Source organism: Tiliqua scincoides, chromosome 1 (assembly GCF_035046505.1).
Source record: "Tiliqua scincoides isolate rTilSci1 chromosome 1, rTilSci1.hap2, whole genome shotgun sequence".
Classification (NCBI taxonomy): domain Eukaryota; kingdom Metazoa; phylum Chordata; class Lepidosauria; order Squamata; family Scincidae; genus Tiliqua; species Tiliqua scincoides.
Genome location: NC_089821.1, coordinates 121,598,629 through 121,712,382, shown reverse-complemented (window position 1 = coordinate 121,712,382; position 113,754 = coordinate 121,598,629). Strand labels below are relative to the sequence as shown.

The 113,754-nt window shown below is 43.1% G+C and overlaps 3 protein-coding genes and 1 pseudogene across 4 annotated transcripts; 1 reads left to right on the top strand and 3 right to left on the bottom strand.

Moving 5' to 3' along the window:
- Nucleotides 1-10,307: 10,307 nt before the first annotated feature.
- Nucleotides 10,308-67,619, bottom strand: LOC136643193 (aldehyde oxidase 1-like). The gene is made up of 35 exons (XM_066618690.1): nucleotides 67,477-67,619; nucleotides 66,001-66,058; nucleotides 64,402-64,498; nucleotides 62,678-62,786; nucleotides 61,731-61,857; nucleotides 61,566-61,627; nucleotides 61,159-61,239; nucleotides 60,140-60,220; nucleotides 57,467-57,611; nucleotides 55,123-55,215; nucleotides 53,358-53,509; nucleotides 51,493-51,586; nucleotides 50,872-50,981; nucleotides 50,129-50,313; nucleotides 45,701-45,863; nucleotides 45,277-45,369; nucleotides 43,687-43,856; nucleotides 41,821-41,947; nucleotides 40,265-40,387; nucleotides 39,573-39,669; nucleotides 36,104-36,228; nucleotides 34,843-34,976; nucleotides 32,329-32,416; nucleotides 31,369-31,455; nucleotides 28,734-28,925; nucleotides 27,887-28,114; nucleotides 26,870-26,965; nucleotides 25,176-25,304; nucleotides 23,892-23,966; nucleotides 23,150-23,202; nucleotides 22,233-22,347; nucleotides 20,925-20,990; nucleotides 17,242-17,430; nucleotides 15,173-15,340; nucleotides 10,308-11,801 (listed from the first exon to the last, which is right to left on the bottom strand). The coding sequence occupies exons 1-35, from the start codon at nucleotides 67,516-67,518 to the stop codon at nucleotides 11,751-11,753; spliced, it is 4,005 nt and encodes a 1,334-aa protein (XP_066474787.1). The 5' UTR covers nucleotides 67,519-67,619; the 3' UTR covers nucleotides 10,308-11,750.
- Nucleotides 54,251-54,372, bottom strand: LOC136637668 (5S ribosomal RNA; annotated as a pseudogene).
- A 6,494-nt stretch (nucleotides 67,620-74,113) lies between the features above and the next one.
- Nucleotides 74,114-90,471, bottom strand: SGO2 (shugoshin 2). The gene is made up of 8 exons (XM_066621834.1): nucleotides 90,327-90,471; nucleotides 87,033-87,208; nucleotides 83,752-83,829; nucleotides 82,128-82,201; nucleotides 81,800-81,816; nucleotides 77,393-79,132; nucleotides 75,657-75,795; nucleotides 74,114-74,219 (listed from the first exon to the last, which is right to left on the bottom strand). Exons 1-8 carry the CDS (start codon nucleotides 90,469-90,471, stop codon nucleotides 74,114-74,116), a joined length of 2,475 nt encoding a protein of 824 aa, XP_066477931.1.
- A 7,471-nt stretch (nucleotides 90,472-97,942) lies between these two features.
- Nucleotides 97,943-112,422, top strand: KCTD18 (potassium channel tetramerization domain containing 18). 2 transcript variants are annotated; one of them, XM_066636704.1, is made up of 7 exons: nucleotides 97,943-98,019; nucleotides 100,649-100,751; nucleotides 102,563-102,774; nucleotides 106,424-106,617; nucleotides 107,627-107,721; nucleotides 108,671-108,773; nucleotides 111,599-112,422. In XM_066636704.1, exons 2-7 carry the CDS (start codon nucleotides 100,694-100,696, stop codon nucleotides 112,149-112,151), a joined length of 1,215 nt encoding a protein of 404 aa, XP_066492801.1. In that variant the 5' UTR covers nucleotides 97,943-98,019; nucleotides 100,649-100,693; the 3' UTR covers nucleotides 112,152-112,422. The 2 variants fall into 2 exon arrangements, with proteins under 2 accessions (XP_066492801.1, XP_066492800.1); XM_066636703.1 differs by having other exon boundaries at nucleotides 100,649-100,850.
- The last annotated feature ends 1,332 nt before the right edge of the window (nucleotides 112,423-113,754 follow it).

Sequence of the window (113,754 nt, the reverse complement as noted above, 5' to 3'; positions counted from 1 at the left end):
AGGAAACCAGTGGGTGAAAACAAGATCCCTTCACACAGAGACTCCATTCATTTAAAACTTATGTAGCATCCTAGCAGAGGTAATGCAAAACAAGAGCAGAATATCAAGCTCATTATTTTGAAAATCTTGAGACATTTTCTCATGAAGCCATAAGTACGTTTCAGCCTCTCACATGAACATTGTTGATGTAGGTTAGCAAAAAGCAGAGAGATGGCTGCATAAAGGGAATGTACAGTATTATGTTGGCAACCTTCAGTCTCGAAAGACTATGGTATCGCACTCTGAATGGTGGTTCTGGCACAGCATCTAGTGTGGCTGAAAAGGCCGAATCGGGAGTGATAATCCCTTCCACACTGGGAGCAAGTGCAGTCTGACCCTGGTCTGTCTCCCTGGCTATGGGCCTTCCTTCTTTGCCTCTTTGCCTCAGACTGTTGGCCAAGTGTCTCTTCAAACTGGGAAAGGCCATGCTGCACAGCCTGCCTCCAAGCGGGCCACTCAGAGGCCAGGGTTTCCCACTTGTTGAGGTCCACTCCTAAGGCCTTCAGATCCCTCTTGCAGATGTCCTTGTATTGCAGCTGTGGTCTACCTGTAGGGAGCTTTCCTTGCACGAGTTCTCCATAGAGGAGATCCTTTGCGATCCGGCCATCATCCATTCTCACGACATGACCGAGCCAACGCAGGTGTCTCTGTTTCAGCAGTGCATACATACTAGGGATTCCAGCACGTTCCAGGACTGTGTTGTTTGGAACTTTGTCCTGCCAGGTGATGCCGAGGATGCATCGGAGGCAGCGCATGTGGAAAGTGTTCAGTTTCCTCTCCTGTTATGAGCGAAGAGTCCATGACTCGCTGCAGTACAGAAGTGTACTCAGGACGCAAGCTCTGTAGACCTGGATCTTGGTATGTTTCGTCAGCTTCTTGTTGGACCAGACTCTCTTTGTGAGTCTGGAAAACGTGGTAGCTGCTTTACCCATGCGTTTGTTTAGCTCGGTATCGAGAGGAAGAGTGTCGGAGATTGTTGAGCCAAGGTACACAAAGTCATGGACAACCTCCAGTTCATGTGCAGAGATTGTAATGCAGGGAGGTGAGTCCACATCCTGAACCATGACCTGTGTTTTCTTCAGGCTGATCGTCAGTCCAAAATCTTGGCAGGCCTTGCTAAAACGATTCATGAGCTGCTGGAGATCTTTGGCAGAGTGGGTAGTGATAGCTGCATCGTCAGCAAAGAGGAAGTCACGCAGACATTTCAGCTGGACTTTGGACTTTGCTCTCAGTCTGGAGAAGTTGAAGAGCTTTCCGTCTGATCTGGTCCGGAGATAGATGCCTTCTGTTGCCATTCCAGAGGCATGCTTCCGCAGGACAGCAAAGAAAATCCCAAACAAGGCTGGTGCAAGAACACAGCCCTGCTTCACTCTGCTTCGGATGTCAATGGGGTCTGATGTGGAGCCATGGAAGACAACAGTGCCCTTCATGTCCTTGTGGAAAGATCTGATGATGCTGAGGAGCCTGGGTGGACATCCGATCTTGGGGAGGATCTTGAAGAGGCCGTCCCTGCTGACCAGGTCGAAAGCCTTCGTGAGATCTATGAAGGCTATAAAGAGTATTATAACCTGCATATTTTGCATTCAAATTTCAGATGTGGCAAAGAGAAATGTATGTTGAATGTCATGCAAAAATGCCTGGGTGGATGGTGGCGGGCCTGTTCATCATCTCAGATAGAAACTGAGCTACAAATATCATGCAACTGCTTCATGTTTTAACCACAAGCACATGATAGAAGGAGCAAAATACCTTGTTACCACCTTCTCAGGAGTTGTGCATTCTCACTGTGTAAATGTATATCTAATTACATACTAGTGTGGAGTACCTGCATGGTTCCTTTAGTTTTCAGATGTCTGGTTCTGTGTATGTCATTCTGGCAACCAAGCACTCACATTCACCCAGATCTAGCAATCAGTTTTGCCTGCACGGTAAGGCATGTGTGAATAAACTGCTCTATGTGGATGAACCTGCACTGAAAATTGCAGGACTTGCACCAGAGCTTGACCAGACTGGGCACAGACTGAAGGCTCATACCAATCAGAGTCTACCTGGTCAGACCAATTCCTGAACCTAAATACTGGTAGGGGAGGGCAGGGGCAAAAGCCCCGAGCGCTGCACCTGCGCTGCATTGCAGACCATTTGGAAAGCCTTTTGAGGCTTACTTCGCAGTCTTAGGCAATACTCCCAGTTTCCCGGAAGTATGTTTAGGACCTTGTGGGAAGCCTTAGAAGGCTTTCTGAGTTGCCCCTAACGTTGCACAAGACTCTGTTGCATGGGGTAGGTATCTGGGGGAGGTGTGTGGCATCATGGACTTGCGCCCTGGGGTGTGACAAGGGGCAAGTCCATAACTGTTTGGATGGTGGATGTCAGGGAGTGAAGGATATTTATCCAAATGTGTATTAACTGAAAAGTTCTCAATTGCTCCACAGATCCCCATCCAACACTTGATGCAGATGTGAATCCTTGGATTGTATGCAGCTTGTTCTACATATTATTGGTAACAAGTAGCATCTTACGTAATGGAGGAAAACCACAACCAGTGTGCATACATTCCAATACATGTTGTCTGTTTTCTAAAAAAAATGTGGAGAACTCAGAGTGACCATAAACCAGAGTGAACTGCAAAAGAAGATCAGGCACCCCAAATGTAGCACATCCAAGAAAAATGTAGGGCATGACAAAATGAAAGCTAAAAACACTCGTATATTGATTTCATGTGGTTAAACACTATATTATTAAATTTAAAACTATATTACATACAATTTATTACATATAATTTATTCATTAGAAGAAGGCTCTGTGCTGCCTGCAGGAGTCCTCTCAAGGGAAAAGGAGGACATTTAAGTTCTTTTCCAGGATATGAGGCTTAAAAAGAGGACATTATCCCGGGGAAAAAAGGACATCTGGTCACCCTGGGAGAACTAGTCCCACAAAATTCTAAAACTAGAACTAAACCTCATGGTTTCAGACAGTAGCAAGAAGAAAATTACAGTAGGATAAATGGAGAAATATAGATTTTTTTTTAAAAGCACCATTTTTATTTTTGTTTTGATGTCTGAGAATCAGTTGCTTCAGCTCAATTTTTATAGCTTACTTACCATAAGAAGTACAGGAAAAATGTCCTAAAACTCTGGAATGGCTGGTGATGCAAAGCATAATGGAATGTCCCTACTGGGTGCCTTGTCTTGGATCATTTAGATTAAGAAAATGCACCAAATGGTTGTACAATCAAATGAGGAAGATTTGTTTGGCTTTCCACCATTATCATCAACTCCATTTAGAATACAACACAACTTATTGCAAATATTTCAAAATGAAAAAGTTGAGCAAACAAGGCTATAATTTCCTTGTCACTCCATGGCTGCTCCTGCTACATCGGGAGCATTTTGTTCTTGGTTTCCAGGTCAAGTTCAGGCAGGCTGTGACTTTAGACTAATTTGACGCTTCTGCACACAACTTCATACTTCTGGTTTAATTTTGGAGAGTTTGAAAGATGCTGGTCACCACCTTTTGCAGTGTACTGCCAGATAGGAGATTGGTTGGTTCACTCTGAGAACTCACCCACTCGTAGGAAGATTAAATGAGATTAGACATGTCAGGGACACATTACTAATCTCTCCATAGCATTTTTGTTTGAAAATGCATGTCAATGTGTGTTTTTCCCCTGCAGTGCCATATAATGGATTATGTTAATTATACATTTTATCATTCTGTACACTGTATATCACACTACGATTATAACCAATGGTTGAAATAAATACATTCTCAATGCCCTGAAATGGCAGTGATTGAATTTGTATTATAAAGAATGACCAGCTCATCAATCCTGATCCGAGAGAAAAGTGACCACCTCAAAGGAAGGCCCAAATCACTGAATATCTCGTGGAAATTATAAGCAACCTTGTTCAGGTTGATAAAACCTATTTTATTATTCAACTTTAGTTAGAAGCATTGTTATAAGAGCCACCTTTTCCCCCTCTTATTTTCTATCTTTCATTGCTGATAGAAAATTTGTAGGATTATTGCAGGGGTGCTCAAACTTTCAACTTTAGGGATGCTGGACCTTTAACAAGTGTATAGAAGAGAGAATTTCAGCAGGTGTAGCTTGTCATCTGTGGGATGACAAGTTGCACCTGCTGCAATTCTCTCTTCTATACACTTGTTAAAGGTCCAGCATCCCTAAAGTTGAAAGTTTGAGCACCCCTGGATTATTGTAACAGACAGACTTGATTATTTAAAACCTCAGTTGTATAAACAGTGAACTTTACCCATTCCCCCCCCCCATGTGTGTAACACATATCCCAAAGTAGACAATAAAGCAACTTGTGGTGGAGGGCTGTATTGACCATGATACCAGCTTCAAAAGTAAAATCAATCCTTAAGGGTGCCATCTAACCAACTTTCCAGTGCTGACCTAACCACAATGCAGTGCCAAGGTAAGGTAACAAACATACTCTTACCTAGAGAAGGCCCCCTTGACTGCCTCCCCACTGCAGGATGCAGTGCACGCCCCATTGACACAGCTGTGTCAGTGCTGGAAAGTTGGTTAGGATTGTGCCCTAAGTAGGATTAAGTATTTCTGCTTGGCAGTACAGGAGTAGAACAGCAGCAAAGATAATGGTGAGAATAATGATGATATGTTGGTGTACAGTGCATCAGTGGTGATCCTGGCCCCTGTGCCGCTCAGCGCCAGGACTGCAAAATGCTGCTGCCCCCACCTATTGTGTCCAGGGGCCTTCCGAGGCCTCCAGAAGGCCTTCTAATGTCACTTGACAGGGTTTTCCAATGAGAGGTCCTTTAAACGTCACTAAATGGCACGGTCTGGAAGAATATGGGAGGTCTGGTAAGACTAGAGAAGTCTTGGAAACTTATGAAAGATTGAAACCCCATTATAGATTGCTCTGTTAAAAAGTCTGCTTTTGTAGATTTGGTGAACATTTACAGTAATTGCTATAAGTCTTCCTCCACCTCTTTCTTTACATGAATTTGGCTTATCTAGAACCAAAGTACAAGATCGGCCGTCTTTCTCATTAGAATATCTGCTTGTGGTGATGCATTTAGAGGACAGGATGAGGATGTGTGGGCATCCTGAAAGTCACTATGATTCCTGAGGTTGAATTACTAGCTGTCTGACTAGGAGTACGCGTGGGTGTTGTTTTCTGGAGATTTCTAATTCTGCATCATTTGATAGTCTTGCATTTTGATTATATTGTAATTCAATAAAAAATTATTAAATACTACAAAAGCTCCAGTCCCAGACTGCTTGGTGGGTACATACACCATATCTAGAAACAATGGAAACCTGCCCTCATGTACTTAAGACAAAGAGCACAATTATAGTTACGTCTGGGTAGATTATTCTACACATTATAGGGGAGAGGAGGCACTCTCAACATATGGATACCACCATGTCTAAGACATAACAACAGTGCTTTAAGCTTAGGCTGGATTATTTCTTTTATTACAGATATTGCCACCACTAAGTAAATCCCGTAGGTATTTTTCAGGTGGGTTTGTATTCAGTTTTTTACAGAATAAAAATAGATTCACAGTTTAAAAAAAAAAACAACAGTCAGATGAATCAAGTAGATCCCCCACCCCAATGTAGAAAAGTTTCCCTTGAAAACTCCCGTTGTTGCATGGTGCTGACCTGGGTTGCAATGCTATATACACTTACCTGGGAGTAAATTCCGTTAGTTAGGATTGCAGTGTTGATTCATTTATTATCATAGTGAACTCCTTCTCTATTTTTTTAAGTTCAAAGACATAATGAGGCAAACTTTTACTACACAGGACAAAATTATTTCTGCAACAGCTGAGTTTATTTTCAACTAAACTCATGGGTCTGACATAACTGGATGTTTCATTTCTATCCATTTTAATTGAATTTGTGCATTCAAACACTAGAGAAAATGCCCTGTTCTTCCATCTTATCCTACATAAATAACAAAAACAATGTTATGATTTTATTTGACCTGGAATGATTTCTGACAATCAATGCTAAGACTATTAAGCAGTCTAAAAACTAGTAAGAAACTATATACTGAAATGTCAAAAGAATCCAGCGAAAATATGTTCAAAAGCAATCAGTTTGCAATGGCCCTCTTGGAATAAACACCATATCACATAACTAGCCTTCTTTGTATATATGAGAACAGTCTCCCTGCTTTCTCCAGATTAAAAAAGGGGTGCCCCAAATAGGTAAGTAAATAAATAAGCACTTACCTTCTTGCCATTCACAAAAAATACGAGCTCATCTGATTGCTGAGGACAAGCCATTCTTCCATATAAAAACAACTTCGAAAGATGTCAAAGAAGGTATTAAACACCAGCAAAGAATTAGAGTTTCTATACTGGTTTTAACTCCTGATTAACTCTCCAGTCTGTGTTTCCTAGAACCAAGATAAAAAGGAGGCAGGTAGGGAGGAGGAGCCAGGAAATCAGCTGAAATATCCCCCTGCCAGATTATTGTTTCTTTCTCTGAAAGCATATGTGGGATTGTCTTGGAAGAATTAAAACCTGCCTTGAGGTGACTAACAGCCCAATACTAAATAACTTCCCATGCTGCATTGGAGAAGCACCGAAACGGCCTCCACTGAATGCAGTGTAGAAATAGAGGCTGCTGAAGGTCTGTCTGAGGTAAGGGGACACTTGTCCCCTTGCCCTAGGGAAAGCCCTGGCTGCATGATGGGGCCTGGGAGAGTGGGACCAATGTGGGCCAGATTCTAACCCCCCCCCCAGTCAGCTGGTGTTACACTGGGCTGCTTTTATTTGTGCCAGCGAATTTGCTGGCACAGATCCGAGTAGCCCTATAGGACTGGCTGGTGCACTATACATGGTAAGGGGATAAATATCCCCTTCCTCTGAGTTGTGCCACAGCCACCTCCCACCCTGGGCTGGATACATTACGGGCCAATTGGTCCGCTTGTTCCAGTGCAGGTTAGGACTGGGCTGTCAATCAGAAATCGTTTAAACCTCATGATGTATTTATCCACGCTGCACAGCGACATGAAATCACCCGCTTACACCCAGACCACACCTACAGCTGAGAGAAATGGTGACTCCAATCCAAAATAATCTGTCCCTGCCACCATACAGGACAAATACTAAAGAAGAAGAAAAAGTGAGCAGGAATGGACCACTTCTGCCTTGAGATATAAAGTCTGGGAGTACTTGATTCCAAGCCCTGGTTGTTCCTGATTACACCATGGATAGAATGGCAACATGGATGAGGCTGCTGCAGATCTGCAATCACACTGGCTAGATATGCAAAAGGTTCCTTCCTTGAGTGGATCTCTGCTTGATCCAGGTACATGCATCTATGGTGTTCTCTTTCTCAAAACAAACTGTCCTGCTGAAACCTGCTTTGGACCTCTCACTACTTGGGGAAATAAGAGCGGTAAAAGCACCATTCCATGCTGAATGCCAAGAGTCTGCCTGGGTAACCACCATCTTCAGTAACATGCCACATTCTTGTGGGCATTTTGTAAAAGACAGGCAAAGGGATGTAGGCAAATTCTGTAGCTCGTGGTGTTTATTTAGGAAATAAGACTCCAAGGAACTCTTGTGCTCTTTGAAGTGGAATAGGACTCGTTACTGACATGCACAAGCACCAATAGTAATGATTACACAACCTTAATATGTTTAATAAATGAGAAAAAATTTTCTGCACTTGGGATATTTACCTGCAAAGACAATAGCAGATTTTTGGTCAGTCAACTACCACTATTGTCATAAGGAACAGGTGCAGTTCACAGAATACCTTCACTCCATTTCCTCTTTTGTTCATGCATAAAGGCTGGCATTGTTACAGAGATACATGTCTTTGTGTAACTGGATTGGCCCAATGTTTTGTGCAGTTTCACATTTTGCACACTGCCACAGCCTCTTTGCCATCCTTGCAGCCTTTTTCTTTCTTTCTTAAATCAGCTTTTGAATGGTGAAATTAAGTCATTACACCAGAGCTGGCCCAGGACTTCCTGGCACCTGACATATTGTGCCAAATGCTAGACATTAAAGAAAAAGAGGGTTCTCACAGAATTGCTATCTGCAAGTCAAGGACCTGCCTTGGGAGAAGCTAAGACTTCTGCTCCAGCAGCTGGCCCTTTGATAAGTAGGCACTGTTGCATGCCATCCGAAGGAGAGAAAAATCACACCACTTTCAAAAAAAATGTACATCAGGGGAAGTGGACAATTTCAGTTCAAGACAACCCCAGATCAGATGATGGGAGATGAGACTAGAAGAGGGGCCCCAAGGACAGAACCTGACTGATGAGAATGGCTTTCTACCCCTGCCAACAGGGATAGAAACCGGGGGCAGGGGTTCTTTCGCTCCTGAATCATCTCATGCTTCTTTGTTCATCCAAACTGAGCAACTGAGAGATGGTGAGAATGTGCACGTACGTGTGTAGTAAGGACCAGAAGGCATTATGGTGCAACTATTCTAACATACTGTAACAAATTAAGCTTGCTTTAATTGGATTTCACTGACTACAGCTGTCTCTCCCTAAGAGAGGGGAAATAAAATCCTGCCATAGCAGTAAGGCATTTGAAAGCCTAATCACCTTCTTTGGTCCTTCCTTCCCATGAAGTAGGCCACTTTGGCCTGGGTCAATCTTTTTATTCCTGACAGTAGTTGCACAGTACAGAAATCAAGGCCATGAGGTACAAAGTGTGAAGCAATACTAGATGTAGGTCTTTGATTTGGCACACAATGCATTTCAATTCATGCTAAGGTATTGTAACAGAATGCAGGTCCAGCCTTATGATACATGGATTTTTTTATACACGGATTTGACTCAACACGAATGGCCCCTGCAAATGAGAAGGAATGTGCTGATCCCTGGAGAAGGGAAAAAATATACCCCTTTAAAATCACAGTTAAAAAAACTGCTTTTTACTGTTGCAGAGAGACGGTCATGCAAGTGATTACAGGTATAACCTGAGTATCCACAGATTTTTCTGTCTCACAGCTGATGAGAAGGGCCCTTTAACTGAAAGGAGAACAGTTCTTTAATAATGCAGGAGAGGGCAGCCGACTGACAATCCATCAATCATTCTTTCTGTAGACTTCACCCCCCCCCATGTGAAAGAAGGCTAAATGGCAGTAATTATCACCTCCTGAATTCTTTCCCCCTTGCTGTGGTTCCTGATGAAGGGAGGATTTGCTGCCTCCTAGTGAAGCCTAAGCTCTTGGAGAGAGGCTGATGCCCTCTGTGTGCATTTCAAAAGGTCAGCAAGGCTGTTTTTAAATCACTGGAGCAGAGAGACTTTGTTCTTTAAATTGATTGGTGGTTTTTTAGATTCAAGATGGCTGCTGGAATGCAATCGAGAGTGAAAGAGCCAATGATTGTATCTTTTTTATTAGATTTTAGCTGGACAGAATTGCCCAATTTTAAAATTAGGAACCTTGGCAGATATTGTAGTTTAATATTTCTCCTATGTATCAGCCTCAAGGATTGTTTTGGATTTTGGTGGATTGTTTGCCTTGCTGCGGACTGTTTCCCTGGCTCATTGAGTGCCAGCTGCTGGTTCCTGCAGAAAAGACAGAACCTCTCCAGGTCACTCTTCCCCTATTAAAAAAGCAAAGCAGTTACGTCTGGATGAGGTAAAATCTTGGACCCTTACTGAATCTGAAACTGTAAGTGATTTGCTTGCTCAGGCTTCTGTAAACAGATACCAAGTGTTGGATACAGAAATAGAAGATACAGAAACAGAAGCAGCCTGTGGGGGACTAAAAGAAAGCTCAGTACAGCCCATTCCCTCTCCTAAATTGGGAGAAAATACCAATTTTAATTTATTAAACAAAGTTTCCATTTGTGCAGTACAAAAGGCACAAGATAATGAGGAAATGGGGCTGGGGAGAGCCCAAATGTTTTTGTTGGCTGAACAATCCATTCTTACTGGGAAAACATAGCAGAAATCTTTCGTAAACTAAACTTTAAATTGATTTGCTATAGTGCGTTTTTTGCCATCCACCTGAGTTCTTGGAATGGACGAATAATGAGACTCAACCTGTACAAAACCATAGTGTACTTGCCAAGATCACCATACAAGTAAAAATCTCATAAAAAGGAGCTGCAAACTACTGTTGGGAAGCAATTTTATAAAAGCAGTCTACAAATCCTTTCATGCTCTTGTTTACTGTAGATCTCTTAATGTTCTGGAAAGATAGCTAATTTTTAACACATCAATAACTACTGGAGACAATGCATAACACAATCACCTAAGATGCATAACAATACTCTCCTTGGTATGTACCCTGTAGTTTTTATTAGTCAGCAATTAACAAATAATACTTACATTCTGAGAACATTGGTTAAATTCTGAGCTATCACATAACATTGTACAGTATAGGCTCTGATAAAATCTTTACAGAAATTCAAAGTAAGCTATCAAGATTTAATTCACTACAGATTATACACAAAGGAAATAAAGGTGGCAAGAAAACCAGTTTGCAGCTCACACGTCGACTTCATGACCAGACTCAGAGAGCAGTAGGCAGTTATTCAGCCATGGCCAATGTTGCAGCATGGGGGCAGGAAACTAACACCAGCTAGGTTCTACTGGAGACCCAGCTGCACTAGACATTATGGAGCTCTAGATGTGGTTGCTGGAGAGGAAACTGAATGCTTTCCACATGCACTACCTCCGATGCATCCTCAGTATCACCTGGCAGGATAAAATTCCAAACAACACAGTCCTGGAACGTGCTGGAATCCCTAGCATGTATGCACTGCTGAAACAGACCCCTGCGTAGGCTTGGTCATGTCGTGAGAATGGGCAATGGCAGGATCCCAAAGGATCTCCTCAATGGAGAACTCCTGCAGGGAAAGTGCCCTACAGGTAGACCACAGCTGCGATACAAGGATATCTGCAAGAGGGATCTGAAGGCCTTAGGAAGAGACCTCAACAGATGGGAAACCTTTGAGGGTCCCGCTTGGAGGCAGGCTGTGCAGCATGGCCTCTCCCAGTTTGAAGAGAGGCTTGCCCAACAGACTGAGGCAAAGATGCAAAGAAGGAAGGCCCACAACCAGGGAGACACACCAGGGACAGACTACATTTGCTCCCAGTGTGGAAGGGACTGTCATTCCTGAATTGGCCTTTTCAGCCACATTAGATGCTGTGCCAGAACCACCATTCAGAGCACAATACCATAGTCTTCCAAGACTGAAGGATGCCAATGAATGAATGATGAGCCACATTTTTGGTAACATTTAGTTCTGCCCTGAAAAGCAGATGGAAATGTAGGTGGAAGATGGAAAAATAGGGAACTGACTAGCTAATGCAAAGTTAGGGAGAGTATTGAGGAAATGCCACATATATGATCTCAGGGGAGGAGGGGGACTGTATGCTGCTTTTGAAGGAGAATAGGCAGGCAAATGAGCAAGGGAGGCAGGAGATCAGTGAATCTGCTGATGGGCAACATCAGAACCAAGGGGTGGTGGGTATGTGGGGACTCAGGGACACAGGTAAGAGAATTTTATATAGAGATTAGAAACAAACAATTAGAGGTCTAACGTTAAAGATCTGATGATCTAATATCATTGTAATTTGAAAAATATAGGATGGAGGCTAATGCAAATGGATATGCAGTTTGCAAAATTATTGCTAGTAAGATTATTATATCTAATAATAAGACAATTTGTTGATTAAACAGTTGACAAATTTACCAAAGGAACCAGTATATATGCTTCATCTGTGTTTTTCATTCATAGGCGGATATCCCAAGAATCAGTCGACTTGTTTTCATCCTTTGGGATCTAGTGGAATGAACAAGAAGTAAAAATGAGTGGTTTGGAAGAGCCCATTATTAAGGCTTATTGCCATCATGGAATTTTGTGAAATAGGAAGCCCTATCATGAGGTGAGGATAGGCAGCTGCCTCAGACAGGAGATTTGAGGTGCCAACAAGGACAATGAATGGAAGATAGCTAGCTCCATCCTGTAGGTACAATCCCATGGGAAGTTCTCCTGTGCATGCCTCAAGAAAATACATGGGAATTGTGGAAGCACACTCCCTTGCTCACACACAGTTTCATTTCAATGGGCTTGTGCAGAAGAATTTTCTAGTCAATTGTGTCCCCTTCTAATCACTGGAAGAGTAGAAAGAATCCCACTTGAATTTTCACCTCCAGTCCCAAAATGTTTTCAGCTGGTTCTGCAAACATAATGTAAGACTTTTCCTTAGTGTTGATAAAGATTTAATCATTTATCTTTTGGACAACATGTTGTAAATATGCAGGTTCTAACCACCAATTAGCTAAAAAATAATATATGATGAAAATATTTAGCTGCCATTATTCCAAACATGTGTCTGGCTGTCCTCCTTCATAGACACTGTCTGTAGGGGCAAGGAGGCACATGTGGAGTCTTGGGCAGCTGACACTCTCTGGAGCCTCTACAGGTGACCACTTTTCCATCAACTAAAGTTTATAACAGGAACAGATCATATTCACTATTCTGGATCCCTGACATCTTGCTAGTTCTATGAGGGTCTGCTTTTGCAGAGGCTCTTCCTGCTCAAGAACAGCCTATGAGGATTCCCAGGTATCAATTGTTCTAGAATAAACATGATTTCTGTAGTCATTCTGCTCTTTGATTCTGACCTGAAATGAACAAAAAGATACACAGTATTTATCCAGTGCAGCTTGGCGAATACTTCTGGGGCTGAATAATCCAAATAGTAGGACCTAAAATTGAAATTGCCTGGCACTGAAGGCAAAGCATAATCTCCAAATCCAGACTGGTGCTCTGCTATTTGTTTTCGAAGGGCATGGTGGAGAAATGGAGAATATGCTAAGAGGACTTTCCTTTCCTCAATGGCATTTATTTCTGAAAGTTGCTGTTTAGCCATTTCAATCCACAGATGCTCAACAGATTCCTTCTGTTAAGCATAAGCATAAGAAGAGCCCCACTGGATCAGGCCAAAGGCCCATCTAGTCCAGCTTCCTGTATCTCACAGTGGCCCACCAAATGCCTGAGGGAGCACACAAGACAACAGACACAACCTGTGTCCTGATGCCCTCCCCTGCATCTGGTAATCAGAGGCAGCTTGCCTCTAAAACCAAGAGCTTATACATACCTACTATGACTTGTAACCTGTAATGAACTTTTCCTCTAGAAATTTGTCCAATCCCCTCTTAAAGGCATCCAGGCAAGATGCCAGCATGACATCCTGTGGCAAGGAGTTCCACAAACTAATTACATGCTGGGTAAAGAAATATTTTCTTCTGTCTGTCCTAACTCTCCCAACACTCAACTTTCGTGGATGTCCCCTGGTTCTGGTGTTATGTGAGAGGGAAAAGAGTGTCTCTCTATCCACTCTGTCCATCCCCTGCATGATTTTGTATGTCTCAATCATGTCCCCCCTCAGGCACCTCTTTTCTAGACTGAAGAGGCCCAAATGCTGTAGCCTTTCCTCACAGAGAAAGTGCCCCATTTGTAATCATTTTGGTTGCTCTCTTTTGCACTTTTTCCATCTCCACTATATCCTTTTTGAGATGCGGCAACCAGAACTGAACACAATACTCCAGGTGTGGCCTTACCATCGATTTGATGGATGGATACCTCATATCCATGGTTTCAGTTAACCACAGGGCGTTCCTGATCAGAACCCCAGCTAATATGGGGGCATGCCTGTATGTTTTACATATACTAATTTATATGCTTAAACAACTTTGTCTTATCTAAGTCTTCTGTACAAACAGTCTAAGTATCAAACTTAAATTTGCACTTGCACGCATCCTCTCATTCAGCTATTTTCACATCTCATGATGGGGAGGTCAGTGCCAAAATCTTATCTCTTGATCGGCATTTGACATGTCAAAGAAAAGGTTTCTAACAACCTAATCCTATGCATGTCTACTCATAAGTAAGTCCCATTAGAGTCAATGGGGCTTACTTCCTGGAAAGTGTGTTTAGGATTGGGCTGTTAGTTTTGCACTTAAACTAGGACTTTGATCTATGTCATTTCAAATACGCCACTAGCGCAGTATGTGCTACGTTATGTATAAGGCGTTCCAGCAGATGCAAGAGCTCTCCGCATCACTAGAAGCCTAAGCATAATAGGGCAAAACTGTCCCTCAGTTTCTTGCACATGCCTTGCAGCCTGTACTTCCTTTTTCCAGGCACCCCATCAACAACTTCTTGAACAAGCTTTCCCTAAAGGACAATTGGAGATGTTTTAATTTCTTGGGTCACTCACAGTGCAGAGTTCAGCCGGGGAAAAGATTGGTCCATTTTCTCCTTCCCTGATGTAGCTTGTAAGCTATTCTGCTATTCAAAATTCTACACTTAGAGTCAGTGTTTAAAAAAATTCACATTTAATTTTGCTCAAAATCATATTTTCTATCCATCAAGAAGGGGGTGGCGGGGGGAGGATGAACTATCCATTGCCCATGTTAGGTGTTGGGCTGCTTCCTCTTGCTGTAAAGGAAGATGTGAGCCCTACATCCCTGCCAGACTAACCATCTCACTAGTTATATTTTTGCCTGGTAACCAGCCTAGATTATGGGCTTCTCAGACTGCATGTTTCAAGAGTCAGGGCAGCTGGGAATCTTCCTGTCAGCCTGGTCACCTCAGGGGTCTCTGAGGCTAGGAGAGCTGCTGGGCCATGAACTCTGTCAGCCTGACTACCTCAAAGGCCCTTGTGGTTGGAAGTCCTTTCTGAGAATATAAAGACAATGTGCTTTACAGCCAACTGAGGTAGCTCTCATGAGGTAAACATTATTTACATTCCTGCCTATGCCTCCTCCACAAATTATGAGGGTCAAAAACTTTTAGTGTGGGCTCTGGTAACACAGACAGACCCAGCAACATTAATAGAGGCTACAAAAGCCTTGCTTTCTTGCAAGAGGACAGGAGTATAGTTGCTCCCTAAGTTACAGATGGCTGAATCAGTGGTTTTGCGCAGATGCAGTATGGCCTTTGTGGTGCTTTTGTGTGGGTGCAATAGCTGCAAGGCCAGCAAGTGCCGCATGTTCTGAGGTATATGTTCTGACTTCCATATAGACCTGCAGGATGGAACCACTATGTATATAGGGGATTTAATGTACATCTCTATTCTCACTGAATAAAAAAAGGAAAGGTGCATAGATAAATAGCAATGTCATTACAGGAGCAAAAGCATTTACCATCTCAGTAAATTGGTCAGCACAGGCCATTCGAATTTGTTCAGGAGTCAGGGGGCTGTTCAGCATGAAGTCCTCAGACAATCCTCTTTCTTTTCTTGCAGCAGCCACTGCATCCCATATTGCAAAAAATACAGAGCACCCCAAGAATACACCCGGTTCACCGATGCCCTGCCATATAAATAAACACAATAAAAGCAATTTTACTTTTGAAGCATGTTAAAAGTAGGTTCTGCAAGGTTCTGTTTTACATAAGAACCTTGCAGAAAGTGCTTCTTTATATATGACATTAGTGTGTCCTGTTATATTGCTATATAGATATTATCTGGTATTATGAAGCACTTAACTGTATGGTCAACCAGCAGCGTCTAAGTTAGAGCTAGTGTGATGTAGTGGCAAGACAGGGGTGTCAAACTCATTTCATATAGTGGGCCAAATAGCATTAATGTCTACAGAAGGCCAGAAGTTACATCATCATGCCAAAGATGGCCAGAAATAAACACTTTGTTCTCACATCAAAACTCATTAACTGCAAACGATAGAAAAGAAAATATGTAAATCTTGATCACATATTCAAGATACAGAAGAGTCCAATTATTAAGCTGGGAAAGCCCATTTATCACATGGGCTGCCCTTTCTGCAGAACTGCTTCTGCCGAAGCATCTCTTAGCAGCTGAGAGGTTCACTGCAAAGTGATGCCTCGGCAGAAGTGTACTGCTGAAAGGGTGGCCAGTGTGACAACTGGGCTCTCCCAGTGCCTGGACAGCATCTCCTTCTCTCACTCTTCTTTGCTTGTGACTTCCCACATAGCATTCCTTGTCTTCTGAGGCCTCCTTCCTTCTCCCTCTCCCTCCAAGAACCTTGGCAGAAGAAGCACTGCTAAAGGATGGCACTGGGACAGCCTGATTATCACTTGGACCAGATTAAAAGCTTCCTTTGGCTGTATCTTGTCCACAAGCCTTAAGTTCGATACCCCTAGACTCAAGTGTTCAACTCTAACCTAGACCACCAAACTCTACCTTGGTTCAAATCCCTGCTTAGTCATGACACCTCTGGATAACATTGGGCCACCTGCTCTTCCTCAGACTAACTTACCTCACAGTGTTGCTGTAAGGATAAAATGAAAGGGAAAACACATGGATAACACTGCCACAAGTTCCTGAAGTGTGGGATACAATTGTAATGATAATAGATGTTATCATATTGCCAGGAAAAGGTCTTATGACTATGTTGGTGCCAAGGCTCTCAGATTGCCCAAGAAGATTGCTTCACTAGACTTGGCGACATGTTATTGTTAGAGATTTTAGGGGTTAACCTAATTTCTCTCAGAGGAGGAACATTAGGAAAAAACATGACTCGTGTTTTCTGTTAAAAACAAGGTAGAAAATGTCAAGATGACCTGCAGAGAAAAACATGTGTGTCATAGCTTTCCCAAAAGGAACATTCCAGGGTGTTGTGAAATCAAAGTTGCAGGCCAGAACTTCCATACATGGCTCCCAGTGAGGGCTAGAACCATGCACCAGTATGCCAAATAAGGAGAGGGAAATGACATGTATATCACATGGGTCACTTGTTGTCCATAGAGTACAAGTACTGGAGTTTTAGGTGTGGTTGGGGGAAAAAATCAAAGATCCACCATGGGGTAACTTAAAACCTGTATCCATCCAAATCTATTCTTAATCTGTAAATAGCATGTAAATAAATTTTCTATATGCTTATAAAAAAGTCTATGTCTGCTTAGCAATTTAACCCAGAGACCAAGTCCCAGAAATCTCTCTATCATTATCTAGGCCAACATCCCATATTTAGAATAAACATTCAAGACGTATAACTGTGGGTGTAATCTCAACCACAATTATGCACACTTAAATCCTATTGATTTCAGTGGTGCTTATGCATGAGCAACTGTGGGATGGATTATGTATTTAACTATGTAGTTACAGGATATTCAGGGTTTGAAATTTCAACTATTTATGCTCTCATAACATTTTTCCCCCTACACTTTTGTGAATCAGTAATGTGAACAATACACTCATGGTTGAGAGAGAAATGGAGAGACAGAAGAACCATACCTTGGATGAGTAGATTGCTGTCGTGCTTTGGGAAGATGCCAGCAGGGAGACACTGAACTGTTCTGGGATATCACAAACTGCAGGGATTTTATACTGATCTGGGCCTTGGGTGTAGAGGACACCCTCTGGGGAGTACTTGAGTTCTTCTTTTGTGTAAAGCCCAAGACCTTGAACAAAGGCACCTTCAATCTGAGAAAAGGAAGAGGCACTTACATGAAACCCCCCATACACCTTACACTGCAATACAAATTAGTAAATGATAATGCAGCATAAAAAACATATACAACATTTTCTCATATTGAAAAAGAGTTAAACGAAAAGGATAATATGGTATGCCACAAAACTAAAACACAATTACACCATTGTCAGCAGGGATGTATTTTCACAGTTGTTATTGTCTTCCTTCTTTGAATTTCACAATCCCAGTAGGCTTAGATATTTGTATAGTATATTGTTACCTACTTCTTTATTGTTGAGAGTTTGAAATTGTGTCCTCCCACCCACCCCCCAAAAAAAGCTGAAGAAAAGAAGCAAGTTACCTAAGGTTTGTGCTGACTGAGCCAATTTTTAGCAATTATGGTTTTAGCGGCCGACACTCAATACAGGATTAACTAGCCACACCTTTTCCTTAAATAACAGCAAAGAAAATGGCTGTAAAATGCTTACTAGATAGTAGACAAGTCCCTTATTAATAAAAAAGAAAGAAAGAAATAAAAACTATAGATTTAACTGTTGAAAATGTAGTTCATTCTTTATAAGTCATTTCTATAGCACATCTTCCTTTCAGAGAGGGTCCTCAGAACAGCTTACAACAATAAAAAGGATAAATCAATCGAACAACTATTCACACAACAAATCCACACAAAAAAATAGACAAAAGCCAGAAAATCAACATCGAACCTCAGACTCAATCGTGAAAAGCACATTCAAATATGTCTTCACCCTCCAAATGAATGCACTGAAGAAGGGAGAGGAGGACAGAACAAAGACACCTGGGCCAGTGAGTTCTACAATCTGGGCGCTGCTGGTGAGAAGGCCCAATTACATATCCTTGTCCACTTCACTTCCGAGTGAAGGGGATGCAAAAATGGTCTCTCTTGCTGCTCTCAGCATGTGGGTGGATTTATGCACCAGGAGACAGTCTTCTAGGGGTCTTCAAACCGCAACCCACAGGCTAAATCCAATGTCACAAGATTACCCATCCAGGCATGGCATGGCATAGCAGTGGTGAAGTCTTTCTGTTCTACAGCCTCCCTTTTACACAGTTGATCTACACAGCAACTTGTGCTGGGCAGCTGCTTGCCTGGGAAATTGGGGTGCAGAGCATGCTGGGGCGACAGGCAGCAAGTTACCTGGCACAGGTTGCTGCAAAGATCGGCTGCAAAAAGAGGAAGCTGCGGCACGGAATGGAAAGCCTTCACCACGGCTGCACCACACCCAGACAAGTAATCACGTGACACAGGGGGCCACAGTTTGGAGACCACTAGTCTAGGTAAATAGGTCCTAAACAATTTTAGGGCTTTAAAATGTGAGAACTGGCACCCTGATGTGGGGCCAGAAACAAACTGGAAGCAGGATATAAATCTTTTACATAAACAATAAATTAAACAACAAACACTGGTGTAGTAGGGTGATAAGACTGGATAAGACATGGATAAGATCCATGTATTTTTTTTTTTGCTTTAATTGTTTTTAACTGTTTTGTATTTTTAATGTTTATCTGTTGTTTTGTATTTTTAACCTGATTGTTAGCCGCCTTGGGTGCCCTTCGGGGAGAAAGGTGGAATATAAATCGAATAAATAAATAAATAAATAAATAAATAAATAAATAAATAATAAGACTGGGCTCCCATCATTAGTCTTGCTGTTGCGTTTTGTGCTTATGGAGATTTTTCCGGAGCAACCTCAAATAAGCACATTACAGTCGGCTAATCTGGGAATGACTAATGTGTGTAATTGCCAGACTGTGATGAAGCTTTTCTTCAGCAAATATTTTTGGAAAATGGGAGACACAATAATGGGAAAAGATATAGGATACTTTGTATAGCTAGATTTTCTGGCGTTTCTTCTTACCTATTTGAACAGTGGCACACTATTTACAGGCAGAGAACTGACATCTTTTATAGTTATGGCAAAGAGGTGCTTGTACCAAATACTACAAAAAAAGATTCTACCTATTAAAGACTGGTTAGATAAAATGTGGCAATATGCAAAAATAACCAGCTATATAAATCCTCATAAACATTGTATTTATAAGAAATCAGAACCTTTTGTTAATGTTTGTTATCAACCAGTCGTATTCTGATGAATAAACTTGTTTTCAACTATTGTGATTTACTGTATTATTTGTTAATTTTGATAATTGTCTATTATTACATTATCCAACACTACAAGTAACAAGGATAGTGAATCTAAATGTAAATTATATGTTATCCGATATCTCTTCATTGCTTGGCATTCACATTACATACACAGAAACCAAGGGTCAAGGAAACGGCATCTCCAACAATTACACAAAACTACCACCACATATATGTACTTTTATTATGACTCTCTTTCATATTAGTAAAAATTGAATTTGCTGAGCCACTTAAGATTTTTATTAGACTCTAAAAGTTTATTTTTAAGCACTTTGGCTTATTTGTCTACAACTGCAGATAATATTTGAACCAGAGTTACACTTCTGTAAACACATTATTTTGCAGAGATACTCTCTTGTCACAAATAAGTTATTCTGTCAAGCAGAACAAGATAAAAATTGAATAAAATGTAATTGAACCCTGACCATTCCATTCCTTGCTATTCCTCACTTATTGGCTTCATAGGTGGCAAAGAAAGGAAGATGGAGGGTAGAATGGTGCACTGTCTTCAGGCTGGAAGATCCTAACCCTGAGAAAAGTGCATCTGTTCTGTTTTCCTGCTCTCTTATTGACACCAAGGGATCACAATGACAGAGTGAGAGGAGAACATAATGGAACAGCACTTGGTCACTAGCCCCCACAGTCACCTTCACCCATACATATATTTTCCTACAGTGGTGTTGCTGACAATCACTAAAGGGGCAGAAGGGGCAAGGGGAGGCAGTATTGACTTAAAGTTATAACTAGGTATTATGCACCAAATATAGAAATACCAATCCGATATGTCGATGTGCAAAAAAAATGGAACGGCAGGAGAAATTGCAGGGGGAAAAAGGTGTGCGTACATATACTTAATTCTTCCCCTGAACTTTTCCCACAACACCTCCTCCCTGATTGCTCTTCCTTCTACCCTGGTTTCTCCCCCAAGGTGAGAAAGAAGCCCAGAATAATGAGGGCAAGAGGTTCGATATCACAGAACCATATCACCACATCCTTTCTTCTGCAGTCTATTCAGTGACCTGCACAGAGGTTTAACACTGGGTGCATTTGGCCTCCTTTTCTACTTATGCAATGCTGGAACATGGAGATTCCATGCTATTGAGTGGTGAGGATATAGTGATAAACCTGAAATGTTGATACAAATCATAAATGATATAGAATATTTATGACATCAATCTTATTCTGATATGAACAGTTCCACTTGCACAGGCTACCCATGCACTATCTTTAGATGTCAATGTATAGCATGTGCTGATAAGAGGCGGGGGATTCTTCTGGGTGGTTTAACCACAAAATTTATAAGAAGAAATTCTCAGGACATACCTGACCTATGTCGACTGCTGGATTGATGCTGCATCCAATATCCATAACAATATCTGTACTGATGTTCTGTCAATTAAAGCAGATTATAAAAAGGTATTCAGTTATTAGGGACACTGAAGCATGACAAGAATAACTGGCAATTATGGTGGGGGGGGGGGGTATCAGAGATTGCATAGGATGATATAGAATATTTATGGCATGTCTGCATGTTCAGCTATACCAAGCCATTCAAGCCTAACCCTAAATATGTTTTTGTAAACTTACTAAAACATTAATATTCCACCCTTTCCCCTCCTATTGGGGAGGCATCTAACGTGGTTTTTAGTTGGAAATAAACTTCACATGATTACAAGAAACTTTCTTCTTAATAAATAACATAGGGTTGCAGTCAAACAGCCCAGTCCTAACTAAGATTAGGCTGCCGTTTATGACAGTTGTAAATAATCATATGAGGAGCACTATGTGTGCCAGCAGTGGCCATTTTGGGTTCATCGTCAAAAATGGTGGTGTTGTTGGAAGCCCCCATTACTTTGGACTACCTTCAGCAGTGAAGGTAAACTGGCATCTGGGGCAGGGAACAGCTGGGGTGGGTGGGTAGGGGGAGGAATGCAAGAGTTTTGAGTGGGGAGGATGTGGGCAGGAGGTGAAACTGGAGAGGGAAGGGGTAGATCTTGGCAGCACCAGTGTATGCTGGATCCTAACCCCGTTCCGTGTCCCCTCCCCTTTTCCTTACTTTCATTGGACTTGCACCAGCAAAAGAGCTGGCACAGATCTGAGGAGACCCACTGGGCAAGCATAGGGCCAAGGTAAGGGAATAAAAATTCTCTTACCTTGAGGAGACAGCCATGACTGCCCACCTCCCTCAGGATACAGCACATACTCCCTTGGCGTGGTTGCATTGGCAGGGAGGGATTTAGTTAAGACTGAGCCCTCAATCCTGCAATCCTTTTTCCAGCCAAATTGCATCTTCCCAAGGATAGAAACGATGTTTACTATTTATTCATTTTAATTGTTGTATGACTGACTGCCCAATCTCAATTAGCGATGGAAAGCTGGTTAGGATTGGGTTGTCAATCATACAACAATTAAAATGCAATACAGTGAAGAATTAGCAATCAACTCCACAAAATCACAGGGCATCATCAACAGCAGGTGGAATTGGAACAGCAGCAGCATGACTGAGTAACAGGGCCCATAATAAACAACTTTTATGTCTATCGGTTTAAGAAAACATGGCCATCCTTCAAGAGTTACTCAGAAACTCTGTTGTGTTGTTTACTCCAGTTCTAAGTGATGTACGCTAGTTACCTTGTGATCTCCGGTCAGACAATCTACTTCAACCTCTGTACAAGCAGCTCCATAAACAAAATATTCAAAAGGGTGGCCTTCCCCTTTCTCCCAATCTAGGTTTGCTTCATAACCCCTAGAAGAAGCAATACAGTGCATGAATGAAAGGTATGGAATGTTAGCAGCCATGGGAACAACAATAAAATAAATAAGAAAAACTAAAGAATCTAAAACAATGAGCTAGAGCATCATGGGAACCAGTTGGCAGGAATCCATTCATGGCAGTGGAGCTGCACCAAATGTGCTTTGTTACTACATCATGTTAGACTGAAGCCCAAATCCAAACCCACTTTCCAGCACTGGCATAGCGGTGCCAATGGGACATGTGCTGCATCCTGCAGTTGAGTGTCACTCACAGAGGTCTCCTCAAAGTAAGGGAATGTTTGTTGCCTTATCTAGGAGTTGCATTACCTTTATGTCAGTGCTGGAAAGTGGGTTAGAAACTAACTGTAAATTAAAATACAAGAAAAAGGACTTCTGACATTTTCAACTAGATACACAAGCTTTGCAAGCTTAACTGTTGCTGCTTTATTATATTTGGATGTTGTTGATTATTAAGGGAACATTTTGCTACACTTACATAAGCTACTTTGAAAATCCATGTAAGTGAAGGAAAGGTGGGGTAAAAATATTTTAAATAAATCCCAAGTACATAATTCAGGAATCACATATTTTTTATTTCTTGTGCATCAATAGCCTCCAGCTATCCCAGGGCCAGTCACAGTATAGTCTTGCTCTTCATTTTTAAATCTAAGTATATATAACCATTCAAAACACAAGCTTTGTCTTTCATAATCAACTCAGGCTTCACTTATATTTTGTCATGAGTGATTAATGCTCTTCTCAATGTCACAAGTTCATTATGAGTTGTTGGTTACCTGAAATAACCAGTAGCTGACAGGCTAATGCACTGCTCAAAAGCTTCTTTAGCCTGTAAAAGAAGCAAGGCTAATAAGTTTATTCCACCCAAACACCATATTATATAAAAATACAGCCACACCAAAACTCAAGAAAGAACACAGGCCAACATACCTTTTGCCATCTTAGAATTTAGACATACATCTGAGTATATTTGGGCCACTGATTCAAAAAATGGCATCAGTTTTACCTTATCACATCTTGTTTTGGAGATGTGGCATAGCTTTGTTAGTGAACGGTTCAAACAGCTTCTTCATGCAGGAGTCTACATTATGTCTTCCTCATGAGGAAGCTGCTTGAACCATTCACTAACTTCCATCTGCTGCATTTCATTATAGATTACAGCCTCCTCTTCTGCACTTTGTTTAAAAAAAGTGTATGGGGGAAAAGCATACAACTGTTGTTTGAAAGCTATCTGGCTTGAAACTTGGTCTTAGATGCAGGTATCAGTTACTCTTAAGAATGCTGCTACAGACACCACATAATTGATGACTAATTAAAACAGAAGATATTGGCATATTTTTAAAAATAGTACATTTTAGATTTAGGGCACAATCCTGAGCTGCAGATAGAACAGCACAAGTCCCTTGCGCCAGCCCATCATCATTACAAAAGTGCCATAGAACACTTTCATGCTGATATAAGTGGGGCTAGGCTGGCGCACAGACTTTTGTTGGCCTCCCCACACCATGTTGTTCTTACCCATTCTTTCCAGGTGCCTTTAGGGTTCTGTTCAATGATGGGCTCAAGGCGCTTCAGAAGGGTTTGACAGGCATCCTGATGAAGTTCAGAAGAACAGAAAGAAAAAAAAATAAAACATCTATTTGTAAAACATTTTAGGTCTTTCATTTTTATTGTACTGCTGTGTTACTTAACGCCTCAGAAGTCATTATTAACATATCAGTGGCACTGTCACTTCAGCAGAAAATCTTATGTCTCAATTACATATCAGCCCTGCAGTGCCTTTTTCCTGGGAAGCTTCAAATTTGTACTCTAGCTTTTAACCAGAAGGGGAAGGGCACACCACTTACATCTCACTGAAGCCTCATGTACATCAGGCCTGTCAAATCTGTGCCCCAAGAACAGAATGTTGCATGCTTTGTGTTGTATCCCACTGGGTTTTTGAAACTCCCTCTGTTTCTAGTACTACATACGCCTTCTTCGCTCTAACATTGCAACGTCTAACATTGACGTTGCAACGTAACTGAAAATATGGTTTAATAATTACAATAACTACACACACATTTACTAAGGCTGAAATCCTAAATACACTTTCCTGAAAGTAGAAGGCACTCAAAACAACAGGAATTGCTCACTGGCACCTGTGTTTAGCAACTCAATGAGACTTACTTCTCAGTCACTACATTTATGATCAGGCTGCATGCATTTGGTTGCAATATTCACCAAAAGCCTCTCCCTATGACTATATTTCAATAGGGTGAAACTTTAGGAACTCATAAATCATTAACTAGAAGATTGGTAGCCCAATCCTGAGCTTCCTGGCACCCACTGGAGCAGTGGCACCAAAGCGACTTACACTGTATCCAGTGTCACCAAAGTGGCTATCGCTGTAACCAGTGGGCACTGGAAATCTGGAAGGAGTCTTCTCGGGGAAAGCCCCAAGTCCCACAATGGGGCTTCTCAAGTCTGTGCTGGCTATTTTGCCAGTGCAGACTTGAAAGACTCTGTGTTGGGCCCTCCAGCCCAACAAGGAATTCAGGACCCAGTGGAGCAGAGCTCTGGCAGTCCTACCCCAACCCACCCCATTTCCTTCCTCTTCCCTTCCCTGCCCTGTTCCACTCACTCCCCGCCTCCCCCTTACCATCTACTTACCATCGGCCAGTGCTGCTGGAGGAGCACCCCGCTGGCCCAGCACTAGCGGGCCCCCTCTCTCTGGGTGCCGCAGATGCGCCTTACAGCATGTTTGCAATCCCCAGCGCCAATGCTGTGGAACTTTAACATTGGATCCTAAATATCACACATTACCTTCACTGCCATTCCATTGATATCAGTTCCCAGAGATCCTGCTGAAGCTGATGCATTAGGAACTGTTGTCGTACTTGTTTCGGAGAAGTGAATATTTGACATTGGCATCTTTAATTCTCGGCTAGCAACCTGGGATGAAAAAAACAAATGAATTTATATTCATTTTTAAGTATGGCAGTCTTGACTTTCACACAGCGCCTTCCAAAAATGTAACGTCCTAAACTAATGCCTGAAGATCTTCTGGGTTGACTGGCATTCTAAATGGATCTTCAACAGATGCTATCACCTTGGGATTGCCCTTTGTTCTGGAGATGAATACAGACAAACAATGCTTATGTGTCAAAGTATTTGGGTCATGGGGGGGAACTGGAGAAATAGGCTGAAGTTTTCTTGTGCACCGTATTGCAACTTGATAATTACTTAATCCATTTGTATGTACTAAAAGTTGCTCTGGGGAACTCAGAAGATAAAAAAAGAGTTTTCAGGCTTTCTGCCTCTCTTTCACAGCTACTTCAAAAGCAGGTGCGGACACAAGCGTGAGACATTACTTTCTAGCTGGTGCCATCATCAACACTTTTGCAACTAATCTTATTGCCTCCCTCTTCCTCACACACCTTGAAATATGAGGTTCCTTAACAGAAAAGAGACAGTTAAAGTGCACTAGGCTTCAAGCATGATAAACAAAAATGTCCTCTCACAGAGTTTCCATCTCTTCGGGCCAAACAAGAAACGGCTTTAAAATTTACATTTTTCCTTCGGGTTTGGTAGGGAACAGAAATCATGTGAACTCCAGGCAGATTGGGAGTACAGCACTTGGGTCCAGGAGGAATTTTTACACCCTCATGCCACGGCACTGATTAAAATGGCCTCAGGGTGGTGAAAGAAAATTTCACAGGTGGTGAAGGCTGCCACTGACTCCCCCCCCCCCAAAAAAAGGAAAAAAGGGGGGGATTCATTTTTTTAAAAGGGAGTGTTATAAAAACTTTCCATGTTTTGTCTGGGCCAAGGGGAGTGTCTTTCTGGAAGAGTGGCAGTGACTCCTCTGTTGTACCTGTAATTTGCTGGATCAAGGTGGACAGAGCGCATGCAGCACCAGGTACAATTTATGCATACTCTCCTTCCAGGTACTATTTATGCATATTTTCTCCTCTCCTCTCTCCCTTTCAAGCTGCTGATACAGCTTCTTACATATGTGGTGAGATAAATTCATGCACAGAAACTGTGTTATTATATGCAACAACATGGCTCTTCCCTTGCTGGATTCATTCAGCACATCTCAGCAAATACAACTGCACAGTGAAACTTCTCAACTGCAAAACTTCCAACAGTCAAGTGGCTTCAATTCTGTTAGACTACCACTGCAATGATTTAGCTACAGCTTTGTTCATAAAAGCAGCATGCAGGTATCCTGATCTTGCAGGAGCAGGCCTTTACATAACTACTTGCATAACTTAAAAGAGACAATGAAAGAAATATAATAGTGTCTTAAAAAAAATAGGCCTTTTTTTCTACTACCAAAGCTGTAACGGCAAAGCAGAAAATAAGCCTTATTAGCAGCCAAATCCTTGGCACATCTACTCAGAAGTAAATTCCATTCATTCAGTGGGCTTTACTCCCCAGGAAATGTATATAGGATTGCATCTTAAGACTATTTTGTACATACAAGTAATCTGAATATATGTGGTTTTGAGTACCTGGATCATTTTGGTATGAAGTCCTTGCCCCATTTCTATGCCACCATGTATCAGGAGCACAGACCCATCAGTATATAAATGGACCAAAGCAGCAGCCTGAAAAAAAAAAATGAAAAACAACCCTGTGAGGTAGGTGAGGCTGAGAGGTACTGACTGGCCCAAGATCACCCTTGGACTATTAAAGTTCACTATTATGGAACAAGATCTTATGTCAACACATTGTTACCATTGTGCTGCTGGCTCACAATGTAGATGGAATTGCTATACTGACTAATTCAAGGAGCAAAACCAAGCAAAATTGGGGTAGGGTGGAGAATGTGTCTACCTAGTTGGAATCCTATGCCCACTCAAGGGCCAAGCCTGCATTGCAGTAGCAGATGCAGTTCACTGCATCTAAAAAAAGAAGTATACATAAAAACACCTCCACTGAAGCAAATAAAGAATCCCAAATGACATTCTTCCCCTCCAGATTCTGACAAAATCTTCAGCCAATCATGACACACTATAAGGAACAGTTACAGCAATAACACTTCTCTTTTCTTAGGACATTTACACATACTGTCTGAAGTCCTGCAGCATACAAACCCCATCAGGGATTTCAGTTCCTTTCTGTCACTAAAAGGGCAGAGAACCCCATGCCAATAAGAAAGCAAGGATGGGATAAGTTATTAGGAAAAAGGTGGAAACCATAAATCAAACTAGGATTCCTGCAGCTTTTCAATCCTTCCCACAGGCTCTCCCTCTGAAAAGAAATGCATAAATAAAAAAATGGATACCCATGGCCAGAGAGTGTTTCCTCATGATTGTGAGAAACTGCTTACTGACTTAATTCAAACATGCTCCCCCCCCCCCACCTTATTCCACAGGCTGGACCTGAACATGGATGAAAAAATAAAGCCCATTCTTGGGAAAATTGTGTGTTACTAATATAATGTCTATAGCATTATTCTTCAAATATAGTACACACTGATAGTAGTTGTCAAAGTACGATTTATGGATATTTTCCAACATACTGACCTGACTTAGAGCACGTTGGTAAATACCAACTGGAAACTTCAACGGGATAACAGCAATCCCTTTTTTCTTCCAGTAATTTTGATTGTTGAATTTGTTCACAGTGGCTTTCTTTGTGTGATATGCAGATTTCTCCATACATTCATTCCAACATCTGTGCAGATTCTGTGAATTGAGCTCCTGTTTGTAAGGAGTCTGGTCATTTTCTTTGTACATGTTTATTTCCCGAATCTGTAAGATAAGTATTCCAGTAGGCTTTAACACAGTGTCACAAGTTACTTATACTGAGCTTTGAGACTCAGTAGGCATTTACATAAAGCCAACTCAACTTTTAGATTTTTTTGAGATATGGGTAGAACTTTACCGAGGGTCTACTGATAACCTATATGGGTGTGACATACCAATCCATTTTGGTCAACTGCCCAGGTCACAGAGCAATAATGTTCTGGACACACACAGTTTTAGTCACACAAAGCAATTAGAACATGTTTGGGGAAGGCACTGTAGCTTAGTGGTACAATAAATGTTTTGCATACAGAAGATCCCAGGTTCAGTCTCTGGCATTTTCAGGAATGAAAACCCCCATTTGAAATCCTGGAATAACCATCATCAGTCAGTGAAAAAAATACTGAGCTAGATGGACCATCTAATTCAGTTTCTTACATTCTCACTTCAGGAGGCTGTCTTCTCACTCTTCAGGCTTCTTTCTTCTGGGAATGCAGAAGTCCTCACTAGAACTATTTCATATTTGCATATCAGTTCCCAGAATGTAGCACAGGGTGCTACCCTTTTGTTTATTTTTAAAACACTCAGAATTACAGTGTGTTCCAGTTATATTTTTTCTCCTCACCTGCTCTGGTAATAAACCACACCTAGCTGCCACACGTGTTATCCAGGATTCTGTAATCAGCCCTCCTTGCGGGAAGCCAAAACCTCGGAAAGCTATGTTGGATGGCATGTGTGTCTTGCAAGTACGGGCACAGGATCGGACATTTGGAATGTTGTAAGCGTTATCCATTTTTAGCAACATCATCTCTTGAACCTTCATTAAAGGAACATTCATAGTTCAGTATTAGAACAATACATCCTTTAAAATTAGAAATACATTGAAGTTGTATCCAAAAAATGATAAGCCTGTAATCCTGGGTTGCAGCATTAGAGTGAAAATGTTCATTAAAAATTGTATTTTTATTTCTTTTAAACATATACCCAACCTTTTTTTTTGCAAATTATTATTATTATTATTATTATTATTATTATTCTTTATTTTTACCCCGACTTTCTCCCCGAAGGGACTCAGGCAGCTTACAAACAAGGTTAAAACAAGTTAAAAACATAATTTAAAAGCAGATTTTTTTTAAAAAAGCAGATTAAAATAATGTCAAGCAAAGTGGCTTCTCAAACTGTTGTCTCTATTTCGTCATATCAGTGGTTCTCAAACATTAATGGGTACAGGGACCCACTTTTTAGAATGACAATCTGAGAAGTGTTTGAGAAACACTGCGTCATATTATTTTGGTTATAAATACAGTCAGTTCTCAGTATTTGTGGAGGTTAGGTTCCTGGAAAACCCAGAAGATACCAAATCTACGGTTATAGAATCATTGATCTTATGGAATCAATGGGGTTACTGAGAAAATCAAATCAAAATAAAATTGGCAAGTATATCTTCAGAATGGCCACAGATGGCTTCAGAATGGCCCAGATGGCTTCAGAATGGTAGTGGATAGCTCTTCTGCCACTGGTATGTTTTCATACCACTGGTAAAATGGCTGCCTCAGAATTCAAAATAGCCACTGTGGATGCTGGAATCACTTCAGAATGTTCACACAAGGCATTCAGGAGTGCTTCCTCTGACTAATAATTACTACCTTTAGAATGGCTGCAATAGCTTCAAAATGTCTGCCACAGATAGTAAATGGCTTAGGCTTGTGCTGTATTCCATTGGGGAATTTTATAGCCTGGAGTTTTCCTTGCAGTAAGGGAACATTTGTCCCCTTGCCCCAAGGAAAGCCCCAGTCATGGCAACTGGCCTACTCACACCCATGCCTGCTAAAATCACTGGTGCAACTTTGAGTGGAAAACTGGAAGTCTGGCCCCTGAGTAATAGTGATAGAAAATGATAGGTTACAGTATGCACCCGTGCTCTAGATATTGCGTCCATTACACTTGTGAGTGCTGTATGAAATTCAGTTTTGCAGTGTCACAGGAACTTATGGGACAATGCTTGTTACTCATGCTGACATAAGTCAACACCTGCATGCATACCTCACTTCTTACCGCGTGGCTCATTTTGAGAACATTTGAAAAGCATTTTCTTATTCACCTATACATTAAAGACCCAGCCTTCTTGCGCTGTGCCACTCAAGTGCTACTCACATAGCACACAACACAGTGCCCAATCCTTTCCAATTTTCCAGTGCTGATGCAGCTGTATAAGCGGGGCAAGCACTGCATCCTGTGGTGGGGATCAGTCATGAGGCCTCCTCAAGGTAAAGGAAGGGAAGGGAAGGGGGGAGATTTCAAGTCAATCAGGAGCAGGTTGGAGGGTGGTCTAGCAGCAACTCTTCACTTGCTAACCTCTCCTCAAGACACCTTGGAAAAGAAGATTCCATACCAGAGCATCAGCTACAGAGTGTGGTACAGGCTGAGGCTGTGGGTACACCATTTGCAAATGCTCATGTGGCCCAGGCAGCATCTCTTCTGACAGCTTGACACAGCACTGCCTGGAAGTGATCTCTCAGACTCAGTAAGTGCCATGATCAACTGGCCAAGTGTGGGGGTCCCTTAGCCAAACTGGTCATATTGGCCTAAAGCAGGGGTGTCCAAACATTTTGGCAGGAGGGCCACATCATCTCTCTGACACTGTGTCGGGGGCCAGAATAAAAAAATAATTAATTTACATTTAAAATTTGAATAAATTACATAAATGAATTTATTAGAGATGGAACTTATGAATGAATGAAGGTCTTGCAGTAGCTCAAGGCCTATAAAAGGCCTTGCACAAAGCAAGGCTGACCTTTCCTTTGCTGCCGCTGCTGCATCACAGATATGAAACAGCAAGCAGTGGAGGGAACCCTCGTCCCACAGCTCATGCAAGTGATCGAACAGTTGCCATCACGCTGAGAGGAGCTGTGTCAGGCCAGCACGGGCTCTAGAAAGGCTCTGGAGGGCCAGAGGCTCGTTGGAGACTGGGGGCTTCCCATGGGCCGGATTGGGAGCCCCAAAGGCTGCAAGTGGCCCCAGGGCTGGGGTTTGGGCACCCCTGGCCTAAAACCTGCCCTAATTGGAGTTGGACCGGCACTTATACAATTAAGCCCAAAGTCCAAACTTACTTTTAAGTCCCAACTTAGCAAATTTGTAAGAGTATTGAGATAGTGCCACAAATGGATATGCAAAAACCTGCCCTTTTCCAAATTTTTAAAAGAATCCCCCTCTCTGCCCAAATACAGTTAGAAAAATCAGCATGGTTACAAACCACTCACTAGAAGAGACTCATCAGGGGTGCATCCTCCATTAAGGTACGCGTTGATATCCATAGCCAGGATTCTGCCATCATTCATGAAGCCAACCTTAATAGGATCATGGCAAGCTCAGGTTACTCAGCACAAGAGTTGGGGTGTTTCTTCCCAGTCTACTTTATACATCTAATGAAGTACTGTTAGATTGTGCTACCTGGAGGGTGTAGGCTATGCATTGCTCCACTCAGACACCCAGTGGGAAGGAAGGACAGACTTCATTGAACGTGGGAATACAGTATCACATGGTCAATATTTCATTTTTGTTTAGTTCTGTTTAATGCAAGGCATGTAGGAGACACACCTTTAAACATATGTACTTGGTGCCGAGCACCTGCTTGGAAAGCAATGGGCCAAGTCAATAACATGCCTAGCAGGAGGGCAAATCTTCCATCCAGGAAGGCCATGCTTTTGATGAAAAGGCCAGGAAGCCAACACTCTTGATGTGAGCCATGTAATCGCTCCACCCCCTGGAATTCAACATTGTACATTGAACAGAAGACTTGTACACAGACTGACTGAGTTCAAATTGAATGATGAATGCAACTTTGCTGTTTTGAACTTGGCTATAAAGTTTAAAGGGTGAAATTATGAGTCAACTGTGAATGCACCTGAACATTTTTCCCTACAATTAACCCACTGGAGGAGGTCAAATATTTTTCTGATCACTGCTTCTATGTTCACTGCTTCAATGAGGAGAAATCCAGTTAGACCAGCATCATTATTCTGATAAAACAAATACAAGGTGAAAAGAGAACACCCAGCGAGTTAAAACTTTGAACCCACGACTCCCTAGTTTACAACTCAGATACTTAGCCACCATGTGACACACAGTGCAATCAATGCGTTTTGCTACTTACATTTTGTCTCAGTGTTCAGAGAGTAATGCATGAACTGCCTCTAACATAGGTTTTCCCTACTGCTTACTTTGTACTTGCCAATGACAGGGTGCCGACCACCAGTGACTAACATGTCAGTCCCTCTATCCAGAATGCAGCGAACTGCATGACCTGTCCTAAAGAAAGAAAGGAGATGCTTCCGTCAGAATGATAAATTTGCCTACTGCCCTCTGGCTCAAGACACAAGGCAATTCATACTCAAATAGCAAATAAAGTTAATACTTTTTTATTTATATGTGATTTTCAAGATTCCAAGAACAAACTATGTGAGTTTTAAAACACACATTGGGAACTTTCTGAGGCTGCTGTGGAAGTAGGCTTCCGACGGTGGGCGTTCCATTTTATATTTCAGTTAGAGTTAGACAGGTAGGCCTCAAACCCTTGAACAAAGACAGATTAGCACTGCCATGTCATCCACAAATGAGAACTTGCAAGTCATGCTGAAAGTTAAACAAACAAATAAAACATGTTTACATGACTTATCCTTCCTGAAACTGTGTACATTTCTTTGCAAGACATATACTGATTCTCTGTAGGATATATACGTGTGGAAGTGTTGCTTACACTTCAGTCTCCCTGTCATCAGGAAGTCTCCCTGCAATTGCTAGTACTGATCAATTCAATTTGGAAGCCAGCTGTATTCATATTAAATGCCATCCCTGTTCACCTAGAGCCAATTGAAACAAAATTAAACAATTGTAATGTGGAACACACTTGCAGATTTTATGACTGGTAACAAATTGTTTTGAACAAGCCACTGGAATTACTAATGTGGCTCAGAATGCCCCTCAAACCATTGCTTATCTTTGTTCAGCATTTTTTATTTATTTATACAGGTATTTATATACCGCCTTTCTTTGGTCCTCAGATTTCTCCTCAGACTTTAATCCAAGGCGGTTTACATAGGAAGGCTGTTCTAAACCCCCATAGGGATTTTTACAATTCAATAGTTCTAGTCTTTCATAGAACTCCTCGTTCCAGCTGGATTCCTTCCCGGTCTGGCCTCTCTCTGGCCCTTCGCCTCCCACGCTCCACTTGACGGCAACTCCTCTCTGCCACTGAGGGTCAGCTCATCAGTATATCAGCGTGTCGTCAGTTCTTGGGTACTTCCGGTTGTTTCGAACTGGCAGCCTCAGATCTTCAGGCATACAAGGTGGCAGCTCTACCAACTGAGCCAGACCTACTGCCAATTGCTTCCAAAGGTCTGAGAACACTTACCAAACATTGGACTGACAGACAAAAGGTCTAGGAGACTTGGGCCACAATCCTAACCCTTTATGTCAGTGCTTTCCAGCTCCGAGGTAAGGAAACAAACATTCCCTTAACTTTGAGGAGGCCTCCGTGAGTGACACCCAACTGCAAGATGCAGCACATGTCCCATTGGTACCGCTATGCCAGTGCTGGAAAGCACTGACATAAGGGGTTAGGATTGCACCCTTACTTGGCCTGGTCAATCAATGTGCTGCCTATATGGGGGGGGGGGGGAAGAGGCCACTAAATTTACTTTGATGGCCCGTCAAATACAATACTTGAGAAGGGAAAATTGGGAGCTAGAGGGAAACTTAGCAGAGAGTGTGGATTAGGAATAAGGGGATGTGACAAAGGAGGATTTCACTTGCAAAACACTTCATACCACTGCTGTGATAGGATTAGTCACTGGAAAGATAAATGCCTGAATTAGCCTGGCCAGTAGGCATTAACATCTCATTTTCCCACCACCTCCTCCCTCTTCCCCTGCCACCTATGTAATACCAGCAAGACAGCCTGAGGAAAACTAACTTCATCCTAGCTTTAGACCAGTCTGGTCTGTCTGTTTCTTGTCTTATAAAAGGGGTAAGAACTCAACGTCTAGGTGACTCTGGAGCAAATCTCCATTCGTCTAATACAGTGTTTCCCAAACGTTTTCGTATTGGGACCCTTTTTTTAAAATGACACTGTCTGGAACCACCTAGCTTCACGACATTGAAGAAAGCTGTTTCATCTTACCAGCTTGTACATCATATAGATACTGTGCATGCTAGGCCAGTGGTTCCTAAACATTTTAGCACCGGGGTCCACTTTTAACGACATTCTATCAGGATCCACCTAGTTTTATGAGACTAAAAAAAGGGGGGGTTAACTTTACCAGCCGTTCAAGTCTCAATTTTTATCCTTATGAGGGGTGACTTCTGTTGAGTTCCACATTCATCAGATCAGAACCATTCTGGTGGCCTTGCATTCCCCTTCCCCATAGACTTTCGATATGAGTAGACAAACATGCCTTGGGCTCCTGAGTACATGCACACGTATGGCTCAGTTTTGCTTTCCATAGGGCTCAGTACATTTTCCTTTTTAGCTATCAGCTTGTCAATTTCAGTTTTGCAACCCAATAACAGTCAGGTACCAAACTGCTGGTGAGTTGTGACCCACAGTTGGGAAACACTGGTCTAATATATTTGAATAGCGAATGACTATTTCAGCTGCCTAAGTAATCTATCATTTTTTCTCCAGGTTTTGCTACTACAACAGGCAGTTGTCTGAATAGTGATATATACATACTTACTTGTTGGATGCCACAGCCACAACACATGCCAACAGACCGGTTTTCAGCAGTTTCCCACCAAAAGCTCCTCCTATTCGTTTTACGTGACACATGATCCTATTCTTTGGGATACCTAAACATGAGGCCACCATTTCCTGTAAAAAATTAAAATACACTAAAGCAAATTTTAAAATGGACCAAAAGGTCACATTTGACATAATACACAGATTGTGGAGAGAGGAAGGAACAAGAAATCCTTTTTTTTTTTTTTTAATATCCTTGGACAAATAGGTTTAAAAAAGTCCTGCATGGTATTCCTAATTTTCTTGTAATGATTGGAAATGAGAACAGCCATATTTGGCTTCAGAATGTTTCATCTACGAGATGAATGTTTCATCATTCATCATCATGTTTCATCATCATGTTTCAGAATGTTTCATCGTACTTTTACAGTAATAGTTGTGCAGCCCTTTCCACAAGTGCTGAAACATCTACTGTTGTAGCAATCTTTATAACAACCCTATAAGGTAGGCCAGTGTTGCCATTCACCTGTTATTGCAAGAGGTGATGGGAAATGCATGATGGGGGGAGAAACTGAGGCTGAGAGACAGAGGTTTCCCTTATGGTACATTCATGGCTGGGGAAAGGTTTTAATAGGGGACCTCCTGATTCACAGTTCATTCTCTTGCGGCACAATACTAACCTGTGCTAGTACAGCCAGGCCGCATAGCCTGTGCTGTATCGAATGCAGGTTAGGAGCAGGCTGGAGGTCACCTTGGGGTAAGAGGTGCCTTAAAGACACATTTGTGACTCTTCGAGCCAGCACAGAGAGGCCTGCAACAGCTTAAGCCAGGGTTTGGGATTGGGCTGCCTACCATTGTCCAGATCAGACTTTGCCAGTGGAAAGATATTCCAGAGAGAGGTGAAACTACTGAGAATGTCTTTTTTCATACCACAGATGTTCTTTTTGGGTGCTCCATTTGTTTTTTAAGAGATTACAACATGACAGCAGCCCCCTTCTTGTGTGATGTGGCTGGCATGGGAACTGCTACAATGTGGTTCCTTCCGAGGCTGATGGCAGTAAGATAAGAAGCCCTGAGTCACATGAGAGTAGTCTATTCTACAGCTTCCTTCCAAGCCAATACCCCAGTCTTCAGAACTAATTTAATGTAAGGAGGGGCCCATTAGAGAGGATGAGGCTTCATCAGTATGTTGGATTCATTTAAAACAGAAAAGAATGGTACTGCCACATATACAAAATGCTTTGAAAATAGGCCCCTACCTGCACCATTGCTGGATGCTGGGTTGATACATACATATCCATTTCTTTGTCCTCTCCTTTGGGAACAGCAAGAAAACTCTGAGTTTCCATGTAAAAGTGTTCTTGACCCCCAATATAGATCTCACCTGAGAGTTAGAATATGTACATCAGCATTTCTCAAAGAGGAACTCGGCGTCCTTGATGGTGGGAGCAAGGCAGAACAGAATCTGGAGGCAGTTTGGCAGAACTGCGTTAGTTTCTCCCTCAGATACTGTGGGAGATCCATGTACTGTACTTCTCAATATACTGAGAAGTACAGTGTATGGATGGGCAATGGCAACATGGCAGATGCAGAAGCAGAGAGACCTTGGCAGAATGATATAGCAACAATCTGCTCTGAGAGAGGAAGGTTCAATCCTAGTCTGGGGACTGAGAGGTTCAGTAGCTGTGGAATCATTCTGTTTATAGCATAATCCTTATTCAGACACAGACTACTGGACAAACGGGGAATCCAACTGTATACAGCCAGGCAGAGCAGGAATGGCAGGCAAAATGGCAAGTAAAAGGCAAAGACGAGTCAAAAAAAATGAGAGAAGGCACACGAAGGCAAAGCTGATTCCCAACAGCCAGTCCTTCTACAAGGCTGAACTAGATATGCTGTTCATCATGCCATTTGGCCCTGCATGTTTTCATTTATTCATTACATAAGAACATAAGAACAGCCCCACTGGATCAGGCCATAGGCCCATCTAGTCCAGCTTCCTGTATCTCACAGCAGCCCACGAAATGCCCCAGGGAGCACAACAGATAACAAGAGACCTCATCCCGGTGCCCTCCCTTGCATCTGGCATTCTGACATAGCCCATTTCTAAAATCAGGAGGTTGCACATACACATCATGGCTTGTAACCTGTAATGGATTTTTCCTCCATTTACTGCCCTCTTCTCAAGGGAAGAGAAGGGTGGAGTCTGGGGCCCTGGCTTCCTCGCCCTGCTGCTGAACTCGCCCAGATGCCAAACTCGCGGTGCCTTACCTGGCACTTTGTTCCCAGAGGCACATGGTGTCCCAGAGGCCACGCGTGCTTCTGCATTTCTTATATCCAAAGGAGCTCAGAGTGACATGTGTGATTATTCCCATCATTTAATCCTCACAACAGCCTTGTGAGGTAAGCTGACAGGGTGTGCCAAAGAAGTAGCTCAAGGGGTACTTCTAAGCTGCATGGGAATTTGAACATGAATCTCTCTAGTCCTAGTCCAACACACTAACCACTAGACATACAGGCTCTTTTTCTTTGTTAAATAGCAGTTAGCATGGGGGGCAGGTTAGATTAGGTGTGGAGAGGAGATTTAACCATCCCCCCCCCCATGGCTACCATTCATTGTGGAATGGAACCTCCTAGTGGTAAAAGTGGGAGCTTCCCTCTCTGACTGAACCGCAGCCACAGCAGTCCTAATTCATATTGTGACCAAGGCAAAAATAAAGGGTTTAACCTACTCACTATGGTCCCCATCCCGGCCAGCTCTTCTCCCACAGCTGCTATTTAACAAAGAAAAAATAATCATGAATGGTCAAACAATGTGATTAACACTGCCTAATTTGGATTTCAGAAATCAGATTCTGTAATAAATATCACCACACTAACCTGTACTGGCGGGACCAGACACCACCGTTCAAGCACCCTTAAATGTTAATTTCTGCACTCATACCAAGCCTAACTCTTCCAAGTTAGAAACTACATCAGCAGAAGGATAGAAGATGCTTTCCTGGGGCATTTGGTGGGCCGCTGTGAGATACAGGAAGCTGGACTAGATGGGCCTATGGCCTGATCCAGTGGGGCTGTTCTTATGGGCCATTAATAATAATAATAATAATAATAATAATAATAATAATAATAATAATAATAATAATAATAATAATAATAAATATCTTGATGACCACTTGTATATAAAAAGAAAAAAAATCTCTTCGAGAGCATTTGAGGAAGATAACCACATTATGGATGCGGGAGAACCCGTGGACATTATATATCTGGACTTTCAGAAGGCGTTTGACACGGTCCCTCACCAAAGGCTACTGAAAAAACTCCACAGTCAGGGAATTAGAGGACAGGTCCTCTCGTGGATTAAGAACTGGTTGGAGGCCAGGAAGCAGAGAGTGGGTGTCAATGGGCAATTTTCACAATGGAGAGAGGTGAAAAGCGGTGTGCCCCAAGGATCTGTCCTGGGACCGGTGCTTTTCAACCTCTTCATAAATGACCTGGAGACAGGGTTGAGCAGTGAAGTGGCTAAGTTTGCAGACGACACCAAACTTTTCCGAGTGGTAAAGACCAGAAGTGAATGTGAGGAGCTCCAGAAGGATCTCTCCAGACTGGCAGAATGGGCAGCAAAATGGCAGATGCGCTTCAATGTCAGTAAGTGTAAAGTCATGCACATTGGGGCAAAAAATCAAAACTTTAGATATAGGCTGATGGGTTCTGAGCTGTCTGTGACAGATCAGGAGAGAGATCTTGGGGTGGTGGTGGACAGGTCGATGAAAGTGTCGACCCAATGTGCGGCGGCAGTGAAGAAGGCCAATTCTATGCTTGGGATCATTAGGAAAGGTATTGAGAACAAAACGGTTAGTATTATAATGCCGTTGTACAAATCTATGGTAAGGCCACACCTGGAGTATTGTGTCCAGTTCTGGTCGCCGCATCTCAAAAAAGACATAGTGGAAATGGAAAAGGTGCAAAAGAGAGCGACTAAGATGATTACGGGGCTGGGCACCTTCCTTATGAGGAAAGGCTACGGCGTTTGGGCCTCTTCAGCCTAGAAAAGAGACGCTTGAGGGGGGACATGATTGAGACATACAAAATTATGCAGGGGATGGACAGAGTGGATAGGGAGATGCTCTTTACACTCTCACATAATACCAGAACCAGGGGACATCCACTCAAATTGAGTGTTGGGCGGGTTAGGACAGACAAAAGAAAATATTTCTTTACTCAGCGCGTGGTTGGTCTGTGGAACTCCTTGCCACAGGATGTGGTGCTGGTGTCTAGCCTAGACGCCTTTAAAAGGGGATTGGACGAGTTTCTGGAGGAAAAATCCATTACGGGGTACAAGCCATGATGTGTATGCACAACCTCCTGATTTTAGGAATGGGTTAAGTCAGAATGCCAGATGTAGGGGAGAGCACCAGGATGAGGTCTCTTGTTATCTGGTGTGCTCCCTGGGGCATTTGGTGGGCGGCTGTGAGATACAGGAAGCTGGACTAGATGGGCCTATGGCCTGATCCAGTGGGGCTGTTCTTATGTTCTTATGTTCTTATTAGAGAATAATTCAAATCTGACAGCTGTTTTTCACATTAATCATATTTACAAGTTCAGAGGCAAAGTGTTCTCAGTGTAAGAGTGTACTGTGCGGTCAGAATGCCCTGGGAAGCAGAGCATGACTGGCAGGGTGTACAAAACCTCACAGTAAGATTTTAAAACCAACAGGTTGAAGTTTACCTTCAAGAATGTGGTCAACAGTTTTAAATGCTTCCTCCACATTTCCATACTGCAGTTTTCGACAAGGTTCAAAGAATGAATTGTGCTCTATTGCCTCCTGCAGCAAGAAAAGATACATGCAACTTGTTTATCAGTGCATTCTCTTCCTCAAAACTGAGCTCAATACACTCGAGGAACCACTGGGGGAATAGGGGCACAGGATACTGGTGCACATGAGTGCCACTGGAAACCACCTCTTCTTGCCCTGTTCTGCCTCCCGCACACCCTGACACTCCCCCCAGCCCTCCCCCTGCCCATCCCTACTGACAACTTGCAGACGCCCAGACAGTGACCTCTCCAACAGCCATGCACACAGCCACCAGCACTGCACTGGTGGCCTTGTTGCGCTCACCAGTGGAACATCACTTCTGCTGGCACTCTCTCACTTCTGCCAGTGGAATGCGCATCCCACTGGTGGAATAAGAGGATAGGACTGGGCTATCAATAGCATAAAATCCATATAAGTTGGTTTAATAAAACATGAAACAATTTAATTTAATTTAATTAAGAATTGGGATGTCCACAACACCTGACTTGACTAGCTTTAAAAGTAAGCGCAAGCAGCTCTCACAGAGTAAGAAGATAACAATAAATTACAGTTACACTGCAGTAGACAAACAAAAGCAGCAAGGAAGAACAGGCTGTTTTTTTACCTCTATAGTTAGGATCACAGGCTCCTGCGGCTCATATTCTATCTTCACTTTTGCAATTGCTCGTTTAGCATGAACATCTGAATCTGCAACCACGGCGCAGACAATCTGACCCACACAAATAACCTGAAAAAAACAGAAAAGAGCAGTTTAACATAAGAACATAAGAACATAAGAACATAAGAACAGCCCCACTGGATCAGGCCATAGGCCCATCTAGTCCAGCTTCCTGTATCTCACAGCGGCCCACCAAATGCCCCAGGGAGCACACCAGATAACAAGAGACCTCATCCTGGTGCTCTCCCCTACATCTGGCAGTTTAATTTTTGTACTTAATTTTAGTTACTTGATGAACTAGGACCTTATACAAATACAAAATACTACAAACATTTTGCTAATGGAACAGGCCTTGTGGTTACCCAATTAGGCTAGTTTTAAAAAAAACCAAAAACTTTCACAAGACTCACAAGTCCCCCCAATAGGGCTGTCTCTGTGGTTCTACTCTGCCCTTTTTTCTTCTTCACAAGGGCCCCCTAGGATTGGAGACACTCCACTTTATCACAAGGCCCTTGCAAAAAAGAAAGGAGGGTGGAGATGAACTTCAGTGGGAGCAGTCAGGTAAGCAAGGAAGAGGACTGGGGGGTTAGCTTAACAAACTCTTCATTCATTTATTCATTTAACTGGCATCCCCACCTCCCTGGGCAAGCATGCAAAGATTCTGGTTAATCAAGTTTGCTGCTAAACCAAGTGCTGTATAACAAAACTTTTACTGTTGTATGATGTTTTTATGGTGCATCCACACCAGCACAAATCTGCATGTTAATTCACTATCAGCTCCCTGCTGAGGCACAGCTGATTTGTATGCTCAATGTAGCAGGCTGAAAGACTGTTGGCTGCACAGTGGTAGGAAGACCAAACTGTGAGAACTACATAAATTACTGGTGCGATTCCCATCACAGCCACTGTTTATGAAGCAGCAAAATCTGCTTTACTTGTTTGACTCTCTGCTTTCATTAGCCATGATGGGCTGTACCATTTCAGCCTGCATAAGGTTGATAAATCTTTTAATCCTATGAAACATGAAACAACTCTTCTGTAGACAGAAAGACTAGCATGCTAGGGAGAAGCAGAAGGGAAGGGGAAATGGTTGGAGGAAGTTTTATGTTCATGGGAGATCATTCAAACATGCCACCAGATCTGTTGTCTGCAGTGGTGCAGTTTAGTACATAACATGATCACATTCTCTCATTCAGTGTTGTTTTGGGTGCTTCAACAAGTAATCACCCCAAAATGGAGACAAATTTAAAAAACTTCTCTACAGCATGGTTTCTACTGCTATCCCCAGAAAGGCAAAAAAGGTAGGTGAGAGAAGGGAAATGGTCTGTAATAAAAAGGAACATCAACCAACACCTAAATATTTAAAAAAGAAAAAAGAAAAAGAAAAACCAAAGCCTAGCATGAATGCATATGATATAGAATGAAGTAAATTCCTGTTTAGAGTAACACAATAAATAGATACGTTAAAAGGAAACCATTACCAATCATCAGGCATGGCTTACCTTTTCTCTGGCAAATACAAGTTCTGGGTCCTCATAGTTATAGAATTCATTAGCAGCTGGAACATCCTGAACAGAGATGATGTCAACTACACCAGGCATCATGAGTGCTTCTGAAGTATCAATTGATCTGAGGGAACAAAGCAGTTAATCATCATGAGGGCAAAAATTATGAAAGGCATGTGAAGTGTGTAGAAGAGTCATCACTTTGATTTTTACAGGTTGCTAGGGCAACACTGAGGTCAGAAGAAAAGGAGGCATATGGTAGAATGAAGGTGGGCTGGGCAAAGAGGACTGGGCAAGGTGGTGGATGAAGGTGCTAGGATGTGGACCTGGAACTAATGGGTTAATCTCATCTCCTACTTGCACCAAAGCACATGTTCTGCTGGCATGGGCTGCCACAAATGTGGCGTAAAACACATTGTGGCAGCGCACCAGTTCATAGTATCGGCAGGAAGGCCTGTGCCATCCCATGATTGCCTGTGCAAAGGAGTGATGGGTACTGAACAGGTAAGCCAGTGCAGTATGAAGAATGGGTGGAGGGAGGGTGGGGAGCAGATTGAGCCCAGGAGGGGTAGAATTGGTGGCAGCGACACATGCCATATCCTATCCCCTTCCTGAGCCCAATCCACCAATACAGGGCAATGTGGACTTGTGCTGGCTATTTAGCAGGTGCAGATCCAAGTTGTCCCATCGTACCTGCTCTGGCTTTCCCCAGGGCAAGCGGATGAATACCCCCTTACCTCACAGAGACCTCCAGCATGCAAAAATCCCCACAGGATGCAAAACAAGCACACTGGCACCACTCAATCAGTGCAGGGTAACTTGCATAGGATTGAGCTGTAAATGAAGGATGGCTAAGGGAACTATAGCAGTTGATAACTTTCTTACAAATGTATAGCAAATAAACTAGTAAATGCCACATTGGGCAACCCTTAGGCATGCAGTGAACTGTTTCTTGCTTGTCCTGGTTGTTAGCCCAGATTTGCAAGAAGTTGAGCTAAAATGATAATGATTGGTCTGCTGGGATTACTTACCGTGAATTAAGCACACTTCAGTGTACCCTAGCAAATCATTCTAAAGGAGGAGTGCTAGGCTATGATTTGTATTTGTGATCAAACTCAGCTTCAACTTCCTCAAACCTCCTCCATCACAAGAGGCAAAGAAATCCACTATGTGTCATAGGGATATCCTTTACCTATTTTATACCACTTTAAATGTCATAGTTTCCCTTGAAGAATTATATTTGAGGGAGGGTGCTGAGAATATTCTGTTAGAGATTCTTGGCCCACTTTACACATCTACAGTCCTGACAGTTCTCTGGAAAGAGGGAATGATAGGTACACCAATTTAAATATTGAGTGTAAATATGCCTTGAACAAACAAGATGGTTCATCTCACCCCAGAAGCAATCAAGGCTTCTGTGGTTACTGTGGAAATTCAGGGCAGATTCTGATGAAATATTTTATACTCAAGTGCAGGAACTTGAACATCCCCTTCATAACGTATTTGTACTCTTCATAACTAATGGAGGTTGGGTATGTGATTACAAATAGCCATACAAAATACTCATATATGCACTGAATGCCCATTATAAAGCATCTGAGTACATAATATTTCAATCCATAGGGAAATGAAACGAGAGGAGAAAATTCTTACAAGGTGTTACTCAGAGGCAATCCTGAGGGCTCGCTGTTTGAATGGAAGGCTATCAGCCTGGAATGCTGAGTTACATATTGCACACCATAGTCACCTGATAACCCTGTATTATTCCTCTAATTAAGTTCTACTTAACTACTGCTCTCAAACACAAAGGGCAGGTGTTTTAAGCAACCTAGAAAAAAGAGCTTGCTATATAGTGGCACATACACAATCTTTGCATGAGCTTTTGCACTGGTTACTAGAGCCAAGAAGAGTTCTCCATCCACAACGTGAATATCATCACAATAAATGGCTTCTCCTGTGGCATGTTTAATACCAGCCTGATGCATGATTGGACGTCCTACTGGATCTTGAGCAAGTTGCCCTGGCTCCACATCCTTTTCAGTTGAGGGTAACACAAAGAACAAAACAAAGACAAAGATATCCCTTTGTTTTAATCCATTTTTAAAAAATGCATCCTTCTTGGTTTATAGCTACAAAAAAAATGGCAGTCATTTTTATATAAACGGTGTCTTAAGATGTAAGAAAGATCATTCATCACTTATTAGTGTGTCTTTTTGTTTCAATATTAGAGATAAGAACACAGACGCTACTAAACCCCAGGCCCACAATATTGTTCAAATATATCATGTGGCAACCTTGTTGAAGTTAATCAAGTCTGTGTGCTGACAGGGACATCACTCTTGAAGTTCCATCATAGAACAAATATAATGAAAAAAAATTGATGGATCCCTTCAATCTCCCACACAGAACTACCCATGCTCCAGGCATAGGTATGTAACTACAGATACTTGAAAACTAAGTGCAGAAAGAGTTATGGGAAAAGGAAGGAGACACTCTCCCCTCCCCCAAATACCCCTGTGCTCGCTTGTGCAAAGCCAGTCATGCAGAATGCACAGCCCATACAAGTGTTGCAATGGCCCTTGCCAGTTTCACTGAACATGTAATCAGAGGGGCTGCAGCATCTTATGTACTGCAGGGCTGAGGTATAAAGGTAAAACTATTTCCATACAAATTGTTTGGATGTGATTTTAGGGACAGTTTAGGGATTTGGTCTCTTTAGTGATTTGGTGATTTTAGGGATGTGGTCTCTTCTCTGAAAGGAGCTACAGGGAAAGCCGGGCTGCATCAATGCAAGCTCCACAGATGCTTTTAGTCCCTGGTGCAAGGACCTAGCAAGGTCCTACCAAGACTTCGCAAGGACTTTCAGTACGGCTCATTCCAGGGTTGGACAGACTTATAGAAAACTTTGGTAAGTATTCTCTCAAATGTCTGCTCTGCAATCAGCTCATCACTGAATTCAACGTGTGTGTTTTTTTTTTAGTTTTCTCAGTGTTTCACCATATACCAGGGAAACATTGAAATTAGTTTCCAATTTTGTTGTTTCCCAGTAATAACCAACACTTCTTTCTGAACAACACTGATATAAACAACAATTCTCTGGATCTTCCTGCTCCTGAATATGTGTAATGGTTTGCATTATAACAGTATCATTTCTCATTTTACACACCAACAAAGAGCTTACCAACCTATCCAGGTTGAGTAGCCTAAGTTAATCCATTTCTGCCCAGCCCACAAGTGTACACATTTGATCCCTGTTATGTACGTATATACATTGTTGAGCAGAAATGGCTTAAGATAATTAAGTAGATCATATCTTAAGCAAAATAGGATTTTCAGACCATAACAACTTAAAAATTGGGGGAAATCAAAGCTTGGTCTCACAGAACTCTCTCAAATGACAGTTTTCAGGGAACGCCTTTTAGGCAGTAGGGCAGTAATAAAGATGCTACTGACCTGGTACTTCTGTGTACTGTTGGGTATTCTGGTATGGAAATGTTGCAAGGCACTTGCATAATTCTCTGGAATGTCTGGATATCTACTGGGATCCTGAAAGAAGGCATTTCAGTTACTGTTTTTGTTTAATGGATTTAATTAAAACACAGCTGGATAGTAAAAAACCCCCACACATAATTAAATATAACCTGCCAAAGTTCTACAACGCTCTTGGAGCTTCTGACATGGAGGAAGTATCCCCTCAAATCTTTTTGATGCTGTTGGCCTTGTATTGTAAACTTGCATACTTTTTTACTGATAAACACTGCTCCAATAAGAGCTAGCATCTTTGCCATTGGATCATTTATGTTTTACATTTTAAACAAACCTAACACCATACCAAATAAGGCAGTAACAGTTTAATCCATTAAAAAAAAAAACTTACCATCTTCTTCAATGATTGCAGCACTTCCAGGTAGAACCTGAAGATGAAACTAACAATGAGAGTTCTTCTGTACTCCACTTTACTACCTGGAGATGAATTTAGGAGAACAAGTTCTTTGAGTACTGCTCTACAGGCATCATCCAGCATCTGTTCATCCCAAGGTCTGGAAAATATAATAATAAACATACTCATTAGACAAGATCACCATTAGAACCAGGGGACATCCACTAAAATTGAGTGTTGGGAGGGTTAGGACAGACAAAAGAAAATATTTCTTTACTCAGCGTGTGGTCGGTCTGCGGAACTCCTTGCCGCAGGATGTGTTGATGGCATCTGGCCTGGATGCCTTTAAAAGGGGATTGGACAAGTTTCTGGAGGAAAAATCCATTATGGGTTTCAAGCCATGATGTGTATGTGCAACCTCCTGATTTTAGAAATGGGCTATGTCAGATGCAAGGGAGGGCACCAGGATGCAGGTCTCTTGTTATCTGGTGTGCTCCCTGGGGCATTTGGTGGGCCGCTGTGAGATACAGGAAGCTGGACTAAATGGGCCTATGGCCTGATCCAGTGGGGCTGTTCTTATGTTAGTCTGTTAAGGAGTAACTTACTATTGAGTTCTTATATGAGCATGATCAATTAATACTTGTAGTTTTGATCTTGGGAGTTGGACTCAAACAGGTTTTTTTCAGGCTGCAATCCTATACACAATTTCCTAGGATAGGTCCCATGGAAAACAATGGAATTTGCTTATGACTAGACATGGCAAAGAGGCACCTTTTAAAGTGGTGACCTCTTATCCTGAGCAAGGGAAGAGCAACTGTCTACCCCAGCATAGTGCCTTTTCCAGTGGCTGCCGCTGGTGTCACTTCTGTGCTTTTTTTATTGTGAGCCCTTTGAGAACTATTTGATTTATTTTACTATGTAAACCACTTTGTGAACAACTCTTGTTGAAAAGCGGTATATAAATATCCACAATAATAATAATAATAATAATAATAATAATAATAATAATAATAATAATAATAATACATAGACTTCCGCTATTAGTGAGTCTAGGATGTTTGATTTTTAAACCGATAAAAACATTCATACTGCAGCAAACATCACAGAGGCAAAGATATTTCATCTTACAGTTCGGTCTGATGTTTTTGGGATGCTCAGTATTTCAAGCCTTCCACTTTTCTTAGGGCCCATTCCTATTGGGGCCTAAAGGTGGTGGATCTTGCAGTGTACTACTGCAAGTCTCAGGCTGATGGCATGAACACCGCCCTGTCATTCAGCGGGCCACAGGGCAGAAGTCTAGAGTCCACCCATGGGCGGCAGCAGTCATGATCAGGCTGGGATGTTGTCTAGGCCAGGGGCAGAGAGGGAGGATTTCAGCAGCAGCCATGCAAATCCTATCCCACCTTCCCTACTAAAGAGCAGGAAGCCAGTTAAAAAGGTTTTTCTTACTTACACAGGTTTTTTTACTTGCCTCCTGTGGGCTGTCTGGTGTCTTCCCCAACCCTCATAGCATATAACATGTGCTCTGTCAGTGGTGCTGCATAATCTGACCTGGCAGGGGACAGGATTAGGCAAGGGCTTCTCAAACTGGGGTGTCACGAGGCCCCAGCCTGAGGGCTCTGGACTTTGCCCCCTTAAAGTGTGGAGGCAGGGGGAAGACAGCAACGTTTTCCCCAGGATTGCGTTGCTAAGGGGGTGCAGGAAGCCCTGCGCAAACATCTGCAGGGCTCCCTGTGTCTTAGAAAGTGAAAGCAGAGCAATCACGCTCCACTTCCGGTTTGCGATTGCAAACCAGAAGTGGAGCATAATCGCTCCGCTTTCACTGTCTGAAGGCTGGGGAGACCTGTGGAGGGTCACACAGAGCTCCCTGCACTCCTGGAAAGCTGCTGCAGCAACTGCTAATTGCATGCCTGTCCTTGCATCCCCTTAGCAATGTGATCCTGGGGATTGCATTGCTGCCTTCCCCCCGCCCCCTCAAGGAATTACTTGCAGTCCTCAAACTCCCTGCAAGTTTGAGAACTGCCGGATTAGGCTCTTAATATTTCTTTGTTGTTAAATAATTGGCTCCAATTTTATCCATTAAATAGTACTCATCCTCCCCATTCTCTATTATGTGCAGTGCCAGCCTCAGATTGCTGAGGGCTCTGAGGCAAAGACAGCAGGCTCCCACAGTAACCTTCTATCCATACCTAATACTGCAGGGGTCTCCAAACCCCGGCCCGGGGGCCAGATGCAGCCCGCAGAAAGCCTCGTTCCAGCCCGCAGCCAACCTCTTATCCCCTGAAAGCCTCTGCCCCACTCAACTGAACATGACCAGAACTGTGCTCTGATTGTGTCTGGAGGATATTCTGAGGGTCAGAGAGGTTGAATTAATGAGCCCATTCATTCATTTATTCACTCATCTAAATTCCATCTCTAATGTATTTATTTAAATTTTATATTTAATTTTTTTTTTCCGGCCCTCAGCACCACGCCATATATTTGATGCGGCCCTCTGGCCAAAAAGTTTGGAGACCCCTGAAATACTGCATTGGGCTGCCACAGAGTTCAGGGGTTGGTCTGGCCAGGTGGGCCTTCTGATTGATCCTTCATCCAGCACCTGACATAACTGACCTCTGATGTATCATGAAGTGTCATTATTAAAAATAAACTTAATCTCAGTTTTCTTTGAGAAATATACATCTACTCCTCCTAATCACAGAGGCATGTTTGAAAAATAAGTTACATGAACTAAAACAGCAATCTTATTTCTTACTACACAATGGGCCCTGCTTACCCGTGGGCTTGGCATCCATCAATTTCATTATCTGTGGGTGCCAAGCTTGCAGTTGGAGGGCCTCACAGGACCTCCGGGACATGACTGAAGTGCCTTCCGATCATGTCAGGGGAAAGTTCTGAGGCCCAGGATGGCTGCGTGCCGCTTTCCTGTGCTTCAGAAGGCTTTCTGGAAGTGCTTAGAAGGCACTTCCAGTTTCAGGCACAAAACAGTCTTTCCAGCCTTCCAATTGCATGTGGGAGATTTTATGGGGCCTTAGAACACCACCTGGGCATGATTAGAAGGCACTTCCAATTGCATCCAGGAGGGTCTCTGCGGGGGCCACCATGGATTTAATGATTCGGTATCTGCAGGGGTCTGGGATTGGATCCCCCGCAAATACTGAGGGCCCATTGTATTTTCAGCTTAGTACCCCCGCCCCCAAAATTGCCCCATTTCTGGATTAGAGTTCTCAGATCAAAAGAACGGAGCAAACAATGTCTCTGTTTTGCTATATTGCTTGGTTTCCCATTGGGTTTTGAAGAACAGTAACATCTGAAATATTTGCAAAACTGTTCTTATGTGAACAAGAATTTGATCATGTAATTCGTGTCTATGACGCATTTAACCTGTAATAAGATTCTCTAAGAATTGTGTGGAGGAAATTATTCAGTTATACTGAAAATCCTTAAATTATTAAGGAAGTTGTTGAAGCAACTACAGTTTTTTATTCTAAAAGCATACCTTTAGAATAAAACTTTCTCTCACCTTACTCTAAAATCTGTTAACCTGTCATTTTATCCTTCTTGAGATCCAAAGTTCCTTAAACAAGTATTCACTGCCATCACCTGCATAAATAATGGAAACTTAACAAAGGCTGGTCAGGAGCTGAAATTATTACTCCTTATTGGCAAGTTTGTTTCATCCTTAGACAACATTCCTTTCTCAAATGTTTAACATAACGCAGATGACACCAGACCCCAGCAGTGTCATTCTTGTGCTTAAACAATCAAATAAGCTCCCAAACAGTGAAAATGAACTACAGGCCACCCCCCTGTACCTGTGGATCCAGTATTTGCTGTTTCAGTTTTCCACAGCCCCCCCCCACATCCCCTCACACCTTTGCACCCATTGCTTTCCATTTTCTTCACTAACAAGCAGTCATGTTTCTTGTTTTACAGATGCTATAAGAGGAAAGCAATGAGTAGGCAGGCAGCCTGCACACAAGGAGAAGTCAGAACCTTAACAGGAAACAGGAACTGTCCAGTTTCCTGTCAACGTAAACTTGGTCTCCTCCCCCTAGTGTGTGGGCTACCTGCCTGCATGTTGTGTTCCTCTTGCAGTGTCCGTAAAAGGAAGAAATATGACCGCTCATTAATGAAGAAAATGGAAGATAGATGCGGGGGGGGGGGGGAGAGAGGCACTGCACCTACAGCGTTCCCCTGTATCAGCGGTTTCCATATCCATGGGGGGACCTGGAACAGATCCCCTGAGAATATGGGGGGGGGGACACCTGTACTTTAAATGAGTATGAGAAGTCAAGATTTAGCCAAATGGGTCTTATTTGGGGAACTGGCATAGTTACTATAGATCCAAAGCTAAACTGAGAAGGTGGGAAGCTACCTTGTAAATGAAACAACAGCTTGGAAAAGCCTACAGAAAAAAACTACCTTCCAATGAGTGCCTGGCATGTTTGCTTTGCGGAAATTGTAGTGGAGCCAATGCCTCCATAAAACATACTGAGCTCTCTAATTATGTTGCTGTTTTCTTCAAAAAGAACTCTCATTCCTGCATTAACAATCGGTAAAGCATTTTCTCGTCTCTGAGCCTGTCGGAAAGCTGACACAAATTCACCCTGTAAGGAGTGAAAGAGAAGGGAGAAAGAAGAAAAAAAAAATGATTACAACATTTTGAAATACTGGTGCAGCCTGTATATCTGCAGATTTTATATCTGTGGGTCTGGCTCAAAGCGGGAACCCCTGGCCTGCGTTGAGCCAGACTTGGCCCCACCTGAACCCTCCAAAGGAACCCTCCAAAGCACAACTCCGGTCACCTTTGGAGGGCTTTCTGAAGCCCCCAGAGGCCATGCATGTCTGCCCGTGGCTTCAGAATGGCCAAAAAGGCGGAAAAAAAACACAATTTCTGGTTTCCAAAGGTAAACAGGCAGTGATACTTTTAAAGCCTTTATAAGCCCTCTCAGCTTTCGATCTAGCAATTCTACCAAGACATCCTACCAAGACTTTGCCTTCACAGTCCTCCTTTAAGACTTTAATTTATTCATATATATATTGTGATCAAGCCCCCTACCAAGCCAAACATCAAACAATATCTACTATTGTGAGTAGACGTAAGTAGATTATGCATTGTTATTTCAATAATTTCTAAATGTTTGTCTCTTAGAAAGAACACATACCTTCCTAGAATAGGGGATGTAAACAGAAACTAAGACCTCCTCTGGCTCAAGGGTATTTTTTCCAACTCCATTAACAAAAAGGTTACTGCAAGGGATCTGTCGCAGTTTCCCTAACAGAGACAATGTCAGAATTATACTTGCAACTTAACATATTCAAGGAACTCAAAATAAACTGGAGAGCACGCATGCAACTTTAAACAAAAAATTGAGGGGGAAATTGCTCTGTCATTTCTCCAGTAAATTAAATAGGCAATCGTTAACTCAGCTGGTAAAAGAGTAACCAAACCTTCAGTGTAAAAACAGAAAAGATCTTGATTTTAGTCTTCCGTACAATACTTGTTTATTTTAGAATATTTTAGCATCTTATAGTTACTTACTAATAACAAGATTCTAACAAGAACAAAAGATTTTTGGAGGGGGAAAAAAGAGGAAAGCTCACATTCTCTCTGCTGATAGATGTGAAAACAAGCAACATTAAAGCTGCAGCAGTATTCCTGACTCCTTACAGTACACAGTTTCTAGGACTCTGGGACAGAGTCCATATTCATTAAAAAAATTGAGAAGATTCAAAGTAATATTAATGACAAGCGAGTAATATACTGAGAGTAGCTTTGATCCTACCTTGTGATGCCACATTGAGAATAGCATTGCCAACAGTTAAAATAGGATTGATGTCAGATGTTGAACTTCTGCTTATTATATTTCCTCCAAAAGACTAAAGAAAAATAAATGCTTTATGTTAACTAAAGAAATTAGAAATTACTACTTTCCCAGTAATCATATAGTTCAAAACTGGCAAACCCAACCCTATGCTACAGCAAAATCAAAGGGTTATAAGCTGCCTTTCAACCCAGCAGTAGTACTGTTGGGATTATTACAAAACTAGAGAGCTAGTGGATAACTAGTAAGATGAAATTTGTTGGAGTTGGTGCAACTCCGTCTGCTGTCCATAGGGGGTCAAGCTGTGACCCAGTGAATCTAACCTTTCTACCTGTTCTCTCTGTGATCCTTGTGGGGTGTGGCCCTAACCCTTTATCCTTCCCTTCTCCTCTGAGCACTTCCTCTTGTCCTCTGACCACCGACCTGTTAAGATGGTGCACACCAGGGCTCTGATGCCCAGGCCATCTTGAGCACAAGGCACACAGGGCGAGGCAGCTCCAGGGCCTTGCTATCTCTAAGTGTTAGCTGAACCTCTGATCCTAATCATATGCTGTAAATATACACTCAATGGAACTGTAAGTAAATAACTTCTTTTTGCAACTTTAACAAGCCATTGCCTCTTTGTCTTTTTTATTGAATAGCAGTCAGCTGGGTGAGGGAGGTTTCCTTGGGTGATACCCAAAAGCTTAAGCTACTCTGCTTCCCCCCCCCCCAAAGAGGAAACTATTTTTAATATCCTCCAGCAAAATTCACATACAGTGTTTAAGGAGCACACAAAGTGTTCATGCTGCCTATGAAATATTTATTAAACAATGTTTATATTCCTCACTTTCTTCTCCCACTCAGGAGGTGCTCAAGACAGTCAAGAATATAAAAATTAAAACAGTGAACCCACTCAAGCAGAGGAGGCATCTGATGTCTTCATCTGCCTCTTGCTTCCTTTGCTTCTTCTCCCTCACAGGAAAGTTAGAGTTAAATGGCACCATGGACGGAGCAGGGAAAGAAGAGCATAGTTCAGCTGAAGCAGAGCAATTGCTATGTCTTTACTGACTGTGGAAACTGTATATTCCTGGAAAAAGCAGTTTTCCCCTTTTTACAAGACTATGAGCGCAATTCTAACTGTGCACTCTGCGGCCTGGATTGTCACAAACATGCCATAAAGCATGTTTGCAACAACTTGGCTGTGCTGGTGGAAAAGCCTGCACTGTCCTGCAAGGGCCTGCTGGAGCAGGTAATACTGTACTGTGCAATGCAGGGCTGGGGGAAAGGTGGAATGGAGGTGGGGGGAATGTTTCTGGGTTGGGGGAGGGCCATACAAGGGGAAGATCAGGCCCGGAAGGGGGCAGGATCAGCAAAGCAGGTTTATGCCATTTCCTATGCCCCCTTCCCAAGCCTTTTCCCTCAACATGGGCTTCTCAGACTTCTGCCAGCTATTTAGTCAGCACAAATCCAAGAAGACATTGGACAGGCTGGGGTTTTACACAGGGTAAAGGGACAAACGTCCTCTTACTCCAAGCAAACCTCCAGCCTCTCCTATCCAACACAAGCTACAGCATGGACCAGTCAGCCCCACTGCACTGACGCTGGTTAGGACAGGGCTGCCCGTCACATACTGGCATGAATTTTAAAGCTGAAAACACACACAGCAAACATTCTTAATTGGTGAAAAAGATAATAAGCTGAACAGAAGATGCACATGCTGTCTGAAAAACAGCTAAGTCACCACTGCTCATCAGGTTCATCATTGTTCTCGGATTGTTGCAGGTGCTTGCAGGACGCACACAAATGAATACCAATACGTTATTATTTTAAGCCAAGAAACATACAGCCACATTTCGGATCTGCTGTCCGCCCAGAGTTTTCAACTGTTGCAAGAGAGCAAATAATGTCTTGGTCTTTTCTGCTGGAAGTTCTGAAATTGTATTTGTCACAATTTCTTTCACCAAAGACAAGCTACAGACAGCTCCTAGTATTAGCCCTGAAAAGAGTAAAACATGAAAATACTGGCATAAGGTATACATAAATATTGTACATTTTCCTATCTTTAAAGGTAAGTATAAAATATTTATCTTTAAATAATCTTATACAACCAAGGTAGTACAGGTGTGCGCCACTTGACGGGGATACATTATGCGATTAGGTCATTAAGTGAACATTCAGTCCAATCTATTGCCTTTGTTGTGTAAACAAACACTCCCTGCCAGATGCTTGCTGGCTGCACAGGCTACTGGAGATAGATTGTCTCTTCTTTCCATTAAGAGCCTCTCTGTTGTGTAAACAGACACTCTGCTGCAGGCTATGGGAGACCTGACTGCTTCATAAAGAGTATCTTTATTGTGATTTGACCACCATCATATATCTGGTCCGTTGTTAAGTGAACGGTTGTTAAGCAGCACACGCCTGTATAAGGGAAAAAATGAGTTCTACTTGGTTTACTAGCTTAAGGTTTAAAATACAGGTTGGGCATCCCTTATTAGAAGTGCTTGGTACTAGAAGCATTTTGGATATTGGATTTTTTTCTGTATTTCGGAATACTTGCATATGCATAATGAGAGATCTTGGGGATGGGGCCAAAATCTAAAATTCATTTACGTTTTATACACCCCTTATACACATAGCCTGAAGGTAATTTTATACAATATTTTAAAATAATTTTCTGCATGAAACACAGTTTGGTTGTTTTGGTTGGCAACCTTCAGTCTTGAAATGCTATGGTATAAGCCTACAGCACCTGGTATTCCCAAGCGGTCTCCCATCCAAGTACTAACCAGGCCTGACCCTGCTTAGCTTCCGAGATCAGACGAGATCAGACATCTGCAGGGTAACAGTTGTGCTCAAAAAAGTTTCGTATTTCAGAATACTTCCATTTTTCGGATAATTCTGGATAAGGGGTGCCCAACCTGTATATGCAATATTAATGCTCTGCCTGTAACTATTTTTATATACTTATGCAAGGCTCACCAAATTAAATGTGTATTGCAAAATAATTTTGCCATGTCAGCAGTAGCAGTAGTGACAGACATAGACAGACATAGAGTTTGATGAATTACAACCAAACCTTGGCACCAGCAATAACAAAAACAAGGGGACCTTCAAGTAAGTGAGTTTAGAATTCAGAAGTAAAACTGATTTAATACCAAGCTATCACTGATGAAACAGAAATTCTGTAACAGTAGTGGTACTTCCACCAATGGTATAGCAATAAATTGGAGACATTCTCTGAATCTATTCTTACTTTGAAGTAAGCTCCATTAAAATCAATGGAACTTACTTCTGTGTAAACCTGGCTAGGATGAAGTTTATTTATTTATTGGATTTGTATTCCGCTTTCTCCCCAAAGGGCACCCAAGGTGGCTGAACCGAATTTGGTGAAGTGCAAGTGCATATGAGGTATTAATTATTTTTCAGCGTGTTTTTATTTATTTTAAAACATTTTACAGTGCCATTGCATCCTTTTACAGGGGCATAGAGGTATATTTCTATAGCTCAGGGAGCTCAGGGAACACATGCAAACTGCTCCACTGCACTTCAAATGTTATTCCTGTCTCCTAAGCACAAATGGGACCCAAAGATAGAAACTGCATTCATTACCATTTTCTGTATGTTCCACCACATGTAGATCCAATATCCTAGTAGGCGAGATGATAAGTGGATGAAATACACCTTTAAATTTCATAGCAGGTCCTAAAAAATAGAAGAAAGCAGTCAGACTAAGGTACTCCTTGTCCTTGGCCCTCTCTGCTTCTCAGTTGTCATATTACACTGTATTTCTTTCTTGCGACCTTTACTCTTCGAGATCCATCCCCTCAGCCATCCAAAGAACCACTATTCTCTCCAAAGACACCACCCTTTCTCCCTTGCCACCCCTTAGGCTTAGAACTGCTTCCTAGAATCCCTGTGGAAGATTCCAAGACCCTCCACAGATACTGAAATTCACAGATAATTAAATTCTGGGGATAGGCCAATGTGGCACCACAATCACTGGTGGGTGATGCTTGGTGATGCCTGGGGGGTGCCTGGTCTTCTGAGGTTTGCGTGCAGCCTCCTCAGAAGCCTCCAGGACATGACTGTAAGTCACTTCTGGTCCCCAAGCTTTAGAAGCAATCATGCCCCACTTCCAGTTTGCGATTGCAAACCAGAGATGGGGCGCAATCATTCCACCTTTGTTTTCTGAAGGCCGGGGAGCCGTGTGGAGGGTCACGCAGGGCTCCCTGCACCCCCGGGAGGCTGCTGCAGGGACTGGTAAGTACACGCCAGCCCCTGTGCCCCCTTAAAGATGCGACTGGTAAGTACATGCCAGCTCCTGCACCCACCTTAGCCTTCCCTCGCCCCTTGGGGGGGGGCAGAGTCCAAGGCCCTCAAGCTGGGGCATCGCAACACCCCAGGCTGAGAACCACTGATATACGTAGAATGAAAAGACCGGTCCCTGCCATGAGAACTTGCAATCTAGATCAGCAACTTTCAATCAGTGTGCTGTGGCACACTGGTGTGCCTCAAATGGTTCACAGGAGTGCCGTTGGTGTTTGGGGGAGAATAATTTATTAGGAGGGCCACTGGGGATGTTAGGCCCCTGGCAGCAGCATGGTGTGCCTTGTCAATAGTTAAAAAAAACAACAACAACTGGTGGTGTACCTGAAATATTTAGCATCTTGTCAGTGTGTTGTGATATGAAAAAGGTTGAAAATCACTGATCTAGATATTGACACAACGGAGACAGCAGCAGGAAGAAGGGATAATGGAGGCAGGGATACCAAGCTCATGGCTGGAGGACCTCAGATGACTTTCCTAATACGAATAGGTCACTTTCGGTTCACACAAGTGACTTCCAATCACACCCAGAGGTGTTCTGCGGGTTGGGGAGGTTTTGCACGGTCTTCCTGAACCTCAGAAGGCCTCCCGGATGTAGCCAGAAGTCTACGGTGTGGATCCTGGATATCAAGTCGCTGCCTTCCCCCCACCCCTGCTGCCTTCCTAGCTGTCCCCACCCACACCTGCAGTGGTTCTCAGCCTCCTTGGGAGTTTGGGAACTGCTGCTCTACATGAAGCACCATGTACCAGAGGGATAGTCATGTTCGTCTGTTACAGCAAATAAAATCAAAAAGTCTCGTAGCACCTTGACAAATCAGTTTATTCCAGAATAAGCTTCATGGATTACAGTACTGTAGTCCACAAAAGTTTGTGTAATGTGAGGGTGCTATATAAACAGACAAAAGTTAAGGCCACTTTTTTCCTATATGAATATGCTTCTACCAAAATACCGATTTGTTTGTTCATAAAGCTGTTTTTACCAGCTCACAAAATGGAGTGCTCAAATGCACAGTATCCAAGAATTCAAAAAACAAACAATAAAACATGTTAGAAAAACAGCAGAGAAAATAAAAAATACCAGTTTTAAAACAAATTGCTATCAGATTAAAACATGCCATAATAATCAAAAAGCCCAATTTTAAACAAATCAGCAATTGCCAGCAAAATCCTTAGGGAACAGATGCTTTTAGCTGCTGGTAAACATTACATAAAGAAAGGTGATAATTGAGCCAAATGGAGTACTCTTGCCACAGTATTCTAAAAGGAGGGTACCACCAATGAAAGAGTCCTACTATGTCCTCACAGATGATCAACGCAAATGAAAGGGCATAATGTACAGTTTCATTAGCAGATCTTGAGGTGCGGGCTAGTTAGTAAATACAAGCAAAAGCAAAAGCACTCTCGGAAGTGTGCAGGATCTGGACCGTCCTGGTATATACTGTTCTAAGATATTAGCAGATATTGAAATTCTACATAGAATAGTAGATGACAGTAAGATAACTTCTTTGCTACACATTAAATCCTGACCTACAATCAGATAAACTACAAACACTGGTTAGTGTAACTGCTGATTTTCAATAAATCGTAGCCAGGGTGCTAGGTTGTACACAAATGAAAGTCTACATACCCACAGAAGTGTTCCCTACTACAAGTGGTGCCTGAGGGTACTTGGCTTTCAGTTCCAGAAGTTCCTTTAGATTTACAGGAGATATCCAAGTAGTTCTCTCCCCGTGAAAGACCAGAGTTTGTGCTGTCTGATTTTCAGCCATTCTCTGTAAGGGAAATACCAGATTCATAGCTATGGGAGCAGCCACAACAGCTCTTTTTCAGACACAGTCCCAGAAGGTGTCCTTGTTAGGGTTCCACTGAAGGGTTGTGTTGTTGGGAATTAAGTACCTTGTTAAAGAACTTCTGAATTCCCTTTAGAGGTGTCAATTCCTCACCCAGAGATTGTGCCTATATCTTTAAATTTTCTACAGCACCAAGATAGTATACTGTATCTTCTAGCTCTGTTCTTTGACCATTTGCCTTTCCCAGCTGCCAACGCTGGGGCAAAAGTTAGGACCCAATTCTATCCAACTTTCCAGTGGCGGTGCAGCCACAACACAGCCCCTAGGTAAGAGTTCAAACATTCCCTCACCTCCAGGAGGCCTCCATGACTGCCTCCCTACTGCAGGATGCAGTGCAAACCACATTAGCACAGTTGCATTGATACTGGATAGGATTGGGCCCTTAGAAACTTGCTGGCCACAATGGGCGGTGCAAGGAGAATAAAAGAGGGGCACAACAGTATCATTCTACTCTGTTACTCACGCCGCTGCTCCGGCAGCTGCAGTGGCTGCTGGTTCATTTTCAGACCCAATTCAAGGTGCTGGTTCTGACCTTTAACGCCCTAAATGACTTGGCACTAGTGTATTTGAAAGACTGCCTTCTTCCATACAATCTGGTCCATTCTCTGAGGTCATCAGAGGGGGCCACCATTGTTGGTTGTGCCACCATTGAGAGAGGTTAGGGAGGTGGCGGCCAGAAACAGGACCTTCTCAGTGGTGGTGCCTGTGTTATGGGATTCCCTCCTCTTTAAGCTGAGGACAGCTTCCTCTTTATTAACCTTCCGGTGAGGTCTGAAAACATTTTTAATTTAGGAAAGCCTTTGAGGCCCTATAATGGTTGCTTTTATGAATTTATTTAATGGTTTTAATGGTGCATTTTATTGCTGGTTGCTTTGTATTTTATATTTGTTTTTTTACCTGGTTTTTATTGTTTTAATGTTTTTATTTATCATTTTTGTAGTATGTTTTCTATTGATTGTTAGCCGCCTTGGGTACCCTTTGGTGAAAAAGGCTGATTACAAATCCAATAAATAAATAAATAAATAAATAAATATAGATACAGCGGTGGCCCATGTCCCCATGCTGCCTGAATCCCCTCTCCTCGCTTTGCATACACACCCATATGATGAAGGGGGAGAGCACAGGGCAGGAAAGCAAGCAAGAGGCAGGACAAGCACCCATGGCTAAAGAGGGAAAAGAAAGGCACCCTATCCCAATTCCCTTTACTTACCTGAGTGAAGCACACAGGTTCTCTCCCTCCTCAGTGGAGCTTTTTGAAATGAGCAGGAGCAGTACATGTTGGGAAGTGCCTACTATTCCTGCTCATTTCAAAACAGAAGCTGCATGGAGGAAGGAAAGAGCCTGCAGGTGGAGCTCCAGGAAGAGAGTCAGTTCCAGATCTCTTTGCCCCCTTGGTACTTGCTAAGCACCAGATGTGTAGGGAGAAGTGATCTGGAGCTGTGGCAGCCTTTTCCTCCCTCCTTCTTCCCTCCAGCAGAAGGAGCTGCTGGGCTCCTCCTCTGTCTTGCTCTTAGTAAGCTGGAAGAGGATCAGAGCCCCAGTGGTGCAGCAGCCTGGGGAGGGGGGCAGGCAGATAGGGGGTTTATTTGCTGCCCCTCCAACGGTGTCCACATAACTGTTCCAGGTCACTTCATGGCATGGTCCCTTTTACCTAGAGTCCCTGTCATTTTCATCTTCTTAACTAATTTGTTAAGTGTTATGGAGGTGGGTTCTCCCTCTCTGTTGCATTTGGGGGGGGGGGGAGGAAGCAGAAGGTGTCTGAAACTGGATGTAGGGACAGCAACCCACAAGCCTTTAAACTAGGAGATGAATCGCTCCCCCTGCTGGTGGAGATGAATATACATATCTACACTAACTGTTATTGTACTGACCTAGCATACAAAATAACACTTCAACAACCCTGAAGCAGTGTTCACTCAAAGCTGCACTGTTCGAAACAGAGCTCTGTGCAGCTTGGCGACCCTGAAGTCAGCTATGATGTATGATGCCATTGACAAAGGTCTAGAGATGTAGCCGTGCCACCATGCAGCTATGAAAAGCCTCTGCTCAGTGGTGCAAAAAGTAAAGGGGAGTTGGTAGGCTTCACTTATGTTCAGTAGTGCTATAATACTATGGCATATTACAAACTGGACACTAAGGGCGCAATCATAACCCACTTTCCAGCACTGAGGTAAGGGCAATGCAGCTCCAAGATAAGGGAACAAACATTCCCTGACCTTGAGGAGGCCTCTGTGACTGCCACCCAATTGCAGGATGCAGCACATGTGCCACCCATTGGCACAGCTATGTCAGTGCTGGAAATGTGGTTAGGATTTGGGCCTAAAGCAGTCAGGTGATTGCTTCATCATCAAGTCAGCGTCAACCGCTCAAGTGCATATTTCGTCACATTAAAATGACAGTAGGTCATAAGTCTTAATCCAGCATGTTATGTTTATGCTAATTCTTCTTACCATGAGTTCTGGTGGAAATATTAGTTCTTGGGTAGGATCCAAAGGTTGGAATTCTTCTGCAGTAAACAGTGCTGTACATACCTTAAAAATTCAAAGGAAAGAGTACAGGCGTTGAACACAGTTCATTTGACTGTATAAGTTTTAATATGAAAGATGTATTAAATTCCATTGATATCAACAAGCGATATCATCCCCCCCTTCCCCCAGATTTCAAGTCCTGTAGTTTTGAGATTTGCATTTATCACTATGGCTGACTGCTGTTGTGACCACCTATCATGCAACAGGACTATGATTCTTCCAATAATGCAGTAGCAAGGAAAAACATTCCTTTGTTTGAATTCTGAGGGGGTGATTTTTAGAGGCGATAGAAGGGATATTCAGTGGCCGGTTTTCAGTTTTGCTTTATATCACCTTTCAATTAGTTTTATTGTATTTGTTTGGATGGTGTTCTTCCTTGTTTATCTTATTCTGCTCTTTTATTTCATTTTTGTTGCCTCAGAGGTAAGAAAGGTGGAATGAAAACCAAGGTGGTTGGTTGGTTTTTGAACAACCAACCAACCACTACAGGTCTGGTTAACCCACCTGCTTTCTCTGTCTAGAAGCTGGCCAAACCTGAATCTCTCTAATCCAGTGATTTTCAACCTTTTTCAGCTCACGGTACACTGGTAAAGCATTAAAATGGTCAAGGCACACCATCAGTTTTTCGACAATGCATGAGGCACACTGTGCTGCCAGTGGGGGGCTCACATCCCCAAATGGCCCTACTAATAAATGGCACTCTCCCAAATACCCACAGCACACCTGGAGACCATTCGCAGCACACCAGTGTGCCCTGGCACAGTGGTTGAAAATGGCTGCTCTAATCTCTCTTACAGGAATAGAGGAGTAGGCAGGCCTTTATCTGAATGGGATACACACATTTACACCCAACATGTGAAAAAACAAGCAAAACACTTTCCCTCTTATGCAAGTTTTGCTATAAAACAAAGAAGGAAGAAGTGCATTAATCTGTAACTCACTTTCTTTTCCTTGTTAGGTAAATTATCTTCTTCATCCAAGCAAAAGACCCCATTCCCTTTATTTTGACAACAAAACGATTCCTAAAACAGACATCATTTTATTATCATTACAGAAACATAGGCATTAATAGCAATAAACATTTTAAAACATTAAAGAGATGTGGGAGACCATCAATTAACTGTGAAGTGATGAGAACTGCAGCCTTCTGTGTTTTTTTTTAAACAAGGCATAATTTAGCCAGCTAAATAAACAGTAAAGTAATAACTACCATTCTCCATCCAATTCTAATTTATCCAATATAAAAGAGTACAGTGGGAAACAGGGAAGTGGGTCCCCATTGCTAACCAGCAAGTAGGGGGCCCATTTTGCCCTCCATCTTCCCTCCCTCCCACACGCACACACTTACTTTACAGAAAGTTTTACAGCCATCAATAATAGGTCTGTAACCAGTGCAGCGACATAAATTGCCTAAATAAACAAGAACATAGACTGGGTTATTCCTTACAAAAAAAGAGAGATCCAGACAATGAATTTAGCTCCTCAACCCTTTAATCTTTAAAATGAAATTTACCAGCTAGAGCTTCAGTTATTTGCTCCGATGTGGGTTCCATCTGGTTGCGCAGTAAAGCATAGATGGACATCACCATTCCAGGAGTGCAGAAGCCACACTGAGATCCATGACTTTTAGCAATCCGCTCCTGGAATAATGTAAAACCTGTTGCAGGATAACTAAATCCCCTTTTCTCAAAGCTTTTCAGAAGCCCCTTCCTGATTAATAAAGCACAATATGTGAATGAAAAGGTTATAAAGTTTGCTGTTGGAGATTTAGCTTTGTTTTTACAAAATCATCCAAACCCCAAGGAAATGTGCTGCAGTGTAATGGCATGTAATTATTATAAAACATAGCTGGTAGCATAGTGCCTCAATGCACAGAAAACTGAAGGTCCTGTAGACTTGTCTGACATTCAGAAGGCCCACACTCCAACTTGCCAGTGCTGCTTCCCAGCTCAGTAGGCTGAGGCCAGCTGTAAGTTTCAGAGAATCCTTGCCAAACTGCTCTGTATTGGTGAACACTTATATAAGTGGGCCCTCTTAAGGTTTATCGCATGGAATTGCCTTTGGTGGATGGAATGAGATTGCGAAGGTGACAATGAAGAGAGTTGCTCCACCAGTGCTGAATAAAGGCTATGGTCATAGGGGTGATCTCAGGGATTGGCAAGGGGCCCTTTGCCCAACAATGCCAAGCCCTGCCAAGGGCAAAACCAAAGCACAGGAAAGTCGCATATGTGCACACCAGAATAGTCTTGTTCCATACTGGGGATTTGAATTTATTTTATTTACAGACCCAAAAATCCCTCAAGGAAGCTCACAACATCCACTGGGGTCCCCGCAGATGTTCTGTTTCTGCAGGTTGGATGCAGGCTTCAGATGCACTATATGCCACTACAGCATTACTGGTTACAAAAATATACATTGAGCAAATGGAAAATCATGTTACAAGTTACAGCATATATTTACCTGAACTGGATGAATCCTAGTTTTAGTACTTCCAACTCCTTCCACAGTGATGACTGAATTGCCGTACAACAAACATATGGGAATCAAGCAAGCATTTGCAGAATAATGACTTGGATTGTAAAGGAGAGTATATAGATAGTTTACTATAAACACATTTATCTACATTATTTGTCATAGTTATACATGGATGATAGTTATAAATACATTAAAGCACTGTTTTCCCAAACTCTAGGTCACAATCCACCAGTGGGTTGGGACCCGATTGTTGGTGGAGTTGTAAAATTGAAACTGACAAGCCAATAACTGACAAGGAACATGTATTGTGCCGTATGAAAGTGAAACTGAGTTGCACATACATGTTTACTCATGGGTAGGCAACCATGCCTAGGTCCACTTCAAAAGGCAAGCAGAGAAGAACACCATGAACATAAGAACAGCCCCACTGGATCAGGCCATAGGCCCATCTAGTCCAGCTTCCTGTATCTCACAGCGGCCCACCAAATGCCCAGGGAGCACACCAGATAACAAGAGACCTCATCCTGGTGCCCTCCCCTACATCTGGCATTCTGACTTAACCCATTCCTAAAATCAGGAGGTTGCGCATACTCATCATGGCTTGTACCCCATAATGGATTTTTCCTCCAGAAACTCGTCCAATCCCCTTGCCACCAGAATGATCCCAATTCGATAAATGCAGGTCCCCCCAAAAAAAACTCTGGAGGAGGAAGTCCCCCCCCCCACCAAGCTGGCAAATAAAATGTATTGAACCCTATGGAAATGAAACTGAGCCACATGTGCATGTTTACTTGCAAGTAAGCAAACATGCCTCACAATATAAACCTAACTGCATGTTGAACTAGCTCAGCTATCCCCATGCTAGCTCAGTGTGTTGCAAATGTGCCATTAGGTATGTTTGCAATGACTTGTGAGCTGGCAGTGCCAGCCCAACAAACTGAGCCGGCCTGCCACCACTGCATCCAAGAGCAGTGCCAGCTGGCACAGGTAAGGTTGAACCGGATGGTGCGGAGGCTGGGAGGCTGGCAAGAGGATGTTTTGGAGGCGAGGAGGGTACATTTCTGGGGGGGGGAGGAAGAAGAGGATGGATCAGCCACAGTAGCACATGCTCTATCCGAACAACATTCCCAGTCCAGGCAGTTCTACACTAGGTTTCTCGGATTTGCACCAGTGATTTAGAGTGTGCAGGTTCAAGAAGCCTTATAAGGATGACTGGGGCTTTACTCAGGGACAAGGCAAATATATCCCCTTACCCTGAGAAGGCCTCTGGCAAATCTTGGGGGAACACAGACACACTGCATCTTTCTGTGATTTTCCTGCCAGTGGGGCTGGGCCACCCAGTCTCAGGTTTGGCCCTCTCTGCAGCAGCATCACCAAAACCAGTGCTTTACTTTTCCTGATGGGGTGAAAAGACATTATTATTATGTGGGAGGCTATAAACAGGTGCTCCCTGGGACCACTGGAGTGGGACTAAGTCTGCTTTCTCCCTGGTGACCTCAGCCTTTGGGCATTAAGCTTAGTACTTTCTGACTAATCCTATCCCTAGCTTGTGTTTCTTGGTCTCGCTAGAGTGTGGTGGAATGTTGGGAACTACCTTGTACACAGGCTGGCAGACAGAGGCACAACTACAGAATTACTTTGCAAATAACATCTCTCGTGCAAGAAGGAAAATTGCGTTGTGGCATTTACCAGACTTCTCTTAAGGATACGTGATCTTCTTAGTAACTGGCTCATATCTCGAGATCATCACAGTGCATGCGCCACAGCCACCTCCACCACAGCCATACTTGGTTCCGGTGAGACGGACTGAAAGAGCTCCAGTTAAGGGGAATGTTTTCATAGGTTGTTGGACTGCACTTGCACATGCTCATGTGTGTGTTTTCCCACATTCCTCTTTTCAACCTGTGTAGTTATCCAAAAGGCAGCACTGGGAAGAAAGCAGGTGCTTTGGTGCCTCACCTTCCTTTGTCCCCTTGGGGGACTTCTACGAGTCTACTTCTACTTCTTCTCGTAAAAAACACACAACCATGCAAATTAACATTATACCAATAGGTTTCTGACATCAAGAGGATATGTTTAGGGGACAGACTACATCTTTCTCCCAGTCTATGGACTGCCAGACAGCTGAGGCAAGCTGTCTCCAGGAGAACAGTGGTGGGAGAAATGTCTAAGATTCACCTTCCCCCTTTCTATCGCCTTCTCTCCTACATGCATGCACGCACACCACTTCTGTGAAATGCTGGCTGGAGATGTCTTACGGAGGGAGGGGGCACTTGATCTCTCACTCTCTCTGGATGAAATAATTGGGCAAGTTTTTTTTATTCAGGGTAAGTTATTAAAGATTTATTGAAACAAATAGAAGACAAAACAGCCAAATTCTGAACCTTAGAGGAAAGGTAAGTTCAAAAGATGATAAAACAGTTTCTAACTAAACTTGCCTAGCTTGAAAGTCCACTTAGGAACTTGTAGCCCTCTCAAGAATTAACCCTGTTAATCAGACTGGACATCAACTGGTCTTCTTCCTGCTTTGGCAAAAATTCTCACATGCCAATACCAGCTGGTCTGCTCCTTTATTATCCCTTTCTGGGCAGATAGTCCTTCAAGCTCTGATTGGCTAGTTTAAACTCAATAGACTCTCAAACTTCCCATTACCAAGTCAGGTTGGTTGACCTGGATCAATGATTAGGTGTGAGTTAACCTCAGCAGGGGCCCAGGTGGTTTCAATGAGGTGCACTCTCGCTATACATCCTAAGAATCTTTTGTACATGCAACAGAACAGTAAAAGTGATGGGCCAACTCCTAAGTCAACATCAGTATAACCACATGGAGCTGCCATTTAGGGGAGAGGTGCCTTCTCACTACAACCTGGACACCACTGCTCCTATGGCAAGACTGTCTTCCCCATGCCACTCCAATCAACACACCCTAGGACACAATAGAGATCAAAAGGTAAAAACATAGAACTATTTTTTTTTTTTTTGTGACTCTGAAGAAACATATGCAGTAAATGCAGTAAAAGCATATGCAGTAAAGCATACTGCATATGCTTAGAAACATATGCAGTAAATGTTTAGGTAACTATCCAAGAGCAGAATGGTGCTCAGTGGGATTGTGAGCCAAGGTGAGGCGCTTCAGTGCTCTCCGTTCCTCAGTGCTCCTTCCCATTACTAGCAGGACAGGGAGGGAGACAATTATAAGCACATGGCATATTTGAGAAACTTGCAGGATTTAGCTGTTTAGGATTTAGTCCTTTGCTCATTAAGGACTTATAACAACACACCAAAAAAATATCCACTGGAAAAGGATACGTCTCTTCCTCAGATACGGCAACAGCATCTGCTCAGGATCTGGGTTCTTCTCAACAATCTGCAGTGGGGAGTGCAATAAAAGATGTGAGGGAAGCAGCCATCAAGCATATTCTTTCAGGTGTCTACTGATAATTGGTCAATGCCAAAACAGAACTTCCTTCCTTTCTTTGGAACTATGCATCTTCCATAACTTGCCAAGACAGATCTTTGCTTATGACTTCATATCTGATCAGTCCTAAGCAAGGCCACTGTGATGGATATCCACCTTGCTTTGTCTGCATGGTACTACAGATATGTCCTGCACCATCCACACTGATAACTTAATGGACAAAAGCAGAAGAGGAGGCAAGAGAGTTTGGTGCACATAGGTACATATACATCTAAACACAGAAAAATAATACAAAATATTTTTCAGAGGCAAATACAGCATTTTTTTCGCCTGAGGCCTCACTGACTCAGGCAGAATACGATCCAGATTTTGTCATGAGTGCTAGCCCCTTCTCCTCACTCCTGTCACCCCCATTCTGCCATCACTCCAGCCATCTCAGGGGCTGACTTGCAGGCCAAGAACTCAGCAGCTCCTGCTTCCAGCTGTTCCTGGAAGATCTCCTGCTCAAGAATTCAGCTAAAAAGAGAGGACGCTCAGGCTGCAACCCTAAATATATTTTCCTCAGAGTAAAATCTATTGAACTCAATTCATCTGAGTAGACATGGATAGGATCATGCGGTACTGCGTGCAACTATTGCTAAACAGATTATACCAGGACCCATAACCATTTAAAAGGAATTTACTGCTAGCACTCCTAATTTCTTCCATTAATGGTAGTTGATTATGCCTACAATCTTACACACACTTACAGAATTTGAAAGCAGGGGTGGAGGGGGGGCATGGATGCATGCCCCCCCAAAACTGCCATGCCAGTGGGGAAGGGGACCTGCCAGGATGGGGGGGGGGCAGCCCAAGCATGGCTGGGAGTTACCCACCTAGAAGAGGCAGCTCCAGAGGGCAGTCAGAATGGGAGCCCAGGTCTAGGATTAAAGTCCAGGCAGGAGCCTCTACCTGCCTAGAAGAAGACTCCAGAGGACGGTTGGAATGGGAGCCCAGGTCTACCTGGCAGGTTGACCTGGGCTCTGGAGTTAAGTGCTCATTGCCCCCTCCCCAAATCCACCCCTGTTTGCAAGTCAGTTCTTTTGAAGCCAGCGGGTTTTGCTCTGGAGTAAGCCACCTTGAATGCAAACTCTCCATGTAAACACTGCAGCTGTCTCTCCTTTGGGTCGCAGAGAAGTTGGGTCTGCTCCTTCGGGAAGCAGACAGCAGGAGCCTAAGCTGGAAGAGTGGGGGGGGATGTCTCCCCAGCTGGGACTCCCAGGAGCAGGCAGCGATTTCTTCCCCCCGCCACGGGGCAGTCTGTGGGAAAGGGCATTCCCGGGTCACTGCTGCCGCCTGCCCGAGGAGTTCCAACCCCACTTACTTACCCTTTTGCCATTGACGTAGAAGACCAGTTCATCTGAAGCCATGGCTGCGCTTGCTGCTGTTGACGTCGTTCCCAGAGCAATTTCGCAAGGACTCCGAGGGCGCCCGCGGGGCGTTTGCAGGCAGGGACTGGCTATGAACTTTGCTTTTGGCCAGCCAAATGTGCGTCTTTAAGACTTCCGTGCTGGCTCCTCCTCCTGCCGGAGAGGACGGCTGCAGGGGAAAGGAAACAAAACAGATCTCAGAGGCATTTGGACGAGAGGCTCGAAGGAAATCCCATTATTGTCAATGGGGCTTACTCCCAGGTAGGCGTGGAGAGGACTGCAGCCTGACAGCCCAATCCTATCCACACTTTCCTAGGAGTAAGCCCCATTGACTCTAATGGAACTTACTTCTGAGTAGATATGCACAGGATCGTAGGCATATCTACTCAGAAGTAAGTCACATTATTGTCAACGGGCTTGCTCCCAGAAAGTGGATAGGATTGCAGCCTTAATTTTGTGGATCCTGAACTCTCTCTCTCTCTCTCTCTCTCTCTCTCTCTCTCTCTCACACACACACACACACACACACACACACACACACACACACACTCAAGCGATGTGCCAGAGTTCAAAATCCACAAAATTAAGGCTGCAGTCCTCTCCACGCCAACCTGGGTGTAAACCCCATTGACTATAATGAGACTTACTTCTGAGTAGGCATGCCTAGGATTAAGCTCTGAGGCTGCAATCCTCTCCATGCCTACCTGGGAGTAAGCCCCATTGACTATAATTGGATTTACTTCTGGGTAGGCATGCCTAGGATTGGGCTCTAAGCCTGGTATCCTGAAGCCCTGGTCCCCACCTCCACACTAGTTCTTATTCAGGTGATCCTTCTCCAGGAGTGCTCAGAGTCAGCTGACACCGCCATACCCTTTAATTACCAACTTTTGCAAATAGCCAAACGCAGGGTTGGGGGTCGGATCCATGCTTAGCTAGGCTGAGGCTGCGGTCCTGTGCACACTTTCCTGGGAGTAAGCACCACTGAACTCAGTGGGACTTACTTTTGAGTAGATACGCGTAGGATTGGGCTGTGAATTCCCAGGACTTTCAAGGCTTTCTCCAGTCAAGTGGCTGCAGGAATTGCAGAAGCGCTGCCCACCTGCCGAGCAGCAGTCCACTCCTGCTTGTATTCCGTATTTTGTCTTCGGTTTTTTGAGAATCAGTCAGGACCCACCAGAAGTGATGTCATGACCAGAAGTGAAATCATCGAACAGGAAACTTTTTAACAATTCTAGGCTGGAATTCTATCCACACTTACCCAGGAGTGACTATCATTGTTAAAAGCATAGACATAGTAGCCTGTTAAAAGTACAGATCTGTAACATTTTCCCAAATACAGTCACATACCAGTCTAATATATTAAAAATAAAATTTTGAAATGAATGGGGACCCGCCTGAAATTGGCTCACAACCCACCTAGTGGGTCCTGACCCACAGTTTGAGAAACAGTGGCACAGGCCACACTTGTCAGTTTCAATTTCAGACCCACCAACAATCAGGTTGTTCCCACTCCCCACCTGCCCACCCCCAGGGCTGCCCATCTCCCCCCTCCCCCCCACAAGGAACGCCTCCCTCCCTCCTCCTCCTCCCCGTCCCCCCACGCCTACCTTTGCTGCTTATGTCAGCTTCTCAGAGCGCCAGCCTGGCTTCCCCTCGAGGAGGCGCAAACATGCTTTACGGCACGTTTACGACCCTCCTAGGCCGGCTTGGGCTGGTATAGGGCACAGTTAGGATTGCGCCCTTTGTTAACTACTTTTGTTGAAAAGTGGTATATAAATATTCTTAATAATAATAATAATTTGTTTAGGTCAACTGCAAGAGAAGGTGCTGTGAAATGGAGGAGCAATCACAGAAGAAATGTATATGAAATGAAGCCAGTGTGCATTACATGGAAAGAGGAATTAGGCAAGATAAAACCTATTACTCTGTTTCCTCCATTACCATCAAATTTGATTTATGTTTGAAAAATGACCTTCCAGTTGTGAAAAGTGCTTTGAGTGCTTTATGGTGCTTACATGGTGCTTTGAGTGCTTTGTTTTTTGCTTCCACATAAGGGTTGAAAATATTTTGCAGCCAAAGAAGGGGTTTCACCCATGAAGCTAAAAAGTATTCTTGCTAGTCATGTCATATGCAAATAGGAGCAAGGTGACTAGGGAATGGAGCACTGTTGTCAGATCTCTTTTTTCTCAGAAAGGGTCGCAACCGGTTTATGAGCTGACACTGGGCAAACATACTCCTTGCGACCACTGATGCCTGGTTCTCCAGGGGCAAGGCAGGATCCAGGAGCACTCCCAAATTATGAAATGATCCTTCAAGGATCCCATCCAAAACAGGCTGTATTCCTAGTTCTTCTGTTGACCAACATCACCTCTGTCCTGCCTAAATTGAGTGTCAATTTTCGTTAACTTGCATCCAGTTCTTCATTCAAGGCAGGTACTGATTCAAAACATCCTCAGACTGAATTAATTGAAATGAGTCCACAGAAATAGGGCAAGCAAGTGCCACAGGCACCTTCATCTCTCCAAAGAAGAGGCCAAGAGCAAACTTGTCCAATTCACCCAAATTCTTCCTCCATTTTTTCCTTCCTCAAGCCATCTCCTTAACTGTTTTATTTCCCACACCTCATTAGCGAACTAGGCCGTCTGGGCTCTAGTCCAGTGTTCTTCAACTTTAGGATCAAGATCTCAATGGGGCCATGAAGCTTCAATTGTGGAGTTGCTGCAACTTATGAGAATGAAAAAGGTTGAAGACCACTGGAGTAGAGCACCACCAGGTACAGGGAGGTGTCTGGTGTACCCTGTGGCATAGCTAGCGGGGGCGGGGGGCGGTCCACCCCAGGTACCACCCTTGGGGGGGTGTAACACCACAAATACCTCAACATTGCTAACATTGCGAAGGTTAGGCATAACCCCATCATGCCATATACCGTTGGATGCGGAATATCCGGCGGAATGCAAAGCAGAAAACCGGATTGAAATATCTCCTTTCTATCAAACGTTATTGCCAAAAAACTGGAAACAAAAAAATGCATTGAACCCTATGGAAAATGAAACTGAGCCATATTGCGTGTTTACTCGCGAGTAGGTGAACTTGCCATAGTTCGTCGGAAAGGGCAGGCTGAGAGGAATCCAATGACAGCAGAATGGTTCCTATCCAATGAAAGTAGCCCCCAAAAACACTCAAGAAGGAAGTCCTTCCTTCCAAGCAGACAAATGTATTGAGCCCTATGGACAGCAAAAGTAAGCCACACAGTCACATTTACTCGCGAGTAAGCAAACGTGCCTTGGCTCCTGGTCAAGTCTGGCAAAGAGGAATGCAAGGCTAGCTGCATGGTCCTCATCTAATGAAAGTGGAGCTCAACAAATGCTCCAGAAGGCAGCCTCCCCCCAAAGAATAAACCAGAGGCTTGAGCTGGTAAGGTGGGCACTGGGGAGGGCTGAAAATCTCACTGATTTATCTGTGTGTGTGTGGGGGGCATGTTATTGCAGGCAGGCTACAGAGAAAATTCACTTGGTGAAACAGGGCTGGCTTCCCCTTATTTGTCTGCTTTTCTTTAATTTAATTATTTATAATTATTTTATTTTGCTTGATGTCACTTCCAGCCATGACATCACTTCCGGTGGTTCTTGGACAGATTGTCATTCTAAAAAATGGGTCCCAGTGTTAAGAGTTTGAGAACCACTGCCTGAACTTAAAACAGGCCAATGAGACATGCAGGGTGGGGGGGTCACCCTAGAGACCAAAATTCTGGAAATCGTGGCTTTTAGGAATAATACCATCATGTTATATACCATTTGATGAAGAATTTCATCCATTGCTTGTGGGGAAATATTCACTGCATTTATTTTTCTGGCCATTATTACAGGGTGACCCAAAAAACCCAGAACCCATAAAAATTTTATTAAATCCTACAAAAGTCCAGTAAATTTCAAGAAACTTACTGGACTCAAACCAAGACATATTGGGGAAGATTATTGTTCCAATATTTCATGCACAAAGTTGACTTGTATACCCTGAAAGAAAAAAGTTGAAAAATTGAAATTGACAGTCTTATTCAAAGATTTGTGGGTTCTGTTTCTTTTGGGTCACCCTGTATTATTCATTCTATGTCATGACTATTACTATCTCTGTCTCACCTACCTCACAGGGTTGTTGTGAGGACAAAATAAGGGGAGGAACCATGTACACCACCCTGAGCTGCTTAGAGAAAGGGTGGTATAAAAAGTGAATTAATTAATTAATTATAATTAATAATTAATTAAACAATATAATTAATTAATTAATAATTAATTAAGTCATATGGGGTGACAAAAATTTATGGACCCCAGGTGTCAAATGACCTAGCTACGCATCTGGGTGTACCCCTTCAGGTACCAGGAGATTGTGTCCCCGTCCTGCTCAGGTTCTTAGCAATTGTGCTAAAATAGATTTTACCAGTGCCAGACTTTATGGTAACATTTTCTGTTCTCTCTAAGAAGTATATTTGGTTACAGTGAACAGTGCTAGGAGGACATTATGAGGATGGAGAGAGGTCAGTGATGGGGTGGGGTGGGCAGATAGGGTCCTGGGAAGAGGTGCAGGATTGATAGTGGGGTCCCCAGTCTATTTACTTATTTATTATTTATTTATTGGTGTTGTGACATGAAAAAGGTTGAAGACCACTGCTTTAGTCAAGGGGACTGATCATGTCAACTGCTTATGCCATTTCTTCAACTCCAGAGATCAATCAGAGCTTCTACAGTATCACCCACAAAGGAGGCAGAACATGCCCTAGTAGTGTCAGGAAACCCTCTGGCTCCGTTGTTCCTAATGGATTTGCTGCCCCTGTAGAGATCAGAGGCAACAATAAGTCTAAACCCTATGGGTAATGATCAGCCTATGACAAGGGAAGCAACCGCACTTTCCCACCCATAGATCATCATCCTGCCCAGCAGCAAAACCCAGGTCTAAGGTTTGTCCTCCAACATGATGAGGGACCACATATAAGTTTAATCAGACCCGTGGCCAGTGGTTGCCATGAAGTCCTGAGCTACTACCAGTAAAGGTGTCTCAGTATGGATGTTGAAATTCCCCAAGGCAATGAGCCATGGAGAGGTGAATGCTGCTGCTCAGATCACATCTGCAAGCTCAGGAAAAGGAGACTGGCAGGATGAGCAGTACACTGACAGAAACCTCAACCTCCAATCACTTGGTGCAACAGTCTGAACTCAGGGACAGAGCACCTCAATAGAGAGTTGTAGTCATGACAGATCACTGCAACCCAGTCCCCCAACCATTGCTTGCTGCTGGATCTAGGGGCTACATTTGAGAGAAATTAACACAAACACCCTGTAGGAAGCCCCACCAAATCCAGTCAAGTACCCATTATACAAGACAGATCAGCATCCTCATCCAAGTGTTGGATGGCAGAATTCCCATTAAGTGACCTGGCACTGAACAGCATCATTTTCAAGCTAAGGGGAGTTGAGGATAACCTGGACTGTGTGCCCAAGCCTATGTATGTCTACTCGGAAGTCCCATTATAGTCAGTGGGGCTGACTCCCAGGAGTGTGTGGATAGGACTGTTGCCTGAGGGCCTAATTCTATCCAATTTTCCAGTGCCAGTGCTGCTGTGCCAATGGGATGTGCGCTGCATCCTGTGGTGGGGAGGCAGTCACAGAGGCCTCCTCAAGATAACAGAACATTTGTTTCCTTACCTTGGGGCTGCGTTGTGGCTACACCGGGGCTGGAAAGTTGCATAGGATTGGGCCCTGAGTCAGCTGGGAGGAAGATGGAAGAAGGAATTGCCTTCTGAGCCTTCTTGCCCTATGTGAGTCTGTAGAGGTCATCATCCCCTGTGCCCAGCTGAATGCCTGTGGTGTAGTTTCCAAGCTCCCAGTGAAGTGAGTGCTAAGGGGTTGTCTTTTTGCTCTCAAGAGTAAGCAGGGTGAAGTTGTCTAGCCCTGCCCTCTTTGTCTTGGGCAAGATGCCATGAAAAGCTGTTGCAGTATGGTATCCAGAAGCAAAGGATAAGATCATGTATCCTTAATAACTGTGTAGAAATGAAAATTTCAGCCAGTGCAGCTTTGCTCTTCTTTGTATTTCAACACTCCATCTTCCATATAACTATTAAAAATCCAAGCAATTTGCTTTTGGTCACCTCATGATAGAATGCAACCTTCTATCTATCACAATAGTTATAAACCAGAATAGGTCTGAAATGTTAGAAAAGACTCCCCCTCCCGAAGAATGGAAGACCTCTACTTTGTATTGCTCTGAAACATTTATTATACACTTTTAAAATATGTGAATTTGTTCTCACCGACAACTTATAATTCTTAATGTAACTCTTTTGTTTTAATGTAGAAGATGCTATGCAATCTTTCAAAGGTTTAAATTTACTAATAGTAGTGTTTAATAAAAATGTTTTTGACTTTGTAAGTATAATCTTGCTCTCCTTATTCACTTTTTAATACAGTAAAAGAGTTCAGGGCAGCATTCTGTTTCATAGGAAAATGCAGTCAATGGAATGGAATAAGGGAGAAAAGATTGAAAATATAAAATTTGTTTAATACAGATGGAAGCTTTTCTGTCTTGATCTCCACCTCTATCATCTTTAGAGTAATCTTGATTTACTTTTAAAGCTCTGCTTACTTTTGACTTTGAAGACCGGGGAATTAAGAAACTCTGTATCAGTGAACTCATCTCCTCTTCTCAATTTGCTGTAAAACAAAGACTGAAATTACTAATGATATTGAGGTTAGAATTGCAGAACAGTCATCTATTGTAGACTGCATTGATAATCGTCAGCAGTAAAAAAATTTTTCTAATATTTATAATTAAAAGCCTCATGGTTTGTTTATGAAGTGTTCTTGAAACTGCAGAAGTTATGCATTTAATTAAGGGCACAGTCTCTTATGAACAATTTATGGTGACTGGAGAGCTTTAGGATTTTTTCTGTGTCCTCTATGGCAGTGGATCTTGGAGATCTGCTGCATTTGGATATCTATGCAGACATAATGGCCCAAATCCTAACCAACTTTCCAACACTGGCATAGTGGTGCCAGTGGGATGTGTGCTGCATCCTGCAGTTGGGTGGCACTCATGAAGATCTCCTCAAAGTAGGGAGATGTTTGTCCCCTTACCTTGGAGATGCATTGCCCTTATGTCAGTGCTAGAAAGTAGGTTAGGATTGTACTCAATATCAGTTATATGCTAGTGAAACATTACAGTGTATGTAATGGTGTATATAATGTATGTATCTACCACCACTGTGACTCTGCTAGAAGAGCCAAAAATGGAAGTCAGCCTTTGCTTCTGACACCTACTGTAAGCTTATACTGACAAAAGAGGTAATACAATATAAGTCAAACTGCTTCCAGTAAACTCAATGGACAGGAAACATTGATCCCCCCACCTCCTATTCCATTCGTACAAATGAAAAAGAGAAAAATTGAATTGAACTTCTGAAACTGCCTAATACATCTCTTCTCAGAACCTTTAGGTACCCTGCCTCAGGGTTCCATGCACACAAACTCTCAACAAGAACTCCTACACCTCACAAAACGGGCTACCATGCCTCAACGTGTGACTGCTGCAAATATCTTCCACATGTTTGTCTTCCACCCTTCCATCCTCCCATATTGTCATCTATGTATTGGCTCATCAATCCTTGCTCCCTCAGTAACTTATAGCAGTGTCTCCTACCCAGGAAGCACAGGATAAGTTAGCACACTGCAGAAAAGTTACCTGATTTGATGCAGCACTCGTGTGTGTGTGTGTGTGTGTGTGTGTGTGTGTGTGTGAGAGAGAGAGAGAGAGAGAGAGAGAGAGAGAGAACAAACTCAAAATTTCCCCAAACAGGTACATTTTCGGTAATCTAGTTATCAAGTGCTATTACTATGGAAATTCGTTTCAGAAAACACATAATGTTATTGTTCTGTCACTCCTCAGCCACAGCAGTAGATAGGAAAAGGACATGTAATGGAGATTTCATCTTCTAAAACAGTTTCTGGGTTGTTTTTGTTTTTTGGAGATTCTCATTGGAATGACTGCTTTGCATTTTGTTATAAATATACACTTGATAAATAGCAACAATTACAAAATATAGTGCAAATGTGCGTGGAAATATATTTGAATATAACAAAACAATCACTAACCTATTGAGTTTGGGTTCTTTATAGCAAACTATGGTTCTCCTGCGTCTAACAGGTGGGATAGAATTTTCTTCTAAATCTTTCTTGGGTTTGGGAAAGGAATGGATGCTGGTATTTGTCAGTTCTTGGAAAGGTTTACTCCCTGTGAATAGTTACACTTGAATCACAAATTTTAAATAATGTCTAAATAAATAATAAACTTTATTTAAAAGGCAGGATAGAAACATAAATCATTGGTTGATTATTGCCTCCGTTTTGCTCAGTTTTGCAAAACTGCCTCCGTTTTGCTCTCACCACCCAGAATGGCTCCTAAGAGCCCTGGTGTGCTCTGAATGCTGCACTGAGACTCCCTGAAAAACTTAGTTCTTTGCAATGCACCCCTCTAGCCATGCCACTGCTTCAGTTTTCAACATGTCAAATACTGCTAGTGTAATTGGTAAACATATGGCAAAAAATGGTAAATTTTAAAATTCCAGAGGAGTATCCATATTACAGAAAAAGCAAGTCTTGAGGAATCTTGATGGATTAAGGGCCCAATGCTATCCAATTTTCCAGTGCCTGTGCAGCTGTGCCAATGCGGCATGCATGCATCCTGTGATGGGAAGGAAGTCACAGGGGCATCCTCAAGGTATGCAAACATTTGTTCCTTACCTTAGGGCTGCACTGCAGCTGCGCCGGTGCTGGAAAATTGGATAGGATTGGACTTTAACAGATTTATTGTCACATAAGCTTTCAATGACTAGAATTAACTTGATCAGATGCATAAAAATCCTCAGTTTGCAGATATATGGGTATAAAGAAATTGGTAACAACTGGCCTTAAGAAATAATCAGGTTTGAGATGTTTGCCAGGGGGGAACTTGATGAAGGGCCTGGCATGATTAAAAGAAGTTTTATGACCAATCCCTACCCTGAGGCCCTAGTACCCTCATTTGTGGCAGCAGCAGTGAGAGTGCAACTCTCTCAGCTGAGTGATTGCATTGCTGCCTTCTCCCAGCAGCCCTCATTTGTGAATGGGAGCAACCTGTGTAGAGGCTGCTGCAATATTGACAGGAGCCCCTGGGGGGTGTTCACATTTGGGGGGGGGGGCAGGAGGAGGCAGCAATGGAACAACTTTCCTTGTTGAGAAAGTTACTCCATTGCTGCTTTGTCCCACCTTCCTCATCTCAAAATGGACTGCCATCTAGACTCTGCAGCCACTATGTATGGGGCTTCTGAGGGGCAGATCAGAGAAGAAGTTACTATGCCTCCCTCCCATTCATAGAAGGGGAAGGTGGAAGTGCTGCCAAGTCTCCGCCTTCATACGCAGATGGCAGAAAGTGGGATATGAAGCTACCACTGCCAATTCCCGAAGTCAGCCTAAAATGCTCATGAGCTGAGCCAGCCATGAAGGTCATGGAATACCAGAGGTACAATCTGTGATATTTCTATGCAAAGCTTAAATGTTGCTGAATACCACTGTGCAATTTCACAATGGATACATAAGTACCACTTCATGCCACAAACTCGTTGACTAATACATGTATATGCATGCTTTCAGCTATAATTCAGGGGATACCACACTGTCCACAACCTGCAGCCAAGTCCTATAATTCAACCACATTTGTTTCAGTTTGAACAGGGACTCACACTTGAATGATTTACATTAGGCATTCTTAAAACTACAACACCCAACCAATAACCTGAAGAAAAGAATTGACAAGATCAGGCTGTACTAAAGTGTGCAAATGCTACACATACCAAAATCTAGTACTGGTGTTCTATTGCAAGATGTGTTATAAGTTTTGTCCACTTTCTCTGTAAGAGCATACTCATTGTTTTCTTGATAAGTTCTTTGCAGGGTTTCAGAGTTCTTCAGCATTAGGTTGCTTTTTGGAATTTTATGAAACTCAACGCCTGTTTCAATAGTATTAGCAAGAGTTTCCTCTTTGCTTTTATCTTCATCATTTGAACAAATGACAAAGGTATTTCTGTTTGATGTTGATATGGAATCTATCTTTTTTTTGAATGTGTCTGCACAAAACTGACTCTCCGTTAAAGAACACAAAGGTGTAATATTCTGAACATTAAAAATTCTTTTTATGTTTTCAGCTTTCTTAAGGGTAATATCAGTCAGTGAAGCATTTTCATCATGTAATTCTTTCACACAAGTTTTTTTCTGAGCAAGAGAGCCTGAACATATAACATATGTTTTCCGGCTAGCTTTTGCAAAAATTCTTCTTGCATCACCCTGTGAAAACGCTTCATTGATTTGATCTGTATTTGGAACATCTAAAGAATTAGTTGAGCTCTCTGCTGTTTTGCAATACCAATTAACTTCTTTGTTGCTATATTCAGTTGTTACATTGGTCTTTTGCTCTGGTTTTGTCTGGTACTCAGGTTCACATTTCTTTGATCCACAACCTTTTAAATTTCTTCTTAAACGCCTCTCATTTTCTATTCCAAAGCAATTTGAATTATTCATCTTGGAAGCCACAGGATAGGTCTTCTTTTTCATTGTTGCTTTGGTGCTTACATCCAAATCTAATAAATTCTGTTTTGAAGTGGTTACATCCAAAATATGGCTTTCTATAAATGGCAAATTTTCAATAAAGTATTCTCCTGGCACTTTACTATTAGGTGCATCAAAGTCTTGTTGTGGAGCCTGGTTGTCCGAATTCTTTACTGTCTCATCAATGTCTTTTGTGTGTTCATTTTGTAAAATATTAGTAGTCTGTGGACTCTTTGGGTTTGCAAGTCTTCCTAGGTGCATCTGTTTGTTATTCTTGTTGCCATTAATGGAAACTTCTCCAACCTTATACTCACTGGTGCTCTTCACTTTCATTTCCTGAGTAGTTTTTCTTTGAAACAGTTCTTTTGTCTGTGGTTCAAAATTTTGAGATTTAGTAGTGCTGATGTTTTTAATCTTTCTACTATTCAGAAGTTTTTTAGTATGTTTTTCTGGTTCATTGTTATATTTCTCCTTTATTTGTTTTTCAGTTCTTGAATATCGCACTTTTCTCAAATTTATGGAAATTTTATCAGCTTTGACTATATTAGCACTCTTATCTTTGACTTTTGATTTAACTATGAGTATCTCACCTAGTTCACTAGCAGTCAGTTCCATGTCAGTATCATACACAGTTTCTTCCGGCTTTTGATCATTTATAAAATGTACTTTGGCTTTGTGAGCAGGCTCAGTGTTAAGTTGGGAAGATGGCTCAGTGTTTACAGCACTATTTGGGGCTATCTCATTTGTAGTGAGAACTTTCCCATTGTCACAATGGAACATGCAATTTTGGTCTGTTTTAGTATCGAAATTGTTCATAGATTGAACATTTGATAAGCAGGACATTGCTTGTTTTTTCCTTTCAGTCACATATTCATGGGTTGCAAAAGGACTACAGTTATGTGCTCTCGGGTGCGTTACTCCCACAGAAGGTGCTTTAAGGTCCAGCATAAAGGTACCACTAGAACTATGTTTCACACAAGACTGATTTTCTGAAAACAAAACAAAATCAGAATAAACTATTAAAAATAAATCTGCAAGTTGATTCATATAGTTTTAATATGGCTGTGGATTGTTGAAAATTGCTTTCATTTTCATTTCAAGCACCAATGGTCTGTAAGATGGAGGAAGAAAAAAAGAAGGCAGCAAGCATAGATCTACAATTACAACTTCCAGCTTTTTCTGCCTCATTAAGTGAATTGTGCTGTGCCACTCTCCACTCACAGTGATGTTTTTAAGCCAGCTTGGAAGTCTTCCCTGGCCCTCAGAATGCCTTATAAGGGCATAAAAACATCATTTCTGGTTTCTTCTGTGAAACCAGAAGTGATGTTGTTCAGCCTTCCAAGGGTTTTACAAGGTCTTTCAAGAGTCAAAAAGGCAGCGTGCAGCCTCCCTGGGCTTCCGGAAGGGAGGCAGGGGGTGGCAGCCTGGCCAGTGGGGATGGCGGCAGCTTGCGGTCATGGCCCCAAGCGGTACCAGGGCCAGGATCGCCACCGTTTAAAGTATAATTACAACAATAAATTTGGGTAACAGGAGTACTTGTTTTTGTTCTACATGCTGATGTGTGCATCATATATTTTATTTATCTTTCTTATTCCACAGAGACTCCTGCATTTTGCAATACCTGGCTGAAAAAAGTCTATGAAAGAATAATGAATTGAGTATAATAAAATGAATGCAGCATACCTCCTGAACATGTATTTGTGACAAATACTGTTTCCATTTTATTTATTTCATTTGATTTTTGTATATTTTTCTCAGAAGTTAATAAATCAATATTGATTTGATTTTCTTCAGTTTCCTTTGATAATACGGGTGTCTGTTTAAAAAGAGCATCTCCTTCACATATGGAGATGCTATCTTGCTGTTTTCCATCATGTCTTGTAATGAAAAGATCACTTGCATATAACTTTCTAGATCTGAAAGGAAATATTATTAAAAAGAAAATTTTAAAAGTGAACCCTTAACATTGTAAGTTGTTTTAACAGTATAATTATATTGAAGACAATGTATTTTTATACATTTTTAGACAAAACATTTTTTTTAATGCTTAAAAAAATTCTAATATGATTTGAATCAATTGTTACTGATCCTAGAAGTACACACTCAACTTGCTTCGGTATGTTACCTTTGTAAGCAGAAAATCTGTTTTCAATACAAAATACCTGGAAATGGTTAATGAGCCATGCTGGTATAATATGTTAGTTGGCAAAATATACATGACAGCTGAACCAGAAAGAATTGGACAATTATGTTTATTTTGCCAGCAAAAAGTTGTTGCCCTGCATACAGGCTACTTCAATCTGACTGACTTCTGTGATACTGGGTGGGGGAGGAACCCTGGTTCTTGTGACTGATTGCTCCTACCCTTCTCACAGACCTGCCCTTTGCCCAGAGCCAAAATGGTGGACTGTGCTGCCACCACAAAGACAAAGCCAGACAGGGAAAGATAGACTATTCTAGAAAGGCTCCCTTCCACTTGTGAAAGATTCCCAAAAGCCTATACCCTGACCTAGAACCCAATGGTTCAAGAGGACTGGGGCAAAGCTCTGATTTAGTTCAACAGACACGAAGCAGGAGAATAGTTAAAACAAGAGATGGAATTTATTGAGGAGAGAAAATAGAAGGGGGTATAAAGCAGATTTATAAAGATGGCTTGGGAGATGGATGCTAACCTTAGGTGGAGACCTTAGCAAAAAAAAAAAAGGCAAATGATTACTGGCAAACTTTAAAGCAAAATAAAATTCCTCAAGGGAGTTTTGACAGCTGATTGCTATCAAAAATGTGTCATAAAACATGCTGTGACAATGCAGTCTCCAGGCCTGGTGGCAAAAAGAACAGAGCCTTCCCACGCACACTGGCACAGCGGAGGACATCTGGTAGAGCAGGTAAATTCTGTGCAAAGCAGCACAGGGGCAGTGGAGTGCAGTAGAGGGCAATGGAGGGAGAGGGTGTAATGGGACTGGGGGAGGGCAGCAATGTCGGTGGGTGGATTGGACCCGGCAGGGGGCAGGATCAGCAACTCTGGCAGGCACTTTATTCTATCCCCCTTCCCGGGCCTGATCTGCCAACACAGATCCACACAGACTTATGCCAGTGATATCACTGGTGCAAGTCTGAGTTAACTGATAGTAGCAGCTGGGGCTTTCCCCAGGGCAAGAGGACAAATGTTCTCTTATCTCAGTGAGACTTTCCACCTGCTAAATTATCCTGTGAGATGCAGTGGAAGCCTTGTTGGCGCCAGTGCATCAGCATGGGGGAATTTAGGTAAGATCAGGCTGCCCCTCTCTAATCCCTATCTGTACATATATCCAGACATCAGTGTTAGACTCCATTACACCTCTCTGATCCAAGGAAGAAGGTAAACCTGACCACACACAGATGAACTCTAAGGGAGCCAAGATGAAATACAGTACTCACAAACATCCTTGGGCTTGACTTAATGTAAGCCAACATCATTTAGGTCATTTCCTCCCCACCCCCGTGCCAACAAAATGAGCTTGGGTGACCACTAAGAGGGGGCTTGAGCTCTTTTTCTTTTTTGGACCCAGACAATGAAGATTGATAATATAAAAAATGACCAGTCTGCCTAATCACATGGTCTTTCTGTAACGGCAATCATTTCAAAATGCCTCAGAGAAGCCTCTTCCCTAGTTAACCTGACTCTGAGGCTTCCCTAAGGAAACAGATGAGGAAAAAGAAGGGAAAGGAGCTTAATCATTACAACTTAAATATTATTTGAGCAGGCAGACTGTGTACAGAATTGCAACCAAAAGTCTCAATGTATTAACAACAGTGTGTATACATGTACCTGGAAATGCAATTACTTTTTTCTGTGTTTAAAAATAAACTCTGAAGCAACTTTCACTGGAACTCAGTTGACTTTACAGCATACTGCAGTTCTGATCTACAAACATTTCTGGCAAGTTTTATGACAAGTTCAAAGTCTGATTTCTATCTAATGTGGTAAACAAAATCAAATATTACCTAACTGGGAGATCAGAGGTCTCAGGTTGATGATCAACACTGTTGCACTGATCTTCTTCCAGTTTTTGAACACACTATTAAAAAAGAAAAAAAATGTTTTAACTTTTGGGAAGTTTTTGGAGTACAAGGGCAATTAAAGGGAAAAATTAACTGATGAGCATATTGTTGTACTATACAGCTTAAACCTCAGCAACTTCAGCTATGCAACATATAAAAAGCACAGATGCAATTTTGTTTAAAATATAGATTTTGTGCACACTCTGAACAATTTGTATTTTAATAACAGAAAATATTCATTCTGAAGAACTACAAAATCCTTCCTTAATTTTGCACAAACAGTATCATTTTACTATTACAAAAGCAGTAACTGTTTTGTACAGCAATATAATGTAGTATGTTTGAAGTATGTAGTATGTACAGGTTGAGTCTCAGTGTCCATGACGGTTCCATTCTCAGAACCCATGTAGATGCCAAAAATCATGTTAAAGGAAATCCATTCAAAAAAACCAACAATGTTCCTTTGCTCAGTGATTTAAAAACAGCCTTTCTTACCTTTGTAATGCAGGACAGAGGCATCAAGCAGACAATCAATCATTCTCTCTGCAGACGCTTAGAAAGGCTTCACTCAGAAGCAGCGACCCCACCGGGAGTGCAGCATGGGGAAAGAATGCAAAGAGGAGGTGATAATCACTTGTGATAATCATGTGTTGGGGGGGGAGAAAGGGGTCACTTGCCTTGGTGTGAAGCTATTCTAAGCACCTGGAGAGAGAATGATTATCTGCCAGCTGCCCTTTCCTGCATTAACAAGGCTATTGTTAAATGACTTTTTTCTTTAATTGAAAGGGCCCTTTTTTCTTTAATTGAAAGGGCTTAGGCGTTACACAGGCTTGCAGCTGCTACAGCCTCATAAGGAATATCCTCTTCCCTTGGGAAGATCTCCAGCAGTCTCTATTCCTGTGCTGGATGCAGCAGAGGCTGCACTGGCACAGCTGCACTGCAGAATGGGGCTTTTGTTAGGATTGGGCTGTCAGATCAGAATCCTACCCCAGCCGGCCCACAGCATGCAGCAACACTGAGTGAACATATGCTGCATGCAATGGAGGGGCTGACTAGACAGCCCAGGAGAGGTAAGTAAAACTTTTTCATACTTATCTCCCCATAGGTGTTTTGCTGACATAAGTCCAAGGGGGCTTTGGGTGGAATTTTGGGGTGTGGAAAGAGGGATAGGAATTTGGCATGCACCACTGCCCCCAAAATCTTCCCTTCCCGCCTCCATCTGTTGCCTGGTCCACTCCCTGTTCCAAACCACCCTCCTCTGAACCACACTCACCACTAACTTTCCTGCTCCAGCAGGGCATTTGGGAGCAGCTGCTGAGCACATTGGGGCCTTTGGCTGTTTATGTCAGTGGCACTGAAGTGCACGATGATGGCATGGCTTTTGTGTCATTGGTCCAGGGCTTATGATGGTGGACTGCAAGATCTGTCACCATAAGCCCTGGATGGAATTGGACTGTTAATGTCTTCATAGCAAAAATATGGCAATATAATTCAATAAATGAATACACAGACATACTAGTCATCTCTCCTTTGATTTATGGATAATGACCACACAGCAGAAACATACCTCAGAAAGGGTGCTTACTTCAATTGCAGTTAAGAGGTTGTTGTTCAAGAATGCTTCTGTTTCTATAAGAGTTTTATTCTGTGTATTAAAATAAACAAAACTTTAGAGTGAAGTTTTCTTTTATAGAGCTAAAGGCAGCTAGGAGAAAAGGTTGGCGGGGGAAGGAAAATATTATTAAAAATATTTATATACTGCTTTTCAATAACAGTATTTCACAAAGAGGTCTATATCAGTGGTTTCCAAATTTTTTAGCACCAGGACTCACTTTTTAAAATGACACTGTATCGAGACCCGCCTAGGTTTACCTTAAAAAAAGATCTAAAAAGAAATAATATCTTATTTATTTATAATAATAACAGAAAAAGATCCTTACCTCCAGTGCTTACTGTCGTACAGTATGTGGGTCCAAGCACTGGTGCTGGCAGCGTTGGCCAGCGCTGGGCTAGCATTGGACAGCCACTGGAGCTCTGTTGCGTGGACCACTGAGTAGCAGAGAGGTAGGTGGGGATATGGGAGGAGACGGGGAGGAGGCGTTCCAGGGAGGAGGCAGGCAGGTGGAGGGTGGGGAGAGAGTAGGGAGGAGGCGGTGAGGAGGCATTCCGGGGGAGGGAGGTGGAACCAGTGGAGCAAGCTCCACCAGATCCAGATCCTCCATGTCAGGCTCACCTTTTGGTCGACCTTTTGGTTGGCGGTGAATCAAGTAGCCCCATTGCAGAGCTACTCTCTTCACTTAGGGGAAGAAGTCCCCTTCTCCCAGAGAGCCGGCGGCAGCTGTCTGGAACATGCAGGATGCGGTGGCACCCATTTTCTGCACCACTGCAGCCCCACACCCCAGGCAGCTCAGGATTGGGCTGTGAGTGAGCAGACTGGTGCTCTACATGGGGTAAGGGAACAAATATTCCTTTACCCTGAAGAAACCTCCAGCCTGCTCAGTTTCAGCACTAGATATAGAGTAAGCCTTATGAATCTGTTGCACCAGTGCTGAACAAGATTACTTTGAATCCTAAGCTCCCTACTTCTGGCTCCTTAACCAGTACAAAGTTACATCAACAAGAGCTGAAAAGGAAAACACTTGCATTCAGTAACCTGGGGAATCAAAACATTGTCTTCCTTGTGTAGCTCTATTAAAGTGTTTCTCAATGTTTTTCCTCTGCCATACCACTTTGCATGGCTCACCTATTGGAATTCCACCAGAAGTAACTGGGTTGATGTCATCGCTAGTTGCTTCCAGGTTGAGAGGCCAGATGCAACACTGCAGACATTGGTGGGAGGGTCAGGGCAAACAGGAGGGCCTTTTTTAGAAAATGCAAAAAGCACATGGTGGAGGTCTGCCTGTCAAGCTGAGCCTTCTACCTCTGTTTGTCGTGTTGCATTGCTGGTCTCACTGCCAGGTGGTGGGTGTCTGGGGTTCTTGCAAGTAGTACTGCACCCTGCCTCAAGTACCTCGTGGTACCCCTACCCTGGTTAAGAAACACTGCTCTATTAGAAAACAGGTAATAGAACCCAATGACTGTTTGAGAAAAGCTTTTAGTCTGAAAAGAGCTTTTGGGCGCAATCCTAACCCCTTATGTCAGTACTTTCCAGCACTGGCATAGCAGTGCCAATGGGACGTGTGCTGCATCCTGCAGTTGGGTGTCACTCACGGAGGCCTCCTCAAAGTAAGGGAATGTTTGTTCCCTTACCTCAGAGCTGCATTGCCCTTATGTCAGTGCTGGAAAGCACTGACATAAGGGGTTAGGATTGCAGCCTTAATTCCTCTGCTCCCTTCTTTCCAGCAATCAGCTAATTCTTATGATTATCAGGTGCTTGTGCACAACCCTGGTCACTGTGTGAACAGTCAGTTGGCATGGAATGAGACCAAGAAGCAAACGTGATAAACATTTCTGTCTTATCTAGCAAGAAAGATCTGTGCAGAAAACCAAAGCAGATGTAGATAGATGTTCATCTGAATCATAATACATATCAAGGTCTCACTGAATTGGCCATGTTGATTTTTTGAAACAGAAGGATCCACAAGATCTTGGAATAAATAAAAAAGGGACGGAGAATAAAACAGCTCATATTATTAAGTCATTGTACAAATTGATGGTAAGGCCACACCAGCAGTACTGTGTCTAGTTCTGGATGCCACATCTCAAAAAGGACATAGTGGAACTGGAGAAGGTGCAGAAGAGAGCAACCAATTTGATTACTAGGCTGGGGCACCTCCTGTATGAAGAAAGGCTATAGTGTTTGGGGCTCATTAGAGAAAAGGTGCCCAAAGGAGGACACGACTGAAATTACACAATTATGTAAGGTATGGATAGAGTGGACAGAGGGATGTGCTTTTCCCTCTCACACAACACCAGAACCCAGGAACATCCTCTAAAATTGAGTGTCAGGAGAGTTCAGACAAAAGAAAATATTTCTTCACCCAACATGTACCGTCTGTGGAACTCCTTGCCACAGAATGTAGTGATGGCATTTGGCCTAGATGCCTTTAAAAGGGGATTGGGCAGATTTCTAAAAGAAAAGTTCATCACAGGTTACAAGCCATGATGGGTATGTGCAACCTCCCGATTTTAGAAGCAGCTTATCTCTGGTTGGCAACCTTCAGTCTTGAAAGACTATGGTATAAGCCTACAGCACCAAGTATTCCCATGCGGTCTCCCATCCAAGTACTAACCAGGCCTGACCCTGCTTAGCTTCCAAGATCAGGCATGTGCAGGTGTAAGGGAGTGGCAATAGGATGCAGGTATCTTGTTTTGTGTGCTCCCTGAAGCATCTGGTGGGCTACTGTGAGATACAGGAACCTGGGCTAGATGAGCCTTTTGTCTGATCCAGTGGGGTTCTTTGTATGTTCTTATGTTTATCCTTACTGCGTTTTTGGTTATTAGCTGCTATGTGTGACTAGCACTGAATTGTGGTTATTGGCACCTGACCATAAGACGCACCTAGTTTTTAGAGGACGAAAACTTACTTTTAAAGTAAGCCTGCCCTCCCCCTGTGTCGCCTGCGCAAATGAGGACCTTGCCCCCGGTGCAGACCTTGGCCCCCTTTGTTCTCCACCTGCCCTCCCCCTGTGGTGCCTGTGCAAATGAGGACCTTGCCCCGGTGCGGACCTTGCCCCCAGTATTCGCTCCATAAGACGCACACACTTCCCCCCCACTTTTGGGGGGGGGGAAGTGTATCTTATGGAGCGAAAAATATGGTATTTTATGTAGAAATATATTCAAATTATTTTATTTTCAAAAGACACTAATAGATTATTAGCCCCCATAATGAGTCTTTCTAGAATGTACCAGAAAATTTAGCTTTCGGCGAAGTAAGACATTCTGCAGATGCAGTTCATCCACTTCCTTTTGTAGTAAGAGTTTTTCATTTTTCAGCCTGCGAGAATTTTCTTTCTCTGCGCTGAGGGCCATGGCCAGTGCCTTGTTATTGAGTTTCAGAGAAGTCTTTAAAAGTGTAGAATTGCCTGCATTAAAACAAATAAATAACAGTTTGAGACACTTTAACTAGTATATTAATGTCTTTCAACAAAAAAATCTGACCATGCATGAATTTGTAATTACAGGCTTACCCCGGTATCTACAGGGGTTCCATTCCCCCCCCCCCCACAGATACCTGGGATCTGTAGATACCAAGGACATCCTTTTAAAAGAGCTGCTTTCCAAGATGCCTGCAGCCTCTTCCTGGTCACTGGAGACTCCTCCTACCCCCAATGTTGCCCCAGAATGCACTGTGATATATTCTCTTTGTGGTCACAACGCATTCTGGGTTGACATTGGGAGAAAGGACTTTAGCAACCAGAAAGAGGCTGCAGGCAGCTCGGAGGGCTGCCTGCAGCCCTGAAAATGCATCTGTTTAACTGCAGTATGATACAGTTATTTTTAATGTTCCCCTTCATGTTTCCTATCTTTTAAAAGGGCATTGCAGTATCTGCGGATAACTGAAACCATGGATACCAAATCTGTGGATACCAAGGTACGCCTATATTCTGGTTCTTTAATGCATTTGCAGGCAATTCTGAGGCTGAGTCTTTAGATCTCTGCCTGTAAAAATAATTCATATGTAGAAGTTGTACAATGCCAAAACTACTCTTGCTCCACAATAAAAAATTATATTTAATGTGATCAGAAGCATTGTGCTAAGGAGCAACACATCTTGTTTTCTAAAATCATCATATGACTAATATGTATATGATGAAAATCCTTTTATCTCCAAAAAAAGCATGAATTCAGAGAGAGTTTGGACAAGGAAATATATGTTTGCCCCTCTTAATATGTGGGAAGGTATTAGGCTAAGAGATCATTCTCATGTCACCAAGTTTTGACATCTTAGGAATAATTCTTGTATCTTCATAAATTCAGAATTAGAGATTGCATATAGGAAAAACTTCTCTTGCCTCTATAAAAAATGAAGTCAACATATCCTGCACTCTCAGCTGACCACCTTCTGAAATTTAGAATTTACAGTTTACTAAAATAATCAGAATAGAGTTAAGAGAACACATAGGAAAAACAATTAACTGTTAATTAAAAAATAATTAAAAATGACTGCAGTTTGTAACAGTCTTAAAAAGGAATGCAGGAGGTTGAATGCAGACTCAATTTGATTAGTCCATGCTAGGTACAGGACAGATTTCAACTTGCACCAAGGGCTACAGGAGAAACAAAAGTAGCTGTTTCCCCACTTGTTGTTGATGATGATGATGATGATGATGCTACTCCAGATATTACAGTAATAATAAAAAATAAAGTGAGCATTATCAACATAGCAATACCTGGCAATAGCAGAATTGATGAAAAAGCATGAAAAAATTAGTAAATATCAGGAATTAAAAATTGAAATCCAAAGATTATGGTGCAAACCATCAGAGGTTATCCCAGTGGTGATTGGTACACTGGGTGCAGTCCCAAAAATGCTTGAAGTACATTTAAAACACCTGAACAAATTCAAAAAGCTACCCTGCTTGGTTCAGCGCACATTATTCGTAAATTCATTACATCTTAGGTCCCTGGGTGGGGCCCAACTAGTAATTAACTCCAAGCCCAGCTAAAGAACAGGCAGCTGTGATATGCAAGAAATAATAATAATAATAATAATAATAATAATAATAATAAAATCAATTATGTCTTCATCACTGCCTGGCTTTCCTGCAAGGCAGATAGCAAAAGGAAAGACAGATGTGGTACAGCAGTACCTTGCACTTCTGTTGATGAAAGTCAAGTGGATAAAAGTCAAGGTATCTCTGTGGTCTTTATATTAACAAAACTGGACATTAATTCTTCATGGTACTCTATGTAACAAGTTAATAAAAAACAAACTGGGTAGTATTTTCTAGTAGTTGAAGGGCACATAACTTTCCAAATTTAATTCCCATCTTCAGGTGGTAGAAGCTAATTCCTCCAGTTCCAAGCTCTTTCTTGTAATGGCTATCAGCCCCATCCTGAGCTGCCTAGGGTACAGGACTGCAGTGGTGCCAAAAATGGCTGCTGCCGCATCCTGCACGCACTAGGCAGCCGCCAGCAGTGCCTCGGGAGAAGGGGACTTTTGTCCCCTTCCCCTGGATAAAGAGAGTAGCCCCAGAGTGGGGCTTCTTGATTCAACACCAGCCAAAAGGTTGGCCGAGAATCAAGAGCCTCCGTATCAGGCAGTGAGCCCGACACGGAGGCTCTGGATCTGGTGGAGCTTTGCTCCACCGCTCCCGCCTCTCTCCTTCCCTCCGGAACACTTCCTCCCTGCCCCCTCCCCGCCTTCCCCTTTCCTGTAACGCCTCCTCCCTACCCTCTCCCTGCCCTCTGCCTGTTTCCCCCTCCCTGGAACACCTCCTCCGTGCCTCCCCCCACCCACCTCTCTGCTGGTCGGCGGTCTATGCAACCACCAAGCGGCAGAATAATAGTGGCCGCCTGGCACTAGCCCTGTGCTGGCCAGCACTGGGCTTGCACCGGCACTTGCCTGGTGCTAGGGACCGCAAACGTGCCTTATGGCACGTTTGTGATAGTGCGTGCCAGTGATAAACTGGCATGCACTGTTCAGGATTGGGCAGTCAATTTGGTATTCCCCAAACCCCCCAAAATCGTAAGTTGTCTTGGTGAATAAAAATCCAAAAGTAGGGTAACCTTTAACAGAACTAAAAGACTGAAAGTTTACTTTGGGGAGGATATATATACTGTATACTGGGTCCCTTTTAGGGAGAAGGGTGGGGTATAAATAAAGTTTTATTATTATTATTATTATTATTATTATTATTATTATTATTATTATTATTATTATTATTATTATTATTATTATTATTATATGCTATATATGCTCTCCAACAGCAATATACTGTATATTCCTGTATATGCTCTCCAACTACTAGGTAATATTACCCAATGTGACATCTATTGACTCACTGTTTACCTATTGCACCAGTGAAAATAATATAATTTGGAAACAAATTTATAATGGGAAATCACTTTTCTTTTTTACATCAGCCTTTTTTTCAGACAGCTCTCACCAGGTTTTTAAAAAATGCTACCACTGAGAAAACTTACAAAATTATGTTCTATTCTGAGTATGATATGCATTCTCCATAATGTAATACTCACTTATTGTTTTAGTTTTGATTTTATATGCAAGAGAAGTATTCAGCTTTGCAAATTTTAGAGGTCCGTTCTTCTTCTCCCTCACACGTCTCTTAATATTTCCCAAGGTGAAAAGGGAAGATGCTTCAGGAGTTGCATTGCTTTCCATTTTAGAATGTTTGGTTTATGATCCAGTAGAAACCTAAAAATAGATACCACAAAGAGACATAATTGCTTGTTTTGGGGACATTTTGTTACATAGTATTATGTTAATCAGTCTCTATTATTCAGACCTTAGATGTATCCTTGCTTTCAAATGTAATAATCATGAATCTCTAACACACCCTCCCTTAACAATGCAATTCATGCATTAAATTCAAATGCATGTAGTGAGGTATATTTGACAGCTTCTACAAAAATTTGCTATTTGGCAGCCCAATCCTATCCAATTTTCCAGTGCCGGTGCTGCTGTGCCTATGGGGTATGCACTGCTTCCTGTGTTGGGGGTGCAGTTACAGAGGCCTCCTGAAGGTTTGGGAACATTTGTTCTCTTACCCTGGGGCTGCATTGTGGTTGCACTGGTGCTGGAAGGTTGGATAAGATTGGGCTGTCAGTTATTTATTGTTATTATTGTGCCATTTGAATCCTACTTCTTTGAGCTGTTCATGGATGCTGAGTTTATTTGCACAACAACCTTGTGAGGCTGATTAGACTAGGGCCAACTAGATAATAGGCGGAAGATTTGTGATCTGATGTCCATCCCTTTTAATTTATTTTAAATGTAGTGGCAGTTGTGGTGGGGGCAGGAAAAGAATCTGGAAGAAGACTGTAGTACAAGGGAAAGAATGTAATTCTTTAACTTAGGTTCACTGCTATATGCTGTATTAGGGAAAACATATCTCACCCCCACACCAACGCCCCAGTCCAATTTGGGCAAATGTCAGATGCCTGAATAAGTGTACAGTCTGCATCAGCCTTCTGTGCAGCTGCTGTTTACCTTAAAATACACACACGGGCCTCAATCAATCACATATCGTCAAGTTTTGCCCTTGTACGTGTCAAATGATCTTGGGGGTGATTTTTTTCCTATTGCACAACAGAAATTCACATTCCCCTGGGCTGATTCCTGATATTCAAATTGAATTTGGAGAATCCTTGCTCAAATGGAGCTCCTGCACATATGGAGATCGTTAATTGCCCTTGATTCAGGGTGACCAGATGACCTCTTTTTCCAGGACGTGTCCTCTTTTTTAGCCTCATGTCCTCGAAAAGAACTTGATGTCCTAGAAAAGAACAATGCCCTCCTTTTCCTGTAAGAGGGCTCTTGCAGGCAGCTCATAGCCTTCTTGTAATTAATAAATTATATATAATGTTGTTTTAAATTTAATAATAAGTAATAAAGTTACTAAATAAATAAAGTTACTAATAAATAGTGTGGTTTTTAACCACACAAAATCAATATGAATGTTTTTAGCTTTTTGTTTTGTCATGCCCTATATTTTTGTTGGATGTCCAGCATTTTGGGGTGCCTTGTCCTCTTTTGCGGTTATGACATCTGGTCACCCTGCCCTTATTCAAGAATATGTATTATTGTTCTGTGGAAAAGAAACCACTTCTCCAGGGAGTGATTTTAAAAGCCATTTTGCACAATCAAAAACTGTTGCCTCCAAACTGCATTCACAACATCAGCCAATGAAGGGGAAATAGTGAGTGAAATGTTTTGTTTTAATGAATAGAAAAGGGTCAGAACCCAATTCTATGCATGTCTCCTCAGAAGTAACCCCCACTGTAGTCAATGGGGCTTACTCCCAGGTAAGTATGGGTAGGACTGCAACATTATTTCTGTGGTATTTGGATGTATGTGAGTCAACTTCACTTGAGGAACTGGAGCACAGAAGGTATGGAAACCCCCTGTAGAGGGGGAGAGAGACAGACACGACTTCGTTTCCAGTCGTTGCCAAGAGAAAAGGGATCCCTCTCATTAGGTCCAGGCTGATTTCAGTGAAATGCAGTGTTCTGTGGTTCCTTTTTTCCTGCCAGGAACAAGAACTCTCTTGAAAGGGGGGGAGGGGATTTGCCTCTTGGCACAGCGCCCAGAGCGCGTCTGTTCCCGCCAAAACAGCAAAGGCGACGGTTGATTGGGTGAGGCGCTGCTCACCATCAGAACCGTTCAACTGTCGCCCGAGGAGAGGAGGGCGCGCGCACTTCAGGCAGCCAAGAGCTGCCACTCAAGCAATGGGAAGAATCCTTGGCTGTGATGGAATGTTGGAAACAGGCGGGAAAGCTCGACAGCGGGGCTGCGCCTGTTGACCAGGCGTTCTTTGGATGTGCTAGCAGCAGAGCACGCGTAGTAGGGCGAACTCAGCCGAATGCTTCGTTCCTCGCGATGCTATTGGTGCGGCTGGGAGGTGCTGGTGCTTCACGCGTCCTCCTTTGCGCGCAATAGCCGATACATACAAACTGCTTGGTCTGAGGGGGAAGATTCTGCGCAAAGGTCTCAGCAGATATGCAGATGAAATCATGGGCTGAAGCCAGCCCTTGCTGAAGCCTCCTGCAGCTTTTTTCTTCGCTTGGCTCCAAAAAGTTGCTTAGGCTGCAATGCTAGCCACACTTACCCGGGGAGGAAGCCCCATTGACTAGAATGGGACTTACTTGTGAGTAGACATGCCTAGGCTTGGACTCTAAAGTATGCCAAGCGAAATCCTGGGCTTCCTTTGTGAGAGGCACACCCCCACTCCATCATCACAAACTGCTTTTCAGTGTTTCCTCAATTACAAAACTGAGTTTTGCCATGCAGCTTGGCAACACAAATCCAAATCTTCCTCCAGTGTACAAAACTAGGCATGGTCATTTGGGGGGGGGGGGGGGATACAACTCAATACCATTGTTTATGGCTACAGCATTTTACCTGTTCTGGGTCTCCTGAGCCCACAAGTTCAAATTCAGGGTGCTCTCCCCACTCAGCATCGTTACACTTCCACCTCCAAAAAACAGGATTCAATTTTAAATTGAAATTTTAATTTTCATATGCATACATACTTATTTGCTGCCACTGCAGTGACAGCAGCCAGAAAAGAAGGTTTAGTTACTTTGGCCCCACAACCTTCACCAATCCATTTTACATGATGCATTATCCAAGTAGATGGGATATTTAGAATGGAGATCACCACCAGTTCCTGTAAAAATGAAAAGCATGAACCAAAAGGCATTACATATATCAGCTCTTCTATTATTTTGGACCTCGAGCCCAATCCTATGCATGTCTACTCAGAACTAAGTCTCATAACAGTCAATGGTGCTTACTCCCAGGTAAGCATGGATAGGATTGCAGCCAGACAGCCCAATCCTGAGCTGCCCGGGGTGTGCAGCTTCGGCGGCACTGAAAACAGTTGCCATTGTATCCTGCGTGCCCTGGGCTACCGCGGGTGGCACCCTTCTCCCAGGTAAGGGAAGTAGCCCCACAATGGGGCTACTCATTTACCCCCAACCAAAGGGTCGGTGGTAAGGTAACGGCATTTGTGTAGGGCACCGAGCCCCACATGAACGCACAGGATCGGGTGGAGCAGAGCTCCACTGGACCCACTTCCCTCCCTCACCCAGCACACCTCCTGCCCGCCCTCTCCCCACCCTCTGCTTGCCTCCCCCCTCCCCAGAACGCCTCCTCCCTGCCCCCCTTCCCGCACCCACTTACTGTGCCGCAGCTCGGCAGTCCGTGCGACCACCAAGCAGCAGAGGACAGGCGCCCACCCGGCACTAGCCCAGCACCAGCCAGCGCTGGGCTAGCACGGGTGCTGGCCTGGTGGTAAGCCTCACAAACATACCTTATGGCACGTTGGCAACTGTGCATGCCGTGCGGGAAGCTGGCGTGCTGAGCTCAGGATTGGGCTCTGAGTCTGGGCTCATGTTGCTTATGTGCCCATTTCTCCTGATTTTTTTCTCTTCTGGTTCATAGTGCACCACACACTGCCTCCACAATTCCTGCCAAAAATTTTCTGAACCTGATTGTGCATGTATGCCCATTTTCACATGAGTTTTTGCACACTTGGTCTGGGTCTAAGCTACCTTGAGGTTTCAGAAAGAAGGGGTATAAATGTTTTCGGTAAGTAAACAGGGAAATGCATTTTTAGGTACAAAAAGATGCATTTTTAGTATACTATGGGCGCAATCTGGTCCTGAAGTAGCTGAGAGCAGTTCAGGCAAGAAGAGTTAGCGCACGCAATTAGAAAGTAGGCAGTATGAGGTGTTGCCCTGTAACAGACAAACAGCAAGTTCTATTGCTGGCCTTGTTGCCTCATCCCTCCTTGAAGCATCAGTTGAGTCCTGATCTTGAGTTTAGTTTGTAGTTCCTTCTAATGATTACAGATCAGACATGGAAGGCCTTGTGTTGTCTAATGTGAAGTTATTGTAATCTCTGCTTCTGGGATCATGGGGGCCAGCCTCTTTTCCCCTGTTCTATTACTAGATTAAAGGGCTCTCATGTTGAATGCATAATGCCAATAAAACTCTTTTTACGCACCCACCATTGTAGGAATGAAACATGAAACAGGTCTAGGCACATTTTGTTGTATTGAAAGTTAGACCTATTCTTGGGTGTATTTGCGGTGCTGAATTCAAACATTGCATTAATTTTGCCAGATTGGCTCTAGTTTTGGGAGTACAGCATAGCCACCTTATATGTTGATTCAAGCAGATTCCTTGTGAGGAAGTCATGGCATCACCTTCACAATGAAGCTGTTTAAGGGCCCAACAGAACAGTGTGCGCTGGCTTACTGCCAGTGCGCACTGTCGCAATTGTGTCATAAGACACGTTTGTGGGCCCTACCACCGGGCGAGCGCTGGTAGTAGCCCAGCACTGGCCGTACTGGGCTACTGTCGGGCAGCCCCCAGAGCTCCGCCACTCAGTGGTTGTGGGCACTGCTGAGCAGTAGAGAGATAAGTGGAGGCGTGGGGGAAGGCAGGGAGGAGGCCTTCTGGGGAAGGGGGAGGCAGGTGGAGGGCAGGGAGGAGGCATTACAGGGAGGTGGGGAGAGGGCGGGTAGGAGACATGCTGGGGGAGGGAGTGGGGTGGGAAGGAGGCGGGACCAGTGGAGCTTTGCTCCACTGGATCCAGAACCTCTGCATCAGGCTCACTGCCTGACCCAAATGCTTTTGAGTCACCTTTTAGTTGGTGGTGCCTGACCCAAATGCTCTTGAGTCACCTTTTACGAGTTGGTTGGTGGTGAATTGAGGAGCCCCATTGTGGGGCTATTCCGTTTACCTGGGGGAAGGGGAAAAAAGTCCCCTTCTCCCGAGTACCACTGGTGGCTGCCTGGATCACACAAGATGTGGCGGCAGTCATTTTCAGCGCCACTGCAGCCCTGTGCACCGGCAGCTCAGGATTGGGCTGTAAGGGCCCAATCCTATCCAATTTTCTAGCACCAGTGCAGCCGCAATGTATCCCCAATGTAAGAGAACAAATCTTCCCAGTACTTAAGAAGGCCTCGGTGACCGCTGCGCCACCTCAAGATGCAGTGCTTGCCCCATTGGGAGAGCTGCACCAGCACTGGAAAATTGGATAGAACTGGGCCCTAAATCAGCATATAAGGTGACTATGCCGTATCTCCAAATCTAGAGCCAATCAGGCAAAACCGATTCCATTTTTGGATTCAGCACCTCAAAAATATCTTAACTTTGTTCAAATCAAACATCCTTAGCAACTAAAAAAAGGTGCTTTTTTATAGGCCTGTGTTATTGCTATGAAATTAGATTTTACTAATCTAATATCATCACATGCTGTATCATACCATTTTAATAAAGCCTATGATGAAATACTCGTAGCTTGATTCATAATGTCTTGATTATGTCTTGTTTCAGACATAATGCCAAATCATAGCTTGGTATTACATGAACAAACTTTGGGACTGATCAGAGGTTTGTCAGCAAAGAATTGTTTGGATGTGGTGGCCAAAATAGTATACAGAAAAAAAGGAAGTACAAGAAGGTGCAAATGGGTATGTGAATTCTGGCCCACAGCTCCGTGCAGTACGCAAGCTGCTCTTTGGGCTGCTGTTGGGGTTCCTAACATGACTGGCAATGACATCATCACTTGGCAAAGCTAGGATTGCAGCAGCCAGTGAAGATGGGGCAGGTGATTGGGAAGGATGGCACCTGGGGTAGTGGTTGTGGACTTAAAAGGGGTATTTGAGAGGGTAGGTGGCTGGAAAGTATAGGGGCAAGAAAGGCCAGAAGATGAAGGCTTCTGAAGAAGGCAACACTTTCTTCCATCCACAGATGGAAAACATATTAACAAAGGCAGTGGAACACACTGGATGGTTCTTAAAAAGCAAGTGGTAAGGAGAACAGTTCTTTATCCTGGCCAAATGCTAGCTGGGTAACTGAATTCTGCTTGAGAAACTGAAAAGTCCATCCCAGTCTTTTGAACTGGAAATCCATTGTCCAGCAATTATAACTCAAATCTAGTGATACATTCATGTTGGCTATTGATTTTAGTCTGATTAATTACTATAAAAATATAGTGCCTACTTGATATGGCAACTAACATTCAAGATGTAAAGGACAAGTAAAGGCATGACAAGATAGCAACAATGATATGCTGGACCTCCCCATGCCACCCTCTTTGTGCACTGTAATGGAAATGAACAAGATCCTTCAAGGAGATAGGATGTGGTGTCAACAGTGGACCCTTGCTCTGGCAGGCAAGCATGCGGTTAACACCAGGGGCCTTAGATTGCAGTGCATGTGCTGCACAGCTGCAGCCACTTGGAGGCAAAAAAGGCCCTCAGAGTTAAAAGCAGCACCTGCAGGAAAAGGGTTTGGGTAGCAGAAGAATGAAAGCTTGGAGAAGGAGTGAGCATTGGTCTGAGCAACTGATGTGCTAGTTGCTGGACCTGTTGACTGACCAATGGACTAACTGACAGACGGGTGAATGGACTTCTGAGGATTGCTGGAGACACTGGAGATTGGTGTGTGGCTGCCATACCCAAGACCTACTGGGGACCAAGGTGTTGCTGTGGTGGCTGGAGAAGCTGCTGGCAGGAGAGGGGAGGAAGGAAGACCTCTGTAGCTTGAACAGGCGAGGTACCCACGTGGTGGGGTCCAGCAGGACTGCAGAGTGTTTGTAAGGGGGGGGGCATGAGCAGTACCAACTCCAGAGCCCAGGTCAACCCAGGCTCTGGGTTGAACTTAATGGTCTCCTTTGCAAAGGTATGCTGGGTGGGTAGACCTGGGCTTCCATTCCAGCAGATCTCACCTGCGCCTGCCCAGCAGCCATTCTCCAGGGGCCTGATTTTACTCCCTTTTCCGCTGGCAGTCTGCGGGGCACGCACCCATGGCTCCCCCTTGGCTCTGCCTCTGCGAGAAGCAACGTCGGAGCCAGGGGAACACCCACTGGGTGCGGCATTGGGGGCCAATGGAGCCGAGTTGGAATGGGAGCCCAGGTCTACCTGCCAGGTAGATCTGCCCGGGGGGAGCCCAGGTCTAACCCCCTGGTTGGCTTAAGGGAGTACTCATGGCCCCCCAACCCTGGAATGAGGCGACGCCGCGCACATCAGCGGGGACGGCTCAAACCCCTTCCTCTCACGCCCTCTTGCCCCGCCCACCGGCCTTCCCGCGGGATCTGCAAATATCGGGCCCAGCCGGTGTGAGGCGGAAAGCGAGCGAGGGGGCGTGGCCAAGGGGACGTCCTGTGGTCGGTGGGCGGAGCCGGCGAGCCTCGGAGGTAACGAATGCGTGGGGGGGAGGTGGCGGTTGCCCCCTTAAAGTCAGTTGCCCGTCGTGCTTTCGTCTTCCCCCCTCCCCCTCTCTGGCCTCTGCACGCGGCAGGCTGGTGGGGGAAGCCCCTGGCTCGGGCCTCCTCTCCCTTTGATCTGTTGTTTCCCCGCCTGTCACTAACTGTTGACACAGAACGGCAGGCAGGGCGGGGGGGGGGCTGTTTCAAGGGTGGGGGAGGTGCACCTTGGAGCCACGCCCCAGCTTGGCGCGGGGGGGAGAGAGGAGAGCGAGGCATCCTGCGTGGGGGGCGGGCAAGTGGCTCCCCATTTCTGTCCAACCCTCATGGCAGGGACGTGTGGTGTGCGGGGAGGCAGGTGAGGCAGAGCCTCCCCACTGGAGATCTTCGAAAAGCTCAGTTGCCATATGAAGCACCCAAGCACCCACAACCCACGTGCAGAGTGGGGAGGGAGGGAGTGCAGAGAGCATGCTTTGTGGGTGCTTGGGTGCCTCACATGACTGCAGTGCTTTTTGAAGGACTCCGGTGGGGAGGCTCTGCCTCCCCAACCACTGCACCTCCCTGCCACAGGTGTGCACCTTTGATCCCTGTTGCGTACATGCAACATTGGGCAGAAATGGCTTAACCTGCCCACAGGTGCCTTTTCGCTCTGTGGCACATCCTGAGTAAAGGTGCACGCGGACTGTGCTCCAAGCCTGCGACATCTCATTTCAAACCGCACTGTAACAAACCGAGTACCATGGGCAGCTTTTCCTTTCTTCCTCTGCCCCTTTTTTGTGGCTTGCTTAACATTAATCTTACAAAGAGTTCTGGAGCAACCGAAAGTTTACTGCTCACAAGTTTGTGTCATTCTAGGTCAGTGTTTCTCAGGGTTTGTCCTCTGCTGTACCACTTCACACGATCCACCTGTTGGAAGTACCACTAGAAGTAACTGGTGATGACATCATTACTTCTGGGTTGGGAGGCCAGATGCCACATGACAAACACCAGTAAGAGGCTCAGGGTGGATAGGAGGGCTTTTTAGAGAATGGAAAAGCATGCTTTGGAGCTCTTCCCACTGAACTGAGCCGAACCGAGCCTACTATTGCTGTATGTGTTGCTTTCCTTGTCTCATTGCTGGGTGGCAGGTATCCAGGAGTCCTGCAAGTACCACCAGACACCACCTCATATACTACTGCTGGTACCTGTACCACTGGTTGAGAAACACTGGTTCTGGCAACTCCATTAAATGTACTGTTAGAGTGTGAATCTTGGATTTTTTTTTCTAGTGAGCCAATGTGGCTACTTCTGTCAGCTGTATATTGGGGCTCTTTCTCATGTCCAGTAACACCTATTTGCCCCCTACTCCACCCTACCCCATCTTTTTCTGGTTTACAACCAAGCTGTTTGAATAACTGCGATCAACCTGCAATCAAGCTGTTTGAATAACTGCGATCAAGTTTTGCTACTTTAGGACTCTTTAAAAGTCCTAAATACTGAATACTCAGTAAAAGAATTCCACTACTGTTGCCTTTGGATTCTTGCTCAGAAGGTGGAAAGAGCCCCCCCCACTGAAAGTTACACCAGAGTGAGCACACTTGGGACCCAGACTGGTGGGGGAAAGCCTCTAAAGCAGTTAGAGGTGCTGCAGTTTTGGCCTATTTTGCCTCTTTACGTGCTGTTTATTTACAAAAATAAAAAAAGACAAATCTTCTATAAGCTCATGTTTAGTTTGACACTCTTCTGTATCATTATTTCACAAGATCCTTGTGGACATTGAAAATGGGCTCCTAGCCTCACATAGTCCTGATGAAGACTGTGCCTTTATGCCCATTTCCGGTGTACTTTCTAATAAATAAATTAATAGTTTTCAATACATACTACTGAGTAAATGAATGGGGGGAGGAGGAGGAGATGGTTTAGTGGAAAAGGCCTGTTTCTATGCATGGAGTTTTGGTGTAGTGGTGGGATGACAATATTACATAGCTCCTCAAAAAACCATAGTAAATTTCTGTAGTTCTTCTCATTAACTTCAGCTGGAATTACAAAATCTGATTATCTTAGATTGGATTCTTGTGTCTCCTCCCTCCCCCCACCTCCCTGAACAAAATGAGCCTCACATCCCAAACCTGCTTATGCATGTTTACTCAGAAACGTGTTGCCAAGCTTACTGTCCTGTGGTGTTAGGCTTCTGGCTTGCAAATGCTTGCAGCTGTCTTTATGCACCTGTATGTTTCTCAGAGTTTAATGCTAAATATGAGTAGCATAATTTTTAGTATCATTTTGTGAATGATTTGATTATTTGCTTTGGGTGTGGTGACTGAGGTACAGACGTGACTTACTGCAAGTAAAGTAGTGCCTCAGAAGTGTTCTGTACTGCATACCACCTAGTTCTGTACTGCGTACCTGTGAACCACATTCCATGTTAGACTTCTCTTAGGATCTCACTCTTGTCAGAGCCATGAAGTCATCTTTGCATGAGAGCAAGGCAGGAAACACCAGTTCAGCAGCACCAATGGCATTTCATGTGCCCCGACATCATTATTGGGTCAGTTGTCACCCATTGCTTGTGTGCAGTTGTGTAAACTGGAACACTTCTATTTTCAATTGCTGTACTAAGCAGAATTGTTATGTGTTGTAGGTTTGAGACAAAGCAATCCGGTCAGCAACATTGGCTGCAAATGTGATGGAAGACGGTGAAAGTGAAGAGGTGGTAGAGATTCTTCGACTTAACGTTGGAGGGTGTATGTATACTGCTAGACGTGCATCGTTATGTCGTTTCAAGGAGTCCATGCTGGCATCTATGTTCAGTGGACGATTTCCTCTAAAAATGGATGACTCGGGTAAAATTACACGAATTATAATTAAAAATTGACCATTCTTGTTGAGTGAGGGTCAGAGCAAAAATTAGAAAAACCATTGTAATTTGAAATGAGATCACATTCTTGCATCTCCTGCTACCAGATAATAAAAATGGGTCAGTAACAATAGTTTGTAACTTGCATCATTATTTTTCTATGAAGCCAAAGAATCTAGCTATTGTTGGGCCTAAAGAGTAAAGTTTATCCATAATTTTTGAAGCTAGAAAAAAATTCTCAGATATCTGGGTTGGAAGTAGCTAAAGATGTCACCAAATCTAGGTTTCTGTTGTAGGGTAGGCTTGTCCAGAACTGGCACCTTCATAGGTCAGTGCAGTATGCAGATTATAACATGTTAGGAGCAGAGACTCCCCTGGGGCTGGGGATAAGAATAGGCCCTCAGTTTGGCTGTACTTGTCGTAAGAGGCGACTAAACAGCCAAACAGTAGATGGGACTCGTTAGCCTGGGAAGGCAGCTCATCTGAGAGAAGGAAAACTCTGATCCCAAACCTCCACTGCCTTGTGACTACATCCAGTTATGGAAAAGGCTTCAGGAGTCAACCTCGAGGCAAAATCCGGAGTTAGAGTCCCTGAGGCAGTTCATGGCTGAACACAGCCACGTTCTGGCAACTCCTGCGACGCTGCTGGAACCAACTGTATTGGCCTCTGCCTTTCCATTGGACCATTTCAGCGACGTGGAGAGGGGGGATTTGCTGCATGCGAAACAGTCTATCCTCCATATCTACTTTGCCCAGGCTTCGCGCACTGGAGAGGACACTCTGTTTCAGAACCACCAATCAGAGTGCGATACCATAGTCTTCCGAGACTGAAGAATGCCAACAACAGGAGCAGAGAATGGGCTGGTAATTCTCTGGGATGTTTGCTTAGTGAACTGATGAAGATCTACAGTTAATCTTTTCTTGCCAAACAGTATGTTTATGACAGATTTTCCTCAAAAGAAAATTGCCATATGGTCTAACTGTCTTGTCTGGTGCTAATCTTTTCCCGATTCCACCAAAATAGAAAGGTAGACTGGATGAGTAATAAAGAACACTGTTGATATTCACAGAAGTGCAGCTTACTGCAAATTTGTTTGCATCAAGTTTGTTCTGTGGTGGGGCCTCCCTCGTTCTGCAGATGTATGTTTGAAGCCTGTGGAAGAAGTGGTGCTTGATAGTTCAGGGAAGTGAACCAAGGGGAAAGCAAAACATGTCTAGAGTAACTAATCAATCTAACCTTGAAAGCAATCTGTGTGGAATGCATCAGCCCCTAATGCTTCAGAGAAAAGGTGTTGGGAAATTTTCCTGTTGCAGATGGTCCCTCAACAGGGTATCGGATGTGGAATTTGGTAATGGTGTGAAAGGTTTGTGCTAAGTCTGACACATAGTCCTCATTGGGCAACACTTGCCAGAACAAGTAAGCTGATGTGACTGTGAAGTCTTTCCTCAGAGATTCACTCTTTTATTATGTTTGCCTTTTGGTACCATTAGTTTAAAAGAAAAAGTTTCTCCAAGTTCACTACTCTGAGCAAATCTGAAAAGTAATAGTTGAGACACGAGAAGGCTTCAAATAGATGTTCTTATTAACTATGAAGGAAGATTTATTGACTACATTGCATAAGGAAGCAGCAGCTTGGAGGCAGTTATGACAAAATATGCTTTTCTCAACTTTCTGAGCATTTTAATATTTATTTTCAGGGGCATGTCTTATTGAGCGAGATGGCAACCTGTTTAAGTACCTCTTAGATTATCTTCATGGAGAAGTTCGTGTTCCAGAAGATGAGCAAATGCGAATTGCGTTGCAAGAAGAAGCTGATTATTTTGGCATTCCTTACCCATACAATCTTGCTGACCACTTGGCCAATGAAATGGAGGCATATTCTTTAAGATCAAATATAGAACTTAAAAAGGTCCTGATATGTTTTATGCTTTTAAATTAAGTAGTGTGTACTTAGGATTTGATAGAGGGACAAACTGAAGGCTGGTAACCTGTCTTAACTCTGGTACTGGTTTAGCCATTTGTACCCTGATCCTGGAATTGCAGCCTTACTGTGTCTGTTTTGCACAGTGCAATAATTGGGTTGCTGAACATAACAATATAAGAACAGCCCCACTGGATCAGGCCATAGGCCCATCTAGTCCAGCTTCCTGTATCTCACAGCGGCCCACCAAATGCCCCAAGGAGCACACCTGATAACAAGAGACCTGCATCCTTGTGCCCTCCCTTGCATCTGGCAATCTGACATAGCCCATTTCTGAAATCAGGAGGTTGCGCATACACATCATGGCTTGTACCCTCCAGAAAATGGATTTTTCCTCCAGAAACTTGTCCAATCCCCTTTTAAAGGCGTCCAGGCCAGTCACCATCACCACATCCTGTGGCAAAGAGTTCCACAGACCAACCACACGCTGAGGAAAGAAATATTTTCTTTTGTCTGTTCTAACTCTCCCAACACTCAATTTTAGCGGATGTCCCCTGGTTCTGGTGTTATGTGAGAGTGTAAAGAGCATCTCTATCCACTCTGTCCATCCCCTGCATAATTTTGTATGTCTCAATCATGTCCCCCCTCAGGCATCTCTTTTCTAGGCTGGAGAGGCCCAAACGCCGTAGCCTTTCCTTGTGCGGAAGGTGCCCCAGCCCCGTAATCATCTTTGTCGCTCTCTTTTGCACCTTTTCCATTTCCACTATGTCTTTTTTGAGATGCGGCGACCAAAACTGGACACAATACTCCAGGTGTGGCCTTACCATAGATTTGTACAACGGCATTATTGTACAGATTGGAGGATAGCAAATGTCACGCCTATTTTTAAAAAGGGAAAGAGGGGGGACCCTGGAAACTATAGGCCGATCAGCCTAACATCCATACCGGGTAAGATGCTGGAATGCCTCATCAAAGATAGGATCTCAAAACACATAGATGAACAGGCCTTGCTGAGGGAGAGTCAGCATGGCTTCTGTAAGGATAAGTCTTGCCTCACGAACCTTATAGAATTCTTTGAAAAGGTCAACAGACATGTGGATGCGGGAGAACCCGTGGACATTATATATCTGGACTTTCAGAAGGCATTTGACACGGTCCCTCACCAAAGGCTACTGAAAAAACTCCACAGTCAGGGAATTAGAGGACAGGTCCTCTCGTGGATTGAGAACTGGTTGGAGGCCAGGAAGCAGAGAGTGGGTGTCAATGGGCAATTTTCACAATGGAGAGAGGTGAAAAGTGGTGTGCCCCAAGGATCTGTCCTGGGACCGGTGCTTTTCAACCTCTTCATAAATGACCTGGAGATAGGGTTGAGCAGTGTAGTGGCTAAGTTTGCAGATGACACCAAACTTTTCCAAGTGGTAAAGACCAGAAGTGATTGTGAGGAGCTCCAGAAGGATCTCTCCAGACTGGCAGAATGGGCAGCAAAATGGCAGATGTGCTTCAATGTCAGTAAGTGTAAAGTCATGCACATTGGGGCAAAAAATCAAAACTTTAGATATAGGCTGATGGGTTCTGAGCTGTCTGTGACAGATCAGGAGAGAGATCTTGGGGTGGTGGTGGACAGGTCGATGAAAGTGTCGACCCAATGTGCGGCGGCAGTGAAGAAGGCCAATTCTATGCTTGGGATCATTAGGAAGGGTATTGAGAACAAAACAGCTAGTATTATAATGCCGTTGTACAAATCGATGGTAAGGCCACACCTGGAGTATTGTGTCCAGTTCTGGTCGCCGCATCTCAAAAAAGACATAGTGGAAATGGAAAAGGTGCAAAAGAGAGCGACAAAGATGATTACGGGGCTGGGGCACCTTCCTTATGAGGAAAGGCTACGGCGTTTGGGCCTCTTCAGCCTAGAAAAGAGACACTTGAGGGGGGACATGATTGAGACATACAAAATTATGCAGGGAATGGACAGAGTGGATAGGGAGATGCTCTTTACGCTCTCACATAATACCAGAACCAGGGGACATTCACTAAAATTGAGTGTTGGGAGGGTTAGGACAGACAAAAGAAAATATTTCTTTACTCAGTGTGTGGTCGGTCTGTGGAACTCCTTGCCACAGGATGTGGTGCTGGCGTCTAGCCTAGACACCTTTAAAAGGGGATTGGACAAGTTTCTGGAGGAAAAATCCATTATGGGGTACAAGCCATGATGTGTATGCACAACCTCCTGATTTTAGAAATGGGTTATGTCAGAATGCCAGATGCAAGGGAGGGCACCAGGATGAGGTCTCTTGTTATCTGGTGTGCTCCCTGGGGCATTTGGTGGGCCGCTGTGAGATACAGGAAGCTGGACTAGATAGGCCTATGGCCTGATCCAGTGGGGCTGTTCTTATGTTCTTATTATAATATTAGCTGTTTTGTTCTCAATACCTTTCCTAATGATCCCAAGCATAGAATTGGCCTTCTTCACTGCCGCTGCACATTGGGTCGACACTTTCATCGACCTGTCCACCACCACCCCAAGATCTGATCTGTCACAGACAGCTCAGAACCCATCAGCCTATATCTAAAGTTTTGATTTTTTACCCCAATGTGCATGACTTTACACTTACTGACATTGAAGCGCATCTGCCATTTAGCTGCCCATTTGCCATTTAGCTGCCCATTTTACATGCCACCTCTGCCTTCTGGTTAGGAAGCCAAAAGGGATAGTGTAAGATCGAAGAGCAGTTGCCAGAGCCACATCTTTTGATGGAGAGGTACTTTATGTCTGGGCAGGGAGATGGTAACTTAGTATGGATTACTGTTTATAAGGCGCAATCCTAACCCCTTATGTCAGTGCTTTCCAGCACTGGCATAGCGGTGTCAGTGGGACATGTGCTGCATCCTGCAGTTGGGTGTCATTCACGGAAGCCTCCTCCAAGTAAGGGAGTGTTTGTTCCCTTACCCCAGAGCTACATTGCCCTTATGTCAGTACTGGAAAGCACTGACATAAGGGGTTAGGATTGCGCCCTAAAGTTTCTTTTGCACTACAGCCATGTTCTTAATCCAGTAATGCAGTGGTTTTCAAAATTTTTAGTATTAAGATCCACCTAAAAAAAAAAAGTTTCACTCTACCAATCACTCAAGCCTCTGTGGCTATAATGGTAATCGGGCAACAGTGCTTTCCCCCAGTAGCATGTTGTTTAATCCTTGATGCATGTAGCCTAATCTGCCTTGCCAGTTTTATGACCAAACAAAAATTGGATTGTGACCCACTGGTGGGCCATGGACCCACAGTTTAAAAACTGCTGCAGTAATGTAAGTGAAAATTTTGCATATATTTAATTGCATCACCATGATAGCAGTAATGAGAATTCAGTATTTGTTTTCTCCAGCACACTTATAATAGAATATAATGTAAAGTTATCATTCTCATCTAAATTACACACAGAAGCAATTAAAATGGTTTTTATGTTGTATATTTACATGGGACTACATTATTCAGTGGTATACACTTATGGTAAACATGCAAGGGTTTGGGCTAAGAGCTTTTTTGGGTAGTCTCTGTATTAAAACATAACAGACACATGCACCTCAAATATGCATGTATGTAATATATATACTACATAGCAAAGTTTTCATTTTTTTTTCCCAGGCACTTGTAGATTTTTGTGACTCTTATGGCTTAATATGCACAAAACCTACAGTTTGGGTTCTGCACTATCTCAACACTTCTGGAGCAAGTTGTGAGAGTAGAATAATTGGTGTGTATGCTATGAAGACAGATGGAACAACTGCAATTGAAAGAGAACTGGGAGGAAGAATCCATAGTAAAAGTATTTACAAGAGGTGAGAACATTTGCAAGTTGCTTAATATGGCTTAATATGACCAGTGGCTTAATATGAAATACTCCGGATGTAGAAATCTTCAGGGCCAGGTAAATCCTGGGTGCTATGTTGCCATGGTGCCTAGAAATTTCATTGTGGTCTCTGGTATTTACTCTGTGTAATTCTCAGAGGACCAGCAGTGTTGGAATTGTTGCCTCTGCTCACTGCCAGTAGTATTCTGTGCGTACATGTTATATGGAGGCTGCAGTAGCAGTGTGGTAAGGGCAGGTCTGTGAAAGCAGGGGCTGCAGCAGCCTAAGGTGGTATGTGCCTCTCTGTCACAGTTCCAGCAACTTCAACCTTTTTCTCAAAATCCATCCTTTCCTCTTGCATCTTCTTTGGTGTTTCTTTTTCCAGAGATCTGTCCATTGACTCTTGGCTCCCTAAATCTGTTGTGCTCTTCTCCCCCCTCCTGCCACCCACCTTTTGGCTGCAATCCTATGCAAACTTTTGTGGGAGTTAGCCCAACTTAACACAGTGAGGCTTGCTTCTGAGTAGACATGCATAGGATTGCGCTATCAAACTACAGCAGCAATCTCCAAACTGGAAACCACTGTGTCATGAAAAAGCCCCCCCCGGCCTGAGCAGCACTTACCATTTTGCTTTGGCGCGATGTTCTTTTCAAACTGATCTGGGCACAGGGATGCAGAATGATAAGCACCACTTATGGGAGGGGGCTTTTTCAAAACCCCGGATCTGGCCTGCAGGTTGGGGTTTGGAGAGCCCTTATCTACAGGCGACAGCACAGTTTTGTGCATGTCTACTTGCAAGTATCATACTAGATACTTCTATCTACGTAGTACGAGTGTCTGTAGGTGCATAATCCTTTAGGTTCAAAACATTTATTATGAAGTTGGAAAAACTATTATTTCTGCATCCTTGACTCTTAAATGTGAACGTTTTTAAAGCCAAGCGTATTTTTTTTCATGTTGTACAACATAATTGGTCATTTTTGACAATATTTTCCTAGAGAGGCTGGAAATAATGTTCAGTACATCTGGAGCTATTATTCCGTGACTGAACTGAAAAAGATGATGGATGCATTTGAAGCATGGGAAGGGAGAGGTATGTAATCTTTAATACATTTTCCATGCAGAATAAAAATGTTGGTCCTGAACATTTAATTAGGTGTCAACCAATATTGGATAGCCAATGTGTGTTTTCAGTTATTCTTCAACTGCCTGAAGAAAGAAAATAGGCAAAGTGAGTATGGGTGGTGGCTTGGTATTTTGAGCTTGCAGGATACTGGTCCCAGAACTATTTAAAAATCTACGTGCTGGTTAAACTAGCCATTTGGAGCTATGAAAGTAGTTTGCAACAAACATCTTATCTGCTTTATGGTTCTTTAATAGCTTGACCAGATATAAGTTTGAGGACCTATGTTTTTGGAATAGTGGGGAAAGATATTGCATTTAGAACCATAGATGATCTTTCTTATCAGTTGTCCATTTTCAAAGCAGAACATTTGGATCAGGTTCTTATCCTAGATAGATCTAGGTTTGTGAAATATTAGGGTCCCTGGGCCTTAAACACCCTCCATTCACTTTCAGTCTGATTAAACATGCAGCTGGTAAATGTGAAATACTTGCGAATAACAGATATTTTTGGAGAGAGCCTTGGATTGTAAATGTAAAAGGCAGTTTGTGCTGAAGAGGTCTGTGAACGTTGAAGCCTTTCACATTCTTACCAGCAGGAGTTGGTCTAATAAGTATGCAAGTATTTGTTTGTTCCTTTTTTTCTGGAATCACTATGACACCACTTCTCTTGACAGTCTTTGACAGAGGGAACAAGGGTTATGAAGAGAAGGTTTAGTTATCAAAGAAGGCAAAATGATTTGGGGTGGTGTTATGATGTTTCTTAATGATGAGATTGTGAAGCAAAGCATTATAGTGGAACACATGAAAGAAATGTGGAGTCCAGAATATGTTCCTGTGATCCCTCGTTACCTACCAAATTACAAATCTGATATTTATACTGCGTGAATGTTATGAGGTAAAAATCTTTGAAATTGCAGGTGTCAGTTACTGGCGAGTACCACAGGAACTGATAGAATGTTGGACTCTTGAAGAACGTCCTTTGAAAGGAAGTCTGCAAAACATGTCTCCAGTTTGTAAACGGTATGTCCCATTAATCATGGTTAGTTGATTGAAAAAGATTTTATGTGGAATAGAGGCTGATTTCATGCTTGCTCTTGGAAAGAATGCTAATTGCATGTAAATCATGTATGTTCTTGTTGATTGGCATCCAGGATTCCATGCTGTAACAAAACTTTTCACTATTTCTTACTTCCTTGCATTCCCTCCCAGACATATTGCACCTTGAGGACCATTTCCAAATTAAAAATAAAGCAGTAGATTTTAAACACTGTGCACCTGGGATTAGATGTTAAACATGGTACAGTATATAAATTTTCAGTAGCTAATGAGTCATATGCAGCAAGACTCAGTCAGTGATCTTTTTCCTTTTTCATGTTAAACCATTCCTTTCAGGGATGCAGCTTACTCACATCTGTTTCATCTTGATGGTGTTGGTTTTTGTCTTCTGTGTAAGAGACGAGTTCATACATCTACCATTTCTGTTTTCTAATAAGGTCTTTGCCATCCCATTTTTAAAATGGCAAGGAAAAGCCCTCTTATATAAGTGGAATAACTAAACAATGAAACCATATCTGAGTTGATTGGGAGCACAATCCTATGCGTGTCCACTTAAAAGTAAGTCCCATTGTGTTCAATGGGGTTTACTCCCAGGAAGCATGTATAGGATTGCAACCTGGCTGTAATACAGTGGTCCATTTAGTGAACCACTTTGGTGACATCGAAACTCTATTCCTGCAGTGCACATTTTTGTGCAGTTGCCCTTGAAGAGTGTCTAGATTCTAGCCCAGCAATTTTCAACCCATGTACTGTGGCACACTGGTGTGCCACGAGTGGTCCACAGGTGTGCTGTGGGAGTTAGGCGAATTTATTTATTAAATAAATATCATTTATTCATAGGGCCATTGAGGGATGTGAACCCCCCACCAGCATCATGGTATGTCTTGTCAATTTCTAGACTGGTGGTGTGCCTTGATTATCTTAGTGCCTTGTCAGTGTGTTGTGAGATGAGAAAGATTGAAAATTGCTGCTCTAGACTCTAGAAATTATACTTGGTGCAGAAAATAACCTTGACAGCGAGGCAATTTGACTTGACCTGTCTGCTTTTCCTGTGGTTGCCTATTGATTGCCAGTTCAAACTGGTTTTGACCTTTAAAGTTCTATACAGCTCAGGACCAGGAAACTGAAAGACAGTTCCTCAACTGTCTTCTCTGATAGATGTCCCATAAGGTCGTCAGAGAGGACCCTGCTGCATGTTCCATCTCTGGCAGAGGCCAGATTGATGGCAGTGAGGAAGAGGTTCTTCTCAATGGCAGCGCCTTTAATAATAATAATAATAATAATAATAATAATAATAATAATAATAATAATAAAACTTTATTTCTATCCCGCCCTTCTCCCCAAAGGGACCCAGGGCGGCTTTATTATGAAGCCCCCTCCCAATAGGATTAAAAATGGTCTATTCCAACTTAGCCTTCTGTTGAGGGGTGAAGGCTTTCTTTGGCCTTCCGTTAATCAGTTGCTTTGTACTTTTGTGGTTGTATTTTGTGTAAATGTTTTTATTGTAGTATTTTTAAATATTATTGCACAATATATTTCATTTCTGTTTTGGCATTTGACTGTGTTTTTTCCTCTGTCATATGCTGCCTCAAACACTCCATTTATTCAGAGGGAAAGGCAGCATATACATTATTTAAATAATTTCAGGTTCAAATTGGAAGTGTACAATCTTGTCCTCGCATGTGCAAAGGGCAGTGGAGTAATCAATCACTGAGGCTCATTCTCACAATGCTAGTCCATGGCTTAGCACAATCTCTGAATGGGACCTGACATGACTGTTGATGTGTAGTGGAGGCCCAGCCCTGGGGAAATGGTGCCTGAAACACCACAGACATTCTGCTGTTCCCCGTCACTGCCTCCACCTCTGCAGAGACACTTCCATCTTTCCCTCCTCAGTTTAGAAGCAGCTGAGAATTATTTAGAAGCAAGGGAGGAGAAGCAGCAGCAACGCAACAACCCTCTCTGTTCACATGCCACTACTTCCACCGCCTTCGCTTCAGTTTAGGAGTGGAGGAGGATGCAGCATTTCTTTTCCCCAATAAGGGAATGGGAGCAGGATTGCTGCTGCTACCACCTCCTCTCTGGCCAGTAGAACTGGAAGCAGCTTCCTCTAGCTCAGGGGTCTCCAAACTCTGGCCTGGGGACCAGATGTGGCCTGTGGCAAGCCTCTATCCGGCCCGCGGCCAGCTTATTGTCCCCTGAAAGCCTCTGACCCACTCAACTGAACATGACCCATGCTGTGCTCTGGTTGTATCTTGATAGTGTTCTGAGTGCCAGAGAGGTTGAATGAATGAGCCAAGTCATTCATTTATTCACTCATCTAAGTTTCATCTCTAATTTATTATCTAAACTTTATATCTAAATTTTTTTCTGGCCCTCAACACCATGCCAGATATTTGATGTGGCCGAAAAGTTTGGAGACCCCTGCTCTAGCAGACCTGTTTTCTCCATCTTCTGTCACTCTCTTTTGAAATAATGGGAAAGCGTGGCTGGAATAAGGAAGTGGGAAGATGCTCCTCTCGGCTTCCTTGTGTTTCACACTGCTGTTTTTTAAAACTATCAGGAATGGAGGAAGTACTTGGGGACAAATGGGAGCTTGGTGAAGTGGCTGCAGAGATGACTGATGAGCTCAGATGTATATCTGAATATCTTCAACGGTGCAATTTTAAGCAGATACTAAAATTGATAAACTATTGTATCCAAAGAAAGACTTTCTTAATTGCATCTTAGTTATGGTCTGCACATAATTACCCACAGTACTAGATATAAATTTATTCTTTTGTTTACAGGCGATTAATGGCTCTTGATGAAGAAGAAGAAAGTGGTCAGAACAATAGAAGAGGTCGAAAACCAATTCAGTTTTCTGGTCCCTCAACAAGTACGCACATCAAAGTTAAGAACTCTGCTTCCTTGAAGATAGCAGATCGTCCTACATCATCAGGTTTCCAGGTGACTCTTAAGCGACCCAGTGGAGATCACTTACTACGGTGCAAAGAACTACGAAAAGCTCAATCTGCAGAGCGGGTACCAGTGATGAAAAACTCTCAGGCTCCTATTCAGTGTGCTGAAAATGGGGCGGTTGGTCAAATGACCACAAAGGCTCCTCTGTCTAAGAAGACTGTGATCAGCCGTGCAGTAAAACTCAAACGAACTCCACTTTGTCATGAGCTATCAACTCAGTGTCCTTCTTCAGTACAAAACAAGGGCGTTGAGCAGCAAACTCCATCCACTGCAGTGGCCACCATTTCTGTTTCCCAAAGCCAGGATGAGTTTGGACTCTCAGTGGCAGGTGTGAATGTTAAAAGTCCCTTACAGTATACCCAGCTGAATGATGATGTGTGATTGGTCATAATGTGCTAAAAGCAAAACTCCTTACTTCCTGAAAGGACACATGTGTGAGACTACGAAAAAAATGGGGGGGGGGAGCATTCTAAAGTTTTTAATAAGATGTATGAAACATTTTCTCTTTGTGGGATGCAAGAAGTATGTGGATGTTTTACAAATTGCTGCGCTTTGTATTGGTTGCTCATTTCATTATATGGCTCAAATGTGATGTTAAGGTCATTTTAGAATGGAATATGTGCTAGGCTGTGTACTCACCCACGCTGTAATCTGTATAAATTTTGTATAACTTATTCTGTGTTTTGTGTAATTTATTTTGCTTCTGCTATTCAGAGTAGCAGGAAGGGGCTATAGAGGACAATGAAACCTGCCTCTTGAATGCTGGAATTCTTTCTGAACAAATCTGATTTCTGATACTTTAGTATGTATTGTCTATATCCAAGCATATTTCTGTAATCCAGTGGTTCTCGCACATTTAGCACTGGGACCCACTTTTTAGAATGAGCATCAGTCAGGACCCACTGAAAGTGATACCATGGCTGGAAGTGACATCATCAAGCAGGAAAATTTTTAACCATCCTAGGCTGCAATCTTACCCACACTTACCCAGGAGTAAGTCTCATTTACTATCATTGTTAAAAGAATATATGTAGTAGTTCATTAAAAGTACAGGCCTGTAACATTTCCTCAAATTCAGTCACATACCATGGTAGCATCAAGTCGAATATATTAAAAATAAAATATTGAAATGAATGGGGACCCCCATGAAATTGGCTCATGACCCACCTAGTGAGTCCTGACCCACAGTTTGAGAAACACTGCTGTAATCATAAGTGCTGAGAGCTTTTTTTCTTCCCTTTTAAAAAGAATTCTGCATTTTAGTTTTCCTGTGCTTCCATGAAATGCACAGCTGTGCAAATACACTTATGGAATTCTAGAATAGAAAGAACTTCAAGGGCTGTTTAGTCTACTTCCTGCAATGGCAGGATTCCAACAAGCTCTAGAGAGCATTTTTATTCATTTTTATCCTAACTTTGCACAAAGGTCCTAAGATATTTAACGTAAAAGTACTAAAATGTTAAAAATAGAGATAAAACCTACTATGCTGGCAGTGGGATAAAATCACTCCCATCCTTTAGTCTTTGCTGCCCATGCCCATTCCTTCCGACTTTCTTCATGTTAACTTTGTTGCTGTGCTCTGAACTTTCTCAACTTTGTGTCTGTCTGTGCGGTGACCAGAATGCTTCCATCAGATGCAACAATACTGTGTTTTTATATGATTGACGCTGAGGACTGCCTCTTTTGGTAACAACTGGGTTTTCTTCAGTTTAATATTTTATACACAATAATTTAAACTTTGTAGAGTATGGCTTCAATGTTACCAAGGCAATTTTGAATTTTTACCGTTTCGGTAGTATTTCAGTGTTCCCCAAACTTTGTATCACAGGAAGGGCCCAATCCTATCCAACTTTCCAGTGCTGGTGCAGCTAAGTCAGGGTTAAGTCAGAATGCCAGATGTAGGGGAGAGCACCAGGATGAGGTCTCTTGTTATCTGGTGTGCTCCCTGGGGCATTTGGTGGGCCGCTGTGAGATACAGGAAGCT

Coding starts and splice junctions, on each gene's coding strand:
- LOC136643193 (XM_066618690.1), bottom strand. CDS start 67,518: ATGGCTTCAGATGAACTGGTCTTCTACGTCAATGGCAAAAGG. Junction 45,370..45,700: donor TGCAATCATTGAAGAAGATG/GTAAGTTTTTTT, acceptor GCCTTCTTTCAG/GATCCCAGTAGATATCCAGA. Junction 25,305..26,869: donor TTCATACCAAAATGATCCAG/GTACTCAAAACC, acceptor TTTTCATCCCAG/GTTGCTAGCCGAGAATTAAA.
- SGO2 (XM_066621834.1), bottom strand. CDS start 90,471: ATGGAAAGCAATGCAACTCCTGAAGCATCTTCCCTTTTCACCTTGGGA. Junction 83,830..87,032: donor GCCGAAAGCTAAATTTTCTG/GTACATTCTAGA, acceptor TTTAATACACAG/AATAAAACTCTTATAGAAAC. Junction 82,202..83,751: donor AAGTAAGCACCCTTTCTGAG/GTATGTTTCTGC, acceptor CTTTTTTAATAG/TGTGTTCAAAAACTGGAAGA.
- KCTD18 (XM_066636703.1), top strand. CDS start 100,694: ATGGAAGACGGTGAAAGTGAAGAGGTGGTAGAGATTCTTCGACTTAAC. Junction 100,851..102,562: donor TCTAAAAATGGATGACTCGG/GTAAAATTACAC, acceptor ATTTATTTTCAG/GGGCATGTCTTATTGAGCGA. Junction 102,775..106,423: donor CAAATATAGAACTTAAAAAG/GTCCTGATATGT, acceptor TTTTTTTCCCAG/GCACTTGTAGATTTTTGTGA.